At 47.6% G+C, this 120,707-nt stretch overlaps 2 protein-coding genes and 1 long non-coding RNA gene across 3 annotated transcripts in view; 1 reads left to right on the forward strand and 2 right to left on the reverse strand.

Annotated features, from left to right (window-relative positions):
- Nucleotides 1–28,156, reverse strand: part of CCDC38 (coiled-coil domain containing 38) — a 108,211-nt gene extending 80,055 nt beyond the window's left edge. Inside the window, exons 1-3 of the mRNA XM_075343438.1 lie at nt 28,034–28,156; nt 27,083–27,260; nt 14,109–14,176 (exon numbers count right to left, since the gene is read on the reverse strand). Of these exons, the coding sequence (XP_075199553.1) occupies nt 14,109–14,176; nt 27,083–27,260; nt 28,034–28,156 (369 nt within the window). The remainder of the gene's footprint in view (nt 1–14,108; nt 14,177–27,082; nt 27,261–28,033) is intronic.
- An 18,737-nt stretch (nt 28,157–46,893) lies between these two features.
- Nucleotides 46,894–76,918, reverse strand: LOC142301443 (uncharacterized). The gene is made up of 3 exons (XR_012752805.1): nt 76,842–76,918; nt 64,114–64,170; nt 46,894–46,967 (listed from the first exon to the last, which is right to left on the reverse strand). It is a non-coding gene; the product is annotated as an uncharacterized LOC142301443 (long non-coding RNA).
- Nucleotides 76,919–82,495: 5,577 nt separating this feature from the next.
- On the forward strand, nt 82,496–109,144 carry AMDHD1 (amidohydrolase domain containing 1). The gene is made up of 9 exons (XM_075342448.1): nt 82,496–82,632; nt 85,457–85,563; nt 88,463–88,527; nt 98,052–98,329; nt 101,555–101,780; nt 104,695–104,819; nt 105,120–105,213; nt 106,847–107,007; nt 108,767–109,144. Exons 1-9 carry the CDS (start codon nt 82,496–82,498, stop codon nt 108,870–108,872), a joined length of 1,299 nt encoding a protein of 432 aa, XP_075198563.1. The 3' UTR covers nt 108,873–109,144.
- Nucleotides 109,145–120,707: the final 11,563 nt, after the last annotated feature.

Raw genomic sequence — 120,707 nt, forward strand, 5'->3', positions numbered from 1 at the left:
TGACGTTGCAGCGACGTCCCGTCGCTGTCGCTGTGTGTGACATCCAGCAACGACCTGGCCCCTGCTGTGAGGTCGCCGGTCGTTGCTGAATGTCCAGCTTCATTTTTTGGTCGTCACTCTCCCGCTGTGACACACACATCGCTGTGTGTGACAGCGAGAGAGCGACGAAATGAAGCGATCAGGAGCCGGCACTGGCAGCTGCGGTAAGCTGTAACCAGCGTAAACATCGGGTAACCAAGGGAAGACCTTTCCCTGGTTACCCGATGTTTACGCTGGTTACCAGCCTCCGCTCTTGCTGCCAGTGCCGGCTCCTGCACTGTGACATGTGGCTGCAGTATGCATCGGGTAATTAACCCGATGTATACTGTAGCAAGGAGAGCAAGGAGCCAGCGCTAAGCAGTGTGCGCGGCTCCCTGCTCTCTGCACTGTGACATGTAGCTGCAGCACACATCGGGTTAATTAACCCGATGTGTACTGTACCTAGGAGAGCAAGGAGCCAGCGCTAAGCGCGGCTCCCTGCTCTCTGCACATGTAGCACAGCGACGTTATGATCGCTGCTTCTGCTGTGTTTGACAGCTAAGCAGTGATCATAACAGCGACTTACAAGGTCGCTGTTACGTCACCGAAAATGGTGACGTAACAGCGACGTCGTTGTCGCTGTCGCTTAGTGTGACACCAGCTTTAGGCGGGCTTTGCACACTACGATATCGCAGGTGCGATGTCGGTGGGGTCAAATTGAAAATGACGCACTTCCGGCATCGCATGCGACATCGTAGTGTGTAAAGGCTCGATGATACGATTAACGAGCGCAAAATCGTCGTAATCGTATCATCGGTGCAGCGTCGGCGTAATCCATAATTACGCTGACGCGACAGTCCGATGTTGTTCCTCGCTCCTGTGGCAGCACACATCGCTGTTTGTGAAGCCGCAGGAGCGAGGAATATCTCCTACCGGCGTCACTGCGGCTTCCGTAGGATATGCGGAAGGAAGGAGGTGGGCGGGATGTTTACATCCCACTCATCTCCGCCCCTCCGCTCCGATTGGCCGTCTGCCGTGTGACGTCGCAGTGACACCGCACGACCCGCCCCCTTAACAAGGAGGCGGGTCGCCGGCCAGAGCGACGGTCGCAGGGCAGGTGAGTCCATGTGAAGCTGCCGTAGCGATAATATTCGCTACGGCAGCTATCACAAGGATATCGCCGCTGCGACGGGGGCGGGGACTATCGCACTCGGCATCGCAGCATCGGCCTGCGATGTCACAGCGTGCAAAGTACCCCTTAGATGCTCTTTATCATAATACACACCCTAGACAGCAGAAAATAGGAAAGATATTTTTCCTATTTTTTTTTAAAACTTCCCTGATGGTGTAAAATGAAGGGGTCATTAGCACTCATTTTAATGTGATGGGGTAGAAAGGAAATAAATAAATAAATCTATTGTTAGTGTTTCTCTGCAGTGTGTGTATTATAAACACACAGCACTGCTACATGCACAGTTACACTTACATACACAGCTCTGCTACATTCAGTTACACTAATGCCTGCTTTACACGTTGCAATTTCACATACAATATCGTATGCGATTTGCAACGCCCCCATCGTATGTGCGGCACGTTCAATTTGTTGAACGTGCCGCACAGACGATTCACCCCCGTCACACGTACTTACCTTCCATACGACCTCAATGTGGGCGGCGAACGTCCACTTCCTGGAGTGGGAGGGACGTTCGGCGTCACATCGTCACGCGGCAGCCGGCCAATAGAAGCGGAGGGGCGGAGATGAGCGGGACGTAAACATCCCGCCCACCTCCTTCCTTCCGCATTGTCGGCAGGAGCCGCGGACGGAGGTAAGCTGTCGTTCAATGTTCCCGGGGTGTCACACACTGCGATGTGTGCTGCCTCGGGAACATTGCACAACCTCACGTTCATTTTTTGAGGAATGAACGACGTGCATGCAATGAATGGATTTTCGTTCAATTGCAATTGCACGGAGGTTTTACACGCTACAATCATACTTACGATGCCGGATCTGCGTCACTTACAACGTGACCCCGCCGACACATCGTAAGATTTATTGTAGCGTGTAAAGCGGGCTTTACATACACAGCTCTGCTACATTCAGTTACACTTACATACACAGCTCAGCTACAAGCAGTTACACTTACATACACAGCTCTGCTACATGCAGTTACACTTACATACACAGCTCTGCTACATGCAGTTACACTTACATACACAGCTCTGCTATATGCAGGAGTACCAGTAGAGCAACTGGCGGAACCGTACGGACCGGGCCTGGGTTGGAGCCCGCCGGTCCCGAACCGGGGAGTCAACCGTGTACCGGAGCACCAACAGGAGGATACTCAGACCCCGTCCTAGCTTAGAAGCCACTGAGTATAGGCAAATTGACTGATTGCGGGCTGGACCTCACGGGTTCATCCACAATCAAAGTCCAGAAAGAAGGCAAAAGCCCACCGAGACCCGGTGAGCGCCACCGCCTAGGGCCAAGACACCCGACGGGCCAGCGCCTGCGGGCAACCGAGGGCTCCTCCGGCAGCTCCACGCCGGGGAGCGGGCTACCACTGCTTAGGCAGGGGGGCCGAAACACAAACATCCAGAGGTGCACGGGAAAAGGGGCCACCATCAGCCCCACAGGGGACATCAGCAGCCGACCGCGGGGACCGACCACTACCGAACTTTGGTTTACCAGTGACTCTGAGTGTGAATCAATCGTGAGCACACCAGTGCCATCCGGGCACAATGCTACACCGCGGCATGGCGCCCTGCACCCCGATGACAACATCACCCCTTCCAGTCCCCCACAGGAGCCCCGGGACACACCGCCCCTACCCACGGAGGGGCTAACATCTCAGCTGCGGCCGCAACACCGATCCCGGACGAGCCCGCCATCACTCCAGCCGCAGCGGTGGTGCATCCCCTGTCACCACGACCCGTGGGTGGCGTCACGACCCGTTACACGACCACCACCCCCCACCGCCTTCCCTTAACAAGAGCGACGTGGCCCCCGGTCCGGAGGCGCTCGTGCCACCGAGAACCCAAGCCCGGACCTCGAGCGGCTCGGCCCGAGCAAGCGGAGGAAGCGGCCGGGCCCCTCTCTGGCCGGTACACGTATACTCTTTCTGGCATCATGAACAGGATTCGGACAGTCCACTTACCTGTGGAAAGTGTGTCTTAGAAGTTTCCATCAGTGGCGCCCTGCCAAAAAAGTTGAAGTCCCGCCATCTTGGCGCGAATGTTTCCCGCTCGAGTGGTCTTCCCCGAGGAATGAAGGCGCGAAAGTGAGGCCGCGCCCCCGAAGGAGGAGTGCTAAGAGAAAACCAAGGGGGAGGCGGGCGAGAAGGCTGCCTGATGTAACCGAGAAGATAAAAAGGCAGGGACTCCAGGACCCTGCATCCGTTCCGTTCCTGGACCCACACTGTGCAGCATGGCGACTCCCGTCCCACATCCCGATACCCCGGAGCCCGTGCAAGGAACAGCAGCGTGGGTGAAGGCCCGGCCCGAAGAGATGTGTCGCCGCCTCCAGCACCAGGTAAGCTTCCTGGTGGAGCACTGGGTGGCGGAGATGGGGGAGATAGTGGCTGCTGTGCGGGCCTGTGAGAGAATGACGGTGTTGGCAGGGTGGGGAGGCGACCTACATCCCTATGCCCTTGAGGGGTCGGCCATTGCGGCTGAGGGGCTCGGTCTGCTGTTGCCCGCCATACCGCCTCCTCCATTGCCCGCAACAGTGGTTGCTGCTCCTCCACCCGTATCCCCACCCCTGACATCGGTGACGGAGTACGTCCCGGGCACTCATGGGAAGTTACTGGAGGAGGCAGGCCTGGACCTGCAATGGAACCCGGCCGCGCAGAGCCCGTTGCCGGAGGGGACCCATTACCGGACGGCACCTGAACTAGAGGCGATGCCGAAGGCCCCGGAAGGTACCCAGAGGTACCCAGGCTCCAGCAACTCGCTCGGCCAAGAAGGCCCCGAAGGCAAAACAAGCCGCTCAAGGGTCGCGGGCCTCGGCTGAGGTTCCGCGGGGAGGCAGCTGCGGGGCAGTAGAGCCGGCCGCGACACAGCGACGCTCCCCTCCGAGGGTGTCGATAGTGGTCGACACTGGGGAGCGCCGGCTGGGCCAGATCCACACTGATGAAGACCCAGGGCATGTAAACTCACCATATTGGGAGCGGCAGCCCAGCCAGTTGAGCAGGGAGATTGCGGCCTGAGAAAGAAAGAGAGAGGAGGTGCTGGCCCGTACCATTGAGGGGAAGGAGCACCTAAGGAGCGCTGGCTACTGGGTACAGGGCCCCACCCACCAGGGCCAGGTCCGACAGTTTAACAAGGACAAGGGCTGGGGATTCTTATATGACCCCGGTCTGGAAAAGGTTCTTTTCCCGGCGGGATGTAAATAGCCATCTCCCGTTCGGGCACCCTGACCGTGACCTCCTGCCCGGCGATTTGGTGTGTCGCGGGTGTAGGGGCCGCGCTCGCTACGCTCGGGTCCGCGGCTGCTGCTGCTGCTGCTCGGTGGCTCGAGCAGTGGGCCGGACCTGGGGACTCGAGCAGCGCTCCTCGCCCACGAGTGAAAAGGGGGGTGGTTTGTTTTGGGAGAGATAGTTCGTGACGCCACCCACGGGTAGTGGTGATAATGGGCACCACCGCTGCTGGTGACGGGGATCCCGGGAGTGATACCAGGGAGCAGCTAGGATGTTGTCCCCTCCGTGGGTAGGGGTTGGTGATCCCGGGGCCTGGTGGTGTAACGGGGAGGCTGGATGACTGGGGTGCAGGGTTGCAGGGTCAGCGCGGCGCGGTGCCGGATGGCACTGTGGTACTCACTCAGACACAGATGCACAGAGTCTCTGGTAAACCAAACGGCTGGATGGACGGGTCCCGCAGCCGGCTGCAGTGTTTGTGCTCTCCCCGGACAGGGTGATGGTGGCTGTCTTTCCCTGCACCTTGTTAGAATGTTCTGACTCCTGTGGTTGCCCACCGGTAGTCCGCTCCCCGGCGTATAGGTGCCGAAGGAGCCCGTTTTGTCCTTGGCTCTCTAGCCTGTGGCGGTGGCTGTGTATCCTCACGGTGTGGACTGTTGCCTTCTGTCGGGTCTTGGTTGTTAGGAAACCCCTGGGGTTCCGGTCACTTTCGGATTTGACCGTTGTCGGCGGCTCCAAGCCTAGTCGGGGTCCGATGGCCCTGCCTTTGTGCTTAGCTTCACTCCGCTCCCCGGTTCGGTACCGGCGGGCCACCGCCTGACCCCGGTCCCACGGTTCCGCAGAGATCCACCAACTCCTGCAGACGGCCACCACCGTCTGCCAACCTTGCTGACAGTGCCTGGGCTCCTACCCAGACACTGACAGTTCTCTCCTCTTCCTCACACTTCCACTGTCTACTCAGATCTCCTCCACTCCTCCACTCCAAAACTGAACTGACCTCTCACTGTCTGCTTTTCCCGCCTCCAGGCCTGTGAACTCCTCGGTGGGTGGGGCCAACCGCCTGGCTCCGCCCCACCTGGTGTGGACATCAGACCCTGGAGGGAGGCAACAAGGGTTTTGTGTCTGACTGGTGTGAACCATCCAGGGGAGGGGGTGTGTGTGATGTTTTGTCTGTGACCACCTGGCTAGTCCAGGGCGTCACATTCCCCCTTGGTGACATGCAGACCGTCCACGGGCTGCCCGTCCATCACCGGTTTTATTTTTCTGCAAAATATAAGTTAACATAAAAACATTCAACATAAGCAAACTTTTAATCTTCCCTGACGGGAGGCACCTTCTTCAACGTTACTAAACGGCATAATAAAAACATTTTTATTACTAACGGACGGGTTCATTGTCTTCCGCTCTCCCACCCAAGCAACCTACACCTTGATGCTGCCCCTAAGAAACGGGCAGCACCCCTTTCACCCCAGTCCATGTCCAGGTTACCCGAGCGGGAACGGGTACGGGATCTCGCACCCGGCTGTCATTTCAGGGGACCCCACGTCCAGGGGGACTCCTGACCCCCGGAGGATGTCCACCGGTCCTGGTGGTGGCCGGACCCCAGCCTGCTCTGCTGCGGGTCCTTCCTCTAATCTGCTTCTCCGGAGGCGGCAACGGAATACAGCCCAACAGCTATTTACAAGGCCACTAGTTCGTGGTTGGCCTGCAAGTTCTCGGCCTTGTCCATGAGCAGTTCCTCATGCGGGCATATAACTGACGGATTTAATGGAAACAACTCTTCCTACGGACGGTATAATTAACTTGTTGAGAATCAGGTTACAAACTCGGATGATTAATATTCATTCATTCAACTGAAACAAGGTGCTGAGGGTCCCAACGGGGACAACTGGGTTGCAACGGTGGACCGCTGCCATTATTGCTCATTTCCGTACTCCTCGCCCTGCTCTAGGCAAAGAACTACATGCTCTAGCCCCTCCAGCACGCGGCAGGCGCGCCGGGAAAGGGACGCCCAGCATCCATTGTTTCCACTCCGAGGGATGTAGGTAGCCTCCATATTATACAAGCCGAAGACTCCTTCTTCTTCTGAAACAGGCTCTGTGTCAGCCCCTGAGCCACTGTCATCTAACTCCAGGGGGCTGATGGCGGGGTCCGGTAGGACAGGTACGGTGTCAACCTGAGCCCAGGCCTGTGGCTCCTCAGTGGCAGGCAATTCGTCGTTAGTCTGTGCATGGAGGACCGCCATCGGTTTTTCTGAGTTACCCGCTCCAGTATTTGGTTGGCCGGAGTCCTCTCGGGCCTCCGGGCCCTGGCGGGGTGTCAGCGCGGTCTCCGCCATCCCCATCGGGAGCGGCCGGCTGATCGGGGCAGTAAGGGCGGCTAGCACATGCGATGGAGCGGGCCCTGCAGGGGCAAGGGGTAGACCGGGTCCTTCAGCCGCAGCGGCCGGTCCCTCGGGGACATAATGGCGTGGGTCACTCACCAGCTCCTCTAGCATGGCCTCTATTTCATGCACCCGCACAACCGCAGCCAGCTCCTCCAGTTCAGCGGTCCAGCAATCCAGCAGGTTATGCACCTGGGCCCGGTTGCGACAGCACAGCAACATCACTTGGGCATTCAGCCACGCCGCTGTCCCGGGCGCAGGCTCTGGGGACTCGGGGCTTTCAGATGGGGTGGACATACTGACGCTTGTGCTTCCAGGAACCGGATATGTAGCAGAGTCCTGGCGTCCCTGCTCTTTATACCTTCGCTTACATCAGGTACACCTTCTCCCGCCCCCCCTTGGTTCTTTCTAGCACTTCCTCCTTCAGGGGGCGGGGCCTCACTTTCGCGCCTTCCCTGCTCGGGGAAGACGCTTTAGCGAGAAATCTTCGCGCCAAAAGATGGCGGAACTTCAAATTTTTCGACCGGACGCCGCCGGCGGGGACTGCAAGGCGCACTTCTACCGGTAGGTAGATTGGTTCTATCCTGTTCGTAACGCCAAGTTGTCGCGGGCGGAGGGGCCGCGCTCGCTATGCTCGGGTCCGCGGCTGCTACTGCTGCTCGGTGGCTCGAGGGTTGGGCCGGACCTGGGGACTCGAGCAGCGCTCCTCGCCCACGAGTGAAAAGGGGTGGTTTGTCTTGGGAGATAGTTCGTGATGCCACCCGTGGGTCGTGGTGATAATGGGCACCACCGCTGCTGGTGACGGGGATCCCGGGAGCGATGCCAGGGAGCAGCTAGGATGTTGTCCCCTCCGTGGGTAGGGGTTGGTGATCCCGGGGCCCGGTGGTGTAATGGGTAGGCTGGATGGCTGGGGTGCAGGGTTGCAGGGGCAGCGCGGTGCCGGATGGCACTGTGGTACTCACTCAGACACAGATGCACAGAGTCTCTGGTAAACCAAACGGCTGGATGGACGGGTCCCGCAGCCGGCTGCAGTGTTTGTGCTCTCCCCGGACAGGGTGATGGTGGCTGTCTTTCCCTGCACCTTGTTAGGATGTTCTGACTCCTGTGCTTGCCCACCGGTAGTCCGCTCCCCGGCGTATAGGTGCCGAAGGAGCCCGTTTTGCCCGCAGGTGCTGGCCCTTGGATCTCTAGCCTGTGGCGGTGGCTGTGTATCCTCACAGTGTGGACTGTTGCCTTCTGTCGGGTCTTGGTTGTTAGGAAACCCCTGGGGTTCCGGTCACTTTCGGAATTGACCGTTGTCGGCGGCTCCAAGCCTAGTCGGGGTCCGATGGCCCTGCCTTTGTGCTTAGCTCCACTCCGTTCCCCGGTTCGGTACCGGTGGGCCACCGCCCAACCCCAGTCCTACGGTTCCACAGAGATCCACTAGCTCCTGCAGACGGCCACCTCCGTCTGCCAACCTTGCTGACAGTGCCTGGGCTCCTACCCAGACACTAACAGTCTCTGTCCTCTCACTTCCACCTCCAAACTTAATCTTTTACTTTTCCCGCCTCCAGGCCTGTGAACTCCTCGGTGGGTGGGGACAACCGCCTGGCTCCGCCCCACCTGGTGTGGACATCAGACCCTGGAGGGAGGCAACAAGGGTTTTGTGTCTGACTGGTGTGAACTATCCAGGGGAGGGGGTGTGTGTGGTGTCATGTCTATGACTACCTGGCTAGTCCAGGGCGTCACAGGTGCACTACACCCGGCACCGAGGGGAGAGGGGCTGGTTTGCTCTAGATGTCCGGAGTGGCAGACAGCCCCCTCCTCCACCGTACAGCCCTGAAGTAGAGGTGGAAAAGGAGTTCCCCGCTGATGAGTAAAGCCGGTAGCCGTTGCTGCTAAAAGGGACCCTGTGTGTTGTTGAAAACCCCGGTTGCGTGAGTGACTGTTCATGGACAAGGCTGTGGACTTGCCGGCCACCCAAAAACTTTGGGCTTGTAAATATTGCCCTATCTGCCCCCTTTAACATGCCTTCCCATTCCGTTGGCCTCCGGAGAGGCAGATTGAAGGAAGGACCCACAGCAGAGCAAGCTGGGGTCCGGTCACCACCAGGACCGGTGACCATCCTCCGGGGAGCCTTTGACAACTGCCGGGTGCGCTGCACTGTACCCGTTCCCGCCTGGGTGACCTGCCGTGTTCCTGTTTCCGGACTGGGGAAAAGGGGTGCTGCCCATTTCTTAGGGGCAGCATCAAGGCTAGGTTGTTTGGGTGGGAAAGGCGGAAGGACATGAACCCGTTCCCGTTTAATAAAATTTGAAACGTTAAAGTAAAATGCCTCCCGTTAAGGGAAGACATTCAGTAACCATAGTCTGTATTAATGTTATTATGTTTGTAAGTGTTTTCCCGTTTTTGCAGTTGAAAAATAAAAATAAACCGGAGTGAATTGGGCAGCCCGCTGATGGTTTGCATTAAACCAAGGGGGTATGTGACGCCCTGGACCCCAGGGGTCACAGGTAATAACATCTACCACATACACACACACCTCCATCCCCTGTGAGGTCACACACATGTCACCCGAAAGGGAGACCTGATGCCTCCCTCAGGGCGAGTAGAGCACACCAGGTGGGCGGAGTCAGGCGGAAAGACACGCCCACCAAGGAGACTACTGTCCTGAGGCAGGAAGTTCAAGCAGATTAGTTTTGGAGTTGACAATGAATGGTAGAGGAGCAGCTGTCAGGGACCCGGGTAGGAGCCTGGGCCCCTTAGAGAACGTCAGGCAGGCAGACGGTGGTGGCCGTCTGCAGGAGTACCGGTACAGCAACTGGCGGAACCATACGGACCGGGCCTGGGTTGGAGCCCGCCGGTCCCGAACCGGGGAGTCAACTGTGTACCGGAGCACCAACAGGAGGGTACTCAGACCCCGTCCTAGCTTAGAAGCCACTGTGTATAGGCAAATTGACTGATTGCTGGCCGGACCTCACGGGTTCATCCACAACCAAAGTCCCGAAAGAAGGCAAAAGCCCACCGAGACCGGGTGAGCGCCACCGCCAAGGGCCAAACACCCGATGGGCTAGCGCCTGCGGGCAACCGAGGGCTCCTCCAGCAGCTCCACGCCGGGGAGCGGGCTACCACTGCTTAGGCAGGGGGACCGAAACACAAACATCCAGAGGTGCACGGGAAAAGGGGCCACCATCAACCCCACAGGGGACATCAGCAGCCGGTCGCGGTGACCGACCACTACCGAACTTTGGTTTACCAGTGACTCTGAGTGTGAATCAATCGTGAGTACACCAGTACCATCCGGGCACGACGCTACACCGCGGCACGGCGCCCTGCACCCCAATGACAACATCACCCCTTTTAGTCCCCCACCGGGGCCCCGGGACACACCGCCCCTACCCACGGAGGGGCTAACATCTCAGCTGCGGCCGCAACACCGATCCCAGACGAGCCCGCCATCACTCCAGCCGCAGTGGTGGTGCATCCCCCGTCACCACGACCCGTGGGTGGCGTCACGACCCGTTACACGACCACCACCCCCCACTGCCTTCCTTTAACAAGAGCGACGTGGCCCCCGGTCCGGAGACGCTCGTGCGACCGAGAACCCGAGCCCGGACCTCGAGCGGCTCGGCCCGAGCAAGCGGAGGAAGCGGCCGGGCCCCTTTCAGGGCGGTCCACTTACATACACAGCTCTGCTACATGCAGTTACACTTACTATACACAGCTCAGCTGCATGCACAGTAAGGCTATGTGCGCACGTAGCGTTCTGTCCCTGCAGAAATTTCTGCAGCGATTTGAACAGCATACGTGCGCTGCAAATCGCTGCAGAAAGAGTCCGTAGGGAAAAAAAAAAAAGCAGATTCCATGCGCTCTGAGTGCAGCCCCTCCCATAGACAGAGCGGGGGATGTGTGACGCCCTGGACTAGTCAGGTCTGCTGTGTTCTTGCTTAAACCCTATAATCAGGTACATGTAAAAACTCACAGCACAAAGACAGCCTGTTTTATTCTGCTGGAGACTTTGTATCCAGGTACCGAGAAACCTGTAGCGCAGAAGCTGCAACTATCTGCTAAATTGCTACATTGTTGGAAATATTGAGCGGTAATACGCTAGATGTGCTGACAATAATCCTGATAAAGGCAATTGCGGCTTTTGTGGAGTGCACGAATTAAAGCAATATTTGAAGATCTTATGTTATTGTAGTACAGAAGTCATCTATCCTTAAAACGGAGATTTGTTTTGTGCACATTGTGAACTATTAGAAAACCTTCCCTGAGGTTTTTATTTAATATTTTTATTTAGTAACTTTATCACAATTCCAAATTGTATACAAGTACTTGTATTTTTGTAATCTATATTAGCAGATGGTAGCCGTCGGCCGAGGCTCCATATGCTTTATTGACTTGTGATATTTTATAATAGAGTTTGTGTGAAACCCCCTGTTTTTTATGGTGTGAGTGGAGAACAAAATAAAATAAAAAACTATTTTTTTTTCCAAGTTTACATTGTTGTGGTTCAGCGCAAATTTATATATAGGATTTATCCTTTCTATATTATACATATGAATTTATTTTTTCTCAGGCAATAAAGGGTTTTTTTGCCTAAAAAAAAATTAGCAATTGAAACATTGGGTTTAGTGCTGACCTTGTATTTATTTGTAGTTAGAAATGTATGAGGCATTCATGATGACGTAATGTAGCGCCCCTGAGCTACAAGGTTCCGCATCCCCAAAGGATGCAGGGCCTACCCCCTAGGGCCCCGGGAGACCCATGACGGTAACAACAAAAACCCAGGTAATCCCAGTTTTTCCCCAACAATTCCCCTTACAATGGTACATAGCTAGGGTCAGACCAATGGATGGCCGCCTAGAGGTGGAGCCGATCCAGTCCACTAGTTGACCAGGTGGGAGGGGCAGACTGAGGAGAGTAGTCAGAGAAAGTCAGAGGAGGAGAGGAGTGAAGGTGGACGTGAGGAGACGTTCTGACTCGGGTTAATGGTAACCTGGTACTCAGGCGAGTAGTTGCCGGTGGAGTACGGATCAGTACTCCCGCAACTACGCACCGACGGGGTACAGGACCCTAGGACAGGAAAGAGCTCCAAACCGACCTGTTAACACCTACACAGCAAGGGGACCATCAAGGATCTCGCTGACCCTAAAGATATGAAGACTCAGTAGCAAAGGGAGAACTGGGGACAGGACCAGAGACTCCAACCCCACAGGGTTCACACTACCGTCAGGCGGACAGAAGTGGACGGAGATGTGAAGCCCCTCTCACCTGCAGGTCGCCTCAGGGTCTTCATGTGCAACAGGTATGTCAGGTTAACTTCAATGGGAATCGTGACGCCACTCTCGATAATTGCGGTCAGGGGGCGACTGCCACTGCAGTTTAGAGAGCGTCTGGGGCTGATGGTAAATGCAGTCTGGTGTTATGGCCTCCCAAGAGTGAGGCTGGCCCCAGGGGCTCGGGTGTAGGAGCGTAGTACTACAGATCGCAGAAGAACTCACACACAGGCAGCAATGTCTTTCAGGGTTTTTACTCACTTTCAGTTGGTAGTTGTGAGACAACCCGGGCGATGCTATGATGAACCAGGTGGAACTAGGTATCCCTCAGGCTGATATAGGGGTGACTGCTGACTCGACTTCCTGCACCTTCGTTTCGGACCACCCCTGACTTGAAGTATATCGTGGGATGCGTCCAGGGAAGTTGCTATTGCCTTTCTCCCCTTTCTGACCTGTTTGCTGACAGCATGGACCAAGGAAAAGATGGCTCCAGGCCCGATCCTCCTTATGGGCCCCCTCGTTGCTGTTGATGCTGCGGGTTCTGTGTTGGTTGGTGTGAAACCTCCCACTGCCTACAGGATTTAGCAGACCATTAAATGGATATCTGGCTTTAGGGACCTGTACCCCGTGTGTGCGGCCATTACCAGGAGCCCCTGTACTCGACTCCTTACTGCTCTCTTTTTGTCGGTGTCTTTCAGTCTGACTTAGTGGTAATGTTCTCCCCCGCCAGCAGCACGTGCAGAGTCTGACAGTGTTCCGCTCTTCAGCCCTACACGTCAGACACGGCTGCTCGACTCTTTCTCCTCTGACTGCCACTGCACAACTCTCCTCCAGCTTCACTACAGCACCACACTAACTGAGATGTGAGGGCTACGCCCCCTTCCTGGGTCTGCCCAGGGGTCCCCTCTAATGTGTGTGCATGTCCTGGTCAAAGGGTGCCTGTGTATCCACACTCTACTCATCCTTTGGGATTACCTGTTTGTACTGACCCAGGCGTGGGTGCAATACTCAGTGGTGCCTGACCAGGTCAGGGGCGCCACATTGACCAGCAGTTGCTCTACGCCACGGGGACCCATTTACCAGAGACAGGTGCGGGGGAAGAAGGTACCAGAGTACTGAACTGGCACTGGGCCGAGGGGGACCTGAAGGTGAAACCAGCTGGCCTCGGGGAACCAGTTACCACCAACCAGCCGTGAGTAAAAAACAGTTGCACTATACCTCTGTGTGGACTACCTTCTTTCGACGCCCGTCACATCACCTACCCTCTGGGGCCGGACCCTGCTTGCAGAGGGTCTACCATCCAGGCTGTAATTAACACCAGCCCCAGTAGTGACATTCTGCAGCAGTGGCTCCAAGCCTATAGCCGCAACACCACAAGTGGCATCACGTGTGAACACTAACCTAATCCCCTGTAAATACACCCCCATTACAAAAAGTACCCAGGGCACGGAACCAGGCAACGGCCACCCCAGTGACATTCCCAAGAGATATACTGCCTGGAACCAAGTACCCCATATCCCTGGACGCGACAGTAACACAAGTAACCTTTTTAATGTAGGAATCAATAAAGAAGAATGTATTATACATTTAACCAATGGATGGCTGGCTTTGTTTTTCCTTTTTGTCTGATATCACAAGGTCATCCCACCACAGTAGGCGATGAGGCAATGTCACAGCTTGCCCTCCCTTCTCTTTACAGACGCTCACTAGATTCTACAATACAAAAATACAAATAGGAGAAAGTGTTCATAGTTTCCAAAGTACATATGGATGTACTAAAAGAACATGAAGTCCAAAAAAAAATCCCCCATGGCCAGTGTGATAACTGCAATCAATATTACTCACTTTTTAATATAGATTTTGATATGAAAAAAAAAAATAAAAGTAACACTCAAACCTGATGTAAACAATAGGCCATTGTCTGGTGATAGCTTCCCTTCCCTTTTGTTCCCTACCCTGGGGTAGACAACAAATTAGACCTGGGTGGGGACATTTCTTTAGTGCATTAATATTCTTTATATTATTTGATGAAAATACCTGAGTATGAAACATTTCCTTCTTCTGAGCAAAGTAATCTCTTAAAGACTGTCTTCTAAACTTGTTACCTAAGCAAAAAATAACGATTATTGTCCATCAACACTACATAAGGCCTCCGACACACTCACGTGAAAATCACGCACGTGCCGAGAGACACATATTTTCCCTACGTGTTGCGTGCAGGTAAGTACGTGTCTCTGGTACGTGCGGGCCACGTGTGTTCTCCGCATGCTATCCGTGATAACATACGGAGAACAGGTTATTTACATACTCACCTGGTCCTTCCTGCTGTCCGCGCTGCTGTCCGTGGTGCTGATCCTCGGTCTCCAGCCCTCCCGTCTCCCCGCTGCTGCTGCTGCCGGCCGCAGTGAAGTGAATATTAAATGAGAATAATGAGCGGCGGTCGGCAGCAAGTGGCAGCAGCGGCAGAGACAGGAGGGCAGGAGAAGGTAAGTTAAGGTTTTTTTTTTTTCTCAGACACGTGTGTTTTCTTCGGCGCCTGTCACACGGGACCGCATCCACACTACACCCGTGTGGTACGGGTGCGGGCCGTGTGACACCCGTGCTGCCGGAGAAAACACTGACATGTCAGCGTGTAGAAAAACGCACACACGTACAAACGCACACGGACACACGTTCCGTGTGGTTTTACGTGTGTGTGCCTGCTACAATAGGGTAGCATTGCTGAACGTGTCTCCGTGCCGCCGGTACGTGCAAAAAATGGCAAACACGTACCGGTGGCACGGATGTGTGTCGCAGGCCTAAGGCAGTATAATAGAAGCAGAAAGCAGAAGATGTATGAACAGGGCTGACGTGTAACATGTTTATAATGCTGCCATTGCAACACTTCTTGTTATCAAACAGGTACAAACCCTGCGCCACCCTGACGTGTCCTAACTAAGCTCTGTAGATGGACATGGACAAATATGTCATACTTCAGAACAACAAGCCATGCGTCTACCTAACTTTTTTTGATAAGAAATAAAAAAAAAAAACAACAAATGTGTTAAAGGGAAAGTGTCACAAGAAAAAAAATTGTTCCACAAATTAAAAATATGAATTATTAATATTTTAATGATAAAAAAATAACTTTTTTTTGGTATGAAATCTGAAAACTAATATAGCTGCTGGAATTTACCATGAAAACCTAGTCTACGTCTAGTTCGCTTTACGACTGCAGTAAAAGTGTGCTGGGTCTGTTCACAGGTGTCTGATGTCTCCTCTCCTTCAGGCCAGTTGCAAAAGGGAAAAGAGTGGATGAGGTTTAGGATCACAGTTTGGAGACATTTTGTTGGTGACTGCAAACTACTACTGACATGTGGACAGTGTCACCTAGGCTGGCAGACTGTATCACACACTGGAATTGGATACGCAGATTGTATCACACACTGGAATCGGATACGAAGAATGTAACACCCATTGGGATTGGATACGCAAACTTTATCACGTGCTGGGATTAAATACACAGAGTGCATCACGTGCTGTGATTAGATATGTACACTGGGATTAAATACACAGAGTGTATCACACACTGAGATTAGATTCACTGAGTATAAAAACGCACTGGGATAGATATGCTGACTAGAGAAAAAAAGGGTTTTCAGCTCACCAGTTTGTTGAAAATTCAGCTGGATGAAAGCTCCTGGACGGTGCTCAGTAGAACAAGGGAGGCTGTAGAACAATCAAAGTAAGGAGGTGCTGCGGCACAAAACGTCCATGCAGACAGAAATTGTTAGAGATTAAAAAAACATCTTTAATTCCTAATAGTTAAAAAACATGGTGAGGATAAAATTTCCTATGATTGACGCGTTTCAGACGCTGGGTCTTTAGTCATAATCATAAGGAGAAACCACACTAGTGCCATATAAATAGTCTTGTGAAAGCTAAAAAAAAGAGGAAATGACATGGTCAAAACAATTAATTATGCAAAATAGAGGACATTAAATATGCAAAAAGATTGTATGACCTTAGACTCAATAAATATACCAAAGATCAGTCCGTTTTTTTTAAACTTGCAGGTTGTCTAGTATTCATATATAATATCATAAAGGCTTCTTGGTGTAACATCTGAATGCGATTTTCACCCGTATTATTGGTTATAATGTGTTTCAGGACATGCACTTTAAAATTGCTCAGATCACTACAATGGGCATGTACAAAATGGGATGAAGCACCAGAAAGATTCCTAGAAGTGGGGTTACGTATGTCAATTTGTACATGCCCATTGTAGTGATCTGAGCAATTTTAAAGTGCATGTCCTGAAACACATTATAACCAATAATACGGGTGAAAATCGCATTCAGATGTTACACCAACAAGAAGCCTTTATGATATTATATATAAATACTAGACAACCTGCAAGTTTAAACAAACGGACTGATCTTTGGTATATTTATTGAGTCTAAGGTCATACAATCTTTTTGCATATTTAATGTCCTCTATTTTGCATAAATAATTGTTTTGACCATGTCATTTCCTCTTTTTTTTAGCTTTCACAAGACTATTTATATCGCACTAGTGTGGTTTCTCCTTATGATTATGACTAAAGACCCAGCGTCTGAAACGCGTCAATCATAGGAAATTTTATCCTCACCATGTTTTTGAACTATTAGGAATTAAAGATGTTTTTTTAATCTCTAACAATTTCTGTCTGCATGGACGTTTTGTGCCGGAGCACCTCCTTACATAGATATGCTGACTGTATGACGCACAGGGATGACATGGAAGAAATATATCAGGCACTGAGTTTAGACACACAAGTAAAGATTAGATACGTGGAATATATCCCATGCTAGAATTAGATACATGTGTTGCGTCACACAATGGGATTAGATACACGTCTGCATGAAGTGCTGGTGTGGCGTCCCTGGGCTTCAGGCGCCACAGTGTATTAAACCACTTTTAAGGGGTAATATCCATCCCGGGTTAGAAGGGGGTTAACTGTCGGTGCCTTCACAAAACAATAAGGTGCTTCCCACAGGGGGGTGGACTAGGGCAGACAGGGTGGTTAGTCATCACGAAGCATGGGACTTCCCCAGTCACTAAGACAACCACTGGGGGTGGGCACCACTTGGTGTAAGAAGTAGGCGCAACCATCTCACTAAAGCAGTCTTTCCCGGGCATAGCTTGGCCTAACATCTGACACAGACAATGGGAGTTGAGCATTCCTCTCTCTACTTGGGCCCGTGGCTTGTAGCTGGAGGCTCAGCCCGGGTTCTGGATAGCAACTGAGGGACACTTCACTAGAAAGACTTTCACGGGCACCGGCAGTGACCAACGACTATCCGGGATCAGCTGGAGCCCATCGTGGGGGAGATCGGTACTCTGGGGCAGCGCCTGAACTACCTGTGAGTAAAACACCTGGAACCGCAGCCCCTGCCTTTCATTTGCCGTCGCCGTCGCCCAGCGCTGCGGCGCTAACAGGGACTACTACCACCTCATCCCATCTGTCCTCCATCATCCTCCCCAGGGTAATCCCGCTTTGCCTGTGGGGAGCGACACCATGCCAGCGGCGACCATTACCATCAGCCCCAGAGAGCAGCAACCGCAGTGGCGGCCCATCCCTGGCCGCAGACCACAGGTGGCGTCATGATCTAAAAAGACTTTCCTCAACGTCACTACCACCCCCATCCTCCGTCCTTCCTCCCGTACACTGCCTTCCCTCTCCCTTCTGTACGCCTCGGGGTCCCGAAACCGGGCCAGGCCAGCCTGTGACGACGCAGAGGATCTGCACCCTCGGCCCGGCGACGAGACGGGTAAAAGCCCCCTTGACCCCAGGGTGTTACACTGGGATTAGACACAAGAAGTATATTGTGTGTAATTAGATTTGTGGAGTCTATCACATACTACAATTAGATATGTGTCTTGCATCACGCGCTGGGATTAGATACAGGGAGTGTATCAAACGCTGCGATTAGATATGCATCTGTATGCTGTATCACATGACACATGATGGACAATAGATACGCAGCTATGCAGGCTACATGTATGAATTTGTTTTAATAAGCAAGAAGTCAAAAATATTGATGTTTAGTAGACATCAAGCCCAGTGTTTGATCATTTATATGCATATACAAGTGCATCTGAATAAATTAGAATATCATCAAAAAGTTAATTTATTTCAGTAATTCAATACAAAAAGGGAAATGCATATATTATATAGAGTCATTACACAGAGTGATCTATTTCAAGTGTTTATTTCTGTTAATGTTGATGATTATGGCTTACAACCAATGAAAACCCAAAAGTCATTATCTCAGAAAATTAAAAATTATATAAGATCAACTGAAAAAATTATTTTAAACTCAGAAATGCTGGCCTACTGAAAAGTATGTACAGTAAATGCCTCAATACTTGGTCGAGGCTCCTTTTGCATCAATGCAGCGTGGCATAGAGGCGATCAGCCTGCGGCACTGCTAAGGTGTTATGGAAGCCTAGGTTGCTTTGATAGCAGCCTTCAGCTCGTCTGCATTGTTGGGTCTGGTGTTTCTCATCCTCCTCTTGACAATACCCCATAGATTCTCTATGGGGTTTAGGTCTAACAAGTTTGCTGGCCAATCAAGCACAGTATTACTGTGGTTATCAAACCAGGTATTGGTACTTTTGGCAGTGTGGACAGGTGCGAAGTCCTGCTAGAAAATGACATTTCCAACTCCAAAAAGCTTGTCGGCAGAGGGAAGCATGAATTGCTCTAAAATTTCCTGGTAGACAGCTGCACTGACTTTATGTCTTGATAAAATACAGTGGACCTACATCAGCAGATGACATGGCTCCACAAACCATCACTGATTGTGGAAACTTCACATTAGACCTCAAGCAGCTTGGATTGTGGCCTCTCCACTCTTCCTCCAGACTGTGGGACCTTGATTTCCAAATGAAATGCAAAATTTACTTTCATCTGAAAACAACACATTGGACCACTGAGCAACAGTCCAGTTCTTTTTCTCCTTGGCCCAGGTAAGACGCTTCTGGCGTTGTCTATTGGTCATGAGTGGCTTGACACAAGGAATGTGAAAGTTGTAGACCATGTCCTGGATATGTCTGTGTGTGGTGGCTTTTGAAGCAAGGTTACTGTTATCCCGGTTGCTTGTGCACCTTTTTTTTACCAAACTTTTTCCTTCCACTCAACTCTCTATTAATATGCTTGGATACAGCACTCTGTGAACAGCCAGCTCTTTTAGCAATCACTTTTTGTGGGCTACCCTCCTTGTGGAGTGTGTCAATGACTGCCTTCTGGACATCTGATTGTGTAGCCTCCTGAACAAGACTAAGGGACCATTTTAAATGCTTAGGAAGCCTTTGCAGGTATTTTGTGGTAATTATTCTAATTTTCTGAGATAATGACTTTTGGGTTTTCACTGGTTGTAAGCGATAATCATCAATATTAACAGAAATAAACACTTGAAATAGACCACAGTGTGTAATGATTCTATATAATATATGTAGTTCCCTTTTTGTATTGAATTACGGAAATAAATAAATTTTTTGATGATTTTCTAATTTATTGTACATAGGGTATATCACATCTCATTAACTAGAGTTGTTGGAAGAAATATAAGGGAAGATTTAGGCGGGCTTTGCACGCTGCGACATCGGTAACAATGTGTTACCGATGCTGCAGCGATAGTCCCGCCCCCGTCGCACGTGCAATATCTAGTGAAAGCTGCCGTAGCGATTATTATCGCTACGGCAGCTTTACATGCACATACCTGCCATGCGACGTCCCTCTGGCCGGCGACCCGCCTCCTTCCTTAGGGGGTGGGTCGTGTGGCGTCACAGCGACGTCACACGGCAGGCGGCCAATTGAAGTGGAGGGGCGGAGATGAGCAGGATGTAAACATCCCGCCCACCTCCGTCCTTCTCATTGCAGCCGGCGGCAGGTAAGGTGAAGTTCCTCGCTCCTGCGGCTTCACACACAGCGATGTGTGCTGCCGCAGGAGCGAGGAACAACATCGCACCTGTCGCTGCACCGGCATTATGGAAATGTCGGAGGCTGCAGCGATGATACGATAACGACGCTTTTGCGCTCGTTCATCGTATCATCTAGGATTTACACACTACGACATCGCAAGTGACGCCGGATGTGCGTCACTTTCGATTTGACCCCACCGACATCGCACCTGCGATGTCGTAGTGTGCAAAGCCGCCCTTAGAGTCAGCAACAAAAGCTGACCTAAAAAACAGATTAAATATCTCAAGCACCTCAAGTTTCTTGTTCCCCAGTGTAATCAATATTATTAATGCAAAAATGAAAATCATGGCACACTCCCTTAAAGAGGTAGCCCACACTCACAATTTTAATATGATGGGGGACAAGATTTTGGTGGATCTCGTATTATAAACTGTGTATAGTTTCTCTCTCAGTTCTTCCCTCATTTACGACGATCCCGATTGTGTCACCCTGGACAAATTCAAACTATGTCAAATTTGACAAGGAGACCGGCCAGCTGAAGAATTCTGCTCCGAATTCCGCAGATGGTCCATGGACACCAGGTGGAATGATCCTGCGCTTTGGCGTAATTTATACCAGTCTCTCTGAGAGATTAATGGACGCAATAATCTTTTACGAGACTCCTGGTTCCCTGGAGCCCACCATGTCCTTGGCTATCTATGTTGACCATCGTCTCTGTGAAAAACCACTGTATACAAGGGATATTGTGTTTACTGAGCAAAAATAAAAAAAAACAAGTTCCAGCTCACCACTTCTCTGCATAAAGTTCCATTTGGGACGGTGCACGGTATCCGTGGTTGGCGTCCACAGCTGGCATAATCATTAGAAGGAAAATAGGGAGAGAAACAAATCCAGCACCGTTGTCTTTAAAAAACTTGAAGTTTATTGAGTCACATTAAAAGCGTGTTAATTGAGCAACAAAATCTCTCCATGTGCCTTTCTACGCCTTACACGTTTCAGAGAAAAAACTTCTTAATCATAGGCAAATACAAAGAAATGAAATGTATAGTGGCTTTTAAAAATCATATACTGTAGTGGTTTTTAAAAGCCACTATACACTTCATTTCTTTGTATTTGCCTATGATTAACACTAGAACTACTGAGGTAGTCATTTTGACTACTTTGCACCATGTATTTCTATATAGGTGTCACGAGTCCAGTAGTTCTAGTGTTAAGGAGTTTTTTCTCTGAAATGCGTAAGGCGTTGAAAGGCACATGGAGAGATTTTGTTGATCCATTAACACGCTTTTAATGTGACTCAATAAACTTCAAGTTTTTTAAAGACAACGGTGCTGGATTTGTTTCCCTCCCTATTTTCCTTCTAATGATTGTGTTTACTGAACCTATGTCTGTGCTCACTGCAGACCTTATGCAGTTGAGAGGGGCAAATTGTGCCACTGGTTCACACATACTTCGGCGTAAAACGAGGGCTTGGTTTTTTAGTACGGTAGTTGTAAAAGTCCCTTTATAGGAACCTGTCTCTCAATATGAAGCAATACACAGAAGCTGAAAAAACGAATGAGCCCAGGTTGCATGGGGGACAACTACTTGAGTGTACATATTTCCTCTGTTGGTAGGTCACCATTTTTTCTATAACAAATGGAGAAAAAGACATGGATCGCACATCCCAAAAATACATTGATCTAAAAGCCGCTAGGCAAAAATTTAAATAGAACGTGAGGTTCTTAGTTACCATTCTGATCAGACTGATCAGACGTGGCAGTGGGCTTAATACAGTCTGATCAGAATGGTAACTAAGAACCTCACGTTCTATTTAAATTTTTGCCTGGCGGCTTTTAGATCAATGTATTTTTGGGAAGTGCGATCCATGTCTTTTTCTCCATTTGTTATATTAATATGTTCTATCCCCCTCCTTTTTTTGCTTGGATCTGCACTCCCCCAATTTGGCACAGGTGTTTTTAATTAGCAGGAGACTGCAAGAGGGGTCAGCCTTGCAAGAGGGCGAACCTCTAGAGTGGGTCCCTATCCTAAGCCTTTGTGGTGCGGCACTGTGCACCAACCACTGCTGCAGCAACAAAGCACCAGCAGGACAGGCGACCCGGTGCCTCACAGCACCCATGCTGCAAGGCAAAGCCCCCAAGGCTCCAGGCCGCACTGCCCCACTGTCACAACACCACCACAACAGCGGCCACCGCACAGCACCAACACACAGTGAGAGGAGCTGCGCACTCACCTCCCACTCGCTCCCATAAGTGAACTGGGAGCAAAAAAGGCTGACCCCTCTTGCAGTCTCCTGCTAATTAAAAACACCTGTGCCAAATTGGGGGAGTGCAGATCCAAGCAAAAAAAGGAGGGGGATAGAACATATTAATATAACAAATGGAGAAAAAGACATGGATCGCACTTCCCAAAAATACATTGATCTAAAAGCCGCTAGGCAAAAATTTAAATAGAACGTGAGGTTCTTAGTTACCATTCTGATCAGACTGTATTAAGCCCACTGCCACGTCTGATCAGTCTGATCAGAATGGTAACTAAGAACCTCACGTTCTATTTAAATTTTTGCCTAGCGGCTTTTAGATCAATGTATTTTTGGGATGTGCGATCCATGTCTTTTTCTCCATTTGTTATATCACCATTTTTTCTGCACACTGCGGTCCTATTAGGTTGAAAGAAGGTATTTATTTACGCCATTTTAGATAGCATGTGGGGTACAATTTGGTGGATGCTCAGTTCATCTGGACCCAGTGCCTCTTCTTCATATAAGTTACCTAATCACCTGTATTTCCATGGTTGCTACTAGGTCCTTACCTTAATATCTGTCTGATTTTAAGGATATGTTTTCTGAGCAAGCATGTCAGAAGCTGCCAACCCACCACTCTTATGGTTGTTCAGTCAATCCAGGGATCAAGTTGCCAAAAACACAGGCTATATCATATTTCAGTCCCAGAGAGGCAGGCCATGAAAGAGTATATGAACGAAAGCCTTGCTAAGGGACATATCAGACCCTTATCATCCCCTGTGGCAGCAGGGTTTTTCTTTGTTAAGAAAAAAGATGGGGGGCTGCATCTCTGTCTGGATTTCCATGAACTTAATTGGATCACCATTCGGGATCTGTACTCCATCTCTCTATTCCCAGATGTCTTTAATCAGATCATCGGGGCTAAATGGTTTACCAAACTTGATCTGAGGAGGGCATACAATCTTATCTGTATTAAGGAGGGGGATGAGTGGAAAATGGTGTTCAATACCTGAGAGGGGCATTAGGTAAATCCTGTCATGCCATTTGGTTTAACTAATGCTCCTGCCTTTTTACAACATTTTGTAAATTACATTTTCCGACATCTGGAGGCTAGATTTGTGGTGGTATATTTAGACGACATCTTAATTTATTCGCTGGATCTAGAGGCACACCAGGTTCATGTGAAGCAGGTGTTATAGATACTTAGGGAGAACAAACTCTATGCCAAGTTGAAAAATGCATGTTTGCTATTCAGGAGATTCAATTTTTGGAGTATCTATTATCATCCACCGGTTTTCGTATGGATCCCTTAAAACATCAGGCGGTCCTGGACTGGAATCTTCCTGAAAATCTGAAGGCTTTGCAGTAGTTTCTTGGTTTTGCTAACTATTACCATAAGTTCATCAATAACTTCTCTGCAGTGGTTAAACCATCAACAAATATGATCAGTAAAGGGACAGACGTTTCTAAATGGTCCAATCCTGCCCATGTTGCATTTGCCACTTGAAAGAAAAATTTTACTTCTGCACCAGTCTTCATACAGACTGATGTTACCCAACTCTTCATTGTGGAAGTTGATGCATGATGGGGTTAAGTACATTACTGTCGCAGGGATCGTCTTTCGGTAAATGTCTTCCATGTGTCTTTTTCTCTAAAAAGTTGTCTCCCACCAAAAGAAATTACGATATCGGCAATAGAGAACTCTTGGCAATAAAGTTGGCTTTTGAGGAATGGCACCATTTTTTGGAGGGGACAGTACAGCGGTACATCTGGTCATGGCAATTTCTGATCATAAAAATGTATTATATTTAGAATTTTTGTTACTTATCATCTGGGGGATAAAACCGTCAAGACCGAAGCATTGTCTTGTTGTTTTCTAAGGGGTGTTAATACTGGTGAAGCTGTCCCAATTTTGAAGAAGAGTGTTGTCATTTCTGTTTTCAGAATATGTTCAGACCTTGAGAAGGAGGTCGCAGAAGCTCAGGGGGATGCCCCTGCCACATGTCCTCCAGGTAAACTGTTTATTCCTCTGTACTTACGATGTAGGATTTTATGTGAACATCATAAGTTGGTTCTAGTGGGACATCCGGAATGTAAAACAACAACTGAACTGTTCTCTCGTTGTTTTTGGTGGTCTAAATTACATCAAGATGTTTAGGATTATGTCTTGAGTTGCAGTGTTTGTGCGCTTTTGAAAACCCCTCATACTCGTCCGTCTGGCGTTCTGCAATGGCTGTTAAAACTGTAATACTGGTAGTGGTTGATAGGTTTATCAAAATTGCTCATTTTACAGCTTTATCTGCACTTCTGAGTGCTAAAAGTTTGTCACAAGTGTTTATCAATGAGATTGTAAAACTGCATAGGCTTCCCTCTGATATTGTATCAGATTGTGGGACCCAATTCATATCTGATCCGTGTCTTGGAATTGTTGGAAGGCATTTTGTGCTAAGCTAGGCATTCATCTCTCATTTTCATCCACTTTTCACCCGCAGTCTGAACGGGTGAATCAAAATCTCGAGACATATTTAAGGTGTTTTGTTTCCGAAAATCAAGAGGATTGGGTTTTTTATTTACCTCTAGCTGAGTTTTCAGTGAATAACCTTCGTAATGAATCTATAGGCAAGTCCCCTTAAAAAAGGAGATATCCAATAAGAAGGTAAATCAAGGCACTCTCTTCAAAGTAAAAAGTCCAAATTTATTGTATATCTCATAAAACTTGACCCTGAGTAAGGAACCACAGTCACAGGGGGAGGGGAAAAGTGCAGCAGTGCAAACAGACGACAACCACTTTGCGCTGATGTGCGCTTCCATGGGTCTGTATAGGATATGACAATCTGGAGTCAATTTTAAATCAATCCCTTTCTGATGCATCATACCCCGCTTTACATATGCATAATTAATCAATACAAAGTGTTTAGTGTGGACATTAAAAAACATTAAAAGCCAAAGATATTGTTAACTGACATGTATAGAAATGCAACCATATGTTGTTCATAAAAAATATAGAAAAATCATTTTTTATCACTGAAGCCTAAAGAACCTGGTGACTACGGTCCCCTACTCAGGGATGTGTTTTAAGAAATATGCAATAATTTTGGACTTTTTACCTTGAAGAGTGTGTCATGATTTACCTTCTTATTCTTTTTCTACAATTTTAACCCTGCCTTTGAATGAATCAGCGGAGCACCTCCTCATAATCCTCAGTCTGGACGTCAGACTGAGATGAGTTATTTGTTTATTTCTTCTGCATGGTAGTGCCAAGCTTGCGTTTACTCTTGTTTTTAGCATAGAAGTGGGAGTACTCTCACGATGGTATCACAATGAAGAGCCTCCTATTTCTGATATCATAAGATCGCAGTGCAGGGCTACACTCATACTTGCACAGGTTAATACTGCTGGCTGTGCAGATTCTCCTTGATCTGGTGCTGCTAGGGTAAACACTAGAAGTCCCAGAGAGGGGTCATTTAACATTTCTACCTTTGGAACCCAGGGAGCTCGAAATTTCTGGGACTTCTAGTGTTAAGTAGATTCTCTGGTCTCCTAAACTCTGGATGAAAATTAGAATCAGCTGTTCTGTATTTACTATTTACTGCAACCATAAAGACTCCTCTCTCAGCTCAGGAAGTTGCCAGTAATAGCTTTGCTTTGCTAGCCGCTAGAGGGTACCGTGAGCTGTGGACCAGGAAGTTTGCCTTACAGGTCCGTTCCCTTTTACCCCTTACTGTAGTTTGGAGTGCCTTGCATGATGGCTGTTTCTTTTACCCTTGTCTGTCTTATTCTCTCTGTGTCTTTACCTAGAGTGGAACTAATGTTCCCACTGCTCTGTACAATAGATAGGACTGTGTCCAGGGAAAGACAAGGATAGGAACGTGAGAGGAACGTGATCAGTGAAAGAACCCGTCTAGGGATCTCAGGGAGCTGAGAGCGGCTTAACTTAGCAGAACCTTTATCACTGATCATTCCTTCATAAGCCCACGATTATTATATAAAACAGCTACATGGTCTGCGTAATAGTACATCAACCCTTGATGCAGTAACATATAAATGAATGCATCAGTTTTAGATTAATATTAGTATAATGTCAGAACACTTTTACCTATGTTTCAATGATACATATTAAGATTTGGTGGACATGACAGAGTTGGGCAAGAGACACTTGAATGGCCACACTCAGAGTTCCTTTGGCTTGCAGTTACTCCACATAATGCTGTACGGTGCATAATTAAGGGTCATATTACACTGTAATTCATCTGTAGAAGTAATAAAATACTGACAGAAGACCAGTAGGACTCCATACACCTTTCTGCTGCTATATTAAGGCATGGTACAACTCTTATGCCTATAGCTCCTACAGCTTACTATGGCTCTATGATGCACTGCATTGTGCAGGCACAGGCACTATAGCCCCGATTCATCAAAGCAATTTACAGGAATACTGGCATAAGTTGCTTAGAATAATCACTATATTTTTGCGCCAGCTTCACACTAGTTCCTTCCAGCTGTGCTAAAATGGACAGAGCAAGAACATGGCGGATATGATGCCACAGCTCGACTATTTCATGACAAGCTGTGGCATTTCTAATATCAGAAAACTCACTCCTTTCAGTGACTGGAGCAAGATTTCTGGCAAGATGCACGGGGGCACTTGCCGTCACACACAGTGTCTGATTCCACCACGCCATCGTCATCTACTGTAGACTTGAATCAGGGCCAAACATTTTTTTGCCCTTATGGTTTGTGTAAAGAACAAAAATTGAGGATTACAATATCATGTTAATCAGACACTAAATATAAAATGCAGAAAATGGCAAAACATCTTACATCCTGGTGTAGGAGTTGATTGTTGCCGATATTCTTTAAGCAGCTGCAGTTTGTCATCATTTTCATTTGATTTAGCATCAGTATCTAAACTATCTAATGCAGAAAATGAAACAGATTTTGCTCTGGATGCAGAAGTATCACGAACTGCCAGGTCTCGGAAGAATATCTCCTTCTGAGTCTATATTATAATGCAAAATACAAAAAAGAAAGAAATATTAATATAGAATATCAATGTTAATATTTTATAAATGTGTGCACTGTATTAGACAAATAGACAAGAAAACAAAATCACTGCTAAAATACAGACCACAATGACAGATATATGCATATGATGATGTTTCTATTATTGAGGCAATACACATCAGTAAGTGAGTTATTACCTGCCAGCTTCCTTTAAACTTGGTTTTATAAAATAATTCTATTCCCCATAATATCACAATTCTATAGAATCTTTTCTTATTACTGTAAGTTGTACTGCTTCTTGGTTATTCCTCCTAGACACTTAAAGTGTCATCATGTATGAACCAGTTAAAACTCAAGGTATAACCCCGATGGCACTGTCATACTAATTTAATAGACCTGTAGTGAAACAAATCCTGATTTTTGTTTAATTCACCTTACAAGTTTTGGTGCAACAGGCTCTCCGAACATCAGTGTGGGACTGTGCAACAGGACTGTGAGTGGGGTCTTCAGCTTAGCTGTGGACCCTCAACATTTATATGAGCCTCTTTTTTTTTATTTAGTCCTAGCACATTCATGTCCCATTGTTCTCCAGCAAAATTTTGCCAGAGGCAGCACATGCTCAAATTAACTTCCGGCGGCCTCCATCAAAATGGCACCAATGGCAGTTTGAGATCTTGTCTTTTTATTGATTCGAGATTCCAATCTGTGCATGTGACACCATTGGTGCCATTCTGCTGGAGACTGCTGGAAGTTTCTCTGAGCATGCACCGACTCTTGCGCCATTTTGCTGCAGAATTCCAGGACATGAATGTGCACAAGCTCAATCAGCAGCAATGGCGACACTAATGCAAAATTTAAAGAAGGAGGTTCATAGAAATGCTGAGGGGCCATGGCAGAGCCGAAGACCCTACCCACAGTCCTATCCTCCAGTCCCACCCTGATGCACGAAGAGTCTATTGCACTAAAACTTCTAAGGTGTGTTGAGGAGGGCCTTTCCATTAAATACTTAATTAACTTCTTGACAGGGGATTGTGGGAAATATGTCGATTTGCATTAGATAATTCAGTTTTCAGATCATACACATGACACAGATTTAAGGATGGCTGCCATTATGTTTTCCACACCTTGCCTGGGATGCAAGAAATGTCCAGATGTAAGAAGACCACCATATAAGGAAAAGACCCACTGGCCAACCTAGAGGACCAACCAACAGATGAAGACATCTTAGACCCGCCCATCAGCATCAACACGATCTGTCCATTGGCTAACTCATGAATTGTCCCACTAAATGGGCATATCCGAACTTGTGTACGCCCCTAGCCTATATCATACATACATGCTTCTTCTCTTCTATTCGGTGCCATCTGTACTGTGATCAAGAAGAGATTTCATATCCGACTGTGTCTAACGTGATTTCTTTACGAATGCACTTGATCAACACCAATTAGGCCAGGCAGTAGGCAACAAGTGATCTCTGGTTAAGAGTTCACCCTAACAGGTGAATGAAGAAACAAGACCAAGACTATGGACTTTTTCACTACACTTATCCATTAAATCAGGATAACAGCGCCATTATGGCCATATGTTTACTTTAACAGGTTAATTCGGAATGACTCATGACAGGATCTCTTTAATTGTGGAGCTGTGTCCCTACAAACTGACAGATTTCTTAAAGAGTAAGTAAACATTTAACATATTTTTTCATTTTTTTCAGTGGGGATACAGGTCCTGAGACCACACCAAAGGCTTAAAAGAATGCTAAGAAGTGCTCAGCTCAGAAAACAGGTACATGCAGTTTCTGCTTGCTAAATCTGTCAAAAGCCACAGGCAATCTCGGAAAGACTTGGCACAAGCCAATCCATCTGGCAGATTCCACAGGAACCCCTGCCTTCAACCTTTAATTCCTTTACAGATATCTGGTCTTATAATGTCTTCTAATAGGATCCACTGGATTTCTGGAGCAGCAAAACCAAAAGCAAATGGGGTCAAAACCAAGAAGTCACGTCAGGAGTAGAGTTGAGCGCGGTTCTAGGTTCGAGGTTCTCCAGTTCTAGGCTCGAGTGATTTTGGGGCCTGTTCTAGATCGAACTAGAACTCGAGCTTTTTGCAAAAGCTCGATAGTTCTAGAAACGTTCAATAATGGTTCTAGCAGCAAAAAAACAGCTAATTCCTAGCTGGCTTTCCGCTGTAATAGTGTAAGTCACTCTGTGACTCACACTATTATGAAATTTCAGTGTATAGTGTGCATGAACAGCGCCTTCAGATCACTGCTGTTTGTATAATGGCGATCGCCATTTTTTTTTTTTTCCTTGTCTAACTTCCCTAAGCGCGCGTGTCTTGTGGGGCGGGCCAGCATGTCAGCCAATCCCAGACACACACACAGCTAAGTGGACTTTTAGCCAGAGAAGCAACGGCATGTGTGATAGGATGTCCATGTCACATGTCCCTGCATTATAAAACCGGACATTTTCCTCCAGCACGCCATTATCTGCCTTCTGCGTTCTTGGTGTCAGACATCACTGGCGCAGCTCCGTCCTTTGTCCTATCGCCGATACTGCTGTATGCGCTCCATACACAGCGCTGGACAGCTTAGGGAGAGCACTTTCTATAAGTCCTTTTAAGGGCTCATACCGGCAGGGTCAGAGCTATAGGTGACAGGTCCTGAAAACAGAGACAGCGTCTGTGTAGCTAAGGTCAGGGATTTCGTCGCTGCATTTCCCCATTAGGAGGGAATAGAAAGGCAGGCTTCCTTTCCTCTACCCAGAGCCCCACAACCCTGGCACTGTACCCTCCTGTCCTCTGCACACTCCAACTCATTATAACTAAGCCATTATACTAGCAAACACTGAGTGTACCTAGTGGCATCCTAAACGTGGCTATTGGACTTTTGTCTAGTCCCACTAGTGCAAAGATATTTGCAGCACGTCTGCCTGCATTGCACACTCCAACTCATTATAACTAAGCCATTATACTAGCAAACACTCAGTGTACCTAGTGGCATCCTAAACGTGGCTATTGGACTTTTGTCTAGTCCCACTAGTGCAAAGATATTTGCAGCACGTCTGCCTGCATTGCACACTCCAACTCATTATAACTAAGCCATTATACTAGCAAACACTCAGTGTACCTAGTGGCATCCTAAACGTGGCTATTGGACTTTTGTCTAGTCCCAATAGTGCAAAGATATTTGCAGCACGTCTGCCTGCATTGCACACTCCAACTCCTTATAACTAAGCCATTATACTAGCAAACACTGAGTGTACCTAGTGGCATCCTAAACGTGGCTATTGGACTTTTGTCTAGTCCCACTAGTGCAAAGATATTTGCAGCACGTCTGCTTGCATTGCACACTCAAACTCATTGTTACTAAGCCATTATACTAGCAAACACTGAGTGTACCTAGTGGCATCCTAAGGGTACGCTCACACGAGCGTGAAAATCGGACGAGTGCAATGCGAGAAATTCTCGCATTGCACTCTGACCAATGTTAGTCAATGAGGTTGAGCTGTTGGTCAGCTTTTCTCGCATCCAGATTCTGGATGCGAGAAAAGCGGCAGCATTCTGCGATTGTCTGCGAGAGCCGTATCTCTCGCACCCATTCAAGTGAATGGATGCGAGAGATACATCGGACTGCACTCGGATGTTATCCCAGTGCAGTGCGATCTACGCACAGGCTGACAGTGGAGGAGATGGGAGGATTAACCCCTCCCTCTCCTCCGCAGTGCCCGCACACAGCTTCACAGCTGTGACCCGATCACAAGATCGGGTTACAGTCGCATGACACCCAGCTCACGCTCGCAGCAGAGCCTGAGCCGGGGGACATTAGCATATCGCATCCGATGCTCTCGCATCAGATGCCATACGCTCGTGTGAGTCCAGCCTAAACGTGGCTGTTGGACTTCTGTATCGTCCCACTAGTGCAAAGATATTTGCAGCACGTCTGCCTGCATTGCACACTCAAACTCCTTATAACTAAGCCATTATACTAGCAAACACTGAGTGTACCTAGTGGCATCCTAAACGTGGCTATTGGACTTTTGTCTAGTCCCACTAGTGCAAAGATATTTGCAGCACGTCTGCCTGTATGGCATACTCAAACTCATTGTTACTAAGCCATTATACTAGCAAACACTGAGTGTACCTAGTGGCATCCTAAACGTGGCTATTTGACTTTTGTCTAGTCCCACTAGTGCAAAGATATTTGCAGCACGTCTGCCTGCATTGCACACTCAAACTAATTGTTACTAAGCCATTATACTAGCAAACACTGAGTGTACCTAGTGGCATCCTAAACGTGGCTATTGGACTTTTGTCTAGTCCCACTAGTGCAAAGATATTTGCAGCACGTCTGCCTGCATTGCACACTCAAACTCATTGTTACTAAGCCATTATACTAGCAAACACTGAGTGTACCTAGTGGCATCCTAAACGTGGCTATTGGACTTTTGTCTAGTCCCACTAGTGCAAAGATATTTGCAGCACGTCTGCCTGCATTGCACACTCAAACTCATTGTTACTAAGCCATTATACTAGCAAACACTGAGTGTACCTAGTGGCATCCTAAACGTGGCTATTGGACTTTTGTCTAGTCCCACTAGTGCAAAGATATTTGCAGCACGTCTGCCTGCATTGCACACTCAAACTCATTGTTACTAAGACATTATACTAGCAAACACTGAGTGAACTTAGTGGCATCCTAAACGTGGCTGTTGGACTTCTGTATTGTCCCACTAGTGCAAAGATATTTGCAGCACATCTGCCTGCATTGCACACTCAAACTCATTGTTACTAATACATTATAATACCAAAAATTGCGTAAACTTAGTGGCATACAAGAAGTGGCTGTTAGTGCCCCACTGGTGCAAATCTATGTGCAGCACCTCTGCATGACACCCTCCTGCTCTGTTTTTAATAAGCTATAATGATAGCAAAAAATACTGCCATTTAGTGGCATCATAGAACTGGATGTTGTATTCCATTAGTGCCCCACTGGTGCCAAGCTATTTCTAGCACCTCTGCATGACACCCTCCTGCTCTGTTTTTAATAAGCTATAATGATAGCAAAAAATACTGCCATTTAGTGGCATCATAGAACTGGCTGTTGTATTCCATTAGTGCCCCACTGGTGCCAAGCTATTTCTAGCACCTGTGCAGGACACCCTCCTGCTCTGTTTTTAATAAGCTATAATGATAGCAAAAAATACTGCCATTTAGTGGCATCATAGAACTGGATGTTGTATTCCATTAGTGCCCCACTGGTGCCAAGCTATTTCTAGCACCTCTGCAGGACACCCTCCTGCTCTGTTTTTAATAAGCTATAATGATAGCAAAAAATACTGCCATTTAGTGGCATCATAGAACTGGATGTTGTATTCCATTAGTGCCCCACTGGTGTCAAGCTATTTCTAGCACCTGTGCAGGACACCCTCCTGCTCTGTTTTTAATAAGCTATAATGATAGAAAAAAATACTGCCATTTAGTGGCATCATAGAACTGTCTGTTGTATTCCATTAGTGCCCCACTGGTGCCAAGCTATTTCTAGCACCTGTGCAGGACACCCTCCTGCTCTGTTTTTAATAAGCTATAATGATAGCAAAAAATACTGCCATTTAGTGGCATCATAGAACTGGATGTTGTATTCCATTAGTGCCCCACTGGTGTCAAGCTATTTCTAGCACCTGTGCAGGACACCCTCCTGCTCTGTTTTTAATAAGCTATAATGATAGCAAAAAATACTGCCATTTAGTGGCATCATAGAACTGGATGTTGTATTCCATTAGTGCCCCACTGGTGTCAAGCTATTTCTAGCACCTGTGCAGGACACCCTCCTGCTCTGTTTTTAATAAGCTATAATGATAGCAAAAAATACTGCCATTTAGTGGCATCATAGAACTGGCTGTTGTATTCCATTAGTGCCCCACTGGTGACAAGCTATTTCTAGCACCTGTGCAGGACACCCTCCTGCTCTGTTTTTAATAAGCTATAATGATAGCAAAAAATACTGCCATTTAGTGGCATCATAGAACTGGATGTTGTATTCCATTAGTGCCCCACTGGTGTCAAGCTATTTCTAGCACCTGTGCAGGACACCCTCCTGCTCTGTTTTTAATAAGCTATAATGATAGCAAAAAATACTGCCATTTAGTGGCATCATAGAACTGGATGTTGTATTCCATTAGTGCCCCACTGGTGTCAAGCTATTTCTAGCACCTGTGCAGGACACCCTCCTGCTCTGTTTTTAATAAGCTATAATGATAGCAAAAAATACTGCCATTTAGTGGCATCATAGAACTGGCTGTTGTATTCCATTAGTGCCCCACTGGTGACAAGCTATTTCTAGCACCTGTGCAGGACACCCTCCTGCTCTGTTTTTAATAAGCTATAATGATAGCAAAAAATACTGCCATTTAGTGGCATCATAGAACTGGATGTTGTATTCCATTAGTGCCCCACTGGTGTCAAGCTATTTCTAGCACCTGTGCAGGACACCCTCCTGCTCTGTTTTTAATAAGCTATAATGATAGCAAAAAATACTGCCATTTAGTGGCATCATAGAACTGGATGTTGTATTCCATTAGTGCCCCACTGGTGTCAAGCTATTTCTAGCACCTGTGCAGGACACCCTCCTGCTCTGTTTTTAATAAGCTATAATGATAGCAAAAAATACTGCCATTTAGTGGCATCATAGAACTGGATGTTGTATTCCATTAGTGCCCCACTGGTGTCAAGCTATTTCTAGCACCTGTGCAGGACACCCTCCTGCTCTGTTTTTAATAAGCTATAATGATAGCAAAAAATACTGCCATTTAGTGGCATCATAGAACTGGCTGTTGTATTCCATTAGTGCCCCACTGGTGACAAGCTATTTCTAGCACCTGTGCAGGACACCCTCCTGCTCTGTTTTTAATAAGCTATAATGATAGCAAAAAATACTGCCATTTAGTGGCATCATAGAACTGGATGTTGTATTCCATTAGTGCCCCACTGGTGTCAAGCTATTTCTAGCACCTGTGCAGGACACCCTCCTGCTCTGTTTTTAATAAGCTATAATGATAGCAAAAAATACTGCCATTTAGTGGCATCATAGAACTGGATGTTGTATTCCATTAGTGCCCCACTGGTGTCAAGCTATTTCTAGCACCTGTGCAGGACACCCTCCTGCTCTGTTTTTAATAAGCTATAATGATAGCAAAAAATACTGCCATTTAGTGGCATCATAGAACTGGCTGTTGTATTCCATTAGTGCCCCACTGGTGCCAAGCTATTTCTAGCACCTGTGCAGGACACCCTCCTGCTCTGTTTTTAATAAGCTATAATGATAGAAAAAAATACTGCCATTTAGTGGCATCATAGAACTGGATGTTGTATTCCATTAGTGCCCCACTGGTGTCAAGCTATTTCTAGCACCTGTGCAGGACACCCTCCTGCTCTGTTTTTAATAAGCTATAATGATAGCAAAAAATACTGCCATTTAGTGGCATCATAGAACTGGATGTTGTATTCCATTATTGCCCCACTGGTGCCAAGCTATTTCTAGCACCTGTGCAGGACACCCTCCTGCTCTGTTTTTAATAAGCTATAATGATAGCAAAAAATACTGCCATTTAGTGGCATCATAGAACTGGCTGTTGGACTCCTTTATTGTGCCACTTGTGCCAAGCAATCTCAAGCACCTCTGCATTCTACCCTCATGCACATTTAGCTATGCTAATTTTATAGCAAACTCAGGGAATTCCTTGCTGCATTTGATCATTAGGAGGGATAGAAAGTGAGGCTTCTTTTACTGTCCTGGTACCCACAGAACACGGCCACTGTACCCATCTGTCCACTTTTGCCACGCTATTTAATTTGCACAAAGAGCTGACTCTTTTTCTGCCATCCTAAAATTGTCTGGAATACTAAGTTAGTGTTCCTTTGCTGCCAAGCAAGGTACAACACATGTGCATTCTACACTCCTTTCCATTTCTGGAATGCAATTATTAACTGCAGGTAGTCCAGGCAATCTGTGACGAAGGTGCAGGCGTGGATATAATGTAGCCTGCATCCAATGATGGTTCTCTCGATGTCTGACAGCTCAACAATACCTTCTGTTTCCACTTCCAAAACAAGTGATGACCTGCCAATCACACTCCCTGTTGCGGGTTAAGGAGTGGAAGTTCAGTGTGAAAAACCATGTGTGACTGCTGTCCCCACAGTCACAGAGGATGAAGAGCACGCAGATGCACTTGATGGGGCAGGCGGTGGTTGCACAGGCACGCTAGGCCGCATTGTAGCACAGTGAAATTCACATTGCGACTTATGCTTCATTTTAAGTCGTGTACAGGGTGGGCTCCCCAGTATGCAGCAAAACCAGGCAATAGGAAAAGGACTCTAGGCAGTTGGGTTGATAAATGATTGTTTAACTTTACCAAAACAAACAATAAGAACCATGCATACAATTTAAATAATTGAACAATCTATTCTGTTGCCTACTACCTGCTAATCCCTCTGTGTAGCAGTAATTGTGTGTTTGTGCGTGTGTGTGTGTGTGTGTGTGTGTGCGAACACGACTTACCAGTGGCGCATCACAAGAGCTTCCAAGTTATCTACCTAAACATAGACAAAACACATGACCCCCCCTGAATACCCTTGTTAGCTGAAGCCTCACAGATAATGCAGATGATAACAGTGTGAATGCAAACCACACAGCTCTGCAACACAGTCATGGAAATCTTGAAAAGCAACAGTCAATGCAAACATGTGTTGCTGTCCCTCTATGATTTAAACTGTACGTGACAATTTGACAGTGCAGAGGCAGCAAGTCTTATTGTCTATATAGTCAGCCTACCCAGAACAGATATGTGTTTTGCTAATAAAACAAAGTGTTGCGTGCCCGCATTATTGTCTGGGCACAGCCTACCGTACCCGGGTACTGTGATGTCCAGTTGCCAGAAATACAGACTTTACGCTCCTCTCACGGTAAACAGTATAGACAGCACCGTAAGAATGTTGGTCTGTGGCACAGGATGCTGCTCACTGACGTTACAGTGCTCATCATCAAAGTACAGCACAACTCCCCTCACAATTGAACCAAGTGTTTCCGCGGTGGCTCCTTGCTGTAACACACACCTTTAGCTTTTCCTTCTGTTCATAGACAGCATCTCCAAGTCCACCCCCGAAGAGCAATTTTCTATTGCTATAGTGACCAAAGGCAGATCCAAAAAAACAGCAGCCCCTTGTGTGTAGTCTGCAACAATGCATGCAATGAACGGCAAATAAGCATATTGCGTTGACAGTTGCTAAAGCTGAGCAATACACCTTCACGCTGTCAACGCTTGCCTTCTACTTACAGATTGTTGACAAATCTTACAGATTCCATGACTTGGGTGATCCTTTGCGATGTCCAAAAATTCACAGGCTAGGAAAGGCTTACAGCCCATGTGACCTGCATAGCCAACACGAAATCTGCTCAGAGTCAAAGTTGTGGTCCAGGATTCAGTTGTTGACGTGCTTCCAGTACTTTGTCTCTGGCCAGGAAGACGCAACGTAACCTCGTCGTCAATAGCATCCTCCTCCACCTCCTCTGCTGACCTCATCGACTGGCTGACTTTGGTTTGACAGTAAGTGTGGTCTCCAACCTCATCAATAACCCTGTGTGTTTTCATTCCCCTCGTCCGGAGTCCTCCGAGACAACCTCTTCCTGCCCTGACCGAATAGTAAAGTTGTCCTTCCAATCAGGTATCTGTGCTCCTCATCATGTTCCCCATTGTCTCCACCAGGAGGATTTACTTTTTGGAAATGAGGGTGTAGATTAGGCTCAGCACCTTCTTCATCGGGGCCTGGATCACAGTCACAAAGCTTCTGGCCATCTGCGCAGATCATTTCCCCTGTCTCATGGAACTCGCTACCTCAACACGTTAGATTATCTGCTACACACGCAAGCTTCAAACTGAATCTGAAAACTCATCTGTTCAGAAATGACTATAACCTTCAATGACACCACCACCATACGTACTTGACGCTCAACCTAAACAACTCCTACTGTCTCCTCCCAAAAATCCTTTAGAATGTAATCCCGCAAGGGCAGGGCCCTCTTCCCTCTGTACCAGTCTGTCTATAGTTACTTGTATATGTATTCTGTATGTAACCCCCTTCTCATGTACAGCACCATGGAATCAATGGTGCTCTATAAATCAATAATAATAAAAATAATAATAACTTCCTTGTCTGTACTCATTGCAGCTTTGGAGCAGACCTCTGATTCCCAGGCTATAGTGCGACTGAACAGCTATGCAAACTCAACCATCTCTGTCACCCCATACTCAGCAGGGCTGGTGGAAACTTGAGAGCTGTTAGGAAGCAAGTGCGATTGGATTGACACCACAGAGGAATGGAGTATTTGGGATCTTGAAATTGGGGTGGAGGAGAGGCCACTTTATGGCGCACTTGAGATCCATTGAAGCAGCTGCTGATTTGGCCTCATCTACATTTGTTAGCGATGGTCGTGTCCATGAAAAAAGGGATCATATCAGATTATCCATGGGAAGAAGTACACCTGTTCTTTTGGATGTTATTTGTTGTTACAAAACGGTGACGCCTTAAACGCAAGCAGCCTGCTGCGGTTTCAGTTGCGCCCAGGCATCAGCTGCCATTTAGGCCTGTGCCTCGTGTTGTCCAGCTGGCTGCTTTCTCCTCCACGTCTAAGTGTGGAGAGGCAGCTAGTGCGCATGCGTGTGCCGATTTACCCCAGCCGCAGCCTAACTCCAGTGTTTCGCCTAGTGAGTATGCTCAGCCTGACTGTGCCATTCCTGAGGCTAAGTCTTCATTTCGGGCTACAGCGCATGCTCCCACACTTAGTGCGAAAAGCCTCTTTGCACAGGTACTTGCACTCCGTGCCGGGTCTAAGTCCTGTGTTGTGCATAGACACCATGCTAAAGCTGATAGTCTTTTTTCAGAGACTGTATTTCATGCAACTGACCATGGTGAGGCACTTACTGCATCAGAAACTAGGTCCGGTAATGAACTCTTTGGCCCTGCCCCTGATGTGGGGGGCCCATTTAGACCACAGGGCATAAGGTGTCCTGACGATGTGGCCAGGCCACTCCCAAATGGCTTGCAGAGGCCCGCCCCTATGATTTGTCACCTCATTATTGATGGTCAGACGATGACTGGTGAGGTGTTTGGGTCATGACAGCCATGAGGTCATCATTGAAGTTGCGGTTCCAAATAGGACGCTAGTTATGCCACTCATGACGTATCACTCTGCTTTTGTCTCCAGGAGGTGCATTGTGGTCCACCTTGGTTTGGGGCGGACCCAGGTTATAGAAGGGGCTGGAGACAACAAGGAGGTGCGCAGTCTTCTATTATGCTCCAAAAGAGCACACCTCCATGTGTTGAACACATTGCGGCTTTAGGCCAGAGGTAGGCAGGGATAGGGTGTCGATGCAGGCCGCCACCACAGTTGGTAACGCAGAACGGTTATGACCAGCTCCTGTCCTACAAGTCCTGCTTGTGCAGCCCAGTGGCATTAACAGGCCTGCTGCTGCTGATGCGCCTGCTGTTCACAGGTGTGGCCCCAATGCACACGGTCAGCGTACTGAATGGCCCCTGTGATGTTAACAGGGAGTTCCTGGGCTGGGTGGGCGTGTGGACCCTGTGACGCTAACAGGGCTCCCAGTCTTAAGATCCGAGTGGCGTCTAACTTGGTTCAGGCTACTATTAGTTTCATAGCCACACAGCTCTGTATCCTCCACCGAACCTTCCAGTTGCCAACCTCTCCTTTTCCATCTGGGAGCACGGTGGACACTGACTGCTGATGGGGATATATACCTTTCTCTTTCTTTTTATATTAATTTTCGTTATATAGCGGTAACATAGTATATACCACCTTATCCAAATCTGCCAGTCCCACCGTAACAGATGGTGTTTCTTCATCAAATGTTACTTTTGCTTAACCACCAAACCCACGGACCAAAACTTTTTTCCCCTTTCCAACACACCTGTTCCCCTTTTCACCAGCATCTGTCCTTTTTCAACTCATTTTGTATATGACCAAAAGTGCAACTCTGCAGGGACACCGTACTCAATGCCATCTCAGCACAACAGCCAGCCCTCGGTCCCTCAGATGTGGACAAGTAAAAGACCATTTCCTCCTATCCAGGACAAACCGTTGAGATTCACTCTGTGCAGCACTGGTGTTTAGTGGAAAAGCAGATCGAAGATTGCGTACCACCTTCTGAAGATACTCCTGTACACGTGCGTCCCTTTCTATGGCAGGAATTATTTCGCCAAATTTTGTCTTGTACCGGGGATCTAACAGTGTGGCAACCCAGTAGTTAGCATTACTTCGAATTCGTACAATCCGAGGGTCATGTTGTAGGTAGTGCAGCAAGAAGACGCTCATGTGTCTTGTGCATCCAGGAGGACCAAGTCCTTGGTGTGTTGGTGGCAGAGAGGTGAGAATCGTGCCTCCTTCCTCTGCCCTCTCCCCCCAACCTCGCACAACCGAAATGTGAGCAAGCTCTCACTCATCTGCTGAGTCTTCCATGCCCATCGCAAGTTCGTCCTCCATTTCTTCATGGCTCCTGCACCTTCCTCAACAATTTTTGCTGATACTATGCACCCTTGTTAATCCCTATCCCCCACCATGACTGCCGCCTAGGTGCCGCTCAACGTATGGACCTTGTACATCTTATTATCCCTTCTGCATATGACTCCTCCTGTACTTCCTCCCCTTCCTCTTGGACCAACACCTGACTCCGAATAATGCTTACAGTGTGCTCCATCTTGTAGATGACCAGAATTGTCACGCTGAGAATGGCATCGCTAGTGCTAAACATCTTCGTCGACATTTGTAAACTGTGTAGAAGGGTGCATAGGTCCTTGATCTGACACCACTCCAGCAGCGTGATCTGCACCACCTCTGGATCAAGTTAGCCCAGGGTATACGTCATACCATATTTCAGCAGGGCTCTGCGATGCTGCCACACACGCTGCAACATGTGCAGATTCCAATTCCTGCGTGTCGGAACATCGCATTTCCGGCGTTTAACCGCCAGACCCTAAGACTTCCGGAGCGATGAAAGTTGTTGAGCTGCTGGGTGCGAAGGATGAAAGTGACCACATAGCAGCGTGCCCGCTGCACAAGGCCATGTAGGCCGGGATGGTATTTTAAAAATTGCTGGAGAATCAGATTCAACACGTGAGCCATACAAGGCCCGTGTGTCACATTGCCCTGACTAAGGGCCGCAGACAGGTTTGCATCATTGCCGCACACGACTGTTAAGTCACCAACGTAGTCCACTCAATCAATTTGTACTCTGGTCCCAATGGGAAGACACCACACCCTTTTTTAGGCCCCTCCTGTCTGCAGACCACTGCCAGACAAAGCTATGAACCTCTTGTTACTGTTACCCCCAGTTCAGTTTTATGAGTTTGTGTGCTTGTTACCTGGCTATGTTTCCTGCTTGCTGTTTATGTACCTCGTTGGCCGATCCGCATTTCACCTCTGCTTGTTTTCTGATTAAGTCCTGGCCATCCCATTCTGTTCCTCTTCCTCAATTAATGTTTTTGACCCTGCATGACTACTATTCTCTGGAACTGCAGCCTTCCACAGGTATTGATCAACTTGGGCCCTGTGTAATTCCAAATCACTGTATAGGGGTTAAAGGGTTTCAGGGTTCTGGGTGTCCAGCTTGGTGAGTGGCTTGCCTCTAGCCTATCCTTTACAGCCCATCTGAGTGTGTCGATCCAGGCAGGCGTTACACCGTGCCCTCTGCAGAAGGCCATGTAGGCCGGGATGGTGTTTTAAATATTGCTGGACAACCAGGTTCAACACGTGAGCCATACAAGGCACGTGTGTCACATTGCCCTGAAGAAGGGTCGCAGACTGGTTTGCATCATTGTCGCACCCGACCTTCCCTGACTGCTGGTTGAGTGGAGACAACCATTGATGAAACTCGGTCTCACTCTCCAGAGCTAACCGTCCACAATTCCTCAGCGGTGTCTCACATTTCCCCTACATTTCAAAGTAAACATTTGACCGCCTGATGGCCTTGAGCTCTGCTGCCAGCATAGTAAGGAGATGTGTGGGATTCCTTGGGCGCAGTTACAAGGAAGGGTGGCCTGACCACACAGGGTTTGGGCCGAGGTGGAGGACCCACACGAGGTTGAGGAGGCAGAAGCAGTGGAGGAACTTGTACATACAGAGGAAGGATTGACACACAAGTCGTGGGGACGGCAAGACTTGTACAGCAAACCCTTCTCCATCTCTCACCATAGTTACCCAGTGCCCAGTCAGCAACATGTAACTCCCCTGTCCATGCTTACTGGTCCAAGTATCTGTGTTGAAATGCACCCTGTCACACACAGAGTTTCTCAAGGAATCGGTGAGGTTGTGTGCGACCTACTGTGGTAGCGCGGGCACGTCTTTCTTGGAGAAGGAGTGACGACTGGCCATCGGCTCTTGGGGCGCTGCAATGGGCATAAGGTCTCGAAAATCCTCAGTCTCAAAAGGGTGTAAAGGCAGCCTTTCTGTTGCCAACAAGTTGCAGATGATGAAACTCAACCTCTTAGGCATGTCATGCCCTTCGAAAATCATGTAAAACATAGCGAGGGGACTCTAACCACAGTCTCCCTCGTTGCCACTAATTGTGCCACACACACCCCACTTGACTGGCATCAGTTGACCCCCCTTTTGAAAAAGAAAAAGATGCTTTGCATGAAGCACTCTCAAAAATACGCGTGCCTTTCCCGTCCCCTGGCTGACCCAGGGGAAGAAAAGTCCTCTGAGAGCCATGACTTGTTCATCTTGGTTCTTTTAGAAACACAGCGAGGGGACTCCAACCACAGTCTCCCTCGTTTCCACTAATTGTGCCACACACACCCCACTTGACTGGCATCAGTTGACCCCCCTTTTGAAAAAGAAAAAGATGCTTTGCATGAAGCACTCTCAAAAATACGCGTGCCTTTCCCGTCCCCTGGCTGACCCAGGGGAAGAAAAGTCCTCTGAGAGCCATGACTTGTTCATCTTGGTTCTTTTAGAAACACAGCGAGGGGACTCCAACCACAGTCTCCCTCGTTGCCACTAATTGTGCCACACACACCCCACTTGACTGGCATCAGTTGACCCCCTTTTGAAAAAGAAAAAGATGCTTTGTATGAAGCACTCTCAAAAATACGCGTGCCTTTCCCGTCCCCTGGCTGACCCAGGGGAAGAAAAGTCCTCTGAGAGCCATGACTTGTTCATCTTGGTTCTTTTAGAAACACAGCGAGGGGACTCCAACCACAGTTTCCCTCGTTGCCACTAATTGTGCCACACACACCCCACTTGACTGGCATCAGTTGACCCCCCTTTTGAAAAAGAAAAAGATGCTTTGCATGAAGCACTCTCAAAAATACGCGTGCCTTTCCCGTCCCCTGGCTGACCCAGGGGAAGAAAAGTCCTCTGAGAGCCATGACTTGTTCATCTTGGTTCTTTTAGAAACACAGCGAGGGGACTCCAACCACAGTCTCCCTCGTTGCCACTAATTGTGCCACACACACCCCACTTGACTGGCATCAGTTGACCCCCCTTTTGAAAAAGAAAAAGATGCTTTGCATGAAGCACTCTCAAAAATACGCGTGCCTTTCCCGTCCCCTGGCTGACCCAGGGGAAGAAAAGTCCTCTGAGAGCCATGACTTGTTCATCTTGGTTCTTTTAGAAACACAGCGAGGGGACTCCAACCACAGTCTCCCTCGTTGCCACTAATTGTGCCACACACACCCCACTTGACTGGCATCAGTTGACCCCCTTTTGAAAAAGAAAAAGATGCTTTGTATGAAGCACTCTCAAAAATACGCGTGCCTTTCCCGTCCCCTGGCTGACCCAGGGGAAGAAAAGTCCTCTGAGAGCCATGACTTGTTCATCTTGGTTCTTTTAGAAACACAGCGAGGGGACTCCAACCACAGTTTCCCTCGTTGCCACTAATTGTGCCACACACACCCCACTTGACTGGCATCAGTTGACCCCCCTTTTGAAAAAGAAAAAGATGCTTTGCATGAAGCACTCTCAAAAATACGCGTGCCTTTCCCGTCCCCTGGCTGACCCAGGGGAAGAAAAGTCCTCTGAGAGCCATGACTTGTTCATCTTGGTTCTTTTAGAAACACAGCGAGGGGACTCCAACCACAGTCTCCCTCGTTGCCACTAATTGTGCCACACACACCCCACTTGACTGGCATCAGTTGACCCCCCTTTTGAAAAAGAAAAAGATGCTTTGCATGAAGCACTCTCAAAAATACGCGTGCCTTTCCCGTCCCCTGGCTGACCCAGGGGAAGAAAAGTCCTCTGAGAGCCATGACTTGTTCATCTTGGTTCTTTTAGAAACACAGCGAGGGGACTCCAACCACAGTCTCCCTCGTTGCCACTAATTGTGCCACACACACCCCACTTGACTGGCATCAGTTGACCCCCCTTTTGAAAAAGAAAAAGATGCTTTGCATGAAGCACTCTCAAAAATACGCGTGCCTTTCCCGTCCCCTGGCTGACCCAGGGGAAGAAAAGTCCTCTGAGAGCCATGACTTGTTCATCTTGGTTCTTTTAGAAACACAGCGAGGGGACTCCAACCACAGTCTCCCTCGTTGCCACTAATTGTGCCACACACACCCCACTTGACTGGCATCAGTTGACCCCCCTTTTCAAAAAGAAAAAGATGCTTTGCATGAAGCACTCTCAAAAATACGCGTGCCTTTCCCGTCCCCTGGCTGACCCAGGGGAAGAAAAGTCCTCTGAGAGCCATGACTTGTTCATCTTGGTTCTTTTAGAAACACAGTGAGGGGACTCCAACCACAGTCTCCCTCGTTGCCACTAATTGTGCCACACACACCCCACTTGACTGGCATCAGTTGACCCCCCTTTTGAAAAAGAAAAAGATGCTTTGCATGAAGCACTCTCAAAAATACGCGTGCCTTTCCCGTCCCCTGGCTGACCCAGGGGAAGAAAAGTCCTCTGAGAGCCATGACTTGTTCATCTTGGTTCTTTTAGAAACACAGCGAGGGGACTCCAACCACAGTCTCCCTCGTTGCCACTAATTGTGCCACACACACCCCACTTGACTGGCATCAGTTGACCCCCCTTTTGAAAAAGAAAAAGATGCTTTGCATGAAGCACTCTCAAAAATACGCGTGCCTTTCCCGTCCCCTGGCTGACCCAGGGGAAGAAAAGTCCTCTGAGAGCCATGACTTGTTCATCTTGGTTCTTTTAGAAACACAGCGAGGGGACTCCAACCACAGTCTCCCTCGTTGCCACTAATTGTGCCACACACACCCCACTTGACTGGCATCAGTTGACCCCCTTTTGAAAAAAAAAAAGATGCTTTGTATGAAGCACTCTCAAAAATACGCGTGCCTTTCCCGTCCCCTGGCTGACCCAGGGGAAGAAAAGTCCTCTGAGAGCCATGACTTGTTCATCTTGGTTCTTTTAGAAACACAGCGAGGGGACTCCAACCACAGTTTCCCTCGTTGCCACTAATTGTGCCACACACACCCCACTTGACTGGCATCAGTTGACCCCCCTTTTGAAAAAGAAAAAGATGCTTTGCATGAAGCACTCTCAAAAATACGCGTGCCTTTCCCGTCCCCTGGCTGACCCAGGGGAAGAAAAGTCCTCTGAGAGCCATGACTTGTTCATCTTGGTTCTTTTAGAAACACAGCGAGGGGACTCCAACCACAGTCTCCCTCGTTGCCACTAATTGTGCCACACACACCCCACTTGACTGGCATCAGTTGACCCCCCTTTTGAAAAAGAAAAAGATGCTTTGCATGAAGCACTCTCAAAAATACGCGTGCCTTTCCCGTCCCCTGGCTGACCCAGGGGAAGAAAAGTCCTCTGAGAGCCATGACTTGTTCATCTTGGTTCTTTTAGAAACACAGCGAGGGGACTCCAACCACAGTCTCCCTCGTTGCCACTAATTGTGCCACACACACCCCACTTGACTGGCATCAGTTGACCCCCCTTTTGAAAAAGAAAAAGATGCTTTGCATGAAGCACTCTCAAAAATACGCGTGCCTTTCCCGTCCCCTGGCTGACCCAGGGGAAGAAAAGTCCTCTGAGAGCCATGACTTGTTCATCTTGGTTCTTTTAGAAACACAGCGAGGGGACTCCAACCACAGTCTCCCTCGTTGCCACTAATTGTGCCACACACACCCCACTTGACTGGCATCAGTTGACCCCCCTTTTCAAAAAGAAAAAGATGCTTTGCATGAAGCACTCTCAAAAATACGCGTGCCTTTCCCGTCCCCTGGCTGACCCAGGGGAAGAAAAGTCCTCTGAGAGCCATGACTTGTTCATCTTGGTTCTTTTAGAAACACAGTGAGGGGACTCCAACCACAGTCTCCCTCGTTGCCACTAATTGTGCCACACACACCCCACTTGACTGGCATCAGTTGACCCCCCTTTTGAAAAAGAAAAAGATGCTTTGCATGAAGCACTCTCAAAAATACGCGTGCCTTTCCCGTCCCCTGGCTGACCCAGGGGAAGAAAAGTCCTCTGAGAGCCATGACTTGTTCATCTTGGTTCTTTTAGAAACACAGCGAGGGTACTCCAACCACAGTCTCCCTCGTTGCCACTAATTGTGCCACACACACCCCACTTGACTGGCATCAGTTGACCCCCCTTTTGAAAAAGAAAAAGATGCTTTGCATGAAGCACTCTCAAAAATACGCGTGCCTTTCCCGTCCCCTGGCTGACCCAGGGGAACAAAAGTCGTCTGAGAGACATGTCCACATTGTCAGTGGACAGACACGTGTGCTTATCTGCCAGCAGACCCCCAGCAGCACTGAAGACAGGTTCCGAGAGAACGCTGGCTGCAGGACACAACAAGATCCCCAAGGCATACGTGTCGAGCTCAGGCAATTTATCCAGATTGGAAGCCTAAAATGAGCAGGGCTCAAGTTGCTCAGTAATGGCATCGACGTTCCCTTGCATATACTCATATCTGTGTCTCCTCCTCTTTTTCCTTGTCCAGCTCCTTTGTTTTCGCATGAGTATATGTACTTGTCACTTTCCCATGTGTTTGTGTTGTGTTGTGAGTTGTTTGTCACCTTTTGGATACCTTTGAGGGTGTTTTGTAGGTGTTTTTATGTGTTTGTGAATGCCTGCCATTGTTTCCTAAGCGGTTCGAGTTCGGTTCGTCGAACGGTCGACGAACCGAACTCGAACGGGACCTCCGTTCGGCGAACCGGGACCGGTTCGCTCATCTCTAGTCAGGAGTTAATTCAGAAGGCAAGTGAGTGGTCAAAATACAAGTCAAGGTCAGACAACAGTATATATGAATGACACACATCAGCAAAAGATCAGTGACCAGGCCTAACTGAACTAAGTAACTGGAAGCCAGAGACTTTCTGATGGTTTTTATATATAAAGGAGTGCTGCCCATAGAGCTAAATACATTACCACCTCACTGCAGCAAACACAGGTGGACAGGAAAGGGACAAATAGTCTCAGCAATCTACAAGCTAAATTCCAACATGCTGCCATTTGTGTGTGATTGTTCATGTATTCTGTATATCCAGACAATACAATTACAAGTCAATAAAAATAATATGACTAATACAATAATACACACTGAAATACAAATGGTTACATTTCAACTGACCCTTTCTTCTACCTCTTTACTCCTATACCTAAGTAAGTCCGGGCAAACAAAGGGGTTTGAGATAAGGTCATCATCTTGCTTCTTAATTGGACCTGTGAAAAAATATTTTGATTTTTATCCATACAAAGATAACATTTGATTTGATCTTATTGGTTGCTATACTTGCATCAAAAATTTGCCACTTCTTTATCGGTGCATAGTTTACCCCAGAGGAAAGAAAATGTAACAGACAAGCTTTTAACACAACAAACAATATGTGGAAGAAAGGGGTTTTTAATAACATTTCTATTCTACAGTTTTAAAATAAGAATTGGAATCAGTTTGATTTCTACAATCTACAGTGCGATTCTTCAGCAAAATGATTGGGATAGTCTTCACATGGACTACCCAGAAATGATCTTTTTCAAGCAATATGATCTTCTTTTCTATATTTTTTTATCTGCTTCCGCTCTGCTATATGATACTGCATTATCATTTCATACATTTTTGGGGAGTTGGGTGTAAGGCAAGGCTGCTTGACACTTTATGGATGCCCTTACAATTTATATACATATGGAGCACCCCACGGGTCCAGGGGTGTATTTGGGATTACTCTTCGCCAGGCCGGTATGGGTCAGTGATGTCACGGGTGGCCCTGCCCGGCTTCGTGGCCCCGAGGTGTCCACAAAAAGGGGTTTAGGAGATGGGATAAGGTCGTTGGTAGTAGTAGTTGTCTCGTGACGTCACCTGTGGTGTGCGGCCAGGGATTAGCCGCAGCTGCAGGTGTGGTCCTCTGGGGCGGATGGTGTCGCAGCTGGGATGGTTCAGCTCCCCACAGGTGCAGTGGGCCCCAGGGAGGATGATGGGGTGGTAGCCTATGGTGTTGTACACTGGGGTGTAGGGCTGAGGACGCCGACAGTAACTTTGTAACACAGGCTGGTAGTTTCCTTTACCTTTACTGGTCAGATGTTATGGTCCGAGAGTTACAGTGGTCCGGTCAGCCAAGAAACAGTGAGGAATCTCTCTTTGCCAGGTAGGTTGGAGGCCTTCCTTAGTGCGCTCTGAATGTGGGTTGCTGTGGCCTGAAACAGCACAGCATCCCTCTTCCTAGATGTAATTTGCCTTGTCCCTTGTGGCGGGCAGCGCGAGCCGGATGTAGGGCCCGCTTATATTTCTGCGGCCCCGGGCTCTATTGTGCTACTTCGCCTTGGGAGTCTCTGATAGGCCAGGAAATGTGGAATCTCCTGCCCTCTGGGTTTACTGCTGGGCCGTTAGCACCTGACAGTCGAGGACCCCAGTGTCCTGATTCAGTGCTCGGTCCTGGAAAGATTGCAGACAGCTCCCTAACAGCGACCGTTCTATTTTCCTGCTACTCGAGTTCTCAGGTCCCTCTTCCTGTACCTCTGTCTAGCCCCTCCCCAGCCCAGTATGCACAGGGAAGGTCGCCCCAAACAGGACTTGAGCTCCCCCTTCTGGCATGCATTAGGAATTGTTGTTTGTAATGGTACCTGACATGGAGATTTTCCCCACTACTTCCAGGCATAGTATTGCCCCCTGGTGAAGAGAACAATGCCACTGTGGCTCCCATGACCACTGGGGTGCCACACATACAGTACTGTGAAAACGTTTTAGGCTAGTATTGAAAAAAATGCTGCACAGTAAAAGAATGTTTTAAAAAATAAGTAATAAAGAAACAAATTAATGAACAAAATGAGTGAAAAACAAAAATTAATGGTAAATATAAGTGCAGACATGGACAGACATGTTATTGGTGCAACATGCGGCTGCACATGTTGCACCAATAACATGGTGGCTGCACAGAGGCTCAAGAAGTAGGGAGCCCATTTCCACCTCCAAAGCAGGTGGACTTTTACATTAAGATGAGCTATTGGATTGCAAAGGAGGCTTATATATTTTTCTTGGCTAGGATTCGACATCTGTCTGTGTCTGCCAGTGAAACATACAGACAATGTCATTTAGAACTATCTCCAGGGTAAAGAAAACAAGGAGATCTGGAAGTAATAAAATAACCCAGACAGAACCCTGATCTCATCATCAGTCTGTCTGGGATTGCATGAAGAGACAGAAGGATTCACGCAACTGAAGGAAGGTTCGGACGTGGGCCCGCGGGAGCTCCGCACTCCTTCAGCACAGAGAATCAGTGTTTGTAGACAGCTTCAGGTGTTGTGTGCAACACTTAATGGTTCTCTTCAGGGCAGCATCCATCACCCCGCAGCCGATCACCATTGTAGACGCAGTAGAGAGAAACATGACACTGGGGTTCTCTTGGCAAAACAATGTTGAACAGTTTATTTTAGCTTCCACCATCATGACAGATATGGCCATACTTCTACGGTTCTGCTGACGCTTTCTCCTGGTTTACTCCATCTCGACCTATCCTGCTATCTGGGGCCTCGTCCACCAGCTGCCGGGCCTATACCTCCTCTTTCTCCCTTCTTTACTCTTCACCTAACCGTTCTCTCCTCTGCCCCTGACAGTTTCTAGTCACTCGACTTTCTTTGGCCCATCTGAGGTTCTTTGCCCTGATGGCCATCTAGACACTGGTCGCTTCTAAGCCATGAGGTGAGCTGTAGACTGCAGACCCTTAGAGGATACCTCCAGTTCCCCGAAGGGCCCAAGTTACAAGGCTACATCCTCACTCCACGAACCCTCCTGGAGAACTGCTCTCTCCAGCCAACCCACTGGCCAAATTTCGCTACTCCCACCTTGCGCTAAGCTCCTTTACATCCAGGAGGTGTTTAACACTACTACATCTGTAAAATCTTTATCTTCAACTTATCTGGCTAATACAGTCATATGAAAAAGTTTGGGCACCCCTATTAATGTTAACCTTTTTTCTTTATAACAATTTGGGTTTTTGCAAGAGCCATTTCAGTTTCCTATATCTAATAACTGATGCACTGAGTAATATTTCTGGATTGAAATGAGGTTTATTGTACTAACAGAAAATGTGCAATCCGCATTTAAACAAAATATGACCAGTGCAAAAGTATGGGCACCCTTAACAATTTCTTGATTTGAACACTCCTAACTACTTTTTACTTACTTACTAAAGCACTAAATTGGTTTTGTAACCTCATTGAGCTTTGAACTTCATAGGCAGGTGTATCCAATCATGAAAAAAGGTATTTAAGGTGGCCACTTGCAAGTTGTTCTCCTATTTGAATCTCCTATGAAGAGTGGCATCATGGGCTCCTCAAAACAACTCTCAAATGATCTGAAAACAAAGATTATTCAACATAGTTGTTCAGGGGAAGGATACAAAAAGTTGTCTCAGAGATTTAAACTGTCAGTTTCCACTGTGAGGAACATAGTAAGGAAATGGGAGAACACAGGTACAGTTCTTGTTAAGCCGAGAAGTGGCAGGCCAAGAAAAATATCAGAAAGGCAAACAAGAAGAATGGTGAGAACAGTCAAGGACAATCCACAGACCACCTCCAAAGACCTGCAGCTTCATCTTGCTGCAGATGTTGTCAATGTGCATCGGTCAACAATACAGCGCACTTTGCACAAGGAGAAGCTGTATGGGAGAGTGATGCGAAAGAAGCCGTTTCAGCAAGCACACCACAAACCGAGTCACCTGAGGTATGCAAAAGCACATTTGGACAAGCCAGTTACATTTTGGAAGAAGGTCCTGTGGACTGATGAAACAAAGATTGAGTTGTTTGGTCATACAAAAAGGCGTTATGCATGGAGGCAAAAAAAACCACGGCATTCCAAGAAAAGCACTTGCTACCCACAGTAAAATTTGGTGGAGGTTCCATCATGCTTTGGGGCTGTGTGGCCAATGCCGGCAATGGGAATCTTGTAAAAGTTGAGGGTTGCATGGATTCAACTCAGTATCAGCAGATTCTTGCCAATAATATGCAAGAATCAGTGACGAAGTTGAAGTTACGCAGGGGATGGATATTTCAGCAAGACAATGATCCAAAACACCACTCCAAATCTACTCAGGCATTCATGCAGAGGAACAATTACAATGTTCTGGAATGGCCATCCCAGTCCCCAGACCATATCATTGAACATCTGTGGGATGATTTGAAGCGTGCTGTCCATGCTCGGCGACCATCAAACTTAACTGAACTGGAATTGTTTTGTAAATAGGAATGGTGAAATATACCTTCATCCAGGATCCAGGAACTCATTAAAAGCTACAGGAAGCGACTAGAGGCTGTTATTTTTGGAAAAGGAGGATCTACAAAATATTAATGTCACTTTTATGTTGTGGTGCCCATACTTTTGCACCGGTCAAATTTTGTTTAAATGCGGATTGCACATTTTCTGTTGGTACCATAAACCTCATTTCAATCCAGAAATATTACTTAGTCCATCACTTATTAGATATATAAAACTGAAATAGCTGTTGCAAAAACCCAAATTGTTATAAAGAAAAAAGGTTAACATTAATAGGGGTGCCCAAACTTTTTCATGTGACTGTATATCGTTAATACATTTAAAAATACAGTACACATTACGTAACCAAAACACTTTATATTGGGTTTTCAGGTGCTTGGTGGCGCCGGCTGCTACACAGTTCTAGCTCTGCTACATTGAGAAACTGTGTCTTCTAGCAGCAGCACTTCTTACTTCTTATCACATTCTCTATTGGATTCGACACATGTATAATACATTCAGCATAAAGCACATAAAATAATAGAAAACACAGTAGGAGTGAGGGGTAACAAGATGGGCAGTGAACCCCATAGGGGTGAATAGGCCCCATGACGATCGGGAGGGTTCAGGGTAGGAAAGGGTTAAGGTATACAGTATGGCTAGAAGGTTGTATATGGGGCTTTTGAATTGGTGGGAGAAACGGCAAAGGGGATTGGGGGATAGACTGGAAGGGGTGGGGTGTTGCAGGGGGTATAAAGGGGATGTGCATAGGTCACTGCCTCTTTTGTCCTACAACCAGTGTGTCCCACCTGTGCTGCTGCCTCGCTGACCTGCAAGATGGCGGCCCTGGCTGCACTGCTGGTGGGGCCTCTGAAGCCATCGGAGTGGACGCGCTGCGGGAGCAGCTGGCGGCGGTCTGGGGGCTGGAGTGTTTAGGCCTGCTGCTCCTGCACCCGGGCCGGCGCTGCGCTCTCGGCGGGCGTGACCACCGGAGCGCTACTCCTCCGGCGGAGGGAGGAGGAACAGATCTGGGAGCCCCCTCGAGGTCCCTCCGGGGCAGCGGAGCTCTCCTTACCTGTCTGGAGAGTAACCGGCCGCCGGGAGGAATCCTCGCAGGAGATCCCGTGGGCCGGAAGTGGGCGGAGCTTCGGCGAGGCCTACTTCCGGTTTGCGGCCTGCACGGCCCCAGACCGGAGCGACGGCAGCCCCCAGTGAAGAGCTGGCTGGGGGTGGTGCCCAGAGTTGTGGAGTGGGAGCGGAGACCCCCTGCAGGCGGCAGGGCGGCGATCGGTGCGTGAGGGGCGGCGCGGATCGGAGCGGCAGCCAGAGAGGACCAGGACCAGGGCCCTGTAGTCCACAGGGCCGGATGCTCCGGTCAGTAATAACGGTGTCCCCCAGCGAGGATCAGGCTGGGGGGAGTTCCCTGCGTACGTCGGAGCGGCACGGCCTCCCTGCAGTCGGCAGGGAGGGAGACCCATACAAATGACTGAAGGGGGGACGGCGCAGCAGGCAGGAGTGGAGGCAGAAAAGAAGAATGGCGGCAGGACGCAGCGTCGCGGAACAGACAGAGGCCCAGCGGGAGACGCCCGGAGGAGCAGGGTGCGGTGACCGTGGGGGTTGACGGCCGCTGGAGGCAGGCTGTCCCCTAGTCGGTCCCCCCTGAGGACTTCAGCGGCGTTTCTGAAGCCGGCGAGGAAGTAGGATTGGAGGAGGCGGCTGAACGGATGGAGCGGCAGCAGGACGTTCGTGTTATGGCTGCTCGGTTCAGAGGCAGCTCGGTGAGAGGACGACCACTATGTTTAATGTTGTGGGTAGCGGGGGCGGGGGTTCCTCCGCGGGGGGTAGTATGCTGGGTGCGGTCAGTCAGTCGAGGTTACCCGGGGTGGAATTTTTTTGGGGTTTTGGGGTTGTTGGCTGAACGGTTAGGACAGAGCGGGCCTGGGTCCGGCGGGGGGCTTCGGTGGGCTCCCCGGTGGGTGTGTTGCCGGTTGTGCCGGTGCGCGAGGTAGAGGCTCAGGAAGCTGTGCTGGCGGTTGTTGCGGGTCAGGCGGACGGCGCGGCGGCTGAGGCGGTGGTTAGCAAGGACGTGGGAAAGAAAAAAGAAAAGGAGGATGAGGTTGTGCGTTTGGACGATAAGGCACAGAGTGCAGTATACGTGTGCTTTGAAAGTCCGTTAGGGGTACATTAAAAAAAAAAAGGAGGTGAGGTAGAAGATACGGAAAGGGGAGTATGTGGAACATTTTTCCCTGCTCCCCTTGGAAAAGTTTAACGTGGACAAAGGAAGCCAAGTGACCCCAAGAAGGAAAAGGAGGATGAGGAGAAAAGGAAGTATAGGTTGCTCCAGAGAACTTTTACTAACTGGCTACAGGCCTTTGTGACCCTAGCCAGTGTGATTGGGAAAAAGGAGCCGGAGCGTCGTTCCCCCCCCTTTTCCGGTTACATGGACTCGATCGGCGAGGCGTACAGAGGGTATGGTGGTTTAGGCTGGCTGCGATATGATGAGCAGTTCCAGCAACGGAAGGCTCTGCGGCCTGGCATCCAAAGATATTTCCTTGTGGATGTGGTTAATGGCGGCCCCGGCCCAGCCCTTTCGAGGGGGTGCCGGGAGCCCGGGTGCGAGCGGCGGGTCCCCGGCTGGTCAGAAAAAGGGTCATGCTGGCAATTTAATGAGGGGCAATGTAAGTTTGGGGCATCGTGTCGGTTAAAATACGAGTATTCCGGTTGTGGAGGCTCCCACTCTTTGGCCAGGTGTTTCAAACAAGGTTAAGGAGAGTTGGGGGAGGGGTCTGAAAAGGGATGCCGCCAGTGAGGGTAGAGGCGATGCTTCCATATTTAAATAGATATCCGTATGTTCGGGCGGTGGAGCTGTTGGCGACAAATTTTTAAGGAGGGTTTCCGGATTCAGTTTGAATCCGAGGCGCCGGTGTTTCGCCCGGGTAATTTGAGGTCCGCTGAAAAACATCTGGAGGTGGTAGGGGGAAAAGCTGCAGAAGGGGGTGGAGTTGTGGATGATGGCGGGCCTGTTCAAGGACCCGCCATTCTCCAGCTTGAGGATTTCGCCACTTGGGGTGGTACCCAGGAAGGAGCCGAACACCTTTTGGCTCATTCATCATTTATCCTATCCGGCAGGGTTGTCAGTGAACGATGGGATTTCACCTGAGTTGTCTGCGGTCTGCATGTCTCGTTTGACACGGCATTGGAGTCAGTGCGGGTAGCCGGGCAGGGGGGCCCTGATGGCCAAGGTGGACGTGGAAGCAGTTTTTGGTTTACTTCCGGCATCCGGAGAGTTTTCAGCTTTTAGGGTGCATGTGGGATGTTGAATACTGTGTGGATCGGTCCTGCCCAAGGGGTTGTTCCATTTCATGTGTTTATTTTGAAGCATTTAGTTCTTTTGTGGAATTGGTAGTCAGGGATGTGGCAGGAGTCCATTCAGTGATTCACTATTTGGTTGATTTCTTTGCGTTGGCCCGATGGGCTCCTTAGTTTGTTCCTTGTTGTTATTTACGTTAGAGCGGATAGCGGGAAGCCTGGGTATTTCGTTGGCAAAGAAAAAGCGGAAGGGCCAGTGACGGCTCGGGGTTTTTTTGGGCATCGAAATTGATACGGTGGCTATGGAATAACGATTGCCGGTAGGGCAAGCTGCGTGATTTGAAGGCGTCAGTGCAGTTTTGTATTAGGCTGGGACGGTGCGGTTGTGGGATTTGCAGTCAGTGCGTGAAAAATTGAATTTTGCCTGTCGCATTATGCCGATGGGGCGAATAGTTAATAGGTGATTGGCGAGCGCAGCTGCAAGGGTGACAGCTCCGGATCATTTTGTCAGAGTGACGAAGGTGATGAAAGGAGATCTGCTGGTGTGGGATGCGTTTCTCGACCAATACAATGGAAAGATGTTATGGATGACCATGGCATTGTCAAATAGACAGCTGGAATTATTTACGGACGCGGGGAGGGGGGCGTCGGGTTTTGGGGCAATTTTTCAAACACATTGGTGCGTTGGAAATGGCCACGGCTTTGAGTGAAAAAAGGGGCTTGTAAAGAATCTCGCGCTGCTGGAATTGTTTCCCATCTTAGTGGCAGTGGAGTTGTGGGGCCCCGAATTTGCAGGCAAGAAGCTTTGCATGCATTGTGATAACATGGCGGTGGTGCATTCTAGCAATTCACTGTCGGCTAAATCACCTCCAGTAGTGGGGTACTTGAGGCATCTGGTGTTGCGTTGCTTGGCGCTAAACATTGGGGTGGTGGCCGGTATGTGCCGGGGTTCAAAATGAGGTGGCTGATGCGCTATTTCGGTTGCAGTATCACAGGTTCCGGTGACTGTGCCAGGAGCAGACGAGAATGGAGAACTATGCCCGTAATGGCTGTGGGACCTGGCGTCTGTGTAGCATTTGAGGGAATTAGGAGATCGGTGGCCGGTACCCGTCAGTGTGGCAGAAATGGGTAGAGTTGGTGAAGGCGGATTTTATGGAGCCTGGTTACACGGGATGAGCGTTGGGGGTTTTGTCGTTGTTTAGTGGGGATTTTTCTGCAGGTCGGTCTGTTTCGGTCATAGGTTACAAGTTGGAGGCGTGGGCTTTCTTGTTTAAAATGCAAAGGGTTCGGGACGCGACAAAGGATTTTTCTGGAATGGCAGGCAATGAGGCGGTTTTCGAAAGGGGGCGCGGTCGCGGGACGCAAGGCGGCCTATAGCGTTCCCATTGTTGGTTCGTTTGGTGGGGTGTTTGTGGGGATATATGCTCGTTTCCTTATGAACAAGTCTTGTTCACAGTGGCCTTCGTATTGGCGTTCTTTGGGCCTTTTGCATCGGAGAATTGGTTAGCCCGGCTGGGCAAGCGGGAGGCGGACTGTTGGTGGAGGGTGTGATGCTTGGGATGGATAGAGCGGAATACTGGCTACGGTTTTCAAAGACGGATCAAGTGGGCCGTGGACGCCTGGTGGTGTTGTTTGAATTTCCAGGGCACCAGCTATGCCCGGTGGTACAAGTGACGGAGTTTTTTGAAGGTGCGGGGTGGTTACCCTGTTGTTTTCCTTAGGCATGGGAATGGATCCGCTTTATAGCGATTCCAGTTTATCGCAGTGCTGAAGACGGCTTTAGTACGGGTGTGGGAGGAGCCAAGGGATTGAGGGTCACACTCCTTCCGGATTGGGGCAGCGACTGAAGCCGTTAGGTGAGGGCTGAGTGAGGATTGGATTCGGCAGATTGGGAGATGGTGGGAAGCTTTGCGGGCGGATGTTCGCCGGGATGGTCGGCAGCTCGGAGTGGCGATGACGGAAGCCCGTCTGAAATGGCTTGGAATTTGGGGCATGACCTGGGGGAGAGTTCGTCCTGAGGTGGCGTATTATAGCTGTATTGATCGGGAACCGGATGCATTAATTCTGCATGTGGGTGGGAATGACCTTGGAGTGAGGGCGGCGAGAGAGTTGAAGAGGGATATCAAGTTTGACTTGTTGCATTTGTGGAAGGCGTTCTCTGGTATTTTGATTGTAGGGTCCGGTATCATAGCCGGAAGCAGTGGCGTTTCGCGAGGTCGGTGGATCATATTAACAGGGCCCGGGTAAAAAATTGAACCGGACATTGGCAGGGTCGGAGCGCGAAATGGAGTATTGGTGGTCCGACACAGAGAGCTGGAGGAGTCCACAGAGCAGTATTTGAGGCGAGATGGGGTTCATCTCACGGGCATAGGTTTGGCTTTGTGGATGTTGGTTTTGAAGGATGGCTTAAAGCAAGTAATGGGGGTGTGGAGGGCCCGGGCCAAGTAAGGTGTCACTTGGCCGGTCTGTGGCGGGGTGATAGGTCCGTTCAGAGAGGTTGGGAGTACCGACAGTCGGTTTGTTGGTATGAAGCCACTCAGGGGGAGTGGCTTCGGTTTGGATGGGAACTTGTGGGCAGAGGTCCTGCAAGTTCTGGGGAGGGGTAATTAACGATGGAACGTTATTACCCCACACCTTGGGTCGGTTGGTCACGGCCGAGGTGGTCCTCTGGGCCGGTTGGAGGTTACGGCCGGGGGATAGGAATGATGGTTGGCCTCTCGGACGGATCTATCAGGTGTGGTTTGTGGAGAATAAGTATATATGTACAGGGTATGTGTTATCAATGGGTGGCATGTTGAGCCACGAGTTTGGGTACATATATACTGTTAAATAAAGCTGTGGCCATTCGTGCAATAAAGTTGTAGTCTGTGTCGTTATTGTAGGTGCAGTTGGTAAGGGGAAGTTTTACACTGGAGACCCGCTTATCCCTATAGATACGTCATGACCACCTCCTACACAAACCTGCATCTACGAGTACAGAAGATCTGTTGTTAGTTGTTCAAGATATTTGAAACAACCTCTACTGAGTTCCATCAAAAACTGTGTACCTTGAATTAATAATTGGCTGCGGTTTTGAAGGCAAAGAGTGGTCACATCAGATATTGATTTGATTTAGATTTCTTCTTTGTTCATTAGATTTCAGTTTATTATTTGATAAAAATAATTTTTTAACACTTCTGTTTTAGAAAGCATTCTTAGCACTCATTCAGTTGTCCATGCACATCGGTCTGATCTCGGACCACAATATATGGACTACGTGAGGCCTACAGTTGTGCTCAAAAGTTTGCATACCCAGGCAAATGTTTTGCTTTCTTGGCCTTTTTTCAGAGAATATGAATGATAACACAAAATCTTTTTTTCCAGTCATGCTTAGAGGTTGGCTGAAGCCATTTATTGTCAAACTACTGTGTTTTCTCTTTTTAACTCTTAATGACAGCCAAAAACATCCAAATGACCCTGATCAAAAGTTCCCATACCCCAGTTCTTAATACCGTTTATTGCCCCCTCTAACATCAATGACAGCTTGAAGTCTTTTGAGGTAGTTGTGGATGAGGCTCTTTATTTTCTCAGATGGTAAAGCTGTCCATTCTTCTTGGGAAAAAGCCTACAGTTCCTGTAAATTCCTGGGCTTTCTTGCATGAACTGCATGCTTGAGTTCTTCCCAGAGTGGCTCAATAATATTGAGGTCAGGACACTGAGATGGCCACTCCAGAACCTTCACTTTGTTCTGCTGTAGCCAATGACAGGTCGACTTGGCCTTGTCTTTTGGATAGTTGTTATGTTGGAACGTCCAAGTATGTCCCATGTGCAGCTTCCAGGCTGATGAGTGCAAATTTGCCTCCAGTTTTTGCTGATAACGTGCTGTATTCATCTTTCCTTCAACTATGACCAAGTTTCCTGTGCCTTTGTAGCTCACACATCCCCACATCATCAGAGATCCACCTTTACAGTAGGAATGGTGTTCCTTTCATCATAGGTCTTGTTGACACCTCTCCAAATGTAACGTTTATGGTTCTGGCCAAAAAGTTTGATTTTGGTCTCCACTCCAAATTACTTTGTTCCAGAAGTTTGGAGGCTTGTTTCTGTGCTGTTTGGCATATTATAGGCAAGATACTTTATTTGCACAGTAATGGCTTTCTTCTGGTGACTCGACCATGCAGCCCATTTTTCTTTAAGTGCCTCCTTATTGTGCATCTTGAAACAGTCACACCGTTGGTTTTCAATGTGTCCTGTATTTCAGCTGATGTTATTTGGTGGTTGCTCTTTGCATTTCGAACAATTTTCCTGACAGTTGTGCCCAAAAGATTTGTTGGTCTACCTTTTCGTGGTTTGGTTTTTACAGAGCCCCAGATTTTCCATTTGTTAATCGCAGTTTGAAGACTGCTGACTAGCATTATCAATTCCTTGGATATCTTTTTGTATCGCTTTCCTGTTTGTATAATAACTATCTTTTCCCGTAGATCCGATGACAATTTTTTTGCTTTCCTGCCAGAAACGTCAGTGGCTGGATGAAAGAGGCAAGAGTCTGTCTGGATCCCAGAAATTCACTCAGCTTTTATGCACACACTGATTACAAGCAAACAGGTCATAGGTGAGGATGTTACCTTTAGGGTATGTGCACATGTCGCGGGCGGAGGAGGGGACGCCGCGCTCTCCCACTGCTGCTCGGGTCCGGCTGCCGCGGCTGCTGCCGCCTGCTGCTGCTCGGTGGCTCGAGCGATGAGCCGGATCCCGGGGACTCTAGCGGCGCTCCTCGCCCGTGAGTGAAAGGGGGGTAGTTGGGTGTGGGGATGGTTTATTGTCCGTGACGCCACCCACGGTTGTGGTGATTTGTAGCACCACCGCTGCTCAATATGGGGATCCCGGGAGTGGTGATGCGGAGCAGCCAGGTGTTGTGTTGCCCCTCCTTGGGTAGGGGTTGGTGATCCCGGGGCCCAGTGATGGAGTGGAAGGTGCAGGGCCTGGTGGGCGCAGGGACGCGGGGGCAGCACTGTGCCTTGCGGCACTGTGGTACTCACTCAGCCTGAGACGTTGACACAGTTTTACGGTAAACCACACGGCTGGAAAGACGGTTCCCACGGACGGCTGCACTTGCTCTCCCAGTAGGTAACGGTGATGTCCCTCTGACCTGCACCTAGTGTTTCTATGTTGGTAGCGATGGGTTCCCACCGGTAACCCACTCCCCGGCTTAGATATGGGCCGGAGGAGCCCTGCTTTGCCCGCAGACGCTGGCCCTGAGGAACTGGTGCCCTGGCGGTGTTCCTCCTTAATGGTTGGACTTTTGCCTTCAGTCGGGACTTGGTTGTTGGGGGATCGACGTCCCCTTCACTGACGGATTCGGCAAATTATGGCGACTCCTAGCCTTGCCGGGGTCCGAGAGGCCCCTGCCCTGGTGCTGACTGTCCTTCGTATACTGCTCCAGACCGCCGGGCCACTACCTGTCCGCGGTCCTTCCAGCAACCTCCGAGCAGTCCCCCTCCAGACGATCACCGCTGTTGCTGACCTTGCTGACACTGTCCTGCACTTAGCTGGACTAACTTCAGGTCTTTCTACGTTCACTTTTACTCTCTTCTTCTTTGCTCCACTACCACTTCACTTTCACTTAGCTGTTTACTCCTTCCTCACTCTAGCTCTTCCCTGAGCTGACTCCTCCCCTCAACTGCCTGGTTCCTCCCGCCTCCAGGGCTGTGAACTCCTCGGTGGGCGGAGCCAACCGCCTGGCCCACCCCCTGGTGTGAACATCAGCCCCTGGAGGAAGGCAACAAGGATTTTAGTAGCCTTGGTGTTCCTAACTGGGATGTAGGGTGTGGTGGTGTGATGACCTGTGACCCCTGGCTTGCCCAGGGCGTCACACACACGTTGCGTTCTGTACAGTGTGGAAAAGAATGCACCCTCTAACTGCAAACACTGCATTTGTCAAAAAAAAGCATCCAAAACGCATGTATTTTGGATGCATTTTGCATGCGTTTTGCATGCATTTTGTATGCGTTTTGGATGCATTTTTTGAAGTGCGGTCCCACGGCAATTGAGCTCTGCTACATGCCCGTTGACAACAGACAGAGTCGTGCGATGAGAATGAACTCAGATGAACTTCACCCTACTTCATTGTCATACCGCAGCTCTGTCTGTGTGTCGCGTCCTGATTAGCGGTCACCCGTGAAGGACTTACCGGTGACCGCTAATACCCTGAGTGACTGAAGTGAGCAGCGTGAGCAGCGCTGCCGTCACTCAGGTTACCCGCGGCCAGCTGGAGTCCTCCATCCGAGACCACAACTCACCTGTGACGTCATCGCTGATCGTGCAGCTCACTTCAGTCACTCGGGCGACTTGCTGTCACAGTTGGAGGATCCAGCGGTGGCCGCGGGTAACCTGACTGACGTCATCGCTGATCGTGCGGCTCATTTTAGTTGCTACATGGAGCTGACAGAGAGCGATCTGGTCTGTGATCACTCCTGTCCGCTTCATGTAGCAGAGCTGAAAGCATCGTGGGACGTTGTGTGGATTACGCCGGACCTGGATGGGTATTTTGGGGTTAATAAAGTGGTGAAAGAGGGTGGGATTGTTTGTCTTTTATTTCAAATAAAGGATTTTTTCGGGTGTATGTGTTTATTTTCTTTAACTTACATGCCATGATTAAACTAGGACTTTAACTCCTTATTACCCCGATTGCCACCGCACCAGGGCAATTCGGGATGAGCCGGGTAGAGTCCCAGGACTGTCTCTTCTACTGGATGAGGAAATTCCGGGCAGCTGCTGGCTGATATTGGTAGGCTGGGGGGCTCCCCATAACGTGGAGCTCCCCATCCTGAGAATACCAGCCTTTAGCCGTGTGGCTTTATCTTGGCTGGTATCAAAATTAAGGGGGACCGCACGTCGTTTTTTTAAATTATTTATTTATTTATTTTACTGTATGATATAGACCCGCCCACCAGCGGCTGTGATTGGTTGCAGAGAGACAGCTGTCACTCAGCGCAGGGGCGTGTCTGACTCCAATCAATCATAGGCGCCAGTGGGCGGGGAAAGCAGCAGGGAATACAAGATGGAATAATGAGCGGTCGACATTTTCAAAAGAGGAAAAGCCGCCGGAGCTTTGTGACAGCCGTGCAGCGCCGTGCCAGTGATCGGTGAGTATGAGAGAGGGGGAGAGACCGACCGACGGACAGAGAGAGAGAGACAGAGCGACCAACTGACAGAGAAAGAGACCAACCGACAGACAGAGAGGGATTGACCGACATCAACAGACAGAGAGAGATTGACCGGCATCGACAGAGAGAGACTGAAAGATCTCCGTTTTGCTTGTCAAAAAAGCATGCGGAACGCAACAAGAATGCAGTCCAAGTGCATTTTGGTTGCATTTTGACCCACATCATTGATTTCAATGGGTGAAGAACGCAGCTACAATGCACAAAAGAAGTGACATGCTGCTTTTTTGGCATCCAAAATGCTGCGTTTAAAAACGCAGCGTGCGCATTGAATTTTCGGATGTCTCATAGACTTTGCTGGGGAAGCAGAACGCATGCAATTTGGCACTGAAACGCTGCAGTTCAAAACGCAGCGTTAACGCAGGAAAAAAACGCAACGTGCGCACATAGCCTTATTAGCCATTCAAACCCATTTGTGTCAACTTCTGTGCATGTTATCAGGGCAAAATCACCAGAGTATGTGAACTTTTGATCAGGGTCATTTGGATGTTTTTGGTTGGTTGTAATTATGATTTAAAAAGAGAAAACACAGTAGTTTGACAATAAATGGCTTCATCCAACCACTAACCATGAGTGGAAAAAAAGATTTTGTGTTATCATTAATATTCTCTGAAAAAAGGCCAAGCAAGTAAAAAAATCTGCCTGGGTATGTAAACTTGTGAGCACAACTGTATATTAGACTGCTGAGTTTAGGTCAGGAGACCCGTGGTGAGTCTACACATTGTGGTCTGAGATCAAACCAATGTCCACAGACGTTTGAATGAGTGCTTCCTTTTCAGAATTTTTTCTACACCTGCCTTAAAAACAATTGTACAGTACTGTACATTGACATAGCTAATTTTCCCATACAATCTTGCTTCCTATTGTGATTCTTTTTCAGAATGCACAATCATGATTTAGGATGATACCACTTTTTTTTTACATATTTTATGAGAGCCTGACACATCAAGACTGGCCAGTCTTGATGAGGAGATGGACTGGAGTCAGATGCTCCTGATTCATGAGTATGCACTCTTCATGAATCAGGAGTACTTTGATGAATGGAGTGCATCATTGCGTGCAGAATGCCATTAATTTTAAGTAAGATTTGTAGCGTGGCGAATGGCACCACTCACCATGAATATAATAAGCAAAGGTTTCTATGGCACCGATTCACATTATCGGTACTGTGCGAAAGTGGTGTGAAAAATAAAAAAGTTGCATAAATTTAGAGAAGCTACAAAAAATGATATGACTTTTCAAAGCTTTTTACACCAGAATACTGCTTTGATGAATTGAGCCCTATGGTCATGTGCACACATTGAATATGCCATGAGGTTTTTACCTCAATATTTGTAAACCAAAACAAGGAGTGGATGATAAAGACAAACGTGGTGCTCGTGTTTCTATTATACTTTGGCCGGCGTCACACGCTATGATATATCGGGTGATATGTCGTCGGGGTCACGGATTCCATGATGCACATCCGGCATCGTTAGACATATCGTAGCGTGTGATAGCTACGAACGACTGTGAACGAGAAAAAATACTCACCTTATCATTGCTCTTTGACGCGTCGTTCATTTTCAAAATGTCGGTCCTCCTTCTGAGCTCCAGTTGTTCATCGTTCCCGAGGCAGCACACATCACTCTGTGTGACACCCCGGGAACGACGAACACAGCTTACCTGCGTCCCGCCGGCAATGCTGAAGGAAGGAGGTGGCGGGATGTTACGTCCCGCTCATCTCCGCCCCTCCGCTTCTTTTGGCCGGCCGCTGTGTGACGTCGCTGTAACATAGTTACATAGTTACATAGTTACTTAGGTTGAAAAAAGACCTAGGTCCATCTAGTTCAACCTTCCTCCACCAGTTCTACATTTAGTTACTAAGTCATTTATAACCAACAATGTTTTGTGTACTAAGGAAATCATCCAGCCCTTTTTTAAAAGCTGTTATAGTATCTGCCATTACTACCTCTTGTGGTAGGGAATTCCACAGTCTGACTGCTCTAACTGTAAAGAACCCTTTCCTATTTAGGTGTCGGAATCGCTTTTCTTCCACTCGCAGTGAGTGCCCCCTGGTCCTTAGTATTGTTTTCGGAAGAAATAAGTTATGTGCCAGTCCTTTATATTGACCACACATGTATTTACACCCCTTCAGGAAGAGGATGTTCGCCGCCCACAGCGAGGTCGTCCGGGAGGTAAGTGCATGTGACAGGGGGTTAATGACTTTGTGCGACACAGGCAACTAATTGCCCGTGATGCACAAACGACGGGGGCGGGTACGATCGCTCGTGCGATCGCCTGATAGATCGTCCCATGTGACGCCGCCCTTTTCCTCTGATTGTTCCACTCCTGGTTTTGTCTTAGTACTGAGGTAAAAAAGTCACCAACTACTCAATGTGTGCATGTGGCCTAAGTGTTTTTCAGAACTACTTTTGTCCTGTTTTTATTTTTTTCGCATATAACATTATAAAGTGATTACTATATTATTAATTTTGGTCTCTGGATCCTTTTTGTACATCTTTATTTTTGTTATTGTTTTATATAATACTATTTACTCACAGTTTGTCATTTTAGACTTTTTATTTTTTTTGGTCCCCAAAAGAGTGTATGCATACCGTAACTATCAACATACCTGTTTGATGATCAGGAAGACATGGGAGCGTTCCTGCATATTTGGACATGCTTCAGTCTGCAAATATATTAGAACATTATACAAACAGTATGTCAAACATCAGATCTATATAGGCCATCCTAGGGCTGGATGTCAAGTGACTTAACGAGAACTAACCATCAGGATTTTCATATATAAAGTAAAGCCAGTGCTATACTGGCTCTAGGGGGCTGAATGTAAGCATACGGTACCTTTTGTTCTGAGATTGGATTTTTATGTCAGAAATATGTGCAAGTAAAGTTCCAGCAATGCACTGTTATTTGATTGACAGGTGCAACAGGGGTGGGAATATGTTGGTAAGATTTTGCTATCTATTCCCACCCCTGTCTGCCTCCCTGGCCTTGGTAGATTTTTTTTCCTGTGTGTGAGTGTGTTTTTTAACTCTACATTTGCCAGGCTACTAATGGGGGTGTCTGATATATGTCTATACATTGCTAACCCTTGGCCCTGATGGCAGCTATCAATTCACATCTGGCATGAACCCCAAAGTCATTACCCCAATTTCCACTGCACCAGGGCAATCGGGAAGAGCTGGGCAAAGATCAAGAATTTGAGCATCTAATCGATGCAGCACCTCTGGGGCGGCTGCAGGCTGCTATTTTTAGGCTGGGAGGTGCCAAATAACCATTGGCTTTTCTAGCCTGATAATACTAACCCTCAGCTATCGGCTTTACCTTGACTGGTTATTAAAAATAGGAAGGAGACCACATTTTTTTACTATTATTTATTTATTTATTTAAATAATTTAAAAAAACGGAATAGGATCCCCTTTATTTTTGATAACCATCCAAGGTAAAGCAGACAGTTGAGGGTCGCAGCCTACAGATGTCTGCTTTACCTGCACTGGTTATTAAAAATAGGCTGGAGCCCATGTCATTTTATTTACATTTTTTTATTCCCTATCCACATTTGTTTGCAGGTCAATTGCCCCATTTTGCTTCCTTTTCATTTTGCCCCCTAGCCCTTCCTGCGGCCATTTCACAGCCAGTTTACAGCACATAAATTTGGGTTCTCATTGATTTATATGTGATGTGGGGTCATGTTCGGGTCCCAAACTGATTTTTTTAACTAAAGTCCTGCTGAACCCGCTGAATCCAAACTCCATTCACAAGTGTGTTTTCGTCATTATTGGTTTGTTACCTTAGTTACTCCCCTTTAAGGCCCACCCTTATGATAACACCACAAGGGGGGCATGTGTTGACAGACACTCATATCAAAAGGGATGCAATCTCATAAGTTTCAGTACCCATAGCTGTTGGACAATCATGTGACGCACAGCTGTAACATAAACGAGTACCCCATTCTGTAAGTACGATGCTTTCACTTTATTGTATGTTCATAATTGTGTTTTTATCATATTTTTACGTGCATTTTATGCAGTGTTTTTACTTGCTCTTGAAAAGCGCTGCAAAAGGGCTGAAAGAATTGACATTCTGTGGTCTTGGCAACAACATAGCATGGCTCAAATTGTGCACAGTAAAAAAAAAACCAAAAAACAGCATGTGCATGGCATTTTAGAAATCATTAAAAATGCAACAAAAACACCATTTATGAAGATACCCTCAGGCTACATGCGCATCCTGCAGTTTTTTCTGCACACAAGCTGCATCCAAAACTGCAACCAAAACTGCACCTTATCAGAGAGAGCCTGGAAATGTAAAAAAAAAAAGCTTGTAATGTAGGTGCGTTTTTGGTGCGTTTTTGATGCATTTTTCATGCATTTTTGTTAATGCATTTTTTAAAGGAGAAACAAAATATGATAGGATAATGGATAGCTAGCTAGAATAGATGAATAGATAGAAAAATTAGAAAGAATAGCTAGATAGATAGCTAGATAGTTAAGGTGGTGTCACACATAGTGACGCAGCAGCGATCACAACCAGCGATCTGACCTTATCAGGATCGCTGCTGCGTCGTTACATGGTCGCTGGTGAGCTGTCAAACAGGCAGATTTCACCAGCGACCAGTGACCAGCCCCCAGCCAGCAGCGACGCGTGGAAGCGTAACTAAGGTAAATATCGGGTAACCAAGTAAAGCACGTCTCTTGGTTACCCGATATTTACCTTAGTTACTAGCGTCCGCCACTCTCACGCTGCCAGTGCCGGCTCCCTGCTCCCTGGACTCCTAGCCACAGTACACATTGGGTTAATTACCCGATGTGTACTCCAGCTACGTGTGCAGGGAGCAGGGAGCCAGCACTGGCAGCGTGAGAGCGGCGGATGCTAGTAACTAAGGTAAATATCGGGTAACCAAGGAAAGGGCTTCTTGGTTACCCGATGTTTACCATGGTTACAGCTTACTGCGTCCAATAACTGAAGCAGGACATTCAGCAACGACTGGCGACCTCACAGCAGGGGCCAGGTCGTTGCTGGATGTCACATACAGCGACAGCGGGACGTCGCTGCTACAAATCACAGAAAAAACGATCAAAGGGGAGTAACCCGAAAATATAATCACAGAAAAAATACCCCCCCACTCCTCCCCCCCCCTCTTTTCTTTTCTCTACTGTTGCATTAAAAAGGGTCTTATGATTTCCCTTTTTTTAGGTCACAGGAATGTTTTTCCTGAATGGATTTATAAAAACAACTGATTAACCATTGAAGGGTTCACTGACCTGTGAGTAACAGTTTCTTGTTATATACTGAGGTCCTTATACACCTTATGGAGAATTTTGTAAGTGGCATAAGAGAATGTTCTATATATGTGAAAGAATATTTTTCTCTTTTTCATTCTATAGGTTATGGGCTGAGAGCCCTCTGTTGTGAAATATTTCATCAGAGTGAGGCTATATTTATGAATGGAAAAGAGGTCCCACTGATGAATTCTATTACATTGTAAAAATATCTTTTATTTGAAGAATGATAATCTAAACTAATATATTACAACGTGTGATACACTATGGAACATATGTAATATTTATACCCCTGATGAACCTCCACCCAAGGAGGCGAAACGCGTTGGGTAATATTTCTTGGGGCTGACTTGTTTATGCCTTTTTTGACATGAAAAGAATACTGTATGTTTATTTTATCCCACTACAGTACTCTATAATTATATCTTCTTACACTGCCCTACCAATAATACATATAGTTCAAGTTTCTGTATTTGAGAGATATATGCCAAATCTATCTATAAATTTACATTTTATGTAAGTCTCTTTTTCAATGCATGGTTAATTATTGGATCTGGATGATAATAATTGTGTATTAAAAATGTTTCTGCAATGAATGTTAAAAAATTGATGTATCATCATCTGTAAAGTTGACTGGTGGAGCGATATAAGCCTTTCCCACCATTTGCTGGGATATACCGCTGGCTGGTCCACTAGACTATTTTATATTGTACTTTAGACCCTTAGGGTATTTTATATTTTTCTGAACACCCCCCCCCCCCTTGCTTCATGTTTCAATATATTGATATTTAATAAAAGTTTAACGAAAAAATTTTTAGGAGTATTTTTTCTGTGATTATATGACGTCGCTGCTACGTCACAGAAAATGGTGACTTAGCAGCGACGTCGTTGTCATCGTCGTCGCTATGTGTGACACCACCTTTAGATATATAGATAGATAGAAAGATTTATTAACCCCTCCAGGTCCAAAGTAAATCACACGAAGTCCCACGGCAATTCAGCTCTGCTATATCCCTGTCCTGTCACAGTGAGTGTCATAGAACATGACTACCAGCTGTGAGTGCAGACAGAGCCGCAGTAATCAGAATGAACTGGGGTGAACCCCTAATGTCACAGCTACGGTTCCTGCAGTATGGCGTGTGTCGCAGCAGTGACGTCACGGGTTCACCGCTGTGAGGTTCAGGCAGTAACTGAAGTGAGCCGCGTGATCGGCAGTGCCGTCACTCATGTGAGTCCTCCAGCTGCTGCTCACTTCAGTCGCGGCCTGATTTGCACTCACAGGTGGAGGACTCCAGCTGTGACTGGAAATCACCTGAGTGACAACACCAATGCTCGCGCTGCTTACTTCAGTCACTCAGGTGATTTGCTGTCACAGGTGGGGGACTCCAGCTGTGGCTGCGGCTAACCTGAGTGACGTCACCGCTGATAGAGTGGCTCACTTCAGTTGCTGCGTGGAGCTCACAGTGAGCAGTCTTGTTCTATGGCGCTTGCTGTGAGTGTCAGATGTAGCAGTGCTGGAAGCGTCGTGGGACCTCGTGTACATTACCTCGGACCTGGAGGTGTGTTTGGGGTGTTGATAAAGTGGTGACAGAGGGTTTTTTTTTGCCTTTTATTTCAAATAAAGGGTTTTTTGGGTGTTTGTGTTTATTTACTTTCATTAAGTATTGGGTGGTGTCTCATAGACGCCTGCCATGACTAATCTAAGACTTAGTGGCAGCTATGGGCTGCCATTAACTTCTTATTACCCTGATTGCAACCGCACCAGGGAAATGGAGAAGAGCCGGTAAAGTCGCATCTAATGGATGCGGCAATTCCGGGCGGCTGCTGGCTGATATTTTTAGGCTGGGGGATCCCAATAATGTGGGTCACCCCAGTCTCATAATACCAGCCCTCAGTTGTAAGGCTTTACCTTGGCTGGGTTTCAAAATTGGGGGGACTGCATGCCATTTTTTAAATTATTTATTTACTAGCTGTAGTACCTGGGCATTGCCCGGGATAATAATGGTCTCTCCCCCAATCTCTGTCTGTCTGTCTCTGTCTCTCTATCTGTCACTTTCCCTGTCTGTCTCTGTGTGTCTGTCTGTGTCTATCTCTCTGTCTGTCTCTGTATCAGTCTCTCTGTCGCTCTATCTCTGTGTCTCTGTGTCTCTCTCTCTCTATTTCTGTGTCTGTCTCGCTCTTACTCTGTGTCTGTGTCTTTCCCCATCTGACTCTTTCCCCGTCTGACTCTTTCTCCGTCTGACTCTTTCCCCGTCTGACACTTTCCCCGTCTGACACTTTCCCCATCTGTCTCTTTCCCCGTCTAACTCTTTCACCGTCTGACTCTTCCCCATCTGACTCTTTCCCCATCTGTCTCTTTCCAGGTCTGTCTCCTTCCAGGTCTGTCTCTGTCCAGGTCTGTCTCTTTCCAGGTGTGTCTCTTTCCCCGTCTGTCTCTTTCCCGTCTGTCTCTTTCCAGGTCTGTCTCTTTCCCTGGTCTGTCTCTTTCCTCATCTGTCTCTTTTCCCATCTGTCTCTTTCCCCATCTGTCTCTTTCCCCGGTATGTCTCTTTCCCCGGTATGTCGCTTTCCCCGGTATGTCTCTTTCCCTGTCTGTCTCTTTCCCCATCTGTCACTTTCCCCATCTGTCTCTTTCCCCATCTGTCTCTTTCCCCGTCTTTCCCTGTCTTTGTCTGTCTCTCTGTCTGCCTCTTTTGCTGTCTGTCTCTTTCCCTGTCTCTTTCCTTGTCTGTCTCTTCCAGGTCTGTGTCTTTACAGGTCTGTCTCTTTTCCCATCTGTCTTTTCCCCATCTGTCTCTTTCCCCATCTGTCTTATTTCCCCGTCTTTCCCTGTCTGTCTTTGTCTGTCTCTTTTACTTCTGTCTCTTATGCTATCTGTCTCTTTTGCTGTCTGTCTCTTTTGCTGTCTCGTTCCCTGTCTGTCTCTTTCCAGGTCTGTCTCTTTCCAGGTGTGTCTCTTTCCCCATCTCTCTCTTTCCCCGTCTTTCCCTGTCTGTCTTTGTCTGTCTCTTTTGCTGTCTGTCTCTTTCCTTGTCTGTCTCTTTCCCCATCTGTCTCTTTCCCCGTCTGTCTCTTTCCCCGTCTTTCCTGTCTGTATATTTCTGTCTCATTTGCTGTCTGTCTCTTTCACTGTCTCTTTCCCTGTTTGTCTCTTTCCAGGTCTGTCTCTTTCCAGGTCTGTCTCTTTCCAGGTGTGTCTCTTTCTACATCTGGCTCTTTCCCCATCTGTCTCTTTCCCCATCTGTCTCTTTGTCCGTCTTTCCCTGTCTGTCTTTGTCTGTCTCTGTCTGTCTCTTTTGCTGTCTCTTTTGCTGTCTGTCTCTTTCGCTGTCTGTCTCTTTCCCCGCCTGTCTCTTTCCCTGTCTGTCTTTTTCCAGGTGTGTCTTTTTTCCCAGTCTGTCTCTTTCCCCGTCTGTCTCTTTCTCCATCTTTCCCTGTCTGTCTTTGTCTGTCTCTCTGTCTGTCTCTGTCTCTTTCCCCGTGTGTCTTTCTGTCTGTCTGGCTTTTTTTTCCTGTCTCTGTTTGTCTCTGTCTCTTTCCCTGTGTGCCTCTTTCTCTGTCTGTGCCTTTCTGTCTATCTCTGTCTGTCTGTGTCTGTCTCTCCACCGACATCATAATACCTCACACATAAGCTTGTTCTACTATGACTGTCCTTTATTCCTATAGCAACCAATCACAGCTCTTATTAATAGCTGTAGCTCGCAGCTCCATTCACTTTAATAGAGGCAGTTTTTTTGAAGAGTAACTGTAAAGCTCGGGGTTAAATTTTCTTGTCAAAACATAGTCTATAACGTTCCCTGAGTCACATGAGGCGTCTGTGCAAATTGTTGTGATTGTAAATGCAACGGTGCGGATTTCTTTAGCGGACATACACACATACACACATACACACACTCAGCTTTATATATTAGATTTATTGTAATGTATGATGCAAATGTGGCGCCCTGGATTAGCCAGGTCGTCACAGGTACTGCAACACACACCCCCACCCCGAGACAGGCACATCAGCCAGACACAAAATCCTTGTTGCCTCCCTCCAGGGGATGATGTCCACACCAGGTGGGGTGGAGCCAGGCGGTTGGCCCAACCTACTGATGAGTTCACAGTCCTGGAGGCGGGAAAAGGAAGGAGTTCCGTTAGGGAAGTGAAGGAAAGAGGAGCAAACTGACCGTGCCCAGGTGTGTGGCCCGGGCACTAAGAGCAAGGTTGGCAGACGGTGGTGGCCGTCTGCAGGAGAGGCAGATCAACGCGGAACCGTAGGATCGGGGACGGGCGGTGGCCCGCCGGTACCGAACTGGGGAGCGAAGTGAAGCCAGCACACACAGGCAGGGCTTACGGACCCCGACCAGGCTTGGAGTTGCCATTAGAGGTCAAATCCGTCAGTGACCGGAACCCCAGGGGTTTCCTAACAGCCAAGACCCGATTGAAGGCAACCGTCCAACCAGCAGAAGGAAATACAGCTACCGCCACAGCTAGAGTTCCAAGGGCCAGAGCCTGTGGGCAAAAGGGCTCCTCCAGCGCATATATACGTTGGGGAGCGGGTTACCGGTGGTAATCCATCGGGACCGAACATACACAAAGGTGCAGGGAAAGGCAGCCACCACCAACCGTCCGGGAGAAGCTACAGCAGCCGGCTGCAGGACCCGTCCATCCAGCCGTTTGGTTTCCCAGAGACTTTGCGTACATTTGTGGCTGAGTGAGTACAATCATGCCACCCGGTACCGCGCTGCGCAGTCCAGGCGACCGTGCACCTCGCCAACCCTGCCTCCCCGTCACCTCACCGGGCCCCGGGACAACCAACCCCTATCCACGGAGGGGAAAACAACATCCCAGCTGCTCCCTGCCATTGCTCCCGGGATCCTCGTCAACAGCAGCGGCGGTGCCCCCAACCTCACCACAACCCGTGGGTGGCGTCACGGACTAAATCCCCAAACCACCCCTTTCACTCATGGGCGAGGAGCGCCGCTCGAGTCCCCGGATCTGGCCCACCGCTCAAGCCACCGAGCAGCCATCACAGCCGCGCCGGACCCGAGCGTTTGCGAGCGCAGCGTCGTCCTTCCCCGCCCGCTACACAAACACGCCCACCGGCAGCTGTGGTTGGTTGCAGTCAGACAGCTGTCACTCAGCATGGGGGCGCATCTGACTGTAACCAATCACAGACGGGGGAGGAGTGAATATTTTTGAGCCTAATGAGCGGGTGCAGTGAATATGTAATGAGGCTAATCAGTGGGTCAGGAAGAAGAATGAGAAGCTGCGGGAGCAGTGTGACAGCCGGTGATTGGTGAGAATGTAGTGCTTGGAGAGACAGAGACAGACTGAGATACTGACATACCAACATCACTCCAGCATTGATTTTGTCATTCTGGAACTAAGTTGGTGAGCTGTGTTTTTGCTGACAAAACCACGGGTAAAACATATGCAAAACACAAATTATTTGTAACCATGCGTTTTGTCATGCGTTTTTCTTCTCCTCATTGATTTCAATGGGTGACAAATGTTGACAAAAACACAAGAAAGAATGAACATGCTGCTTCTTTTTTGTCACAAAATGTTGTAAAAAAAAGTGCTGACAAATAAACTGCAGCGTGCGCACAGCAAATCTGACTTCTCATAGACTTTGCTTGGAAAACGCAGCGTGCTCATGTAGCCTAAAGGGTATGTGCACACGACATCTTTTTGCGGTTTATTAATACTGGAATCCACCTGAAAAAGCACTAAAAAAATGCCAGAAAGGCTAGGGTAAAATAACCATATTTTCTCTGTCCGAGATAATCGGTCTGATTATGCTAATCAGTCTCTGATCAGTGGGATCCTTTATTCTCGGTTGCGGAGAAGGATTAAAAAGAAGAAAAAAAAAAGTTTCTCCATCTCGTCCATTCTGTCAGTCTGTTAAGATCAGACCTCACTCGTACACCAATTGAGTGCAGTCCAATTTTTTTCACAGAGCCATAGGGCCGCTTTACACACCACGACATCGCTAAAGTTATGTCGTTGGGGTCACGGAATTTGTGACACACATCCGGCCGCGTTAGCGATGTCGTTGTGTGTGACACCTATGAGCGATTTTGAATCGTTGCAAAACGTTCAAAATCGCTAATCGGTGACATGGGGGTCCATTCCCAATTATCGTTGCAGCTGCAGGTACGATGTTGTTCGTCGTTCCTGCGGCAGCACACATCGCTATGTGTGACACCGCAGGAACGACGAACATCTCCTTACCTGCGTCCGCCATCAATGAGGAAGGAAGGAGGTGGGCGGGATGTTACGTTCCGCTCATCTCCGCACCTCTGCTTCTATTGGACGGCCACTTAGTAACGTCACGGTGACGTCGCAATGACGCCGAACGCACCCCTCTTGAGGGAGGGAATGTTCGTCAGTCACAGCGACGTCGCTGAACAGGTATGTGCGTGTGACGCTGCCGTAGCGATAATGTTCGCTACGGCAGCGATCACCACATATCGGCCGTACGACGGGGGCAGGTGCTATCACGCTCGACATCGCCAGCAAATGCTAGCGATGTTGTAGCGTGTAAAGCGGCACATAGACTTGAATGATTAAATGAATGCCATCCGATACTCTGCGGCAAATCGTGCATGTTACAATTTCTTCCCTCAGGCCATTTGATCTGAGGGAAAGAAAAAGAAAAAGAAAAAGAAAAAAAGAAAAAGAAAAAAAAAAAAGGGGACAGTTGCACGGCCTCATTGAGTAACATTGGTCCGAGTGCGAACAAATTTTTTGACGGATCACACATGGACCAAAAATATGGTTGTCTGGACGAACTTAAAGAATGAGCAATGTAAAAATGGTTAGTTGTCTAAATTTTCAGTCTTTTGAGTGACCAAACAATTCTTCTGCTGGCTTGGAAGCAGCTCACTGTTTTATACATACAAATAAGGGCTTGTTCGCAAGTAAATGCTGAAATTTCTGCAGCGATTTGTCAGCACATGTGCGCTGCAAATCACTGCAGAAACACTGTGTAATGGATGCAGTGTGTCTGCAGAATAAATGTCGAATTCATGCGCTCTGGATGCTGCCTCTCCCATAGACCCACAACACACATCCGTTTAATTTGTACGTGTGCGGTACGTATTTGCTCGTACCGGAGATACGTACACACGGAGACCCATGTTATTCAATGGTAGATGGCACACACACGTAAAATCACACGGAACGTGTGTCCGTGTGGTAAGTACGTGTGTGCGCTTTTCTACCCGGACGACATGTCCGTTTTTGGCCGGCAGCACGCAGGCACGGACCCGCTTTAGTCTATGGGTCCATGCCTGCACGTACCGCACACGGAGTATCTCCGTGTTCAGCACGTTTCGTGCGTGTGCGTTTTTACACTAGCGATCTTATTTTTATTTTTTTTTTAAATTAAATTCCGTATACTTACTTTTTTTCTGCTGTTCTCAGTCATACTTACATTGGTGCTCGGTTTTTTTCTTCCCCTGGCTCATACCGCTCCCCGATCACCAGCGCGGCGACAAACAGCTGTGCAGAGAATACGCGGCAACAATTACTTTGAATATGCCGGCCGCTCATTAAACAATCTCGTATACCCTGCTTTCCCCACCCACAGACGCCTGTGATTGGTTGCAGTCAGACACGCCCCCCACGCTGATTGACAGGTGTCTCACTGCACCCAATCACAGCAGCCGGTGGGCGTGTCTATACTGTGCAGTAAAATAAATAAATAATTTAAAAAAAACGGCGTGCGGTCCCCCCCAATTTTATTATCAGCCAGATAAAGCCTTACGGCTGAAGGCTGGTATTCTCAGGATGGGGAGCCCCACGTTATGGGGAGCCCCCCAGCCTAACAATATCAGTCAGCAGCCGCCCAGAATTGCCGCATACATTAGATGCGACAGTTCTGGGACAGTACCCGGCTCTTCCCGATTTGCCCTGGTGTGTTGGCAAATCCGGGTAATAAGGAGTTTTTGGCAGCCCATAGCTGCCAATAAGCCCTAGATTAATCATGTCAGGCGTCTCCCCGAGATACCTTCCATGATTAATCTGTAAATTACAGTAAATAAACACACACCCCCGAACAATCCTTTATTAGAAAAAAAAGCACTAACAAATTGCCTTGTTCACCAATTTTATAAGCCCGAAAAAGCCCACCATGTCCGGCGTAATCCAGGATGGTCCAGCGTCGTTTCCAGCTGTGCTGCATGAAGGTGACCGGAGCTGCAGAAGACACCGCCGCTCCTGTCAGCTCCACGCAGCTAATGAAGGGAATAGCACGATCAAAATTGGGGGGACCGCACGCCGTTTTTTTAACTATTTATTTATTTTACTGCACAGTATAGACACGCCCACCGGCTGCTGTGATTGGGTGCAGTGAGACAGCTGTCACTCAGCGTGGGGGGCGTGTCTGACTGCAACCAATCACAGGCGTCTGTGGGTGGGGAAAGCAGGGAATACGAGATTGATTAATGAGCGGCCGGCATATTCAAAGTAATTGTTGCCGCGTATTTTCTGCACAGCTGTTCCTCGCCGCACTGGTGATAGGGGAGCGGTAAGTATGAGAGAGGGCTGCTCACTTCAGTCACTCGGGGGATTAGCGGTCACTGGTGAATCCTTCACAGGTGACCGCTAATCAGTACGCGGCACACAGACAGAGCCGCGGCATGACAATGAAGTCGGGTGAAGTTCACCCGAGTTCATTCTCATCGCGCATCTCTGTCTGCTGTCAGCCGACATGTATCAATGACATTGTGCAACACACAAACGGACATTCCACACGGACATTCCACGTACACATACACGGGCATCTTACACACAAACACGGACATTTTACACGTACACACGGCTCGCATGCGCCATCACACGGATGCCATACGTACCGGAGAAACGCCCCAAAAAAACTGAACACGAACCCCAAAAACGGACTGTGTCATACGGACGTTTTTTTTGCGGAAGTGTGTTTTAGGCCATAGACAGAGTGAGAGTTGCAGCCAAAGCGCACAAATTAATTGACATGCTGCTTTTTTGAATGCACGGATTTGGGTCAAAATTTTAGCATCCAAATCCCTGCGTTCAAAAAAGCAACGTGCGCACGGATTATTCACAATCTACAAAGATTGTGCAGGGGACGCAGGATGCATGCTATTACATAACGTGCGCACGAGCCCTAAGAGTAAAAAACGGCATCAAAAGGCGCCAAAAATCTTTCAAGAAAAACACCACAGGCGGTTTCCTGAAGTATCTTCTACCTGAAAAAAAATCAGCGCGTACACCAATGTCTGAACCGTTGCGTGTGCCTACCCTTGTCCTACGTGATACTACTGGACAGTGTCGGACTGGTTACTGGAAAAATCGCCAGTAATACCAGGCCTGGCCGCAGTTACCTGCACTGAACTCTGGAGCTCTCACCTGAGCTCTGGAGTGCAGCCTGGACTGAACTCGGGGTTTGCAGGACTGAACCACGAGCGCCGAATGATTCCACGGTGATTGCGGTTCAGTTCATGTCACAGGTGGGGACAGGCCGGGCTGAACCTCGGAGCTCAGGTGACAGCTTCGGAGTTCAGCCTGGCCTGTCCGCAGCTGCCATGAACTGAACCGCAATCACCGTGGAACAACTTGGCGCTCGCGGTTCAATCCTGAACACCCCGAGTTCAGTCCAGGCTGCACTCCAGAGCTCAGGTGAGAGCTCCAGAGTTCAGTGCAGGTAACTGCAACCAGGCCTGGTATTACTGAAGATTCCTCCGGCAACCAGTCCGACACTGCTACTGGACACATACTAGTAACATCAAGGGTATGATGAGATCATAGCAGACAATAGCGTTTCATTGCTAGAACCTGCCAGACAGCCATAAGGGTGACATCTTGGAGATATAAATAAACATATATATATATATACTTTTTATATATATGTATATATATATATATATATATATATATATATATATATATATTGTCAATGTGAATATTCAGTTCGGAACAATGAATAAAAGTTGTTGTGACATATAATGCACTAAATGGTAAATCTACATCTAAACGTGGACTCATGAGTGGTTCCCAAAAATAGATGCGTTGTTCCATGGTCCCCCTTCACCTGATGCTGTGGCCTTTGACAGATGAAACACTTAAGCCACTTGTGAGATGGTTGTGCTGGACCTGTTCTCCTCCAAGTGGACAGTTTAACAGTCACTGTGACCTTTTGCGTCTATATCCCTATACAAAATAGGCAGACAATACCAAATAGAGTTGGAGGGGTGTTGGTTGGGACAGCGAAGGTATCAAAAACATGGATGTGTGAATATATTTAGAACTATAGGGAGGGAACTAAATATGTAACATTCACCCACATTTTTGTTTCCATAGAATATATAGTGAGGAAGAAACAGAAGTGACAGGCGCAAGTTCTTGGGAGTGGTACAGTCTGATAATATGGCCCCTGTAACAGAAACGTTTGTGTATTGCTTGGCCCCGATTGCCATTTTGTATACCAATCTTAAAGGGATTGTTTGGTCTAAATCCATAAGCCTGCAGTCACTCTATGTGTCACTCTATGTGACTGCAGACTTGTGAATCTTCACATTGCATGAAATACATTTGAATTGAGCGAGGCCGCACTCCTCTATTCAGAATGTGGCCGGGATTATGGATATCACATACTCGTGACTGCTGTTCCTCTCTGTGAAAACCGGCAAATCCTCACAGCTCACATGACTAGGGTATTGTAAAGTGTCCAAGCACAAAAACTACACAAGGCTGATTGACGATGGAAATATATGGCCACAGCAGCCTTTATTAATTACAATTAAGAACATACTCAATATAATAACCATAATAACCATAACCGCTATTGATGAGATCCTGGATGGCCTAAACCACTGGACAGCACCAGAATATCCTCCCCAGTCGCACCACACCGACTCGGGGCTGACAAGTGTCACAGTGCTGTCCCATCTCCAAATTTTAACCTGTTCCCCGGGAACCGTCCCGGCCGGAACTTAACCATAACCAAACCATGAGGGGTCAGCATACCTCCGATGTGACCCCTTACTCCATTACCCAAGGCCATCCCTGACCTCCTCACCTCAGCTACCATGACATAAATGCAACATAACATTACCCACCACCTCATTGTCATATTAAGTTAAAGTATACATTTATCTTTATTTTTATTTAGTTATATATATATATATATATATATATATATATATATATATTTTTTTTTTTTAATTTTTAACACTAAATAAGGGCGGGTGGGTGGGTTGTTCACTGGTCCTGGATCCATGAGACAAGATGTCCGGGCTTCTCTTCCTCTTCTTATAACAGGTACTCCTCTTTCATTTCCACACCCCTTCCTACAGGCTTCCAGCCAATCCTATAACAGTCTCCCCAATCCATGTGACCCTCTGAAATCCTATGACTCCCCCTTCATTTCCTGCTGTAAACGTGCCAAACTTCTATTAACCTTTTCCTGCTTAAACTCCCATTAAACCCTGTATGTGTCTTGTCCCTACAAACTCCTGTCATGTCTGCTCTTCCACTATGTCTGCGCCCCGTTCCAGCCCTTCTCTGGATGAGAGGATTCACAAGTCTGCAGTCACATAGGCCTCCTTCACACATCCATGTAAAGAGAAAGCACGTGTTGCACCGTCCTTTTTGGCCATCTGTATGGCCATCCATGCGTGTCATCTGGGTGTCATCCGTGTGCTGTCTGTATGTCTGTGTGAAATCCATGTGACTGATACCAGGAAAAAACGTATGATACGGAAATTAATGTTTTTTTATGTGTAAAAGATGTGCAAAGCCAGAAAAGTGATAGATAAATGCTAGATAGATAAATAGATAGATAGATAGATAGATAGATAATGGATAGATAGATAGATGATTGATAGATAGATAGATAATGGATAGACAGATTGATAGATAGCTAGCTAGATAGATAGATAGATAGATAGATAGATTGAATGAACTAATTGAAGAAAAAACATGGTTTTCCTTCTAATTTTCATAACCAGCACAGGTACAGCAGCAGCTGCAGGCTGCAACCCTCAGCTGTCACCTGTCTCTTTGCGGGTTTTGAAAAATAGAGGGGATCACACGCTGATTTTTAAAAATTATTTTTAGAATTATTTTTTTCTTAACCAGTCAAGGGGCAGACAACGGGGGACTGATATTTTTTTGGGGGAAAGGCCATGGTTATTTGACCCTTCCCAGCCTAAAAATAGCAGCCCACAGTTGCCCCAGAGGTGGTGTATCTATTAGATGCACCAAGTCTGGCACTGTACTCGGCTCTTTCCGTTGAACTGGTGCAGTGGCAAACGGGGTAATATATGGGGTTGATGTTAGCTGTGAATTGCCAGCTAGCATCAAGCCTTGGTATTATAATGGGTGGGCGTCTATGAGACATCACTATTACTAATCCAGTAGAAATATAAAAAAATATTTTATTTGAACAAACACCCCTCAACTACAACCCTCGTTCATCAATTTATTAAACATTTATTTAAAGAAAAAGTCCGTCGTAATCCATAGCGATGATGTTCCCCAAGAGCAAATCATGTTCCCATGATGTTCGCCAAGAGCAAATCTGATAGACATAAAGAGAGAAAATAATTAAAGAAGTAAAAACAAAAAAACACTCTTATTCACCAATTTATTTTCCTGCAAAAACCCTAATCCAAGGTCCGGCGTAATCCATAAGGGGTGTCCCATGACCTTCCAAGACTCACAGTCCTGGCCAATGAAGAACAGATCATTCCTCATTGGCTGGGAGAGCAGTCACTGAAGCCTTACACACTGCTGTGAGAACCATTGCAGTTAACTGAGATGACCTCATGAGGTCAGCCAGATCACTGCAGTGGGTCACACAGCAAGAGTTCACGTTCAGGTCAGTGTATGCGGCTCTCATACCAAGTATCGCAGCAACCCCCTCACGATACTTGGCGTGAGAACCGCGGGCACTGAACTGATTTGAAATCATGATTTTGCTGAAGCTCAATGCCTCAAGCTCGCCCGATATGGACAAAAATGGTACATGTGAAAACGGACACCACACGTACTAGAGACACGGAGGTGTGAAAGAGGCCATAGACTGATACATAGAGTGAATGCAGACTTGTGGATGTAGACCGGAAAGCCACTTTAATGAACGCAGCACTGGAGTAATATAAATCATATTAATTAATAGTAAGATGCCTCTTAGTGTTTAGTTCATCCTTCAAGAACCATAAGTCGCCACCAGAAGTGTACGCCAGGCAGGGACTAGTATACATGTCCACTGTAAATGCTGCCAGCTTTGTGTAAAAATGATGATAAATTTGTTGGACATGTTTGGCCATAATCCCCATTTAAGCTCTTGCCACTTTTCAAAAAGCAGATGGAGCTAGCCAGAGCTTTCGTAAAACAGTGCAACATTTTTGCACAACCTTAGGCCCCTACGTTGCATGGTCCGTTTTGTCCATCTGTGTGTACGTGTGTGTCATCTGTATGCCGTTCGTAGTACACCCATGTTTTTCAAGTATGATTAAAGGAAGAATGATATTAGAAAGCTTCTCCTATATTTTGCAATATTAACCCCTTTAACCCCTGGCGATTTTCCGTTTTTCGTATTTTTCCTCCCCGTCTTCCAAAAGCTATAACTTTTTTGTTTTTCCATAAATATAACCATAAGAGGGCTTGTTTTTCGTGGGCCAAGTTTACTTTTGAACTACACTATTTATTCTGCCCCATATTGTACTTGAAAATGGGAAAAAATTGTGTTGAAATTGCAAAAAAAGTGTAATTGCACAATTGTTTTTTGGGTTCTTAATTTACCTTGTTCACTATTTAGAAAAACTGACCTGGCATTATGATTCCCCAGGTCAGTACGAGTTTGTAGATACCAAACATGTATAGTGTTCCTCTTATCTAAGTGGTGCAAAAAATGTCAGAAGTCTTTTTTTTAAAAAAAAAAATTGCGCTTTTATCGCTATTTTCCAAGACCCGTAGCAATCTCATTTTTTGGAATCTGGGGCTCAGTGACTGCTTATTTTTTGCGTTTTGAGCTGACTTTTTAATTATATTATATTTGGCTAGATGCAATGTTTTGATTGCCTGTTATTGCATTTTTATGCAGTCTTGCGGGGACCAAAAAAACCTTAATTTTGGCGTTTGGAATTTTTTTAACACTACCTGTCTGATTAATTGATTTTATACTTTTATAGTTAGGGCATTTCTGAACGTTTTATTTTCAATGGGCTAAAAGGGGGTGATTTGAACTTTTATTTTAAACTTTTTATTTACTTATTTTACTGGTCCCCCTAGGAGACTTTATCACTGCACAGTCTAATCACTTCTGCTGATCAGAGTGATGCTTCAGAAATGCTGTTCTCCTGTGAATGTCGGTGCTCTACCGGCATTCACAGCAAGTGAGTCATGGCAGCGACAGGGGTCATCAGCTGACCCCATGCTGCCATACCATCCCATTGGCTCCCCGTGATCGCGGCGGGGTACGGAGTGATCACGCATTAGGTCACGAAGTCAAGAGTTTGATAGTGTGATCTAAGGGATTAAGAGGCACGGGTGGATCGGAGATTAGCTGCATGTCTGCTTATCAGATTAGCAGACATGTGCAGTGATAACCGGGGGGGAGGTGACCTAGGACGTACATATATGTCCTAGGTTGTGAAAGGGTTAAACAAAAACAACACAAGGTTAGGCCTCCGACACAAATCCGTGCCGCCGATACGTGTTTGGTACGTTTTTGCACGTACCGGCTGCACGGAGACACGTACACCAATGCTACCCTATGGTAGCAGGCACACACACGTAAAACCACACGGAACGTGTGTCCGTTTGTACGTGTGTGCGTTTTCCAACACGCTGACATGTCCACGTTTTCTCCAGCATCACGGGTGTCACACGGCCCGCACCCGTACCATACGGATGTAGTGTGGATGCGGTCCCGTGTGACACGCGCCGGAGAAAACTCACGTGTCAGAGAAAAAAATAACAAATCTTTACTCACCTTCTCCAGCCCTCCTGTCTATGCCACTGCTGTCACTTGCTGCCGACCGCCGCTCATTATTCTCATTTAATATTCACTTCACTGCGGCCGGAAGCAGCAGCAGCGGGGAGTCGGCAGGACCGGAGACTGTAGATCAGCACCACGGACAGCGACGCCAGGGACAGGTGAGCAGAAAGTTCCCGTTCTCCGTGTGTTATCACGGATAACACACAGAGAACACACGTAGTGCCATAAACACGGCTCACGGAGGGCAAAACGCACCTTTGACACGTCCGTGAAAATCACGTGTTTCACGGACGTGTGAAAGGGGTCTAAAACAGACGCCACACGTACTGGAGATACAGACATGTGAAGGGGCCTAAAATGAACAAATCTGGCTCTTGTGTGGAGCAAGTAGGAAAAAATTAAAAAAAATAAAAATGTAGCAACAGAAACATTATTGAACATCAGAGGGCGCACCATACAAACTATTTAGAGGGAACAAAAAAATTGGTCTTAAACCCTTATTTAACACCGTTAATAATCAATTACTAGAGGATTAAACATCACATACAAACAAATAATAAAGTAAGAAGGGACAACTAGAAAGCAATTGATTGTCCTACCAATATAAATAGATGGGAGGTTCCAAAACTCACCTGTCCTTCATTACTGCTGAGTGAAATAGCCTTTGTACATTGCAGGCACATGCTCTGCTGGAACCCAACATTTAGGACAGAGTGCTCTACCAGGCTGCAGCGCTCAGGATGCCTTGCAAATTCAGGCTTTTGTTGCAAAATGCAGAGCAACTGGTTGTTGTCTGTCAGAAAGAAGAAGAGTTCCTGCTCAAGGATGGCATGCAACACGTAACGGTGCTGGAGAAAGCCAGCCTGGTGGTGGGCAAGTAAGTCAGTCCAGGCAAAAATCCCTCTGTCTATCCTGCCTGTTCAAACCAGGAAAAGCTAAATAAAGACCCCTGCAATGTGATCTCCAAGGTTTGCATTTATAGGTGTCTAATATGGGTGGCGATTCTTTACATCCTTATGTAATACAATGCTAATAATAGTCATGATCTTTTATTTGCATTAGATCAATACATAATGTAAAAACTCCTCAGGTGTGAATTCCACCCCATACTAGAAGTAAACCTATATTGTATACTCCTGTAGTAAATACTGATGTCTGTGTGACTACACTTGTGAATCCTCACCTCACCCACCCTGTGAGGTTCTCCAATGTCCAAGCTGGGAATGATGGTCACGTGGCCATGAGTATGATATGCATATTCCTGGCCACAATCTGACTAGACTTTCTGGCCTTGCTGTGTACACCAGTATTGAGCGAGACCGTACCCGTCTAGTCAGACTGTGGCTGAGAGTCTCCATGTCATACTTGTGGCAATGTGACTGCCGTTCCTGGCTCTGACACTGGAAAATCTGCACAGTGCTGCGAAATACTTGCACAACTCGTACAAACATTTAGCAACTCTTGCCTTTTTTATGTAGCAGGTTCCAAAAAGTGTATGTTATGATGGTCTCTAGTTCATGACTGAAATGATGTGCCAAAAACATTCAATATGAGGGTGGCTCACTTTTTAGATGCCTTTCATACACCACACTGGTCTTGCTGAATCTTCCCTATAGAGTGGTTGGGTCTGGACTCTAAGGTCACATGTCTAGTATGGTAGTTCTACAAAAATCAACTTTTTACTTTCAAAACTTTTTTACTGGACATGTGACCTTGGCCTTATTCTCATGTCTCCTATGTTGAGCTTCAAGAAGGTCTGTTTCCTCGAGGTGGTGTTTGGGCTTTGTGGGTTTTGGTTTTTTTTTTTTTTTTTTTTTTTGGGAATTAAGTCTAGAAACACCAAAAAAGGAATCAGTGATGAACAGCTTATGTAGAACAAAGACTCAGTATACTTTGTACAGTAAGGCTGCTTTCACACATCTGTTTTTTGCAGTGCGACTCAGTCTGGCTCAAAAACCTATGCAACGGATCTGGTTTTTCCACCGCATAGGTTTTTCCATGCGGCCCGTCCTTTTTTTTTTTTTTTTTTTTTTTTTTTTTTCTTTTCTTTTTTTTTGACGGATGCAGCTTGATACTGAGCATGCGCAGTGCACAAAAACGCATCCGGCGGCTGGATGCGGTTTGCCTCAGGAAGCCGCATCCGGTGTCCATAGGATTGCATTGTAAATCGCGACGGATTCGGCGCGATGCGGTTTTTTTCGCCGCACAAGTAAACGTGCCAGGCAACGTTCCATCTGGCTGCCGCATGGGCTAAATATGCCGCATCCGGCATAAACCGGACGCAATGCCATGCGGCACAATACGGCACTAATGCAAGTCTGTGGGGGAAAAAAACGCAACCGGTGGCAAAGCCGTATGTGCCGCTCAGCGAAAACCGTATGTGTGAAAGCAGTCTAAGAGTACTACATTTAACACTGTGTATATTCATGCACAAAAGGAACAATATAGTATGATGTAGCCAAATTAATATTGTAGTGCATGTTACCAGGCCCAAGCAGGAACAAATTGTCCTGGATCTGATTGCTGCTGGTAAACCTGGTGTGACTATGAATATTTAAGTGTAGTTCCATAATAAATATGCCTGTTACCAAATACTGGCAGGTGAGGGGCTTGGAGTTGTAACGAGGCGTTTCATTAGTGGCTCCAGTTTAGATGCTTTGCCAATCTACAACATTTGCGATGTTGTGCATATATATTATAATAGCAGTTTTAGTATTGGCCAGACAGCATCTAATAGCCTTTGAATATTAGTGTCTGAGATAAAAAGGGTTGTTTCAGCAAGGAAAACGCTTGAGCTTAGTCTAAATAAAATAAGCAATTCTCACTTCACTAATCTATCCACTGCTTCCAGTTGACCTGACATCACCGCGGCTGGCCCCAGTCTCCCTGAGTGACTGGGCTGTGGTCAGCGTTTAACCACTCATCACAGCCCAGCATCTCCCTGCTCTCTCCTCTGCTGCATAGTGTTGCAAGCAGGAGCGATGCTGGGGTGTGACGAGCGGTGAAACACCACCCACAGCCCAGTCATTCAGGAAGACTGGAACCGGCCGCGGTTATGTTGGGTCAACCGGACGTTGACGTGCCATCACTGGATCTCAGAGGTCACGGAGCCCCTAGGGTCACTTGATGGGGATGTGTGAACGGCGATAGTGCTGATAACAGGCAGAATGTACTACACAAGGTATTTGACAACACTTGCCTATGAGTTTTACAGTGATGTGGCCACGAATGGTGAGTAGTGAACCACCCCTTTAAGCACCGCAAGGGGAGGCTTATTGTATTTGAATTGATAAAACTTTACTTGTATACATTTTCGTATAAGGTGTGGTCTACTGTGGTGGGGACTCTGAGCCACAAATTGGTTCAGAATAATAAATGTGCATTGTTTTGGGTTGTTTCATTTTAATCTTATTTTTGTTTTAAACCAAAAAAACCTGACCCTATCCAAATTACCTCTTTTCCCAATGTATGGTACATATCAGCCATATGTTGAGTCTCCTGTACTTGCATCTGTAATTCCCATTCTTTCAGGCGCAGTATCTTATTTCTTAGGATGGTAAATGTATTGGAAAAGAGAACTGCAGTCCGATAGCAAGAAAATATTGTACAACATGTTGAGTCAACCATTTACTAGACTTGTGTGGATTACAACACAACAACAAGTGGATTACAACACTCTAAAATACCTTTTTTCTTTGCAGTGATGGCTTCATCAAGGCTCTAGGACCCACAAATGACATACATAATCAATTTTGTCATGAAGAATTTGAGACTGTGATTGACTGCACAGGAAAATGTGTTTTACCAGGTAAGTGTGTGTGGTTATTATTGGAACTGTATGTAGGACAAGTCTCCAAACATGTGATCTACCTGCAGACATGGCGTTAACAGCAGTGTAAACCTATTCAGCTGGGTAATGGTAATGGTGGCTACAGGGAGAAAATGAAATGACTCCTGCATTAGGGAGGTGCAGGGAATGGCTACGGCAGTCGCTGGTTATTACATTGATCTCTCTGTAATTACTCCCCTGATATTACTATAGCCCTTCAGCATTTGTGTAGACCAGGCGGGCTGTCAACATAGTGAGCACAGCGCACTTGGCCCCTGTTCACACAGCAATATTGTGGTCAGTATTTGTAAGCCAATCCATGAGTGGCTGAATAATACAGAAGTGATGCCCGTGTTTCTATTATACTTCTCCTGATTGTTCCACTCTTGGTTTTAGCTTGCAAATACTGAATGTGGCTTTATTTGGTTTTTTTGTTTTTTTTTTTTTCCTCCTCCGTATGAGAGCCATATAATGCATAAATGACCAGGTCTGGATTATAGCGCAAGCGAGTGGAGCAATTTCCCTGGGTCTTGCATACTCGGACACCATTTAAAACTGACTTGGTAATAAATGGAACCAATTTTCCCAAACAATGTTGGTTATGAAAATAGTGGAGAACTTGTATCCCTTGTCTATAGGACTGATGGAGAGAAACTCTAGTGCGCATGAGTGACCACCATTCATGTGGGAAACATGGGACCTATGAGATTCTTGCAGCAACCCCATTCCCTAGCAATAATGCACCTATTATCTATCCCGTGGACAGGGTTTTTTTTTTTTTGTTTCAGCCAGCCTTTGCCTCTTTAAATTAGTGCACCCAGACTAGAATTTCCTACGCCCACAAAAGTTTCTTCACTATGCTGTGGGCTAGAATGATAATTGTACAGATACTAATGGTAAACTAAGGCCTCATGCATCAGTGTTTGTATGCCAAAGCCAGGAGTGGAACTTACAGAGAAATGTAACTCAAATCACATAACAGGTGTAAATCTTTCAGACCCTCGTTTTGACATAAATACTAACGTGTGAATGAGGCCTAACTGGGACAGACAACCTCCCTCTAGTCTGACTTAGGTGGGCTTTACACGCTGCGACATTGCTAGCAATGTCGAGCGCGACAGCACCCGCCCCGTCGCTCGTGCGATATCTGGTGCTTGCTGCTGTAGCGAACATTATCACTACAGCAGCTTCACACGCACATACCTGGTTGGCAACATCGCTGTGACCGCCGAACAATCCCTCCTTCAAGGGGGCGAGCGCTCCTCGCCCATGAGTGAAAAGGGGGTTTTGGGATTTGAGATATAGTTTGTCCGTGACGCCACCAACGGTTGTGGTGATTTGTTGACACCACCGCTGCTCTGTATGGGGATCCCGGGAGTGATGGTATGGAGCAGCTAGATGTTTGTCCTCCCCTCCGTGGGTAGGGGGGTTGGTTGTCCCGGGGCCCAGTGATGAGGTGGGAGATGCAGGGCTTGGTGGACACGGGGGCAGCGCTGTGCCTTGCAGCACTGTGGTAATCATTCAGTCTGAGACGATGACACAGTTCTCGGTAAAACACACGGCTGGAAAGACTGTTCCCACGGACGGCTGCACTTGCTTTTCTCCAGTAGTTGACGGTGACGGTCCCTTTTCCTGCACCTAAGATGATGATGGGTTCCCACCGGTAACCCGCTCCCCGGCTTGGATATGGGCCGGAGGAGCCCTACTTTGCCCGCAGGCGCTGGCCCTGAGAAACTGGTGCCCTGGCGGTGTCTCTCCGTTACGGTTGGACTGTTGCCTTCAATCGGGACTTGGTTGTTGGGAGACAGTCGTCCCCTTCACTGATGGATTTGGCAAATTATGGCGACTCCTAGCCTTGCCGGGATCGGAAAGGCCCCTGCCCTGGTGCTGACTGTTCTTCGTATACTGCTCCAGACCGCCGGGTCACCACCCGTCCGGTCCTTCCAGCAACCTCCGAGCAGTCCCCCTGCAGACTATCACAGCCGTCTGCTGACCTTGCTATCACTGTCCGGGGCACACACCCGGACCAACTTCAGGCTTTACAAACTGTCACTGCTTACTTTCCTCCTTTACCACTTCCCTTCCTTCTACTTAACTCCACTGTTTACTCCTTCCACTTCTTCCTCCTAAACTCATCTGCCTGGTTCTTCCCGCCTCCAGGGCTGTGAACTCCTCCAGTGGGCGGAGCCAACCGCCTGGCCCACCCCCCTGGTGTGGACATCAGCCCCTGGAGGAAGGCAACAAGGATTTTTGGTTAGCCTTGGTGTTCCTAACTGGGGTGTAGGGTGTGGTGGTGTTATGACCTGTGACCACTGGCTTGCCCAGGGCGTCACAGATGACCGGGACAAAACATCCCACCCACCTTCCTTCCACATTGTCGGTGGACGCAGGTAAGGAGATGTTTGTCGTTCTTGCGGTTTCACACACAGCGGTGTGTTGCTGCAGGAACGACAAACATCGTATCTGCAGCAGGAGCGACATAATGGAAATGAACGACGTGACACAGATCAGCGGTTTTTAACGCTTTTGCGCTCGTTCATCGTCACACCTAGGATTTACACATTGCGATGTCGCCACCGGCGCCGGATGTGCGTCACTAACGACGTGACCCCGACTATATATTGGTAGCGATGTAGCAACGTGTAAAGCCCGCCTAACACTCTGCTGTTGCAGAATCTCTTGCTTGTGGCTTTCATACCTCTATAGAAGATCCCAATAGAAGAAATGGGCTGTATCCTCCTAAACTTAGGTCCTTCTGCTCCTCCAGTCTACATTTAATTTCCTAAACTTTGGTGAACAGTTGTCCATTGTGTGATAACAGCAATATCTTGTATACTGTTGTAGATGCTCATTAAATTGGTGTCTTAATGTTTTTCAGGCTTTGTAGATGCTCATACCCATCCTGTATGGGCAGGTGACAGAGTACATGAATTTGCTATGAAAGTAAGTCTTTTAATAAACTGTTACATATATTACAAAATGACTTATTCATCTTCCATATACTGCTTATTTAGAAGTTAATGAAGTGATGAATAGTGCTGTAGCTCTTTGCAGCCAGGTCAAACTGTGTGGGGAAAGCGGACACCAGTAGATGGAGCCCAAAATTGCAACAAATTTAGAAGAGACAATTATCCTATGAGTGTAGGGAAAAACCTGTTGGCTTGCAAATGCTGTGTATGTCTATGGACATGTTAGAGCAAGAGGAACACATGTTTAGTTTTATTTAGGTTTGCAGAAAAAAATAAATTTTTAAACTTCCGATTCAGTCTGGGCTTGGTGGTGTCCTATTCAGAGGGTGTTTGTGCATACAGAAATGGTTGTCAATCATTGTTGGTTTTTTTTTTTTTTTTTTTCTTTTGTGTACCCCATTGACTGCTAAGCAGAGAATAAGCAAGGATTTTAATATAGGTTATATTATGGCACAATTTATTTTACATGTGAAAAGGGCTTGGTCTATGTTGAATCTTCTCCCCCATACTTAAATATCATGCTATTCAGCTTCTCCTGTTGACCAGCTGCTGGCAGATCTGCTTGTTCAATGGGACAGGTTCCCTTTAAATGAGCATTTTAGAAGAGGGCTTGAGAAATATTTAACTGAAGGCAAAGAACACAATGTAGGACATGTAGTTATTAAGGGCAGACCACAAATAACAAGTGTATGTGGCGCCCCTGACCTGGTCAGGCACCACAGAGTATTGCACCCATGCGGGAGCAATGCTTCCAGGTAATCTCCAAAGGCCAGGATGAGGTGCACACACAAACATATAGTGACCAGGCCTCCCACATTACCAGAAGGGACCCTTGGGTAACCAGTAGGGGTTAACTTTCAATTCCCAGCAAGGGGTGTGTTCAGAGGCTGGTTGCTAGGAAGCAGGGCAGAGAGAGAGAGGAAGAGGAGAGTCTGGAGGAAGAAGTTGAAGTGTGTGGAAGGGAGCAGAGGAGCTCTCGTGTCAGACAGGTCCTGAGGAGTGCAGTAGCTGAAAGCGGGGGAGAAAGGAGTACCGTGGGTCGGCCTGAAAATCATCCAGAGAGAAGGGTGGCTGAGTACGGAGATCCCGGTATCCGAGCACACAAGGGGAACTAGGTCCCCAGTACAGGCAGCAGATCATCCAGAGCTGCTTAACCTACAGGTGGGGGGGGGTACTTCATGCCCTCACCACGACTACACAGAGCTTGAGCCAAGCAGCAATCACCAGGCCCATAAGGGGACAGGGCCAGAAGCCATCCCACCAAGGCCACGCTGCCGGCAGACGAGCCAGAGAGAGGGGAGCAGGGTGGTAACAGCTTCCCTGGAGGGGTCCTACCACGCTTCAAGCAAAGGATCCTCCTAAAACAGAGAGTGCAAGGAAGGCGAGTGGACAGCTACCCTCAGAACGGCCTCCTGGAATTCCTGGTTCCACCTGGTTATCACAGTGTCGCCCGGGCATCTCACCGTGACCTCCAAACAGTGAGTAAACACGTTGAAAGACTTCTTGGACTGTGTTTGAGTCATTCTGCGACCTGTGGTCCCACACACATACACCGGGGCCTGGGGCTTGCCTCACTCTCAGGGGGCTAATATACTGACTGCACCCACCATCAGCCCCAGGCATCCCTTAATCTGCAGTGGCGGTCCCCGCTGACCGCAATACTGAGAGTGGCGTCACGACAATCCTAAAAGAAGGTTCCCTACCTGTGACCAGACTGTTCCATCCACGTGGAGTCCCTGAAGGTACTGCACCGACACATACTAGCGGGGCTTCACAACTTCTGGCGTCACGAACAGGATAAGGACTAGACCTGTTCAGACAGGTGACCGTGTGCCTCAGAGGTCCGACCGCAAAAATTGAACCGCCGCCATATTGCCATCTTCAAAAGCGCGCGCTGCAGCCCGCGCGAGGGAGAAGAGCACCGCCCACGAAGAGGTGTGGCCGCCCCAGAATCCCCACAATTCGGAGAGCGTTCTGACCCAGGAAGTGGAAAGGGGGCGTGGAGATTTTTGAAGAAAAATGGACGCTGCAGGAGGTAATGCCCCTGGTCAGGGCGACGCAGCCCAAGCGATGCCAGCCCCCATCGCGCTGGACGCAGCAGCGCCTGGTGCCGGTGCCACGGTCGCAGCCGCGCCGGCTGAAATCTCCCCCATAATGCCAGTTTCCTTGCTGTATGTCCCAGGAGCGCAATGGCTGCCCCAATACGCCGGTAAAATAGACACGCTGACCGGGTTTAAGAAGAAGATCAGCACCCTGCTAGACATGCACGCGATGACTGGTAAGCAGAGGGCCGCTGTGGTGCTGGGACAATTGACTGAGGCAGCAGAATTGGAAGCTGAGTCCTGGACCAATGATGACCGGAGCTCTGTTGAGACCATCTTTGCCAAACTAGCAGCTGCTTTTGAACACCGCACCGAGGGAGAGCTGAGGACGGACTTCTATAACTGCCGGCAGAAGCCCCAAGATAGCATAAGAGCCTATGCCCTCAGGCTGCAGGCTGCACTACGGGCTCTCAAGCTGGTGGACCCTGTCAGTGATCAGGAAGGAAACCGGATGATGAAGGAACAATTCTTGCGGGGCCTGCGCTCTCCTGAGGATGGGAAGCAGATGAAGCTGTGGTCCCTGGAACACCCTGACGTGGACTTTGCCATTCTGAAAGACAGGGCAGTGAAAGCACTCCAACCTCCTGTGGACACAGACCCCGTCGCACCAGCATGGCCTGCCAGTTCCACGGCTGCAGGAGCGGAATCCTCCTCGCAGACCCTGATAACTGCAAAAGGACTCAACGCGCCAGCAGAGACCATAAGTACGCTATCCTCCCAGGTGCAACAGCTCACTAAGGATGTCGCACAAATCCTGAAAGCAATGCAGTTGCCCTCAGAGACCAAAGTCCCTCATCAGATCCTGCTAGCTGACAACCCAGAGGACGTCCCTTGGATGCGGAGGAGAAGAGGTCCCCCAACCCGAGGCAGGAGCAGTGATCGCTATGACTCATCTGGACAACCCATCTGTCGTCGTTGCCAGGAGGCAGGACACTATGCAAGGGCCTGTCCTTTAAACGAGCCAAACCTGGGGCCGGGGGCCAGTCCTCAGGATTAAGAAGATCAGGCCCAAGTCGCTGCTGTGATCAGTACGTGGGTGGACGTCCTGTCCTGTCCATCGTCCTGGACGGGATCCCTACCCCGGCGTTATTGGACACCGGCTCTCAGGTCACCACGATCCCGTATGTCCTTTATCGGAGGTTTTGGTCGGACGACGATCTCCGACCACCGGACCCCTCCCTCACCATCTATGCTGCCAACGGACAACGTATAGACCAGATCGGGGTCAAAGAGGTAACCATAAAGGTGGGAAGGCAGGAAATGAAGGGACAAGGACTGATTGTTGTGGACACTGATATTAGAGAAAGGAACCCGCAAATGATTTTAGGCACTAATGTCATAGAAAATTGCCTAGGGGAAGTGTTGTTGTTGCTTCACCAGATTGTTGAAGGTGCTGAGGGCAGGTCGTAAAGAGCCTTGCAAAAGGAGATCCGAATCATTCTGAGGAAGCAACAGGTAAAACAGACTGGCGGTGAGATTGGTAGTGTACGGGTGATGGATGCTAACCCCATTGTGATACCCCCACGGAGTGAAATGATTATGTGGTGTAGAGCAGCGGTAGGTCTCAGAGGACAAGATTACCAGGCTGTACTAGAGCCCACTCATTCAGACCACTGGCCCACGATTCTGACAGCCAGGGGGGTAGTTGATGTACACAAGGGACGAGTGCCTGTACGAGTGTTGAACTGTGGGGAGGAGGAAGCCAGACTACCAAGGTATGCTACCATAGCCAAACTGTTTACATGCTCAGATGACGCCATAACACCTGTAGGTCCCCTGACACAAGCTGACTCAAAAGAGGGCGAGACCTCCCAAAAGCAGTTAGAGGATTGGTGCCAGAAACTACACGTGGGGACTGACTCTACACCCGTCTACCAGAAACATGGGGTTTACAGGGTCGTGCAGGAATACGAGCAGGTCTTTAGTAAGAATCCACTAGACTTTGGTAGGATCAAAGGGGTGCAACATCACATACCCACAGGCAGTCATCCTCCCATTAAGGAAAGACATAGGCCTATTCCACCAGCCCATTACCAGCGCACAAAGGACATGCTGAAGGACATGAAGGAGGCAGGAGTCATAAGGGACAGTTGTAGCCCCTGGGCGGCTCCCCTGGTCCTGGTAAGGAAGAAGGATGGCACGATGAGGATGTGTGTGTGTGGATTACAGACGGATAAATCAGATAACACACAAGGATGCCTACCCTTTGCCAAGGATAGAGGAATCCCTCGCTGCCTTGAAAACCTCTAACTACTTTTCTACCCTAGATCTTACTAGTGGCTACTGGCAAGTATCTGTAGCAGAAGAAGATCGGGAGAAGACGGCCTTCACCACCCCAATGGGCCTCTGTGAGTTCAACAGCATGCCATTTGGACTCTGCAATGCCCCCGGGACCTTCCAGAGGCTTATGGAATGCTGCCTAGGGCACCTCAACTTTGAAACCGTCCTGCTCTACCTGGATGATGTCATCGTGTACTCCAAGACCTACGAGGACCACCTGAAACACCTGGCTGAAGTCTTTGAAGCACTATCCCGATATGGAATGAAGCTGAAACCATCCAAGTGCCATTTACTGAAGCCAAAGGTCCAGTACCTGGGTCACGTGGTCAGTGCAGAAGGAGTAGCACCGGACCCAGAGAAGGTCACAGTCATCCAGGAATGGCCCACACCTACTACCGTTCGGGAGGTACGTCAGTTCCTTGGCTTGGTAGGCTACTACAGAAGGTTCATCAAGGGCTACACGAAAATGGCAGCGCCTTTGCAAGAGCTCCTGGTAGGCCACCCAAAGAAGAAAGGAAAGATCTCCGGCCCGCCATTTCACTGGGGAGAAGCAGAAGAACACTCCTTCAGACAGATGAAAGGGGCCTTGACGGGTGAAGAGATCCTAGCCTACCCTGACTACAGTCTACCATTTGTACTGTATACAGATGCCAGTAATGTGGGACTGGGAGCAGTGCTTTCACAGGTGCAGGGAGGCAAAGAGCGTGTGATTGCTTACGCCAGCAGGAAGCTCAGGCCTACTGAAAGAAACCCAGAGAATTATAGCTCATTCAAGCTAGAGTTCCTGGCCATGGTATGGGCTATCACAGAGCGGTTCAAGCACTACCTGGCAGCCACCAAATTCACTGTCTTCACGGACAACAACCCCCTGACCCACTTGGATACTGCTAAATTGGGTGCCATGGAGCAGCGTTGGGTAGCCCGACTGGCGAATTATGACTTTACTGTCAAGTATCGAGCTGGCCGCAAGAACGGCAACGCAGATGCTCTGTCCAGGATGCCTCACCTAGCAGACGAGGGTGAAGATGAAGATGATCTTGAAGAGATTGAGCTGCCAGCGTTCCATCGCCATGGAGCAAAACAGTGTCGGCAGTCGCGTGCCAACCGCCAAGAGGTGACCCTGAACCCACTACCTCACTACAACTGGAAGGAGACCCAGGAAAATGATCCAGCGGTAGGCTTGGTAAAGAAACTGATCAGCCAGCCTGGCGCCAGCCTTGACAAAGGAGCCCCACCTGAGGCACAGTACCTATGGAAGGAGAGGGGTCGATTATTCATCTATCAAGACAAACTTTACAGGAGCATCATTGACCCGAGGACGCATGAGAAGGTGTGGCAAGTGATTGTACCACAGAAGGACACTAGGATGGTGCTAGAAGCCTATCACAATGGTGCAGGCCACTTTGGTTGGAAGAAACTGGAGGCCCTACTTAAAGTAAGATTCTACTGGGTGGGCATGAGATCTGCCCTAGAGAAGTGGTGTCGAAACTGCGGGCCCTGCAATCTTAGAAGAAAAGACCAGCACAGCCAGAGAGCACCACTCCAGCCAATCCAAACTAAACGGCCTTTGGAGATCGTGGCCCTGGACCATGTAAAGTTGGCACCCAGCAGACAAGGCTACAACTACGCTCTCACTATGGTTGACCACTACTCCAGATTCCTGGTGGTAGTACCAGTCAAGGACTTGACAGGTCAAACTGCAGCCAAAGCTTTCCAAACACACTTCTGTCGACCACATGGTTATCCAGATCAAGTGCTCACTGACCAAGGACCAGCCTTTGAAGCTGAAGTGTTTAAGGAGTTTTGTAACCTATACGGCTGCCAGAAGATCCGTACTACGCCTTACCATCCCCAGACCAATGGCATGTGTGAGAAGATGAACCACATCATTCTCGACCTTCTGAAGACTCTCCCACTAGAAGAACGAAGTCAGTGGCCGGAAAAACTGCCCGATCTAGTGGACATGTATAACAACATCCCTGTGAGTTCCACGAACTGCACACCGGCATACCTGATGAGGGCCAGACCAGGGAGATTGCCAGTAGATCTGGAAATGGGAGTTGAGACCCCTGAAGACCATCTACAAGGTGCTGATTGGGATTCCAACCGCCAAGCCCAATACAAGAAAGTACAAGAGTGTGTGGAGCGAAGCCTGACTCAGCAGCGTGAGAAACAAGAAAAAGCCTCCAATCGAAAAGCACCTGCTGTTCCTTTGATGCCAGGAGATATAGTTCTCAAAAGAAAGAGAAGACGTCATAAACTTGACAATCACTGGGAAGAAGAACCCTATACTGTGTTACCATCGACGCTTAGCAATGAAAAGACATGCCTTATCAGCAAAGATGGAAGAAAAACAACAGCTGTCGTTTCTAGAGATCGCTTAAAGAAATGTCCTGAACAACTAAGAACCCCTGAAGAAAGTCCCAACCCTTTGCCAGTTCAAGAACCAAAAGAAAAGATGATCCATACTGTACTTGGAGATTTCCCAGCAAGTTGGCCTCAATACAATGGAGCAGTAGTTATTCCAGTCATTACATTCCCTCAATCTAGAGAAGTAAGAGAACCAGAAGAACCTGTCCAGAACCTGGAAGAGCCAAATGTAGCTGAAGCAGAAGACCATGCACTGGTATCAATACCTAGCACACCTATTATTCACATTGAGACACATACATCGGGTGGGAGGACACAACCTCAGACAGATGACAGTATAGTACTGCGTAGATCAACCCGCAGCAACTTTGGTCAGCTCCCATTACGCTATAGAGAAAGTACAGTTTAGTTCAAAGTGACGGTATGAAATGTAATGTTTAACCTGTTTACAGTTAAGTAACGTTTAAGCGAAATGTGCCCACAAGGACTATTGTGAGACCTCCTTAAAATGTTAGACCACTGGTTATGAACTGGCTTTAACCACAAACTTTGCATTGTAAAAAGTTGCCTCCTTGGTATCAATCCCAGAGTCTGCCTGTTGAGGGGCATGGCTCTGCACCAACAAGGGGGCACGCCTGTTTATGGGGCCTACCTTACACCACTCCCCTCAGGAGAGGAAGATTGGAGGAAAGGTCTGGGGAATGTGATGGCCCAGACCTGGTCACCAAAAGGACCGGCGACCTACCTCCTGGAGGTTTTTGGGTGGGTTTCGGACATGTGGGTGGTTGGTGGTGGAATGGTACCTGGCATGTTTAAATGTAAATAATTGCCCCTGTGTGGGAAAAGTTTTGTATTTACCTTTTCTCTTGTCTTTGCAGCCCGAGGACGTGCTGATGATAACTAAGGGGGAATGTGGCGCCCCTGACCTGGTCAGGCACCACAGAGTATTGCACCCATGCGGGAGCAATGCTTCCAGGTAATCTCCAAAGGCCAGGATGAGGTGCACACACAAACATATAGTGACCAGGCCTCCCACATTACCAGAAGGGACCCTTGGGTAACCAGTAGGGGTTAACTTTCAATTCCCAGCAAGGGGTGTGTTCAGAGGCTGGTTGCTAGGAAGCAGGGCAGAGAGAGAGAGGAAGAGGAGAGTCTGGAGGAAGAAGTTGAAGTGTGTGGAAGGGAGCAGAGGAGCTCTCGTGTCAGACGGAGTGCAGTAGCTGAAAGCGGGGGAGAAAGGAGTACCGTGGGTCGGCTGAAAATCATCCAGAGAGAAGGGTGGCTGAGTACGGAGATCCCGGTATCCGAGCACACAAGGGGAACTAGGTCCCCAGTACAGGCAGCAGATCATCCAGAGCTGCTTAACCTACAGGTGGGGGGGGGTACTTCATGCCCTCACCACGACTACACAGAGCTTGAGCCAAGCAGCAATCACCAGGCCCATAAGGGGACAGGGCCAGAAGCCATCCCACCAAGGCCACGCTGCCGGCAGACGAGCCAGAGAGAGGGGAGCAGGGTGGTAACAGCTTCCCTGGAGGGGTCCTACCACGCTTCAAGCAAAGGATCCTCCTAAAACAGAGAGTGCAAGGAAGGCGAGTGGACAGCTACCCTCAGAACGGCCTCCTGGAATTCCTGGTTCCACCTGGTTATCACAGTGTCGCCCGGGCATCTCACCGTGACCTCCAAACAGTGAGTAAACACGTTGAAAGACTTCTTGGACTGTGTTTGAGTCATTCTGCGACCTGTGGTCCCACACACATACACCGGGGCCTGGGGCTTGCCTCACTCTCAGGGGGCTAATATACTGACTGCACCCACCATCAGCCCCAGGCATCCCTTAATCTGCAGTGGCGGTCCCCGCTGACCGCAATACTGAGAGTGGCGTCACGACAATCCTAAAAGAAGGTTCCCTACCTGTGACCAGACTGTTCCATCCACGTGGAGTCCCTGAAGGTACTGCACCGACACATACTAGCAGGGCTTCACATGTAATTCTCAGCCAATGCTGGATCTGGAATGTGATAGCTGTTAGGCTTTGTGCGCATGTTGCATAATTGCATGCAGTTACTTTACGATCTGCACCACAGCGTAACTGCATGCATCCTGTGTCCCCAGCATAATCTATGGAGATTGTGCAGGAGACGTGCACACGTGGCGTATTAGAGCACAGTGCTTCGGCTGCTGCCTGAAGTGCGCATTCTAAGAAGGGACATGTCACTTATTCTCTGCATGCAGCCCCCCGCTGTCTATGGGAGGGGCTGCACTCAGCGCATGAAATCGTTTTTGCTTTTTTTTTTTTTTTTTTTTATTACGGACTTTCTGCAGCGATTTGAAGTGCACATGTGCTGTTCAAATCGCTGCAGAAATTTCTGCAGGAACAGAACGTAACGTGCGCACATAGCCTTAGGTTGTAAGAGGCCTAATGTGTCTCCATATGCCTCAGATTCAGAAGAATAAGGATGTCGTTTTTCAGTCAAATTACTGTGGAATTTAACAAACTATTTTCCTTCCTATTAAGATTTGCTCCACCAGATTTTGCACTAGAGTTGACCGGCCTTAGAACTATTGCACAATGTCTGCACCATATGGCAGCACGCGGTTCTTATTCTTCTGCACTATGAAGATGTACACACTACTTAGGCTTTGATCACAGCTGTCATGTATACATGACCTCTAAATACAACATGGTGTGTATGGTTGACTTTATTAAATCCGCTTATAAATTTAATATAACCTTTTTATATAGCTTGCAGGAGCCTCTTACATGGACATACATCAGGCTGGAGGAGGAATAAATTTTACAGTGGAGCACACAGAAGCGGCTACAGAAGAAGAGCTGTTCATAAGCTTTAAACAGCGCCTGGAACGCATGCTGCGAGCTGGAACCACTTTAGTGGAGTGCAAGAGTGGCTATGGGTTAAAACTGGAGACAGAGCTTAAGATGCTGAGGGTGATTGCACAAGCTCAGAAGAAATTGGACATTGGCATCTCCTGCACATACTGTGGCGCTCACTCTGTACCAAAGTAAGACTTGTAAAGAAATTATTACTGTTACTTAAGTCTCATACTTTGCACTGATGAGGGGCAATATCCTAAAACAAGATCAGCAGAGTAATGGTTAATATCAATTAACCATTTTATGGTACATGTGCTGGTGTGAGGACTAGTGTTTAGTTTTGGCCTGTTATGTATTTGTTACCAACATATAGGTGGTTATTTCAAACTGTACATTTTATTTCTATTCTCTAGTATGCAGATGTCTTTTTCCAGTTTTATATTTGTATCAATGGCTGATGCGTATTTACAACTAGTACTGTGACCTTTTTTTTATTTATTTATTTTTTTTTTTTTTTGTGCCCCAGCAGCAGTCGAACTGCTCGGATCCAGGGTTGCTGTGGCTCGAGGGTCTCCGGACCCAGGGGCTTGAGGCCACTTCAAATGTAAGGGGGTATTTACAGGGGATGAATGTTCATGACGCCACCTGCAGGTTGCGGTAAAGTACTGCCGATGGGAGTACTGGGGCAGCCAGGTGTCAGTCCCTCCGCAGGTAGGGAAGTCCCCGGACCATGGGGATTTGGTGAACGGGTGGCTTGCTTGGCCTTGAAGCAGGGGTCAGATTACTCACTGCAGTAGTCGTGGTGGTGGATCAGGTGGACTAAGTAGATGCTCACACGGATGATAAACCAAAGTCTCTAGACACCGCAGTCTCTACGGGGGAGCCCGTCCCACTCCCACCAGTGTCACTTGGTGAGTCCGGAGCCGTGCCTCCATGCACAAATTGTTTTACTGTTGTGGCCCCTTGGCTTGAAGCTTTCGGGGCCCTGCTACCTGTGTATGGCAGCTAAGCTCTTGGTGGCTGGCACTTGGGATTTCAGTGGGTTTTGTATTTTGGAGAACCCTATCCCCTGCATTGTGCTGATGCCTCCAATCTCTGAGCTCTTGGGGACAGTTCATACAGAGTCTATCCTCCAGAGGTTAATTATCAGGTTGTTTGAAGCTACTCCCCGATCTAGGGTCCTGTACCCCGCCGTGCTCTGTACCATAAGTCCTCCTCTCCTAGACTGCATCTGTTACACTCCTGTACAGTGTTCCTAATATTGGTCCCCCGACTCCTGTGGTTTCGGACCACAGTTTGCGACACAACCTTCCCTGGGAGCTCCAACTCCCCTGCTCCTCACTTTTTGAGGGCTAACTCTACTCCTTTTCTCCCCTCCCACCAGTCTGGCTGACCCTAGGTGGGCAGGCGGGCGTGCGTGCTCTAACTTTATCAACCCACTGGTCTGTCCAACACTGGTGAGGTGTGGTTAAGATTTGTAGTGCAGATGTCAGTGACACTGATGGGAGCCTGGAACCACAGGAGGCCCTGCACTCTGGGGTACATGATGCAGTGCCCTGTAGCACAAGTCAGGGGTGCTATATACTGTATTTTTCATTTTTTAAGATGCACTGGATTATAAGACCCACCCCAAATTTAGAGGGGGTGGGGGGGATAAAAAAAGGGTATACTCTTACCATGGTGGTGAAGCGGGGTCACAGGAGGCAGAGGTTGTGCTGGCAGCGGCAGTCAGTGGTGGCAGCGGCAGGTCAGTAGGGACAGCTGCAGTGGCAGCTCAGTGGTAGGTCAATGGTGGCAGCAGCACTCAGTGGTGGAGCAGGCTGGTGCAGTGTGATGCCGCTCGGAGCAGCGCAAGCACAGAGCTCTCATCCAAGGGCACAATCTGCGCACGTGCTGACGGCCGGCACAGTCATTTGAAACTGGATCTGGGACACCCGCCACACAGCCACCGCAGGCCGCCCGCTCAGCCACAGAGGCAGCTGACCGCCGGGACAGAGGCAGCCGCAGGCACTCAGCTGCACGCACCCGGAAGCCCGCACAGACAGCCTCACCGGTAGGCTATATTTGGATTTTAAGATGCACCCCTCATTTTCCTCCAAAATATTTGGGAGGAAAAGTGTCTTATAATCCGAAAAATACATATATTTATTTTATTTTTTTTTTCATCTGGCAGTTAGGCCAAAGTTCTACTCTGGTTACTGACTAGAGCACCTTCTGCCACATGCTGTCTTCTTCATGGCTTTTTGCATACTACAATTTGCTGATTTTATATTTAGTATATTTCCTCTACACTTTACAAATACTTGCTACTTAGTGTTGGTATATTGCATAAAATCACAATTTGTGGGTGTAGCATGGAAAAGTTCAGGGGTATGAATACTTTTTCATGGGACTTTGCATGTGTACCTCTTCAATAGCCTCATTTCTAGTAGTAGTTCTAGCATAAAGCAAAATGACTGCCATCTAACATGTGAGGCTCTGTTCTAAGGCAATGTGTACTCCTGGTTTTTAATTTCAAATACTGAGGTAATGCGCCTTGTCCCTTTAGTCCATTTATCCCATTTGTAATTTCTACAATCCCTGGTGCTTAATGGATGGCAGTCCTGTTGCTTTAGGTTAGTAATATATAATATAAGGCTCATGAAACTGTAAACTTATGTAGCTACAAGTGGGTAAATCTAGGAGCTACATGTATATTACAAGTCAGCGACTTGAATAGCATAGCAACTTGACTGCTTGGGGGGGAAACCTATAAAATGGGTAGGAGCAATGAGGCATAGTGTAATTTTAACATGCTATTTACCATACTGGGGTCACACTACAGAAATAAACAGGTAGCCAAAAGTACAACTACTTGCAAATTGCTGCTTGTGGGTGCAGTACCCTCTGGGGTCGCAATTCAACCCCACTCCCTTGTGACATAACTTTGGCTGACAGTCGTTTGGTGGGTATAACTGCTAAGGCCCTGTCACACACGAGAAAGCTAACGAGATCATTGCTGAGTCAGTTTCTGTGATGCAGCAACGATCTCGCCAGCGATCTCGTTGTGACACCTACCAGTGATCAGGCCCCTGCTGTGAGATCTCTAGTCGTTGCTGAATGGTCCAGACCATTTTCTTCAAAGGTTATGTCCTGCTGGGCAGGATACATCGCTGTTTGACGCCTACCAACGACCTCCTAACACGGTCCCAGTGCCTGCTGAGATCGTTGTACAGGTCGCTGATTGTTACTGAGTCGTTGGTAAGGGCTGACTGTAAAATCTCACCAGCGACTTACCAGCGATCCTTATCAGGTCATATCGTTGTCGGGATTGCTGGTAAGTCGTTGTGACTGGGCCTTTACCGTATACACCCATCCTAATAAACACTAAATGTTAAACTAATATACTTATTTATGGCTCTTTAATCACTTAGAGGGAGAACTGCAGAACAAGCCGCAGATGATATCATAGAAAATCATCTTCCTGCCTTGGCACAACTCGCTATCAAGGGTAAAATTCAAGTAGACAATATTGATGTCTTCTGTGAAAAAGGAGTCTTTGACCTGGAGTCTACAAGACGAATTCTTCTTGCTGGGAAAGCAATTGGCTTACAGCTGAACTTCCATGGAGATGAGCTTAACCCCATGACTGCAGCAGAGGTATGTCTAAGGTTTTTTTTAAGAAAAATACTTAAACCTCAGTTCTCGGTCTCTGACCGCCTCAGTAATGTCTGTAGGGGTGCCTATACCCTCAAGGCCATACAGTATTCTGTTTCAGAATGTGAAACTGCAGATTGACACTCATTTTGGACATGTTATAGAATTTTTTTTTTTATTTTATAATGGCTTTGAGATACTTGATACAGCCAAGCACTGTCTATGGATATTGGCGCAGGTCCCCGTTCTGGGCGCACCTCAGACTAACCTCTATGCACAATCCTAAGCTGTGAATTTACTATCCCAAAACTTCTTAAAATAACAGTGAAAACACAAGTTTGTGGTGTAAAAATCTCATTTAGTGTTCTACTGTACAAAACAATCAAATACAAGGACCTGTAACGCATATGATCTAACATAAGGTTATCTTGTGACATATCTGTGAACTATGCATTTCACCTAAAGGGCCCCCCCCCTGTGCGTCTTGACTTTTTTTTTTTTTTTTTTTCTTTTATCTGTAACTGAAGACAGATCATTAAAACTATCCCATAATTACTGCCTGCATGAAGGTAGTGTCATAAATCAAGATTTTTTTTTTACAGGTAGACTTCCTACCTAAAATGTAAATTGAGCACTGACTTGCATTTGCTGAACTGCATCAGAGGTGGCACATAGGAGTATGGCCTGACTATTGGGCGTTGAATCCTTCAAAATTGTTTTTAAAATTCTATTTGCAATTCCGCAGATACTTTTTAGAATTTAATCGTGCCCAGATTTGTCCCAATTTTAGCATCCATCCTACTTCCTAACATCTTGCCGTGCTTCCACCTGGGGATGGCAAATGATGTGCCAGGATCTTTAGCAGTCAGAGGGTCCTACAATGATTGTAGAATATTGGAGGTATGGAGCTTAATCCTTAAGCCTCCATTGCTTGATGTGGCACAGGAACTACTTAATAAATTCTATCATAATGGGGGACATCATATGCCTGACATACGTTTTTCTTTTAATGTCAACATATTCTGCAGCACTTTACAATTCAGAGGTTACTTGTACAAACAAGATGGGACATCAGAGTAATGGCTTTTTAAATTTAAGTTTGTGGGGAAAGCCATTGCTTTAAATGTGATCCTCCTGCTGTGTTTTTTTTTTTTTTTTTTTAAAAAGTTGACTATCCCATTCACTCTGCTAGAAGTGAAAGTGGCTGCATTTTGCCTCTTCAACAAAGGTGCAGTCAAAAACTCACCGTGGACACAGCCTAAATGGTGTCCATTGTGCATGTCAAACCACCAGTTAAAACTGTCTTCCATCCAAAACTGCAATAAATTAATTTCTATGCAAAAACTCTAACTTGCAATTGAATCCAGTGGGAAGGATCAAAATACTGCATGAAAGATTGTCATGTACAGCAGTGACAAAGTATCGTTGTGGCTTAGAAATTTCCTATTAAATTATAATTATAACTTCGCAGGTAGAACAGCAGTTGCAAATTGCTATGGCCATGTCATTGAATGACACCGCCTGCAAAAAAATGAGATTTGATAGAAACCTAAATGCTACGTCGCCAAGCTGCTACAATGTGAAAGCCACATCTGGTCTAAACATGTGATATGTGACAGGTATTTTCTAATCTCATGTGTACAATCAAGGGTCAGTTAATGCTAACCTGTTAATAAAACAAGGTGACAAACTTCATATCTAAAATGTGGTCAATCCACAATTGTAGCATTGTACCAAAATGAAATAAAATTATACATGCGGTACTGTGAAGGTTTTAAACAGCTGTGGAACAAATGCCACAAAATTACCACGTCTATTTTTTTAAAGTATTAACTTATCAATATAAATGATCACAGGTGAAGGCAAAGGGTGGTCACACCAAATATTGACTTGGAATTGATGATTTGAGGCTGCTATGAAGTCTAGGAGGCAGTGTTTTTGAATGATTCGACAGGGGTGGTCTGTATTTTGGAGAACAATGTTCTGAGGATGTAGGCTTGTGCTAACTAGTTTTATGTAATCCTAGCCAAACCCTATGTTCGGGGCTCTATGGTGGTTGTATTGCTTTCAGAACTCAGTTTTGTTTTTATTCTGAAGATGGTTTTTTACGGCTATTTGGCTCTAAATTTATTCTACCACAGAGCAACAAGCTCAAACATACAGCCAATCTGACACCTTTTTTCTATGGTGGTCCATGATTGCTAGGTATCTGCTTGGGTTTCCTATCATTGAGGACACTAGGAAATGGACACAGCCCCAATTTCAACAGTCTCTCTGTGGGATTACATGGAGAGTACGACTGGCACAAACTTACAGCCTTAGAATATCTGCGGCTAGTTTTCAAGATGTTGGGAATAAACTCCCTACTGAATAATTTCCAAAAGTCTAAATGTGCCTAGAAGAATTGATGGTATCTTGAATGCATGAAGTGGTCACACCAAATATATTGGTTTGACTTTTTGGATTCCTTTGTCTTCTTCCTGCATTTATGTGTAAATTTGTAGCTGTAGATGCCATATGGCATGCTTGAAAAAGATGAAGTTGCTATTAAGACAGTCTATAGAGCATTTCATGTTTGAGACATGTAATGAGTCTGCTGTCCTGTACGACATGCCTTGTACTGGTAACAGCCCTTGTTATAAGCTCTGGAGGCAGATTCTCAGGGAGGTGTCCATCCCATAGATCTTAACACTTACATATTGCAGAGAAATCCACTTTTTTTTTTTTTTTTTTTTTTTTATTAGGACATCTGATCATAGATATCAAAATATAATTTTATATTTTTTTTTTTTTTTTAAACTTCCTATAGCCTACATAGTTGGCTTAGGAGGGTTGGTGCTCCTGTCAGATTTCCTTTACTAAAATGAATGCCCCACTTAATGTAGCATACTGTATTGAATGTTCATGTGTTTTTCAGTTGGGTGCAGAGCTGGGAGCACAGGCTGTTAGTCACTTAGAAGAAATAAGTGATGCAGGGATCACTGCGCTAGCTACTGCAAAGTGTTCGGCCGTCCTGTTGCCTACAACTGCCTACATCCTGAGGTAACAATGTAGTCTTGCTCTGTATGGTCTAATGTAACTTTTTGGTTGCCTGGACTGAATATATGGTCTCTTCCTAAATTGAGCACCCCCTTTAAGCAAATTATAAGCAGAGGCTATTTAACACTACTAATGCTCTGCGTTTTTTTTGTTTTTTTTTTTTTGTTTTTTTTTGGGGCGGGGGGGTGACTCTTGTAAAAAGTGGCTCACTGTTATTGGGTGCAGTACAACTGTTTTCTGGGCATATGTTACTAGAACATGTGTATATTTTAATTTTCGCAAAATATTCATTTCTTGTCGTAGACTCAAGCAGCCCCGAGCAAGAGACATGCTTAATGCTGGAGTTATAGTATCTCTAGGCAGTGACTTCAATCCAAATGCATACTGCTGCTCTATGGTAAGTGTACAGAACGCCAGATTGTGAATTAAGTGTAAAACCTACCTAAAGGCTGCCACAGGCAGTTTCAACTCAAATTGTTACATTAAGAGTCCTTTAGACGAAATAGTGCATGGTAAAGAAACGTCACCCACCCCCCCCCTCGCCACAAGCAGCTTGGTTATTATGACAACGTTGCAAAAAAATTGCTGATTTAATTTCTTCAAAATATATTTTTTTTTTTTAGTTTTCTGACCATCTGAACACTGCTGCATTTTAGAAATCTAAGTCAATATTTTTTTTTTTTTTGTATACCCATAAAAAGCAATACCGAAGTATAAAAAAATCAGGTTTTAGTACATTTAACTATTAAACATTTAGACAAATAACATATGTAAAACTCAACAAACTAGTTTGTTGCTGTATTAAAAAAAATAAAGTTCTGGCTCGCAGAATATGGCAAAACAATGACTTCCCAGAGGCTAACATGATCTGGTTCTGCTGTGCGCACTTTAAGAAGGTGGTTTGATCCAAATTAAACAGTGGTCTCATTCAGAAGACTGTTCTTGTTGTACCTTGTCTTCGTCTTTCAGATTATAGTGGGTACCTGTAATATGGGGTTGTGTTTAAAGTGTGCAGAACATAAAATCTGAAATGTTTGACACTTATCATTCAAACACCGCTATTCAAGTCTAATGGCTTTGAACATTTTGACAGCATACTCTGCTAGAAGGAGAAAGTGAAGAAACCCCCGTCAGATTATTTTGTAGATTAGAAAAATATCCAAACTTCTGAGAGTAAGGCCCGGCGGGTATGCTAAGGCCATGATGTGGTCAAGACATGGGTGAGATCCATAGAGCAAATACTCCAGTGGTCTTCAAATTTCTTAGTAAAACATTATTTATTTTTTGCGCGGGGAATAAATATGTATGTCCCAAAACTGCACAGTATATATCTCTATCCTCAGCAGCTCTGGTTCTCAGCGGTGTCGCAGTAGCAACATTAATGAAACTTCAATCCTTGCCTTTTTATACCATTGCATATTGGAATGAGCGCAATATATACCTAATGTCCATATTTATCAATGCATTCATTTTTTCTAGCCTTACATTTTGTAGATTCAGTGGAAAATCTGCATTTTTAGACTAGTTTACATAATATGAGTACCACAATCGCCCACATAGAACAAATGTACAGTCATAGAACGCATAGGATATGGAACAAAGCCTAAATTATGTCAGTAAAATAACTTTATTTAAATAGAACTAAAATATTTCAAATAAGAATTCAAAATACTAAATCAGTAATTTTATGAATACAGTATGTGCTCAATAGGGCTAGTAAAAGCGCACAGTTGAATAAAACGTTGCGGCAAAGGTTACTTGTTCAACCGAGCACTTTTACTAGCCCTATTGTGTCCCTGCCCAATTAGCAACCTTGTATATTTTAGGTTCCAAATCTCTGCCATGACCATGCTGCTTTTTAGAAAAGTCAAAGGTCACCTCCATATTAGTGTGTACTGCCATTAACATTACTTGGCCCTTTTTATGGAGGCTAAATATTGACTTCTCCACTTGGTTTTATTTTTGCTTTTCTATTAAATTGATTGCATATCTGGTTGACGTGTGCCTTCCCCATCTTGAATATGTTGCAGCCTATGGTCATGCACCTTGCCTGTGTCAACCTGAACATGTCTCTGAATGAAGCTCTGGCTGCTGCCACCATCAATGCTGCGTACTCTTTGGGAAGATCTCATACACACGGCTCATTAGAGGTTGGGAAACAAGGAGATGTGGTCATCATTAATGCCCCACGGTATGTATTAGCAGCGTATCTAAAACTTAGGCTTACTATACGTTTTTATTACGGACTACCTAACATAATTTAGGTTCACCACATGTACTGTCTAAAACACATATATGCATTAGTCCTTCCCACTTGTGTATGTGTTTTTTATGTTTTTTTTTTTTTTTTTTTTTTTTTTTTATCCAGGTATTTTTATACAGGGTCAAAAAAAATAACATGTATGGAGAGAGCCTTCATATCAACCATACCACTGGTCATGACTCATTTAGTAAACCATGAAACAATAGAAAACAAATTGGCACATCTACTTGTAAAGTTGTTTAAATAAAAAAAATTAGAACTTCCTTGTGATCCGTTTAAAATGCTGTGTGGCTGTCGGAATAACATCTTGGCTGGGTTTCCAGCATTAACCGTGCCCTTAGTCAGATGAGAAGTGGATCTGCCAACTCCCTTTTGTAAGGTTGTGTGTGTGTGTGTGTGTGTGTGTGTCAGCAATTGGAATGGCAGCTATAAAGGTATTATCGGAGAGATGACCACAACTTATTTACTGCAAAAATTCAACTACTGTATGTTTAACACCTTCCACATAGTGTTAATATAGTGGTTTTATTGCAACTACTTTCATATTAACTAGTTGATGCAAATTGTTTTGCCTGTTCTATTCTATTGGCTATGACTGTGGTGCGAGTACCACCTTACTTGATGGCTGTTCTCTTGCTTAGCTGGTAGGTCACAGCATCACATGTTGTGGCTGCTGAAATGGGATATGCAAATCAATTTGCTCCAACCCTATTGGCAATCCTATTCTATCCTTAAAATAAGTAACAAATATCTGATCTGCTGGGGTCAACATCTGGTACCTGCACTGATCCTCTTTATCAGTTCCCATGATTGACTGATGTGACGGCACAGCTCCATACAATACTTTCTTTGGCCCCGTCACACACGAGATCGTTGCTGCGTCGGTTTCCGTGACGCAGCAGCGATCTCGTTATGTGCGACACCTACCAGTAATCGGGCCCCTGCTGTGAGATCTCTAGTCGTTGCTGAATGGTTGGGACCATTTTCTTCAAAGGCGATGTCCTGCTGGGCAGGACGCATCACTGTTTGACTCCTACCAACTACCTCCTAACATAGTCCCAATGCCCGCCGAGATCGTTAGGCCCCACTCACACTTGCGCTATTTTGACGCAAACTGAATCCATCATTAAGGTAGTACAGTTCATTTACAGTGGAAGCGCGACACAATGTGGACACAAGCGGGTACTGCATGACACTCACGTGGCATATTAACGCGCTTCCACTGTAAATAAATGAACTGTACTAAATTACTGACGGCTTCTGTTTGCGTCAAAATAGCACAAGTGTGAAACTAACCTTATATAGGTCGCTGATCGTTACCAACGATGCAGTAAGATCTGACTGGCATCTCACCAATGACTTACCAGGTCACATAGTTTTCAGGATTACTGGTATGTCGTTAAATGTGACGGGAGCATTAGGTTACTGCAGCTCAACAGCATTTTTAAAGTAGTGCACTTTAAGAAATACATGTGCAATAGAAAATTAATGAATAAAAAGGTACATGTACCCCCCCCCCACCTCTTCCTTTTCCCAAGAAAAAATATAAGCTTATCCTTATGTTGCTATAGAAGTGGTTTTAAAACTAGGTAAGATTTCAGTTGCTCTGAATGTACAAAGTGATGCCAACATTTTTGTAGTGACAGTCCATATTGATCATACCAATGCTTGTTTATCTTATTTCTAGATGGGAACATGTGATTTACCAGTTTGGAGGACACCAAGAACTAATTCAATTTGTCTGTGTTAAAGGCAAACTTGTTTACATGAATGAGAAAATTCTTGCCCTTTGAGAAGTCCCAAACTCCTGCCATCTCTTCAGAATGTACAGACCAGTTACTATGATCAGCTGATACGTGGGTTCTCTTCAGATACGTTAAATTTAGTGCAAGGATTTAACTGCAGAAGTGAACAAGCAGAGCCAAGACCCAACCAAATGGTTCTAAACCTTGCTGGATTTCTCTACTGGTCTAATTACATCTGATGCCTGAACCATTGGCCAGTATGACATGCTGTTTAGAGAAACACAATCAGTTGATTGAATGTAAAAAGTTGTGGTATACTAGTGGCCAAATAAAGAATTTGTGAAATGCAATGAGAAATGAGGCTGTGCTTTGTATGGGGTTCTACCCCGCCCCTTCTATTCTGACTATATATATTTAGCAGTGCAGAAAATCTCACTGGTGCTAATGTACAAATCTGTAGTAGCTGTAGATAATGTGACTTCTGCACAGGGCATAGACTAATTAATTTTATAAAGTTGGGGATGAAGGGCCGCCCCCCCCTGTTTAAATGGCGCAACAATCATCCTATATACTACGTAGTGATGGGCGACACCCCCTACCCCAAACTGTTAAATTCAGGATCCGTGCCAAACCTTGCACTACTTAGGGAAGACCATGGTAGACCTTTTTCACTGACTTGTTAAAGATATGTATGTCCCATGCGCAGTGATATCCGTGTGCTATCCATGATAATACAGAGATCAGGCACTCATACACTTCTGTCCACGCTCCTGCTATACATGGTACTTAAGTATCCTGCGATGCTATGCTGTGTCCATCTGCTGAGTCTCCCGCCGCAGCTGCTTCCAGGTCAGCTGTGCAGTGCATATGTATGAGCATAATTAGCCAGCCTGGAAGCAGAGACATTTGTGTCGCCCTGGGCAAGCCAGGGGACACAGGTCATCACACCACCACACCCTACATCCCAGTTAGGAACACCACAGCTAACCAAAAATCCTTGTTGCCTTCCTCCAGAGGCTGATGATTCACACCAGGGGGTGGGCCAGGCAATTGGCTCCGCCCACCAAGGAGTTCACAGCTCTGGAGGCGGGAGAAACCAGGCAGAACAGTTAGCTGTTTACTCCTTCACTCTCCTAAGATGAGCTAAGGAAGTGAAAGTAGAAAGAAGTAAAGTGGTAAAGGAGGAAAGCAAGAGTGGTGACAAAGAGAGCCTGAAGTAGTCCAGCTGTGTGCAGGACAGGTCAGCAACGGCGGTGACTGTCTGGAGGGGGACCGTGTGGAAGTTCCTGGAAGGACCGTGGACAGGTAGTGGCCCGGCGGTCTGGAGCAGTGTACCGAAGGACAGTCAGCACCAGGGCAGGGGCCTCTCGGACCCCGGCAAGGCTAGGAGTCGCCATAATTTGCCAAATCCGTCAGTGAAGGGGATGTAGATCCCCCAACAACAAAGTCCCGATTGAAGGTAACAGCCCAACCAGAGTAGGAGAGACACCGCCACCGCCAAGGCACCAGTTTCTCAGGGCCAGCGCCTGCGGGCAAAGAGTAGAGCTCCTCCGGCCCAGCTTGAAGTCGGGGAGCGGGTTACCGGTGGGAATCCATCGCTACCAACACAGAAACAAAGGTGCAAGGAAGAGGGACATCACCGTCACCTACTGGGAGAGAAAGTGCAGCCGTCCGTGGGAACAGTCTTTCCAGCCGTATGGTTTACCGTAAAACTGTCAACGTCTCAGGCTGAGTACCACAGTGCCGCAAGGCACAGCGCTGCCCCCCGCATCCCTGCGCCCACCAGGCCCTGCACCTCCCTCACCATCACCGGGCCCCGGGATCACCAACCCCTACCCACGGAGGGGCAACACAACACCTGGCTGCTCCGCATCACCATCCCCGGGATCCCCATATTGAGCAGCGGTGGTGAAATCACCACAACCGTGGGTGGCGTCACGGACAAACAATTCCCACACCCAACAACCCCCTTTCACTCACGGGCGAGGAGTGCCGCTCGAGAACCCCCGGAATCCGGCCCACAGCTCGAGCCACCACTGAGCAGCAGCCGCCGGACCTGAGCAGAAGGGGTGAGCGTAGTGTGCTGACACCCTCCTCCCCGCCCGCGACACATTCTTATTTTACCCAGTCTTGGTTTTTAACTCCTCTTTGGGAACCCAGACAGATTGTGAGGTCGACCAGACAACGCCTCTGTGACTGCAGCCAACTACAGATGGTCAGAGGGTGGAAGCAGTGAATATTCATGAGATTTATTGAGCAGACCCAGAAATGGTGACAGCCATGTGGAAACTCAGTAAATATAATTTCCTTGAATTGCCATTTTGCAGCCCCCTAGCCCTTACTTACAGTTTTATAGCACTTAAGTTCAGATCCCTTTAGACTTTTATGGTTTGTGTCAAGTTTGACAATTTCTACTCCTAAGCCAATTCTCTATTTTATTTTAGTAGCCAACTAGTTTATCTGCTACAATGTTACCAAATGCACCCACATTTAAAGCTGAGTCAGCACATATAGGTTTCTATAACTACTTCAGTATAGCTGTGCGTTTTTGGGTTTTTTAATAAATTTTACAGCTATTTATCTATAGCCTGCTCATGCTCTAATTTTTGCACATCTTCTTGAATGCATTGAATTCTGGTCCATGTCACATGGACAGTACAGGGATCTCATCTTGGTGCTGTAGGTCTTTCATTGACCCATAGAATTTTATTGGCCCTTTTAATCAGTGCTGACACTAATAAACAGACATGTCTCTAAGGATCACATGGACACATGTGTGGTACACAGTCAATGTGAAAATCGGCACAGATTTTTAATGAGTGTCTCCAGTACATGTGAAAATGGACACAATGTACTGGAAATGTGGACATGTGAGGGGGTCCTAATAGAGATTAGCGGAAACTACCTTGATACACAACACTATCCACTATACAAAGACAAATAATTCCACAAGCAAGGGAGAAATATTGTCACTGTGACCAGACCACATATTACCACCACATAGTGACTGAATAATACCAAATACAAAGGACAAATACTGCCATAGTGATTGAATAATACAATACTAATCATTTAATAAACATATTACCACTAGTGACACTATACCCCAGAGCTCTGTATATTGTGAATGGTATGCAAGTGACACAGAGCTTTGTATATAATGTATAGCAAGGCCAGGCAGTTTTCCGCAGGGCCATCATGAGACCTTGACTATTGTAGAGGCTGAAACAATAGGCCAAAATTAAGTTTGCTCAATATTAACAGATCTACTATAATATAAAATATCACTTAATATCGAGCAGAATGAAGTATGCAGACATCACACTATACAGTATGAGCCCCTACATTGACTGGTATATAGTGATGCAAGAAACCAGTCCCCAATATACAGTGACTCCCACACTGCCCTCAATATATTGCTCGAGGAACCACAGTCATAGATATAAAAAAAAAAAAAATATATAATATATATAATTTTTATTATATTTATATTGAGCACACACAATCTGGTAGTATCAGGCTCCAGATTAGTTCACTGGTTAAGCCCTATGAAATTTTGAGATGCAGGCTCGTTATTTTTTTTTTTTATATATCCCATGATCTAGAATGGTGACATGCGTGAGCAGCATATGGTTGAAATATAGCCAGTTGCATTTGGTGTTATTGCTCACACTCCTGGTAAATTTTCAGTTACCAGTATATCACCTCATGGAAATATTTTTATAGCTTAGGCCTTTTACATAAAATGTTCTCTATTTTTGCCAACATCTTCAAACGGAGCTGCAGCATGGTGCCCAAAAACAGTGGTTTAACAAGACAGGTTATATTCAGAACAGGCCTCATCATGGTCGACCAAAGAAATTCGATGCATGTACTGAGCATTGTATTCAGAGGTTGTCCTTTCCAAATAGATATGAGTGCTGCCAGACTTGCTGCAGAAGTTACAGGAGTGGGGGGGAGAGACCTTAAGGTCCAGTCACGCTAAGCAACTTACCAGCGATTCCCAACAACTCCCTACACATCCTCCAGCACAGAGCGCCCCTTCCCCCCCCTCTCCTATGTGCCCTGCGTCTGGTGTCCTACCGCTCGGCACAGCCTCAGGCAGGGGGCGCCCTCCTCTCCTCTCCCTACACATCCTCCAGCACAGAGCGCCCCTCCTATGTGCCCTGCGTCTCGTCTCCTCCTGCTCGGCACAGCCTGAGGCAGGGGGCGCCCTCACCTGCTCTCCGCTCTGGCCTCTCCTGTCTTTACCATAGAGAGGGGGAGGGGTAGCAGCAGCAGCAATGCCGGAGATGCTGTTATAAAAGCCCCACTGAACTCCTGCAGCCAGGAAGTGACTGAGTATAAGGCTACTTTCACACATCCGGTTTGAGCAGTGCGGCTCAATCCGGCTGTGAAAACTATGCAACGGATACGGCGAAAACACCGCATCCTTTGCATAAGTTTTTACATGCGGCCCGTCCGGTTTTTTCCGGTTGCGGCATGCTACTGAGCATGCGCAGTGGAAAAAACCGCATGCGGCGAGCGGATGCGTTTTTTCCGCATCACGCCGCATCCGGCTGCCATAGGTATGCATTGAAAAATGCGCCGCAGCGGCCGGATGCGGCGCGATGCGGTGTTTTTTGCCGGAGCAAAAAACGTTGCAGGGAACGTTCGATCCGGCCGCGGCATCTGCTAAATCTGCCGCATGCGGCAAAAACTGGACCGAACGCAAGCCCCTGTGGCACAATACGGCACTAATGTAAGTCTATAGAAAAAAAACCGCAACCGGCGTTACAAAAGCCGGTTGCGGTTTTTCTGCAGAACGCCGTATTGTGCCGCAGAGCAAAAATCCGGATGTGTGAAAGTAGCCTAACATGCTGTGTGTCATATCTGTGCTCTATTATGTGTGTGTGTGTGTGTGTGTCCGTCCAATAAAGGAATTTGCACCGTCACATTTACAATCACAAAATTTTGCACAGACGCCTCATGTGACCCAGGGAACGTCATAGACTATGTTTTGATGAGAAATTTTAACCCCACACTTTAGTTATTCGCCGCAAAAACCTGCTTATACTAAAATCAATGGCGCTGGGAACTACAGGTCATTAATAAGAGCTGTAATATGTTGCTATAGGCAACAAAGGACATTCTTTTTTTAAGACAGGTAATGTGCCAGATAATATGATGTCAATAGAGACAAACACAGACACACATAGAGACAGTCTGATACAGAGACAGTCTGATACAGAGACAGTGTGTGTGTGTGTGTGTGTGTGTGTGTGTGTTTTTTATGTAACGTGTGTATCCTGTATACTGTGCAATGTCTGTCTGTCTGTATATCTGTCTGTCTGTATATCCGTCTGTCTGCCTATCTTGCTATTATATATCTGTCTATATATCTCAATTATCTATCCTATATCTATCTATCTATGTGTGGCGCCCCAGGACCTGGTCGCCACAACAGCATTGCCCTCCCAAAGGGTTAATGCTGAGCCTGGAGGTAATTGGGAGATCTATTGGCCAGTAAGTGTAACACCAACCGCAGTTCTCCCTCCGGCCAGCAGGGGGAGCTCTGAACCTGGAACTTCAGGGAGCATTCCTTAAGTCTGGCTGGAAGGAGGAAGTGGGGGTTAGTCTGGAGACAGGAGTGAAAGAGTGCAGACGCAGAGTAGTGCTGCCTTGTGAAACTGGGGCCTAGAGCTTGGATAGCTTGGCCCAGGGAAGCAAGGGGAGCAGAGAGGCACAGCAGAGACTCGGACATCGGAGTCTGTAGTTGCCAGGGCATAAAATCCATCCCTGGTAGCTGAATCCGGAGGGCAGGAGAGCTGCAAGCCCCCTGTCCCAGAAGCAATCTGAAGGTACAGCTGCATTCCAAGGGCCTGGTGTGGGCTCCAGCAGAGAAGCACCAGAGAGGGCCTGCGCAGTCTACCACACAGAAAAGGGGACGAACAACAAGTCCCAGCAGCAAGAGGGCAATTGCAAACCCAAAGTGCAGTGTCCTAAAACAGCAGAGAAAGATTAAGGAGTAGGCCTCATACTCAACTGGCCAAAGATCACCCCAGGCACTTCCAGGCCGGACGGACCACCTTTACCATCTGTGACGGTCTCCCAGGACTAAGTTTCTGCCGAGTAAAAGAGGAGAAGGTAAAGAGACTACTGTTTGTGCCTGTTTCTTTCATTGCTTGTCGGCCCTGCACCGTGTTAGTCACACAGCACCATAGACTTCCACAAGCACCAACTGTGCCCCGGGCATTGCTCCACCTGTGGGGAGCAGTACTACCATAGCTGCTATATCATCATCCCGGAGGCCTCACACAGCAGCGGCGGCTTAATAGCCGCATACCACAGGTGGCGTCACGAACACAACCATTAACAAGCAAGCCACATATTCTACTGACACCCACCAGGGCCACGGAGCCGGGCCCAGCCACCACTGACTACCACCGGACTAGTCCGGCCCGGCACCGGGTGTCCCATAGCCCTGGGGTGGGCGAGTCAACTTTGGCGTCACGAACAGGATTTCGTGCCCGGTCACACCGGGTACTGTGCGCCTGAAGAATTGCGCTTAAAAGACTGTGTTACTGCGTGTTTCATTGTTTGAAAACTGCCGCCGCCATTAGCCTCGCTGAGCGCAGAAAGAAGGGGGGCGTGCCTGACAAAGAGCGCGAAGGGAGCGCGCCATCAGAGCAGAGCGCTGTTAACCCCGCGCGACCCAGAGGAAAATTTGAAAAGTGAACGGAGCCTGGTAAGGTTCACTAAGGGGGAGGAAGATGTCCGACTCCGAGGGAGAGCAGGTGGCTGCCATCGCCCAAGGCGCCGCAGCACCGGCCGAAGTAGTCCCAGTCGCCGTCGCCCCAGCCCCCACTGTAGCGCCGGTAATGCCGATCACCATGCCGTACATACCGGGAGCAGAATGGCTGCCGCAGTACTCCGGGGAGTCCCATACCTTGAGTGACTTCAGAGAAAGCCTGCACAGCTTATTCCGGGTGTATCCTCTGACTGAGAGCCAGAAGGTGGGCATAGTAATGGGACAGCTAGCCGGCGCAGCCCAGCGTGAAGCGAAGTCCTGGCCTGATACAGATAAAGGGACAGCAGCCCAGATACTGGCCAAGCTAAAGAGTACTTTTGACACCCGCACCGCAGCAGAGATAAAGATGAGATTCTTTGGGTGCAAGCAGCGGGCCACAGACAGCATAAGGGACTATGCCTTAAACTTGCAGGAGGCCCTGAAAGCAGTTAAACAGGTAGACCCAGAGAGTGTACGTGAAGAAGACAAACTCCTAACTGAGCAGTTCATAGAGGGGCTCCTGTCAGATGCCCACAGGACCCAGCTGCGTATCCTGGTCCTGCAGAACCCTGCTCTGGACTTTGCCAAGTTTAAGGACCAGGCCATCAGGGTACTGAGAGAATCTACACCGAATGACCCAGTACCCCTCCGGCCTCTTGCTATCACGTACCCCGGGGTGGTGCCTGCAACACGAGCCACTGCAGGGGCTGAGGCGCAGTCCCTGGATAAGGATCCCACTGCAGAGCTCAGACAGCAGTTCCAGGAGCTGACCAAGACTGTGGCTGCCCTTGCCAAGACCGTGCAGTCTCTACAAATGACCCCCTCGCCTGCAAAAATCGAGTTGGCCTCCAGCCCAGAGGACGTCCCATGGATGCAACAGAGGAGGATTCCGCCGACCCGAGGCAGAGACACAGACCGGTATGATTCAACAGGACAACCGATCTGCCGCCACTGCAACCAGGCGGGCCACATTGCACGACGCTGTCCTTTAAACGGGCTGAGCCTGGGGCCAGGAGCCAACCCCCAGGTGTAAGGAAGCTCGGCTCAAACCCCAGCCGCAGCAAGTACGTGGGAGGACGACCGGTCCTTCCCATTGTGCTGGATGGGATCCCTTTGAATGCCCTCCTGGATACGGGGTCCCAGGTAACAACCATCCCCCACAAACTGTACAAAAGATATTGGGCTGATTCAGACATTGACCATGGCCCAGATGATGATTTAACAATTGTGGCCAGTAATGGTCAGCCCTTACCTCAAATTGGGTACAAAGAAGTAACCATTAAAGTGGGGCGGGTGGAATTGCCATGTCAGGGGATGATAATTGTAGATATTGATCGCAAAGAATCTGACCCACTGCTAACCATTGGTACAAATGTGATAGAAAATTGTATTGCCGAAGTGATAATTTTGTTGCAACAGGCGTCTGAAACTGCCAGCTCCGGGCAGCAGCGTGTCCTACAGAGGGAGATCAGAGCCCTGATGAGGAGGCAGCAGGTAGAGCTAGCCGGAGGAGAAATTGGCAGTGTGAGGGTAAGTGACCCCCTCCCCATTGTAATACCCCCAAGAAGTGAAATGTTGATATGGTGTCGGGCAGCAATAGGCCTCAAGGGTCAGGATTACCATGCCTTGGTAGAACCGGTGTATTCAGACAGTAGGCCTGGAGTCCTGATAGCCAGAGGGGTAGCGGACGTCCGCAAGGGGAGAGTGCCCGTCCGTGTCTTGAATTGTGGGGAGGAGGAGGCCAAATTGCCCCGGTACGCCACTGTAGCAAAACTGTACACTGTCAGCAACAATACCATTAAAGCAGTGGAACCCTTGATCCCGTCCGACCAGGCGGAAGACAATGGCTCCAAGGGGCAGCCGGAAGACTGGTGCCAAAAATTACATGTAGGCACCGACTCCACCCCCTCGCACCAAAAGCATGGGGTTTACCGGGTGGTACAGGAGTACGAGCGGGTCTTCAGCAAACACCCCCTAGATTTTGGGCAGGTGAAAGGGGTTAAACATCAAATCCCCACGGGTGATCATCATCCCATTAAAGAGAGATACCGCCCTGTACCCCCCGCACAGTATCAGTGTGCCAAGGAAATGTTACGGGAAATGAAGGAGGCTGGGGTTATCAGAGATAGTTGTAGCCCCTGGGCAGCTCCACTAGTGCTCGTAAAGAAAAAAGATGGTACGATGAGAATGTGTGTAGATTACAGGCAAATTAACCGCATTACACATAAAGATGCTTATCCACTGCCCAGAATAGAGGAGTCACTAACAGCCTTAAAGTCAGCTAACTATTTCTCCACCTTGGATCTCACCAGTGGGTATTGGCAGGTTCCCGTGGCAGAGGCGGACAAGGAGAAGACTGCATTCACGACACCAATGGGCCTCTGTGAGTTCAATTGTATGCCATTCGGGCTCTGCAACGCCCCAGGGACATTCCAAAGGTTGATGGAGTGCTGCTTGGGCCACCACAACTTTGAAACCGTGCTGTTGTACCTGGATGACGTCATAGTCTACTCCAAGACTTATGAGGACCACCTGAAGCACTTAGCAGAAGTGTTTGAGTCCTTGTCGAAATATGGCCTGAAGATCAAGCCGTCCAAATGTCACCTCTTGAAGCCAAAGGTACAGTACCTGGGTCATGTGGTCAGCGCAGAAGGTGTGGCACCTGATCCGGAGAAAGTCACTGTAATCAAGGACTGGCCAAGACCCACCACAGTGAAGGAGGTGCGGCAGTTCCTTGGACTGGTGGGCTACTACCGAAGGTTCATTGATGGTTTCACCAAGATAGCAGCGCCCCTTCAAGATCTCCTGGTGGGCCAGCCAAAGCAGGCTAAGAAGCAGAGCCCTCCATTTGAATGGAGCAGCCAACTGGAAACATCCTTTGTCCGGCTGAAAGGGGCTCTCACGGGAGAAGAAATTCTGGCCTACCCTGACTACAGCCAACCGTTTGTACTGTATACAGACGCCAGCAACGTGGGCCTGGGAGCAGTTCTGTCCCAGGTACAGGGAGGCAGAGAGAGGGTGATAGCGTACGCCAGTAGGAAGCTTCGGCCCACAGAAAGGAATCCAGAAAACTACAGTTCCTTCAAGCTGGAGTTCCTCGCTATTGTTTGGGCAGTGACTGAACGCTTCAAGCACTATCTGGCATCGGCCAAGTTCACCATCTTCACGGACAACAATCCGTTGACACACCTGGCAACAGCCAAGTTAGGTGCGATGGAACAGCGATGGATGGCCCGGCTGTCTAACTTTGACTTTACCATCAAGTATCGGGCTGGCAAGAAGAATAACAATGCTGATGCGCTGTCCAGAATGCCTCACTTACCCGAGTCTGGAGAAGACATGGATGAACTCGAAGAGATAGAGTTACCGGCTTTCCATCACCAAGGTGTTTCCCAGTGTGAGCATGCGGTGGGAGTGAAGCGCTCAAGCCAGCACGAGGTCTCGGTCAACCCATTACTCCACCATAATTGGGAAGAAACACAGAACGGTGACCCGGCCGTGCGATTGGTCAAAGAGAAGCTAGCGCAAGCTGAGACCCATCTTGGCCCAGACGCTCCAGAGGAAGCCCAGCAGCTGTGGAAGGAGAGGGGACGACTGTTCACCTACCAAGGCAAGCTCTGCAAGAGATATGTCAACTGGCGAACAAATGAACTTGTCTGGCAGATAGTGGTTCCGCAGAGGGATGCTCCAATGGTCCTAGCAGCGTATCATGATAACGCAGGACACTTCGGGTGGAAGAAGTTGGAGGCCCTACTCCATGATCGGTTCTATTGGGTGCACATGAGAAAGATGATCGAGAAGTGGTGCCGAGACTGTGGCCCGTGTAACCTGAGGCGGAAGGATGATGCCAGCCAAAGGTCTCCCCTACAGCCAATTGTCACGAAGCAGCCCCTGGAGTTGGTGGCCCTGGACCACGTGAAGTTAACACCAAGCCGGTCAGGCTATGTGTACGCCCTCACCATTGTGGACCATTACTCTCGTTTCCTGGTAGTAGTGCCTGTGAAGGACCAGACAGCCAGGACAGCAGCTAGAGCGTTCCAGGCATCCTTTTGTCGACCTCACGGCTATCCGGAAAGGGTACTGACTGATCAGGGTCCTGCATTCGAGGCTGAAGTGTTCCAAGAGTTCTGTAACATGTACGGTTGTAAGAAAATCCGAACCACACCGTACCACCCCCAAACCAATGGACTGTGCGAGAAAATGAACCATGTGGTTATTGATATGCTGAAGACCCTACCGCTGGAGGAAAGGAACCAATGGCCAGAAAAGTTGCCCGATCTGGTAGACCTGTACAACCATATCCCAGTGAATTCGACCAACTGCAGCCCCGCTTACCTGATGCGAGCCAGACCTGGCAAGTTGCCTGTAGACTTTGAGATGGGGACTGTGTCGCCCGAGGCGGTTCAAGAAATAGAGGATTGGGATACAGAACGGCAGCAGCGGTACCGTAAGGTCCAGGAGTGCGTAGAGAGGAGCCTGTCTCAAGCAAGAACGAGACAAGAGCAGCATTACAATCAAACCGCCCCAGCAACTCCCTTAGCACCTGGAGAACAAGTCCTCAAGAAGAAGCGGAGGACGCATAAATTGGATGATCAGTGGGAAAACGAGCCCTACACCATTATCCCCTCCAACTTTGACAATAGTAAGGTATGCCTCATAAGCAAGGATGAAGGCAAGACCTATCAAGCAATTTCTCGAGACCGCCTGAAAGCGTGTCCTGAACGGTGCAGAATCCAAAGAGAAATGGAAGGAGTACAAGGAAGTCCCCAAAGTCAAGAGAACGAAGGGGAGATGATTCAAACCATCCTTGGAAAATTCCCCAAAACTTGGACCCGAATAAACAATGCCATAGTGGTACCAGTTTTGACGTTTCCGCAGTTGGTCGAGCCAGAAACAGAAAAGGTTCCGGATCCACCTAAAGAACCGTCCGCTCCAGCACGAGATGACACGCCAGCAGTGGAACAGGAGGATCAACCCCCTGTCAGTGGTGAACCTGTCATACCCTTGGCGACTCTTAGATCACAAAGGCAACCATCACGCTTACCTATTGGGGTTAGGCCCACCTGTAGTGCTGAGATAGAAGACACACCACGTAGTCAGGGGCAAACACCAGA

Source organism: Anomaloglossus baeobatrachus, chromosome 4 (genome assembly GCF_048569485.1).
Source record: "Anomaloglossus baeobatrachus isolate aAnoBae1 chromosome 4, aAnoBae1.hap1, whole genome shotgun sequence".
NCBI classification, from domain to species: domain Eukaryota; kingdom Metazoa; phylum Chordata; class Amphibia; order Anura; family Aromobatidae; genus Anomaloglossus; species Anomaloglossus baeobatrachus.

Bases quoted from the DNA above. Each gene is read 5' to 3' on its own strand.
- AMDHD1 (XM_075342448.1), top strand. From the start codon at position 82,496: ATGCCTTGCAAATTCAGGCTTTTGTTGCAAAATGCAGAGCAACTGGTT. The intron at 101,781-104,694 runs GTATGTCTAAGG...TGTGTTTTTCAG, and splicing joins ACCCCATGACTGCAGCAGAG to TTGGGTGCAGAGCTGGGAGC. The intron at 104,820-105,119 runs GTAACAATGTAG...TTCTTGTCGTAG, and splicing joins ACAACTGCCTACATCCTGAG to ACTCAAGCAGCCCCGAGCAA.